Raw genomic sequence first — 144,179 nt, 5'->3', positions numbered from 1 at the left:
GCCATGGGAGAGTATATCTACAGACTTTATTGTGGAATTACCACCTTCCTCTCACAACACAACTATCATGGTGACCATATACTCTATGACCAAACTAGCTCACTTTATTCCTATGAATCGATTACCGTCAGCAGCACAAATGGCTTCTTGTTTTCTTCAAACAATCTTTCGTTTACATGGATTACCAAACAACATCATATCAGACAGAGGACCTCAATATATTTCCTCTTTTTGGAAGATACTATGCAAGACATTGGGAATACAACGGAACCTTACATCAGGATATCACCCGCAATCCAACGGACAAACGGAAAGATTAAATCAATCCCTGGAGCAATATCTACGTTGTTTTGTGTCGGCAGCACAGGACAATTGGAGCTCGCTATTACCCTATGCAGAATTTGCGTATAACAATTCCTTTCACACAGCCATACAGATGTCCCCTTTCTTGTGTACCTACGGATTCCATCCCTCCAGATTCCCTACAATAGCTCCTAAACCTACTAAAGTCCCGGCTGTAGACACATTGGTATCAGATATCCAAATGGGACACTCCACTGCTCTCGCTGCACTTTCAGAAGCCAGAAGCAAAGTCAAACAACAAGCCGACAAGAATCGACTACAGGAACCCATTTACAAACCCAAAGATCTGGTATGGCTTTCCTTTAAATACCTTCCAAAGCATCTTGTACCATCTAAGCTATCTCCAAAATACTTTGGACCTTTTTCCATCATTGAAGCCATAGGAAAGGTGGCATATAGAATACAGCTTCCTCCGTCCTGGCATCGAATCCATAATGTTTTTCCTGTTTCCCAGCTCAAAACACAGGTTGTAGACAGATTCAACAGGGGGTCAAACCATAATCCCCCTCCAATTGACATTTCAGAAAGTCCGGAATATGAAGTAGCTGCTATTTGTGGTTCCAGATACCATCATGGAACACTACAGTACTTCATAGATTGGAAGGGTTACAGTCCTTCAGACCGAACCTGGGAACTGGCATCCTCAGTTCATGCCTCAAGGTTAGTAAACAACTTTCATCAATCTCATCCCTGGAAACCTGGACCACTAACCCTAAGGGGAGGGCATACTGTAAGGAATTCATCACGGCAATCGTGGAGGAATTGGAGGAAGTGTCATTCACGTTATCAACAGTGGAATTCAAGATGGCGCCTTCTCGGCGTCATCTCAACAAACCACTTGCAGCTCTAGTCCATTTTCAACATGGCGACCGCATCTTAACGTTCTATATCAGTCATCTCTATCATCGGGTAAGATGCGTCGCTTCTGTTCGCTGCACAGAGCTTTGCCTGTGTTTTTCTCCGCGTTCCATCTGCTTTGCTTAGCGCATTACCCTTATTCTCTGTCTTTACTCCTTCACCTTTTTTGCGCTTCGCCTCAACTTATCTGTTCTGTTTACCCTTTCTCCTCTTAACCGCTGCTCCAGTTCCCTTCCAGCTTTCTTTCTTCCTTCTATTTCTACAGCTTTTTCGGCTGTCAGATCCTCCACCAGTTTTCGGGAATCCTTACCTTTCCCTTACCCTTTCTTCTTCCCTTCGTTTTCTACCCGTGTTTCCTTCTTGTTTCCTCTTACTTTCCGTTTTGGTGTGTTATCCGGCACGGAATCCTGCCGGGCTCCTTCCGGTACCTGCTTCCCATCCACTCTTCCCTGCTTTGGCTCTACACTCCTGCAAGCCAGTGGAAATCAGCGGAATTGCATTTATCGATCCCCGCGCCTGGAACCATTCCTCTCCCATTAAAGCCTTCTGAACTTACCTTCAATCTACTGCAATGTCCGTTGGTATTTTTGGCTAGACTCACCAACTTCCAGGTTTCATTTATTGGGGCGTCTTCCCCACGAGTGTTTCCCAATAGTGCTGCCCCTGAGGTGCACTGAGCCTAGTTTCTGGTCTCTGGACACCTTAAGGATTGCACCCGCTAACATCTGGACAGTTGCTGCCACATCTGCTGCTACGGACAATCGTGAGTACTGTTTGGATTGTGATACTGCTACTATCGGGCATAATGGTGGCTTTTTGGTGTCCTTGTGAATTTTCGGTGAGCCGTAAAAAACTGGGGTAATTGGGTGATTGTTCAATAGAACTTTCTCAGTCTTCTCTGAGATCCAATCATGTACGGCCGCTTTTGTCAAAGTTTCTTTTATGATCTTGGCTACCCCTACACGAGGTCCTCATCTATTTTGATGTATGCATTTTCGTCTTCTAGTAATTCCTTTAGCTGGTTTTCATAGAACAAAGTATCCATTATGATAATGGCGCCCCCCCTTGGCTGCCGGTTTGAGGATTATGGCGAGGACTTCTGCTAGATCTCTTATCAATTGACTCTGATGTCGTCTGATGTTATAGCCTTTATTTCTGGTAAAATGTATTGCTTTCAGGTCTTTTAACATCTGTTTCTCGAACATTTTGATTGCTACATTGTTTACCTGATGATCAAAGTAACTCTTGGGTTTTATTTCCAAGTAGTCATGTTCTACTATCTTTGATTCCATCATTTCTTGAGAATCAAAAAACACAATCAGTGTAATTTTCCTTGTGATTCTGTGTAAATTGATTTTTACTTCTAACAAGTTGGAATTCTGTGTCGGGATGAAGGACAGTCCTAGATATAGTACATCCAGTTGGTTTTCTGTGAATGTTCTTGATGAAATGTTAACGACTAGTTGTTCGCTTTGCTTTTTGACCTTAGATTTCTTTTGGCCTCTTCTAGCTAGCTTTTTTCTAAAAATGACGTTTGGGTTGGTTGTGCATTAGAAGTTGTTGCTTCTTGTGATGTATGGAGAGTCAAAGATCTTAGGGGTTCTATTGTTAAGGTTCTATTGTCCTCTCCACTACTTGGTGCTTCACTGCTCGGTTCACTACCGTCCTGAGTTGGTGTCTTCGGATTCTGCAGTGGTCTTTTATTCTGTGTTGGTCTTGCTTGATTGTAGATGTCTTGCGAATAATCTTGGGTATCTTTTTGAAAATGTTCTTACCTTCTTCTGCTTGATGTCCTTCTTATAATTCTCCAAGGAGTTATGAACCTCCTCTAGAATAGTTTTTAATTTGTCTGTGGTTTTGATGGTGGACAATTGTTCCGTCAATTCTTCTATTTCTTTATCCAGATTGTTGACTGACTTGGATAGCTCTTCTCTGGTCAGAAGTATCAAGTCTAAGGAGCATGTATTAAGAATTTGCTCCCATCGCTTTACAAAGTCTGGGTTGTCTTTACAAAGTGTTGGTCTGAAGTATAACCTCAAGCCTTGTGGGATTCTTTTAGCCCGATAATATTGCACCAATGTCGTGACATGAAGTTTTTGAGAAATCGCTCTCCAACTACATCATACGTTTTTTAGGATTGGTTGTTGTTGGAATGCTACTCTCAATTTCTTTTATCAATCCTAAAATCTGAGTGGCTTCTTTCTCATCAAAGGTGAGAGTAGTTGCGTGCTTACCTGTTATGGTATTTATTTTGAAAAAGACTTTTGTTTTAAGTGTGGGTGCTACCCAGACTGTTGTGTCACTCCCTGTGTGCAGGGGGTTTGCAAAACACTATTCTCCTGTTGGCTAGGAGCACTCCTAAAATTCTGTTGGGATTGACTTATATTTTGTGAAAATTAGTGGGTTGCAGGGAGATTGACCAACCCTGACATTAGGTGGTGTTCAAAAGGACAAACAACAGATATCCACAAGTTTGTGGAACTCTCCCGTCCCTCGCAGAGCCAATTTTGTGTTGAATTACTACAAAAAGACTTTCTGTACATTTTAAGGTAAAATGATAATATGTATTTTACTATTCAGCCAAGATGTGTCAAGAGGCAAACATGAAGGGATGTTAGAGACTACACACTGCCCAGATCTGTCAAGGAGGGGTGTATCCGGTATTCCATAATACAGGTACACTCAACTTCTACAAGGGATAATTATAAGAAGATATTAGTGTTTGTAATAGTTTTTGATTAGACATATCCTTCCATGTATACATTTAGATATGTGCATACATATGTTTTTACTCTTCCAGCTGTTACACTTCTTACAGTGGGAGGTGTCGGCGGACTGTTTACCATATATTAAAAGCTGAGCAACCTACAATTCCTAATCTACCAGTTTAAGAATACAACAAGGATTATGAACAACATCCAGGTGATTTTATACTAAGAAACATGACAGAATGAAGTTAATATTGAGAATTCACATAAAGATTAATTGGCTGATTATATTTTCATATCATTTCTTCTAGATATAAGTAAGTGAAAACATTGATATTGAACTAAAGAGCTCCTGAAGAAGGGAACATATTCCCGAAACGCGTTGAGCAAACCTATGTGATAACACAACACGAGGAACTTGTCACCATAAGCTATTATGATTCATTGAGGAATTGTCATTGCTTGATTGATTTTTCTGAAAACTAATTGTCTGATTAAGGGATTAACCTGTTGTACGATACATAGAATTGTTACATATGAATGCTGATAAACATAATATAACTGAAACTGGAATTTAATTATATGATGGAATATTAATCAGAAATAATCTCTCTTATGTGAATAGTAGAATATATATTATCCTTTTACCTTAAAATGTATAGAAAGTCTTTTTGTAGTTATTCAACACAAATTGGGTCTGCGAGGGACGGGAGAGTGCCACAAACTTGTGGACACAATCAAATAATTCCACAAGGAGCTATCATGAATTTCATGGCAGTCCGATAGCTGAATTTGATGTCATTAGCACTTCCTCACCCTATCGCCCAGTTGGGACCTGTAGACTAAACGCCTGGTGATAGCCTTCACAGCGACCTGTGAAATGGATGATGCCGCTAAAAGATCCATGCTCTCATTTTATGCCAGCAGTGAAGTGCACAAAGTCTTCAAGACACTGCCAGTTGGCGAGGGCTCATAGGCAACAGCAATAAATGTGCTGGTGACATATTTCAGCCCAATAATAACCACAGACTACGTGAGGTTTCAGCTCTAGCAAACCATCCAAAGAGCCTCTGAATCGCTTGAGGCATTATAGCTCCACAGACAATCTTGTTGGAACCATGTCACCCCATGTAATGCATATTCGAACTAGAGAGAGCTCATGAACCTGCTGCCTCCAGGGCATCTCACTTGAAAGATGCATTCAAGGGACTGCAGGTAGAAATAGTGCAGGCCGTGTGAGGCTGGGTGAAATTCAAGCCATGTGGTAAAGGATGTTGCAGTGCCTGTGGTAAGAACCAAAGACGCACGGAAATGTGAAGATCAACCTGTGATTTTGGTGGAGGGCACTCCCACATGCCTAAGTTTGGCCGGCATTTGGTAAACAATGCAGACGATGCAGAAAGGCCAATCATTTAGCCAGTGTGGGTCGGAGGCCATGGCCAAACCATGCCTCAAACAAATCTGCCACCACTCAAAGACCACGCCAGGCCAGCATAGCTGTGTTCACCCAAGATGACAGACAGAGTTAACTCTGGGACCAGCGAATGACGGTGATATTGAAGATGTCTTCTTTGTGGCCACTATCTGCCCAAGCATTAAAAAGGAAAGTAAATTAACAGCAGTGCTCTATGTAAGGACGTCTAGAAGGAAGATGACACAGAGTGGCATGTTTATTGCTATAGACTCTTTTTGATAGTAAAAGACCCCTCACTACCCCTATCTCTAAGAGGGGTTTCCCTGACTCAAACTTATACTAAAGCATCTGTCCGAATGTCCGTCCAAAATGAAAGTCCACCTTTCTGTGTCACAACCTACTTCGATCCCTTACACTAAAGAATAATATCCAACCGAAAGTCCCTACTCCTGGTATACGGTGGGCGTTCCTAAAAATGTTCTCTTGCAAAAAAGTTGCCAGGGGGAATGACTCCCTTCTCCTGGCTTGTAGCAATCTAACAGAAAGTTCCTTCCTCAGGAGAATGGCTCCCTGCTTCTGGGATATGGGTGGTGTTCCCAAAATGTACTCTTGTAAATGGATGCCAGGCGGAATTACTCCCTTCACCTGGCTTGTTTGTTTGTTTTGTTTTATTCGTATTTATATAGCGCACAACAGCCCGAGGACATCGTGGCACTTGTTACAGTACAAAGCTTAGTTACTTAGTTACATGGCCATTAGCAGTATATATACAGGTTACAATATAGTTATATTAAATTTGTGTTATATTATAATATACATGGCAGACGTGGAGGACGCAGTCCTCCACTTGCTAGTTGAGGAGAGTGGCCTTGAGGTTGTTGCGGAAGACAGAGATGGAAGTTTCAGCTCTAAGGTTGGCAGGGAGTGAGTTCCAGAGTTTTGGTGCAATATAGGAGAAGCCTAGACCTCCCGCTGTGGCTCTCTTTATGTGTGGTATGTATAGCTGGTTGGTGTACTGAGCTCTGGTGGGGCGAGTGGATGGGGTCCGTGATATTGCTTCAGATAGGTATGCTGGAGCGGTTTCGTTGATGCATCTGTGAGTGATGGTTAGGATTTTCAGAGTAATCCGGTCTTTGACCTGGAGCCACCGGGCATCACGTCTGGAGTGGGATATATGGTCTCTTCTATGGATGCTCATGGCGGATCTGAGGGCATTGTTTTGTGTGGTTTGCAGTCTGTGAATGTTTTTGGCGGAGGTGCCAGCTAGGAGGGTGTTGCAATAATCAAGTTTGGCTCCTATAGTTGCTCTAGCTATGGCCAAGCGGTTGGGGGTGGTTAAGTAGGGATTAATGGCATTGATGAGTTTGGTGCTGAACGCTGATGCAGAGGCTATGGGGCTGACTTGTTTGTTCATCAATAGATTTGCATCAATGTGAACACCTAGAGTCTTGACAGAGTATGATACAGAGATGGTTGAGTTGTCTATGTTGAAGTTGTTGTATTGTTGCTCCATCACATTGTACAGTCAACTTTCAGAACCACAAGAATGGCTCCCTTCACCTGTTACTGTTCTGCACTCTCCCATATAGTTCACGACAATGGCCGGGTGGAATGACTCCCTTCCCTGGTGTCTTTTCAGTGTACTTGAAAGGATTCTGTTTTCTCACCAGGAGAATGACTCCCTTCTCCAGGCGTCTGAGAGTTCCTTTTCAACTTTGGTTTTTATCTTACCACTCTTTCACTATTTTAGCAAAGTCCCAAGTTATTCTCTGGGTTTCAGTGGACTGATCTCTGCCACTGTAATGAGGAAGATGCCCTTTGATGCCTATTTCAGTGTTGGTAGGGTCCCAGACCCTTCTCTGATAATCAGTGGGCTGATCCCTGCCAATTCTGTGAGGATGGTTTCCTCCAATGCTTGCTTTACTTACATCGGGGTCCCAGACCCTTCTCTTGTAGTAAGTGGGCTTATCTCGGCTACTAGTACAAGGAACATTTTCTCAGATGCACTCTTCATCTTATTTTGAGTCCCCGACCCTTTATGGCCCAATGATAGGCCTTACGCTTGCACAGACATGAAGCAGAGACTTCTCTACTCCCCACACATCCCTACCGGTCCGCCTTTGCTTCCCGTTACCTTCAGGGACTTGCTTAACCAGCACTGGTATCTCCAGGGACTGGGATTGGCCTCCTTCCCATTTCCTGCAGCCGTCTGCTTCGTCACCGTTTCTGCAACAACTCTGCATGTTGTGGCTCCTTGCAGTCTCAGCACTGTTAGGGGACAATGTGGTCCACCTCCTCCTGGAGTGTGTGCCACTCATTTGCCTGATTCCCGCTGGGTTAGGACCTGCCACTAGCCGGAGTCCTCTGCAAAACCCTCTCTTCGTGTCCTTCTACTCTTTCCACTTTATAGGACTTACTCGCCCCAGCGTAACGTCAACACCTGTTGTCAATGGCTTCTTGGTATTCCTCATGTCCCCTGTGAGCCATCTCGTCTAAGTACTAGCACCATCAGTATTCCTCATGCTTTCTGTGCTCTTATTTGTCCCAGTATATTCTGTCTTGGCTGCACCCCAGGCACTACAGAAATAGATTGGTTTACTCTCAATATAATGGTTTGAAATGGAGGGGGTTTAAGAAATGTGGGGGTGTGATGTTGTATGACGGGTTGTACCCAAGGTGGTATCCTTATCCCCAGAGGGGGAGTCTGTCCCTATGAGGTCCTCCTGCATTAAACCACCCTTAAGGGGACTATTGGATAGCGGCTGCACCTCTATAGCCTCACAAGAAAGGGCTCCCCTTGGGGAATAGTGAAGATACCTGGTGAAAAGTCACATCTATAATGATATTATCAGAACAGGTGCCTCTTTTTATTGACACTGGCACTTCAGTAAACGCCATGCCCACAGACCAATTCAGACAAATTGAACCTGCACCACAGCTTTAGAAATCCTAAATCTGCTTATTCAATGAAGATGGATCATGCCCACTTCCCTTAGAAGGTGCCTTCCCCACACGGCTAGGCCACTGTCATTGCTCCAATCCAGACACATTGTATGTGACTCCCAGAAGCCAATGACATGATGTTAAGCTGTGATAAAGCTGAAGATTTTGGGTCAGTTCACTTTGCTTTCAGCGTTAACCAGGAGGACATGTAGGATCTCCTTCCAGCACACCTTTGAAGAGATAGGGTGTCTTAAATGGTCACACGGTCAGACTATCCCATGTCCTTCCCCTGTGATACCCCATGGAGCCAGGTTAGTGATTGGACAGGGTAAGTATCCAATCCTGGGAGTGGGTGGAGAATATAAAAAGTTGTGTGTGAGTGTGCAAGTGGCAAGTGTGGGTTAGCTGGGTGAGGACAGGAGGCGGTGGAGGACGGCCGAGAGACCAGTGGAGGCGAGAGCGTTTGGAGTGCAGAGGCTATTGTTTCTGTGGGTGTCTGTGGCATGTGTGTGTCAGAGAAGGGAGAGTGTGAGTATTAGAGATAGAGTAGGAGTAATGACAGAGTGGAGTAGTAGTAACAGGGAGGTGATGACACTAGTTGGAAATAAGTAGGCGGTGGGAGTACAGAGTGAGGGAAATAAGTGGTAGAGTGATTGCCAGTAATATAGTGGTGAGCAGGGCATTATATCCCTGGGTTGTTTGAATAGAAAAGGGTTGTGCAGGGTACCATATCCTTGAGTGTCTTGGAGAAGTAAAAGTAGTAAAGGGGTAGTGGTAATAGCGGAATAGGAACAGTAGTAGAGGGAGAGTGGAGAGAGCGACTGTGAATGGGGAAAATAGGAGTAGCTGCTGGCATATCATAAAACAGATTGTAACTAGAGGAATAGTAGGAAGCGGGGAAGTGGAGTGAGAGGAAGGAGGGAGGAGACAATAACGGAGATAGAGGGGTGGTGAGCGATAATAACAGGAGTAGGAAAAGATGTAAGGTCAAAGGGTGGAGTTGGAAAGGCAGATTGGAGAGACAGTGATGTGGGAGGAAAGCAGTCTGAGAGATCAGTATAGCAAAGTGTCAGGTACGTGAGAGTGTGAAAGGAGTGGGAGTGATACTGGATGAAAGAAGGCACTAATAACTCCCTCAGATTACTAAGCGGTTAGGGAAAGCATATAAGATCTCTACGGAGACAGGTAGCCATCGTCTTGGTGAAAACATCTGTAGTGCCTGGCAGAAAACGTCACAGGTGGCACTGATAAACAGCTACTAATATCCCCATTAGGGATGCCTGGGATAGGGAGGTGAGGATAAGGCCAGGGAAGTTGAAACAGAGAGGGACGGCGCTAGCGCCAAATCTCCCAAGAAGACCTGGTAGGCCCTAAAGAACCTTGAAACAGAAGCCAATCTGACCCATTGTTCTTTATTAAACACCCTTGTACTTATTACCAGTGTCAGCGTGGTTTTTTCTGGTGGGCTACCCTGTCACAGGTGGTGTCAGAAGTGGGATAGAGCAGATCCCGCAACAGAGATTGCCTACACCTATGCCCATAAGGCCACCCACTCGCGTGAAGATGCTGAAAGTAACCCACCTTACCCGGCCCGCCAGGCTTCCCAGCAGGATAGCATCAGCTGCTGGTTATAACATAAATGGAGACGAAGATGTCATGATCCCACCAGGGAAGGAAGGTGCTAGTAAGGGCCGCTCTATAGAATGAAGTCCCTGAAGGAATCTATGGGAGGATTATGCTGAGAACCAGTTTGGCACACAGGCATCTTTTGGATGTAGGGACCTGGATCATAGAGAAAACTTACATCAGTGAAGTCAAAGTCACTCTCCTCAACCTGGGAGATCACACCTACCACATCTGAGCAGGACAAGCCATCGCCCAGCTAGTATGTGAAAGAGCCCTCTTGATGAAAGTTGACAAGGTTAATGTTTTCAGGAAACCAATGCAAACTCCTATTATGCCTAGAGTTGGGTGGACCAAGCCCAAAGAAGATCAATGTTCTCGGAATTGTCGGGAAGAGGGAAGGAGGCGAGCCATAGTGGACCCACAACCAGACCTACATAGTGGACCCACAACCAGACCTACAGGCGAGACCTGTTCTAAAAACAAGTGAGGTTTCGACCCAGACCTTGGAACCATCCGCCTTGTTCTGAAGACTGACTATTGGTCCCGAACACCCAGCCAGCCAGTGGAGGTTAATGAGTCAGACCATCATAGAGGTTTCGGCCAGCTGCCAAGGAGGACTAATTTCTCCAAAAGACGATAGAACATGGTGCGATTACTGAAGCTGGGGATCCAGTCCTGATCGCTCAATCCAGTTTTAAGGTATAGAATGTATTGAGACCTCATCAACAAATCAAAGAAAGTTATGATCGGAATGAATGCAAAACCAAACTGATCAAGTCACCACCTCTTAAAGCGAATCCTGCTATAACATCTTCAGAATATGAGGACATCTCAATGTTTCAATCAGAAGATGATGGGGTAGATGAACCCCAGACTGCAAGCAAAAAGGGGATGGAGTAAGAAGAAAAAAGAACTGGACTGGTCAGGATTGGGGGATCCTTGAGAGCAGGAGACAGTTACAAACCCTGTGCTAGGACAAGATGGAAAGGTGGAGGTACAAGTAGAAATACTAGGTCCAACCGCTCATCTAACAGCAGGATGGTCTGATTGCCCACTAGGAGGCTTCCTTGGCACTCTGGCCCTGGTAGTATTATAAGGAAAATCTACCATAGCAGTCTCATTGAAAACAGGCATAGAGGCTCTGGAATCCCTCCAACGTCTAGAGCCAACCAGAAGAAAGGTGGTCCAGCGAAACGTGCTGGGAGTGGTAGGCCAAGGGATTGCCACCAATGCCTTGCTAAGCCCAGGGAGTAAGATATAATCCATCAATCCTGAATTTATAAGACCTTATGAATACTACTCTCTGTGGGATACAAGCACATCTATGGCTACCCACTCATACCACCTGGCAAAGGTAGACATCAAGGTTCTGGGACATCATTAACATGTACTCAGGTGGTTTATACCCGACCTACCGGAAGAAGTCATCCTTGGAACAGACTTTCCTTTCCTTAATTTGTGCCACTGGGAAACTCAGAGAAAGCACATTGCACTAGGGAAACAAGTGGTCCAAAAAGAAGAAGTGAAATCCTCAAATGTCAGCCCTAAGACCCTATCCAAAGATCAAAATCCAGCAAGGTAGATCAAAAGTAGGTCAAGAGATCCCTAAAAACCAACAGCAAAGCAATGGTGGAGGTATGTGACAGGGAAAGAGAAAAGGGACAGAGAGTCACGTCTACCCCTCTCTTTGACGCAAAAGAGGTGCGAGAAGACCTACAGAAGGGCTAGGAATTATTGTGTACTAACCATTGGATCACACAGACAAAGTGGGACTAATACTGATAAAACAAAATGTATTCACTTTAAAGAGACATACTAAAAGCAAAAAACAGCAAAAAACAGGCTCTTAGTCATGCACAGAGAGTAAAACATAACAAGTCTGTACATGGTGTGGTTAGTAACACAATAGGTGATGTTTCATGTACTGTCAAAACATTAGCAGTATATTTCTACTGTCGACACAAAATTAGGTGTTTCTGGTTCAGAAGCAGTTTTGCATCAAGTTCTGTGTGACAGGGCCAGCTTTGTGGCCCTGTCAAAGAGTGGGGAGGAAGCCCACCCCAACCGAACATTGGTACCTGAGTGCAGGTAGGCCAACTCCGCACCCCACCTTAACTGCGGTGAAGGTGGCATCCGGGCAGGAGAAGCAGCACAGCAGCTGCAAGGAAGAGGCCAGAGCAACGGTCTATAAAAAATAAATGGGTACCGTGAGCGGCACACCACCGGCTGTCTAACACAGGAGGATGTGGAAATAATGCAGAAAAGCAAGGGGTGCCGGAGCACCCACAACACCGTCTGTCAAAGAAGCAAGGCTCGAGCTGAGCCCGCACCGGGACAAGCTACCACTAAACCACCAAGGAAATATTCTTTAAAATAAAAGCCTCTGTGAAGGCCTTTATTTTCTACACCACCAGGGATGTAAGGCCTTGAGCAATGCAGCATTCCTGTACCCCAGCAGTGTCCATGTCGGCAAAGGGGCGGGCCAGCTCTTCTAAGCCTTATTTTTATTTATTTGTTTATTGCATTTGTTACAGGCCCAATCCCGGAGGTATCGCAGTGTCGGTTACAGAAAGCTTACTTGTCTGGTTACAGGGTGGCACACAGTTACATTACATGCAAGTTATGGTTTGGTTACAAAACAGTTAAATGCATTTACGGGACAGGAAGGTAAAGACAATAGGTATGATGATTTCATAATTGAGGCAAAGGCATGTATATGAGAAGGATAAAGTGGACATGCAACAGATTCAAATTTGTTGAAGAGCCAAGTTTTAATACAATTATTAACGCGCTGGTGGGAGGGCTCGTTTTTAATGTGGGAAGGGAGGGTGTACCATATTTTGGGTGCTGCTACTGCTTCCCCCTGCCCTAGAGCTCTTAAACCTTGGATCAAATAGCTGAGTGTTGGAATTGAATCTAAATGTTCTGGTAGCCTTGTTTTGGGAAATGGAGTTATTGAGGTAAGTGGGAGCCACCTTGGTGAGACATTTGTGGATAACGCAAAGCGTTTTGAAGATAATTCTAGATTTGATGGGAAGCCAGTGTACTTCCCTCCTGGTGTTGGAAATGTGGTCGGAATTTCCAACACCTTCCTACGTCTTTCTGATGTCACACCCCATGGACCCAGGTATGTGATTGGACAGGGGAAGTATCCAATCCTGGGAGGGTGCGGGTATATAAAGAGGTGTGTGTGTGAGTGTGCAAGCGTGGGTTAGTTGTATGAGGATAGAAGGCGGTGGAAGACGGCCAAGAGACCAGTGGCGTTGAGAGTGCAGAGGCTATTGTTAAGGAGGGGGTCTGTGGAATGTTTGTGTGAGAGAGGGGAGAGTGTGAGTACTATAGGTAAAGTAGGATGTGAGGATTCCGAAATATGAGGCCGACAACTTTCAGATGATTTCTCAAAATTAGCCATTTTATTAACTCACACGTTTTAAGTAACACCTCACTATCCCTACTCTGATGAGGATTTCCCTGCCTAATGTGAATTTAGGCAAATATTCTAACAGATAATTTCTGGCCCTAACACTTCTACATAAAATACACAAATACACATGAATATATATATATATATATATATTACACGGCCACAGCAGTGGCTGTGTAAATATGGTTAAGTTGCTGATCCCATAGGAAGAGCACTTTTTGGGCGGCTTATAACTTCGCTCTCCCTGGACGAATCCTCAACAAACTTTGCAAAAAAAGTATATGACCCACTCATTTGTTGCAAAGTTTGGTGAGGTTTGGTCTAGGGGGGGACAAAGTTATAGGGGGGCCCCAAAATTTATTTTTTTCCCATAGACTGAATGGGGAAACAACTTTGGTAGGGAAGGAAAAGAAAGGGGCTAAACAAGTGATGTTGTCATTGATGTCATCATTGACATTTGAGATTACATCTTTCATGGTCTGGGTATTAGTGTTAGCAGTGCACAGGGGCGGTGGCAGGGTTGGGGGCTTAGTTTACTATAACTGTCGAATTTCTGGGGTTTTTCGGTTTTAATTTGAAGCATAAAGGGGAGGTGGAAAGTATTTTTGTAGTGAAGTGTACAGGTTTTTGTTAGGGCAACTTAACCATAACGTCCCCTCAACAAAGTTTTTTTTGTAGAGAATTGTATAGGTTTTTGGAAGGTGGAACGTAAGCATGAAATTGTGGCAATGAAGTCGTTGAACAGAATGTACACTGTAATCATGTGATTTTGAGAGATTTGTAGTATAATCTACGTACTTGGCATACATTTAACATAGAACATACAGAACCCCTTCCCTCTTGATATTGGAAAGGGACGGCCTGAGGGCATGTTTGCGGACGGGGTTGGACAGGATCGACATTACCCAAAGAGGCGGGGGATACCTGAAAATGTACTATTGTTTTACACAAAAAATGTGCAACGTAGAAGAAGGACATAAAGATATTATAAGTAGTAATATGTAAATATGCAAACCTGAAGCTGGGAAAAGAAAACGACACATTTAATAAACCATGTAGAATAAAGTGGATGGTACCATAAAACAGAAAGGATGCCTCCAGCGTAATCACTTCATAGAAAGTCGACAGCCTGGAACGACAGTGGACAGACGCAGTAGGACGAAGGGACATTACAGCAAAAGAGTGAGTGTAGGTCATTTTTTATATGTGTGATTTTTTTTTGTGGTATGTGGTGCAGAAATAATAATTTATTTCTGTTCTTTTGACTCAAAAATGGCTAGTACTTTGGAGTGGCTGGAGGAGTATTTCCCGCATGGGGAAATGTCTGAAGATGGTGACAATAATGGTACAGAGTGCTCTGCATATGCAAAATAGTGACCAGTATTTTAGAGGCATTCAACTTATGTTTTTTTTTTGTTTGAACAGACCAGGAAAGAAAAGAAGAAAGGGCAACAAACGAGACAGAAGAAGACAGGATAAAAAGGATAGAGCAGAAAATGGACATATTGAACGACAATTTTCAAAGTTTACAGGAGTTTGTGGAGGACTGTGTGAGAGGAAAAGTTCGTTATCATTACCCCACCTGCACCTGCCCTGCTTCTCCATTCCCTAGTGAACCTTCCCCAAACCTTGAACAGGAAAATAGACGTTTTGACGAAATATTTATCTCTTCTTCCCCTCAGAAATCTTCTCCTCATAACCAACCCATGTTGAATCCTAATTCCCCCATATTTGTTTCAGTGTCCGCTTTCCCCGGTATTTCTTTAGAATGATGTGTGTGTGTGTTTGAAATGTTTTTGTACAGTAGTTGCAGAGAAAAAGTTTGTGTGTAGAATTATTTTTTAAAAAAACGTAAAATGTTTGCGAACAGCGCGCCTGTTCGACCTATCCGCAAGGAATGGAATGTGGGTGCTGTCCAATGCAAAGTAAGACAGATGTGATGTGTGACTGCACCATCTGTTGATATTGTGCGTACATAAACAGAAAGGGGTGTCCAAAGGATATACTACCTCGGCGTACCGATTGGACATGAGATAATACATGTTCGTAGAGCACACCAGATGTTCGGAATGGATGTAAATGAGGGAAATGGGAGTGTGTGAAGTACAGTATAGCGGTCCGTATCGGGCGCAGCCAAAATGGTGCCGTAAGTAGAACAGGCACGGTGGCCGGCAAGTTCGTAAGCAAACAAAATAGAGTTGTCCTAAGGACACTGGAACTGTCCGTACAGTGAACATAGCATGCATGCACATGCGCAGTAGAAACATACGTATTGCGAACCGTGCACCTGTTCCTAACTGTCCATCTCGCTTGTGTCGCACTTTGAAGTAGTTTGAGAACCCGAACACTGTCCGTAGGACACTTGTGCGCATGCGCACATTTGATACTTTGCATTTGCTGTCCAGGGGACTTTCATTACTGGGGCGGATGTGTTGAGGACGTCATCATGTGACCGCACATACGCTGAGTGTGGGGACTAATTTCCGCGGTTGGTGTGCTTCCGCAACAATACAAATGAACTTGTAGACACAAGGCAAAGTATTGTAGAGTGTAAAAATGTAATTTCACACATCCCAAACAATGGGCCACCTCAAATTTGTGTACTGTTTTGTAGGAATGAAGACGGTCATGAGGCGCACCCCTGCACCCCTACAAAAGGCCACTCCTCGAGCGCATCTTCATTGTCCTTCTAGCTATATCAGATTGAGGTGTGTTGCCTTTACTGCTGTAGTGAACAAAAGGAAACTAATCGGTATGGCTTCCATGGCTGATGTTGGGTCATTAGCCTCTGCACCAATCCCAAACCCGCCACCACCACCACCTCACCAATGGCCTGCAGAGAGATATATGGGTGAGGATGTAGAGATCGAAGAAGAAGAGAAGGAGGAGAATGAAGTGGAGGAACTCTGCACTAGGAGCACTCGGCAGGAGTCGTGGCTGTGGCAGTTATTTTCCATTTATGGGAAAGTACCAAAAGCACGTGCGAACCTGGTGAAGTGAAGTGTAACCAGTGCGAGGTGGTGTTGAGTCGCGGGAGATTTGGAGCGTACAGTTTTGGTACGACAACTATGAAGCGACACCTCACTTCGTTCCACACTGCGGACATTCGCAAGGTGGTGCCATGTGAAGAGCGTAGTCATTTGAGTTCCTCCACAGCATCCTCGGTATCCGATCCTCCCACCACAAGAGACACTCCTGTGGGGGAGCGCCTCCCTCCAGCTGTCTCACAAGCCATTCGCAATGCTGTTTACCCTTACCTTTCAAAGGTGACAGTAGTGTGCACGTATTGTGATGCAGTACTCTGCAGGGGGGAGAGTTTTCGAAGTGCTTTTGAGGCTGCAGTCACCGAGCATCAGAAAATCTTCTCCTTACCTAAATAAAACTCACCCTAAATCTTTCTCTGTTCAGTTGCCTTTTTTATCCGCATGGCTGGTGTCCCTTCCTTATCCTCCTTTTGCCTCTTCTCCTAGTGTGCCGTGTGCTGTTAAGCAATGAAAGTAAAAACAACAAAAATTACACAAAAGGCTCTTTTCAGAGCGGCCTTTGTCAGTATAACAACAGTACTATGAAGTGACGGCCGTAGACCCCTGCGGAGTTCTGAAAAAGTTCACAGACAGTCATAGAGGAAAAAAGGGAGGGTGCAAGTGGAGCAAACGCAATAAAGTGTACGTTGGGAGTAAGTGGCGGCTCTGAAAAGAGCCTTTCGGTGGTGTGTTGTGTGGGTCAAAAACAGTGGACTGGGGAAAACAGATTGTCAGATAGGTTAGTGTGATTGCAAAAGAGGTCGCAATGCATTTTGTACATTGTGAAGAAAAATCTGATTGCCAGCATTTGTGAGGTGGACTCCATCTCTGCGGAAAATGAAAGTGCTGTGAAACAAAATGTTTTCATTGTGGAAAGAGGACATGCCAACATCTCTCAAAAATGCACACACAGCCTTATTCACATTGCGTCTCGCTTTCTCCATTTGTGGGACAAACGCTGAAGAATGCAGCCATATTTGTCTTTGAGCAATATGGGAAAACAGTATTTGCGAAACAATTTGGAAACATGTCCATGAGCTTCGCGAGTCCTTCCTTCATTGCAAATTGCAAAGAAATTCCAGATACATGGCCTAAACTGTTTCCTCCACAATGAATGATCTGTATATCTGGAGGATGCTCTGTCAGTAAAGTAACACAAAGAGGTACCAAGTCCAGCCATCTCATGCCACACACGCCATGCCAGTGCACTTCCGCATGTGGAAATCCGAGATTTGTAGATAAACTGCAGCTTTCTGCATGCACCTTCAACCAATGTATCCATGAGTCTCCCAACATCCAGATAATCTGTTTTCGAGCATGGAAAGCCATGGCTGTGTGGTTTCCTGTGAGGGAGAGAACGGTCTTACTAAAGTACGTCGGTCAGAACACACCTACTGAACTTTATGGACCAATCCCTAGCTCCGCTCATTCTCATTTACATGCGGCTCCACCCTTGAATCCCCGGTGGTGATATGTGCTGGCTGCTAACTACCAGCATGTTCGCGGACATGTACAGGATCAGAGCGTGACGACGGTACATTAAAGTACTATTCCCCTTTTTCCCCTTTAAGGTAGGCTCTAAAAAGAGCCATTTTATTTTTTATTTTTGGCCAGATACCGTACAGACATCTGGTATTTTATGTATTTTTTTGTATTTTTGGTCCTTGCTTTACTCTTGCAAACATTACAGAACCTTCTCTAAAGCAAGCCTTACATTCCAAAAGAACATCGCATTTCACAAAGAAGATAGCGCAACACCATCTCCTTCAAAGTAAAGCGCATTGCTTGGAACAATGTTATTGTGGCTACAAAAAAACATACCAACTCGTATCATGAATGCACGCATGCCACGATTGATGATACACCTCCCGATGCTTTGATCTGGACAGAAAACAGAAGTGTTGTTACATTGTACTCTCGGGAGTAAAGCAGAAAAAATTACTTTCGTTGTTGGGAAGATGCTCATGAGTGCTTCAACCAACTGTGCCAAATCTGCCAACAAGTACGTCAAGTCAGGTATCCCAAATGGCAAGCACCGTAGTGCAAAATTACCACATGAGGAGTGGTCATTCTACGCATGTCTCTGCAAACTTGCAGAATTTCCGCAGCATTGGCATCAGTGTCAGCCCTCCACAACACCTCCACTCCTCGCACATCGAAATCGTGTGCCACATGTCTACTCTCAGCATAGTGTTGTAAGCCTTGCACAAAAATGTCTCCAAGCATCAAAACCCTGACCCTCTCCACCACTGCCATCTTCAGTATGCGCACCGTCTATCCACACAAAAGAGTAATGTGAACATCTGATTGGCTGATGCCTACAGTCGCCTTTCCATGCAGGATTTGCTGTAGAAACATGTATGTGAGGCGCCTTTCTAGCGGACAAGCGTTGCCTACGTGCGGCACGTAACTCTTACCCAGTACTTCCACCCTTTCTACAACAGTACCAAAGCGAGTCCCTCACTGGACACAACTAAGTGGTCTCACAATCATCCACCAATCACATAGAACATCGCTAATTTTAACTCTGTCATCAATATTGCGCACTTCAAAATTACTGTCGATGATTCTGAATGGAAGTCGAATACCATTGCAAAGCACCTACTTCACAAGCTACTGTTCAAGGATTGCAAATTTCTATGTACAGCTTCATACATGTCCACATGCATCATTATAGAGTACAGGTATGTATATTTTAATCAGAGAACATGTGGAAGCCTTATGATTTAAATTAGACAAAATAATGCTGCTAAATGTCCATAGGGAATACATAACAACGCCCCCCCTTTAAAGTGCAAGATTGCCGATTTGTCATTCACAAATCGCACGACTGCTTACTGTCTTCCGCATAACCTGTACATACATTGCAAGCATGCCTATTTAGGGCAGACCTCAATTTTGTATGCAAAAATGTTGGAGTTCTGTACTCTGTACGGCCTACAGTAATGCTACTTGCAATGTGATCGTATGAGAATAGTAAGCGCTCCCGATTGTAGTGCTGACATTTCCTTCTGAGGGTCTCCCGATTTTTGGACATCGTGCTTTTAATTTAACAAGTGCAAAATGTTTCCCCATGTAGTACTTTGCCCTATCGCTTACAGACCTTTCTCCTATGCATAGTGCACTTTGTAAAGAACAAGGCATTTCCATACCCTTAAAAGGTTTAGTTATTTTGAAGGACTTTCAAGTACCATATTGCAAGTACTATTGAAAGATTGCCCAGAGTGAAGTGAAATTCGCACGTGCACAGGGTTGAAGTATGAAAGTTCAATCCTCTGACGAAAGAAGCACAAGTAATGTCTGCAGTATAATCACTGCTGCAAACACACAAAGTAATTGATTTTGTTTTTTTAATTTGCAGTGAAGACTACTCTCCTGAGAATCAACAGCATCTACACTGCAGACGACATATCCGAAGAAACCTGGTCATCTTGCACAAAAACTAAGTACAGTACAACCTTTATATTGTAAACACTCCTTAAAGAGGCTTTGTGGGTTATTTATTTATTTTGGGCACCAAAGCAAGCATTGATTTGTTAACCATGCTACCTACAAATATCCATTTATTGAACAAAGAATAACAGGCCGAATGGCAGACAAATCCCTGTGTGTTTGGCACTGAAATAACGTAGGTAATCCTTAGAAGGTTAGATTGTGAAAAGGAGTTGCTGTAGCAAGTTTTGGGCATTTCGGTTATTAATAATGGTTCTCGTCACAAGTAGGCCACTTTGTACTCTCATCTGAAGCACAGTGTAGTAGTATACAAACAGTAAAGTAGCCTTACCAAATGATTGTTAGAGTTCACTGTACGTTGACACACCATGACAAAGAGCTTCCCCATCAGACCTATGCACACATGCACACATACATTGGACAACAGACCAAAGTATATTTTTTTCTCAACAGACACCAAAGAATGCCTACCAAAAAGCAACTCCGTAGTAAGGAACGCAGAATTAGAGCAAAGAAAAATAAACGTGCCCAATGTAAGCATCCACATCTTGTAGATATTGTAGAGAATCTTGGTACAAACCAGCTAATGCAGTTGGGTAACATAATAAAGAAAGTCTCAGCTACCAAAACTGTACCTCCTCCACCAAAAAGTGTCACAAAACACAGAAATGTTGTCGAAAAAACGGCTGCCAGTACAGCTAACAATGTTCCTAATAATCCTGATAGTGTAAGAAGAACCCATAGTAAAAAAAGTATTTTATCAAAAATGTTTCATCACAGAGTCCTTCAGAATCTACTAAGAAGAGGACCAAAATCATCCTCACCCCTTAAAACGTACCGTAGAAAGTTAATTCTACAAGCACTCGTGTTCGTGCTTGAACTTCAAAAGGAAGTTGTTCATATTAGTATTAAATAGGATGAAAGCACTAACAAAACTAAGTACCAAACTACAAAAGAAACTCAGCAATAAACGGAATGTGAACAAAAATAATTTCTTGCAAGTTTGTGGTGGTGGATGGAGTCACACAACAACCACAGAGCCATATTTTAATGAAGAAGCATACAAACAAAATCAAACAAACCCAATTGGCATCCATAGCAGTGGACGAGGGTATGAGAAAATCAATACTACCATCATGGAACAAGAAACATTGCTTACAAAACTATCTCCTGAAAATTCAGAATTACCTCTCGATTCAGCAGAACCACACCGTCCAGTATACAAATGGCCATGCACATCAATGTGTGCGATTCCAAACAAAGCTTTCAAATCTTTACGTCAGTTCCTCAATCAATATGTAAAAGTTAAAGAGAAAAGTAAAATGAAAGTGCTGCAAAATATGGATATTTGTGCAGTGCGGAAAGACACAGGACTAAAAGGACATTCATTAGCCTACATTTCTGGGCCTATTTGCAAAAGTACCTTCCATGATATCAAAAGAATATCAGTACATCATTCCAATGTAAGAAATTTAGTGTATAAAATATACTATGAAAAGTCCAGCTTCAGAATTAGGCAATTTCAATACTACTCTTCTGCATGGTACACCCAAATACTTACAAGAAGAAATGGACCGTATTCGGAAAAAGTATTTTGGAAGTGAGATCCACGTAGAAAATGCAACAGTTTTAGAACATAGTAGCGACAATTCTGCACATAGCAACCTTCTATTTCACACATTCAGAAAATAAATAGTCAAATTTAAAAGGTCATCGGCTGAAGTACCAAACCATGTGTGTGTGTGTTGCCGCAGAACGCTTTACAAAAGAAACACAAAAAATATGGACATAGCATACAAAATAGAAAACAATGAAGACTCTAAATGGTTTGAATTAGCTTTGTACCTTTTAGCTGAAAACAAATATGAAATAACTGAACGCCTAATATGTTGCAGTTACTGTACTGCAAAATTAGACAACAACCACACTCCTTCACGTGCTATTACAAATAATTTGGAATTGTTTCCATTTCCAAAAATCCTGCAGCAGCTCAATTTGTATGAGAGCATAATAATTCAAACAGTTCACCCATTTCAAGCAATTATACGCCTTTATCCAAAAACAGTAAAATTACCTTCCTCTGAATTGGTCAAAGGCATTTGTGGCAAAGTAGTTTACTTGCCATTAGATCTAACGGAAAATGTACACACTCTAGGAGTTGAACGTTCAATAGAGCATTCTTTAATAGTCTTGGTAAATGGAGTACCAACAAAGGACAAAAAAATTTGGCAACAATTACTGGATTTACAGAAAGTTAGACAAGCATTGTAATATCTAAAAGACAATAATGAGTACTACAAGGAAATAAATATTGATGAAAGTTTAAGGCAAACAACAGAAATAATTCAAGAGCCATCACAAACTGGACAATTCGAACTTTTGGATCCAGTTACAGTATCCACTCTTTTGGACCATTACACAATTCATCCATTGCATTCCAATGAAAGCATAGATGATGCACTAGTAACTTACCAAATGCGACAAAGCAAAGGGTCACCAATGAGTATTTGGGAAAAAAAGTATAGAAGCACATGCTTTTCCACTGCTATTCCTACTGGCAAAGGTGGAAGATACGATGATAGACCTACTCAGATTGGGGCATCAGAATACTGCTCATTGCGAATGTATCCACAAGATCCAAGATTTAGACAAAAGGTGGAATACATATTCCACCTACTCTATGAAAGGGAATTAGCCACACTATGTTATGGAGTTGCACACATTCTTAAATCTGGACCGCACTTTCAAAATATGTCAGCTACGTAGTTAATACAAAAAGTACAAGAAAAAGATGAGGTTTTACAATCAAGTATAACAAATTTGTTTGCAAACATGGGTGCTACAAAGGAATACTGGTTCAGACGGCACAGAGACATGCGTTGCATGATCAGAAACCTTGGACCACCAACTTGGTTTGTTACGCTAAGTTGTGCAGAATATACATGGGAAGATTTACATGAGTTCCTACGCATAGCAAACAGCAACAAAAACAACAAAGATATACTAACACCTGGAGAACTTTGCTCTCTAGATCCAGTTAATGTCTCAAGATATTTCCATCATCGTTTCATTGCAATGCTACACTTTATTTGCAATAAAACTGTACCTCCACTTGGAGAAGTGCAATACTTCTTTTGGAGAAACGAATATCAAGCGAGAGGAGCACCACATATTCACATGCTGTTATGGATCAAAGGTGCACTGAAATCTGGGCACGACCGTGATAGCACTGTTTTGCAGTTTATCCAAAAATATGTCACATGTGAAATCCCTTCACAACAGACACATAGGGCCTCATTACGACCCTGGCGGAAGACCATGGTGCTATTAGCACCATGGTCCATGCCGGTAAGTTACGGACTCCGCCATGGAGAAAGGGGGAATTACCACCCCATTACAAGGTTGGCGGGACGGTAATTCCCCCTTCCTCCATGGCCCTTCCCCATTCCCATTTTTGCCCCATAGGGCTCAATGGGAATGGGGAAGGCGCTAAGTACGGTGCCGCAAATTGCGGCACCGTAATTAGAACCAAGGTCCCTTTACGGGTCCCTACTTTAACGGCTGGTCTACACCAGCCGTTAAGGTCGGGTCCCGCAAAGGGACCTCATAATTAGGCGCTAATAGGTTAACAGCGCCGCAGCCTTTTACGGTGCCATTAACCCATTAGCGCCTGGGTCGTAATGAGGCCCATAGTGAGCTGCATGGGCAGATTTTACAATTTCAAAGACACAAATGTGGCAAATATTGTCGCCGCAAATACAAAAACAAAGATAAATACTGCACCAAATGCCGCTTTGGTTTCCCTAGACCAGTTACAGAAACAGGTGAAGTAAACAACTTCATGTCTTCAGTTTGACAGAAGTGTTAAAGGTAAATCACCTAAAAACACGTATTACATAAAAAAGAAGGGAAGAATCAAAATATATCAATGATTACAATGCAATCATTGCCCTATTATGGAATGCAAACATAGATGTGCAGTACATTGCAGACAATTCAACTGCGGTTGCACGATATGTTACAGCCTACTTAACAAAAGCAGAAAAAACAGAGCTTCAAGACCTCTGGGATGACCTAACATCAGACAAAACTTTATCACAGAAATTGTACAGTCTAGGCATAAAAATGCTCTCTCACAGAGAATGTGGAGCCTATGAAGCAACAGATCGTTTAACCGGCACTGCTTTGTATGGAAAATCAGACAACATAGTATGGCTCAGTCTTGGTCCTGCAAAATCTAGAAAAAGAGTGCTAAAATTATATGAGGACATAGAAACAATTGCCAGAAATGATCCTAACAGCCAAGACATTCTAAAAAACAATTTACTGGACACATACTATCCGAACAGGAGTACCACTCTGGAAAGCATGTGTCTATACCACATAGCTCAAAACTTTGCATACAAAAATAATGTAATACCAGATGAAAGCAAACGTAGATATAGAGTGACCGATTGTGAAGGGAGCGTAGTGAAACTTAACAAATGAAGCTTAATTAATCATGTGAAATTGTCATTAAAAATTCTGCAACAGAAAGAACTATATTACATGTCTCTGTTACAACTTTTCAAACCAAGGAGAAAAGAGGAAGACATACTAGATAATTATGAGTGCTATGAAGATGCTTTCAAAGCAAATGAAAGCACTATCATCAAATTGAACTTTACGCAGTACAAAACAATGTTATGATATGATATGATATGATAGTTTATTTATATAGCGCCTATACACAATGTGTTTCAAAGTGCTTCAAGGAGGGAGGGGACATAGGAGAATACAGTTACATTCAGCAAAGTCCTTGAAGCAATACAGAATGTGAAAAATAACTATCATAATAGGCCTGTCGACATTTCTGATAGTGCAAGTGCATAGAACAAGTAAGGCAGGAGGTAATGGATAGGAAGGAGAACAAAGCAAGCAGTAACATTACTATGTCTGACGACAATTTACGCAGTGCAGGTGGTAACAAGAGGCGGGGGGGGGCAGGGGACGGAGGGGGAAGGAGAACAAGGCACGCTACTAAGCAAAATGTCGGTGACAAATTTGAAGAGCAGGGGAGGGGTAGAAGGGGAGAACACGGGGGGGAGGAGGGGAGACCGACAAGCTGCTATCAAGAGTCAAGGAACCGATGATAGGAGTAAGTGCTAGGAGGGTGAAGACAGAGAGGAGGGAGAAAGAAGATGGGGAGGGGAGTATGAAGGTAGTGGAAGAGGATGGAAGTGAAGGAGGGGGGGAAGGGAAGGAGGCAGGAAGGGGGGGTGAAACGCAGAGCAAAAAAGGGGGGGAGCAAGCAGGGGGGGCACACAGACAATCACGGGGGGCAGGGGGGCACACAGACACTCACAGGGGGCAGGGGGGCACACAGACACTCACGGGGGGGCAGGGGGGCACACAGACACTCACGGGGGGCAGGCGATCCGGCGTACCGCGGTGGACAGCGGTAGACAGGGCCTCGTAGTGAGCCTTCGACAGTGTGGCCGGCTCCCGCCTCCCGGTTGCAGCCATTGGCTAAAGGGGGCCAAGGCAACCAATGGGAGAGGGAGGCAGGAGCTGGCCCAGAAGATGGAAGCAACATTCACAATGAAACAGAAAAACGGCCATCTTGGAAGGCATGATGGTAACAGGCAAGTCAATTGCTCTAATAATGTCTACCCAAGTGGGTAATGCAAGGAGTGAGGAAATGCACAACAAACAAAGCAAAGTATGCACGCACGATGGAAAGGTGCATTTTGTCACAATTTGCAGCGTCGCTTGTCGCATCACGAATGAAATTTCCAATTTGCAGATTCCTTACCCCCATTGAAGCGCATCAGTATTGGCAGTCCAGCGCAGGTGGAGGGTAATGGGGAGCAGAGGGAAGGGGCTCATCCAGGTTGGAGAAAGGAAAGTGAGAAGGGTGGATGGAGGGAGGGCCTCGTAGTGAGCCTTCGACAGTGTGGCCGGCTCCCGCCTCCCGGTTGCAGCCATTGGCTAAAGGGGGCCAAGGCAACCAATGGGAGAGGGAGGCAGGAGCTGGCCCAGAAGATGGAAGCAACATTCACAATGAAACAGAAAAACGGCCATCTTGGAAGGCATGATGGTAACAGGCAAGTCAATTGCTCTAATAATGTCTACCCAAGTGGGTAATGCAAGGAGTGCGGAAATGCACAACAAACAAAGCAAAGTATGCACGCACGATGGAAAGGTGCATTTTGTCACAATTTGCAGCGTCGCTCGTGGCATCACAAATGAAATTTCCAATTTGCAGATTCCTTACCCCCATTGAAGCGCATCAGTATTGGCAGTCCAGCGCAGGTGGAGGGTAATGGGGAGCAGAGGGAAGGGGCTCATCCAGGTCGGAGAAAGGAAAGTGAGAAGGGTGGATGGAGGGAGGGACTCGTAGTGAGCCTTCGACAGTGTGGCCGGCTCCCGCCTCCCGGTTGCAGCCATTGGCTAAAGGGGGCCAAGGCAACCAATGGGAGAGGGAGGCAGGAGCTGGCCCAGAAGATGGAAGCAACATTCACAATGAAACAGAAAAACTGCCATCTTGGAAGGCATGATGGTAACAGGCAAGTCAATTGCTCTAATAATGTCTACCAAGTGCAAGGAGTGCGGAAATGCACAACAAACAAAGCAAAGTATGCACGCACGATGGAAAGGTGCATTTTGTCACAATTTGCAGCGTCGCTCGTCGCATCACGAATGAAATTTCCAATTTGCAGATTCCTTACCCCCATTGAAGCGCATCAGTATTGGCAGTCCAGCGCAGGTGGAGGGTAATGGGGAGCAGAGGGAAGGGGCTCATCCAGGTCGGAGAAAGGAAAGTGAGAAGGGTGGATGGAGGGAGGGCCTCGTAGTGAGCCTTCGACAGTGTGGCCGGCTCCCGCCTCCCGGTTGCAGCCATTGGCTAAAGGGGGCCAAGGCAACCAATGGGAGAGGGAGGCAGGAGCTGGCCCAGAAGATGGAAGCAACATTCACAATGAAACAGAAAAACGGCCATCTTGGAAGGCATGATGGTAACAGGCAAGTCAATTGCTCTAATAATGTCTACCCAAGTGGGTAATGCAAGGAGTGCGGAAATGCACAACAAACAAAGCAAAGTATGCACGCACGATGGAAAGGTGCATTTTGTCACAATTTGCAGCGTCGCTCGTCGCATCACGAATGAAATTTCCAATTTGCAGATTCCTTACCCCCATTGAAGCGCATCAGTATTGGCAGTCCAGCGCAGGTGGAGGGTAATGGGGAGCAGAGGGAAGGGGCTCATCCAGGTCGGAGAAAGGAAAGTGAGAAGGGTGGATGGAGGGAGGGCCTCGTAGTGAGCCTTCGACAGTGTGGCCGGCTCCCGCCTCCCGGTTGCAGCCATTGGCTAAAGGGGGCCAAGGCAACCAATGGGAGAGGGAGGCAGGAGCTGGCCCAGAAGATGGAAGCAACATTCACAATGAAACAGAAAAACGGCCATCTTGGAAGGCATGATGGTAACAGGCAAGTCAATTGCTCTAATAATGTCTACCCAAGTGGGTAATGCAAGGAGTGCGGAAATGCACAACAAACAAAGCAAAGTATGCACGCACGATGGAAAGGTGCATTTAGTCACAATTTGCAGCGTCGCTCTTCGCATCACGAATGAAATTTCCAATTTGCAGATTCCTTACCCCCATTGAAGCGCATCAGTATTGGCAGTCCAGCGCAGGTGGAGGGTAATGGGGAGCAGCAGCATGGGTTGCACAATGAGCAGCAACAGGAAGAAGAACTTCAGGCCCAACTAGATAAAGACTCTTCCGACAGTAGTCAACCTTCTGTAACAGGAAGTCAAGAATCCTTAGAACAACCACTAATAGCAAATGAGGCTGAAGTAGCTATGGCAGAAGTAGAAAACACCATGTATCAGTATCAAGAAGATACAGAAGACTTAACTGTACACAGGCAAAACTTAACAACGATCTGCGCACCATTTTTTAAGACATAACAAAACAAATTGCACATGGTATACAACACGAAAATAAAGAATGTACCTGCCAAAATTACAAACCTATACTGCTGTACGTCAGTGGAGAAGCTGGATATGGGAAAACATTCTTAATCAAAATCATCAGCAAGTTCCTTCAACAATTGACAAACAACAAACTGTCAGCTGTTGTAACAGCCTCCACAGGTTTAGCTGCCTACAACATAGGCGGTGTGACTTTACACCGATTACTACTGCTTCCATTAGAGCATCAAAATAAATTAGACTACTACAAACTTTCTGCAGAAGCTGCAATGGAATTACATAGAGTATTGAAACAAATGAAAATGATACTAATAGATTAAGTGAGCATGGTCTCCAACCTAATGTTGGGTTTGATTCATCTCAGATTGCAAGAAGTACTTAAAAATAATAAAGAAGAACTCTTTGCAGGCAAACACATTATTGTTTTCGGAGATCTTCTACAATTGACACCAGTAAAAGGTGAACCGATTTTTAAAACCTTAGGCCACAAACTCTGCCGGAAAGCTGTTGGTAGCATAGGTAATGTTAACCTTTGGCAACATTTCCAATACAGAGAATTAACTGAGAACATGCGGCAATCTGCAGATCTCACTTATACCAACATCTTAAAAAGTATTAGAGTTGGTGTATTATCGCAAGAAGCACAAGCTGTATTGAAAAACCGGCATATACATGCACTTTATGGCTATAATGCATGTGCAACTGATGTTATGGAACAAATAGCACACAAAAATGTCAAATGTATGGCCTTAATGCCAACTCTTGCAAGCTGTTTCAAATTCAATTAAACAATGTTAAAGAAAGAAATGCAAGCAATAATAGAAATTAGCGCCACAGACAAACTAGACGTACATGGTATGACAGTACGCATGTGTGAACAAGCCACAACAAGACTAAATAGTTTCGAAAAATCAATCTCCAACACAGCTGGGTTGGAAAAAATATTGAAATTATCATTAAATTGTAGAGTAATGTGTAAAGTTCTTGGATCCCCGCAGATGGCTCTGACCTCAGGTGCAGTTCTAGTAACTTCTTTAATTTCGTTCCAGTACATAGTGACAATCAATTGAGATCAAGTACATCTGGGTTCAGGGCAACATACACTTGCATCCTCCCAGGTAGGCTTACATCTCCCAACTGACTCACATAGAACCCCAGTCACACATTCTAACCCTTAACACTCCATTGTCAATCAAGACACTGACTAAAGGTTCCATTAGGATGCAGGATAATACCAAATCCCTACATATCTCCCTTCCTTAGGGACATAATAAAACACAAGTAGATAACTTAACAATAACGGCTAAAAACAACACACACACAAACAACTCCACGTTCAATGCACTTGCATCATCACTCCTAACTGAGAACATTCTGCTAGTCTCATTATATATTCCAAAAACGTCCTCACAGCCGTGGGACACAATTATAACCAATGCCGTTTCCTCTCTGCGAAGTGAAGAAAAGGCACCCAACTGCTCAAACATCCTTACTAATCCTTTCACACATAGAGGCACCCATACCCCTCTTCTTAAACTTGTCTTCAGCATTCCACAACAGAACACACACACACATCTCCCTCACACCCAACAATGTAAACCGGTATGTGCCTAAACACACACTACCTCCAACTAAACTGAGTATCCCAGATACCCGGGTAACTACTTCACGACTAGTGACACCATTACCCCTAAATTGTCCATGTTGAAAGCATTCCTCAATAAAATCCAGTTCCGATTAGGGAAAACCACACCAGCATCACACAAACATCAATAACTCTGATAAAACTGCAGCTTATCATAATAAAACACTGTATGGTTTCTAGACAAAATAACCACACAATAAAAACTTTTTTTTAACCGTTATCACTATTAACTTTAGCATAACATAAGGTCTCAATAATACTGCTTTTCAAGAGTGCTACCTGTGAAAAAAACATTAGTGCAGAGAACTTTACTTTATATCCTATATACTAAGCTCTAGCAATGCTGTCAATGCAACCTATATTTTACTAAATGTCCATCTGTGGAAGGAAAAGCGTGTTAGTTAAACATGACTGTACCACAATTTTGTCTTTGCATCATATCATTACCAAGTTTTTGTTAACAGAGGTAACAGAGACCACGACTTTTACACACCATCCGTGCACACCTATCAAACATGCACTACCACATGCAAAAAACCTCATCTCCAATTGTTACTAAAACACAATTACTGAGTAACGATTCAAAACTTTCACATAAGGACATAAATCCCTCACGTCCCTAGCTGACTGAGCACAAAGACCCTTGATCCCTAAATCCTAATACATTTTTTTTTAAACTATTAGGACAACTTTACCTACATAAAACAACACTTGTCATTTTCAGGCTCAGACTATCACGTTCTCACACTCTTCAATAGGCCTCACATGATGCTTATCACCAGCTAACATTACTTTGTTATACTACAATAAGTAAACTAAACCTCAAATGCAGGAAAAAAATGAATCGCTGTGTTCCTGCTCCTCCTGTCCACATCTCTAAATAACAGTACCTTTGTGGACACGACTCTTTTCAGCTGTTCCTTTGAAAACCCTTCCAATTCCAATACTAGCACATGCTGCAGCCGCTCGCCGGATGACTACATTAGCCACTTTAAACATTTTTTTTTCACTCCTCTTCTCTTTAACCAATAGTACCATCAGAGACACATGTTCACCACTTTAAGTAAAAGTACCTCTAAAATATCTCTTTGTGCAATTCACATCTGTTGCTTCTTCAACTCCTCAAGAATGAAAGTACCACCGGCCGGAGACACGGCCGCATCCAACATGCAACTCACTTTCTTTATTTAATTTTCTTTCGCCCCAGTTGCAGAGATGGTTTCCTTGCCACTGCTTATCACTGCTTTTTGCATCACTGAAACATAAAACAACAACGCCGCAGCATTCTTCCGGCCGCATGGTGAAACAGTTTTCTATTCGCCTGCCACACTTCCTCATGCACATCTAAATTCCTGATACGCTGATCCTCTTTGATGTACCAGGAAGTGTTCCTTTATCCTGACGCAGGACCCACGTTGTAGGGTCCTTTCTTCAAAACAGCAATAAGCTTCTGAATAGATACGTACAATAGTTCCGCGAATGCTGATAGCTTAGCATTCCAGCCCTTCGCTGACTCCCTCACCTCTTAAAGTGACGTCACCATTTTCACTTGGCATTCACGGAGCGCAGACCTCCAGGCCCCCATCCGTCGCTGCGCCAACCTCCGCAACATTTCTCAAGTCCAGTACACAGCGCCAATCCTGCAACCTTGCGCCCTCAACACGGATTCCAGAGCTTCCACTGTGCCCCTCTTCACAGCACAGCCGGCACTCACTCGCACTGCTCTACTGCTCTCCAGGAAAACGGGACGCGCCGATCACAGCAAGGTCAGTTCCAAAACTGTTGACTCAACCATTTATAGCTGCAATACTACGTTTTAATCATTATTCAAGCTCACAGTCCTTCAGTAGGCTCTAAACCCCTCAGCAACTACTCAGACATGACCTCAATGTTCCTCATCACCTCATATGAGTAATAGCTCCTCCAGGCACCTCCTTAGCGATGCTGCAAATGGGCTCCTAGCCCCTCCAGGCACTACAAGTGTTGTCTTGGGCACTATGCCCCTCCAGCACTGCACATGGGCTCAAAGCCCCTAAGGTGCAGCCACAGGCTACAAGTCTCTTAGGTGCATGTATGGGCTCCAAGCCCCCTCAAACGCTGGAATGGTCCCCAGGACCCTCCTCTGCTCCATGCATTATGCTCCCTAGCCACAAGCTCTAAGATCCTTGTCACTTCTGTGCGCAGCTTAGGTTCCCAACCTCCTGTATTGCTGCTGCCCCGGCTCCAAGCCTGCTGCTGCCTAACGTGACTTCCCATTCTTTAATGTACAGGCGCAGGTTAGGCCCTCAGACTCTCCTGTTGCTACTGCCTTGGGCTTACAGCCCTCAGCTGCACAGCATGGCTTCCTCAAAATTTCCAGGCGTAACTAGACCCCAGGCCTCTTCAAATTGCTACTGCCTTGGGCACCAAGCCCTCCATGCTCCAGCTACTGGTCCCAGACCCCTTAAGCCATCAGTCTCTGGGCCCTCAGCCCCTCCTCAGTCTCTTGCTTTCCTCTTTGCTTGACCTGTCCTGCTAGTGACAGGCCAGCTGGCCCCCGGCTCTGGCGCATCCCCTTACTTGCTGCGCCTGTGCTCCATGCGCTGGGCCCTTCTGCGCCTACAGCATTAAGCGCTCGCCATACCTGGGAGGTCTTCTTCTTGGGTTGGGGGGAGGTGTATGTGCCATCTTCAACGCTGTCCCCCCAGCACAGCCAGCATCCTCGTCCCCAATGTAAAGTTCTTGGTTCCCCACAGATGACTCGGACCTCAGGTGAAGTTCCAGGTTTGTAAATTAAATATGAGGGTAAAAAAAATGTTAACTGTCTATTATGCAATGTAGTACATTTTAAAAAAATGCAAACACTAACACACCTTTTTGTTTCATCACAGAAATGAAAAAAATATACTTCCGCCAAGTATGATAGCCAAATAAAAAAAAGTATGTGAATACTGAACAAAGTAAGGAATAAGTATATTGGCATGCATTTTCTACACATGGGAATCTACACGTCTAATCTATGGTACTAATATGCTGCAGTGCCTGTAGGCTGCCTTTCCATCTTCGGTGAGTAACCTACCACCTACGCCTTACAACCAAGGTACAAGGAGTATAGTTCCTATCCACAACCATCGCTGCATATGGAAACCATGGTCCTTGTAAATTAGCTGCTTATAAATGTACTTTTCGGACCATCATCTGCAGCCATGAAGTTAAGACACTAGGGCATCAACACAACTAGCACATTCCACCACACCCATATTCACTTGTACTCCACTGCTTATGACTTCAGTCTTGCATGCATGGGCTTTAGCCATGCACCCAAGAGTGCAGGGTCTCCCCACAACCACCTTGGTGATGTGTGATAGTGGGGGTTATTCTACATGTGTGTTATCCTTCAGTACCTCTGCCCAGAGGTTTCCCTCCTAGCTGTATGTCTGTTGATCTTACATGGGATGGGTGTGCATTGTCTTCCAAGTCTAGTACTTACCACTTTCATCTTGGTTGCATGGCCTTCGGCCATGCACCCAAGACTGCACACACTCCCCACAACTTGCCAATCAAAACACAACACTACAGGTGTATGCATGGGTGGCACATGCAGCGGTGGTTGTGGCCAGGGCCTACAGTCTTGGAAGTAAGGCTTTTGGCCGACGGCCATGCATCTAAGACTCTAGGCCATGGCCACAACCACCGTAGCATGTGCCACCCATGGCGGAGTACTAATGAATATAATAGCCATTTAAAAAAAGAATGCATTCACGACATGTTGTCAATTTCAATTTTCCCTAACACCACACGTGTCCTTACAAATGTAACAACTCCCCCGTGCACTGCACGGGCTGAAATACTGGCCTTATTGGACCCCTCATTTTCTGTGCGTACAAGGAGGCCATAGAACATACGTCATTAAGTAGGTATAAGTGTACTGTGCGTACAAGATGTCCATAGAAATTACATAATGACACCCGACCCCCAGAACAAATGCATTGATCACCCATATCTTAAGACTGTAGCCCCGAGCCACAACCACCGTAGCACGTGCCACCCATGGCGGCGTACTAATGAATATAATAATAGCCATTGGAAAAAATAATGCATTCACGGCATGTTATCAATTTCAATGTTGCCTACCAATACGCGTGTGCTTTCAACAGTTACACATTTCCTGGCCACTACATGGACTGAAGTGTTACAAATTTCCTGCCCACTACATGGACTGAAGTGCTATCGATATTACACCCCACATTTACTGTGTGTACAAGGTGTCCATAGAAATTACATCATGACGACCGAAGAACAAATGCATTGATCACCCATGTCTTACTGTCTGAACCTTTCCCAATGCTCAGTGACACAGCAAAATAGTTTCATGAAAAAAGCATGTGTACGCTGGTTGTTGCTCCGCTTTCCACGGATCCAAGATGTCGGGCGCATCCAAACCATCTGACGCAGAACACGTCTCGCAGCAGCCAATGGAAAGAGACGCTGCCTGTCCGTGGTCATGACGCCAGCCCCTTAGCCAATCGGTATCTTGTTCGTCGCCCGAACAGGGAAGTGTGACCGCGGAGCGAACATAGATATCACTAATTATTTCAGACCTACTTTTTCATAATTATAAAGAAACATACTGCATGGATGGTGACCAAATTTACAAAAGCACGCTTTCTGGACCAAGCCCCTGTACCTGCCGCAGATTTTGTCAAAATTGGAGATGTTTGGGCCAGGGGGGGCAAAGTTATAGGGGGGGTCCCAAAATGTCTTTTTTTCCCATAGGGGGAAAAACTTTGCGCACAGCTGCAGGGGAAACCGCTGGACGGATTTCCACCAAATTTGCGGCAGGAGTGGTGGCTTAGTCCCAAAAGTGTGTGTTTGTTAATTTGGTGTAAATCCGTCCAGTTGTTTTTTTTAAATGACCAAAATGTAAGGCAAAAAAAATAGTGATATCTATGTCCGCTCCGCGGACACACTTCCCTTTTCGCTCTGCAGACAGGACACCGATTGGCCAATCGACTTGCGTCATGTCCGCAGATACGCGACATGTTGCCGATTGGCTGGAGTGAGGCATGAGGTGCGTCACATTGTCTCGATGTGGCCGCCATCTTGGATCCACTGAGATCCGCAGACATCGCAGCGGCAAACAGAGGCAAAATGCAATTTTGTGGAGTGTGTTGGTGTGCAGGAGTGCTTGGGGAGGGTTGGGGAGTAAGAGATGGGTCCAATAATGTATTTGTTTAGGTGGCAAGTGTCCCTGATGTGTTCACCATGTCCGCGGTCTCTGCGGCTGTCTGCGGACATAATAAATGCACTATTAGCTATTTTACTTTAGTATGATGTTGGTTTTGGGTTGTTAGTAGAGCATTGACTGTAATTAATATGCCCTATAAGCAGCCCACATACAGTCCAAATGTTTGGTACAATAGGTGTATTATGCTGCGGTGGTTGTGGCCAGGGCCTAGAGTCTTGGGTTCATGGCCAAAGGCCATAGGCCGTAGGCCATGCACCCAAGACTCTAGGCCCTGGCACAACCACTGCAGCATAACACACCCATACAATCGAACACCCATCAAATATCCACAACCCAAATGTTTGTGTACTGTTTCATTTGTAGAGTTTGTATGTGAAGTTTTGGCTAGGCTATGCAGTTAAGATTGTACAGTTTCTAACGAGGACTGCGTCGTAAGATACCCTTGGAAGTAAACATTTTGTATTGTGGTGTATTAGTGTGTACATTTTCTTTGAGATCTAATGGTAAATAAACTACTTTGCCACGAATGCCTTTCACTAATTCAGTGGGAGGTAATTTTGCTGTTTTTGGTTGAAGGCGTATTATTGCTTGAAAAAGGTGCACTGTTTGAATTATGATGCTCTCATATAAATTTAGTTGTTGCAGGTGTTTTGGTAGTGGAATAATTCCAAGTTATTTGTGATGGCACGTGAAGGTGTTTGATTGTTGTCAAGTTTTGCAGTGCAGTAATTGCAAAGTATCAAGGGGTCAGTAATTTCGTATTTGTTTTCTGCTATAAGGTAGAGAGCTTATTGGAACCATTTGGAATCTTCATTGTCTTCTATTTTGTACGTTATGTCTATAGTTTTTGTGCTACTTTTATAAAAAGTCCTGCGGCAACACACACACATGGTTTGGTACTTCAGCGGAGATACTTTTAAACTTTAGTATTTCCTTTTTGTATGTGTGTAATAGAAAGTTGCTATTTGTACAGTAGTCGCTAGTTTGTTGTAAAGCTAATGCATTTTGTAAGTGGCTTTCACTTCCAAAATATTTTCTCTGGATATGCTCTATTTCTTCGAGTAGTTGTTTGGCTGTACCATGTAGAAGATTGTTATATAAATTGGCTAGTGCTAAAGCAGGACTTTTAGCATAGTAGAGTTTATGACCAGAATTCTTATATTTGAATGATGTGTTGATGTTTTGATATGATGGAAGGTGCTTTTGCAAAGAGGTCATGAAATGCAGGCTAATAAATGCCATTGTAGTCCTGTGCATTTGCGCACTGGACAGGCATCCCTATTTTGTAGTAGTTTCATTTTGAATTTGTCGTTGCTTTTTACATAGTGATTGAGGAACTGGCGATTCGAAAGATTTTTGGAAATGTTACACATTGATGTGCATGGCCATTTGTGGACTGGACATTTTGGTTCAGTAGAATGGAGAGGTGATACTGCGTTTTCTGGGGATATTTTTGTGAGCAGAGTTTCTTATTCCATAATGGTGTTATTAAGTGTTTCATACCCTCGTCCACTGCTATGTATGGCAATTGGGATTGTTTGCTTTTGTTTAAATGCTTCTTCATTAAAATATGGTTCTGTGCTCGTGGTGTGACTCCATTCACCTCCATAGATGTTTAAGAAGCTATTTATGTTGATATTCAGTTTATTGAGAAGTCTTTTTTGTACTTTAGTAGTTAGTTTTGTTAGTGGTTTCATTCTGTTTAAAACTAAAATAAATAACTTCCTTTTGAGAAGGATTGCACTGTCTATGAGAGCTTCAAGTATTAATATTCTATGGTACGTTTTAAGGGTTGTGCATGATTTCTCTCCTGTTTTTATAAGGTTCTGAAGGACTCTGTTGCGGAAAATGCTTTGTAAAATATTTGTTTTGGTATGGTTACTTGCCACTATATCAAGATTTATAGGTGCAGCGTTAGCAGTAGTGGTAGCTGAAGTCTTGTTAATCACTTTCTGTTTCGTTTTACATTTTGATAGAGGGGGCAACGTTTCTGCACTGGAAGCTTGTTTTGTTTCACTTAATGGCTGTATTAGCTGTTTTATTTGAACTTTTTGTACAAAATCTGCTAGAGATGGATGCTTATTTTGGACACTTTTTATTTTGATTTGCTCTACTTTCTATGGAGTTGCTTTTTGGTAGGCATTCTTTGGGGTCTGTTGGAGAACAAAAGAAAGTGTGGGTTGGACTGTTCTGCAGTGTATGCATGCTTTGTGCATGAGTGTCTGAGTATGATGGTAAGGATGATTGTGGAGGCATGTGATTGTGAACGGGAGCTACATCAAGTTGGGAAGGCTATTCTTGTATTTGTGTGTTACGATACTGGACTTCAGATGACAATATAAAGTATGCAACTGGTATGGCGAAGCACTAATACTACTTCTAATGAGAAAGGATTAATACACTTCTTTGTTCTACAATACTAAAATGCTAGTATGTTTGAGTAACAGTTAGAACATTATGTTAGTATTGTGCTTACTTTTTTGTATGGAAAGAGTAGGTTTCGTCTAAGTCTTTGTTCGTACTTCAGACGCTGCTTTTCAGGTGAGTGGTCTTCACTGCAATTGTAAAAGAAAGAAGTTAGTGAATATGTGTGTTTATAGCACTTTTGTTAATGTAGACATTGTTTTTTTTTGTTTTTGTAGTAATAGTGTTTTCTTACAAAGTGGCATAGTATGCACATGCACTTTCCTTTGCCTATGTGCATCCTGTATATTTTATTTAGAATCTGTTAGTTGAATATGTTTTACAAATGAGTATAATAGTAAACGTATAGAGCACACTTATTTTTTTAAGGCTATGTTATTGGATGTTAAGAGATAGAAGAAATAAAATAATCATATGCATTTTTTGCTATTTTATACAGGGTAAATGGTAGATATTGTACAGAAAATCATGCAATGTATGCATTTGTGAATGTGTGGGAAATAAAGCAGAAGGATTTCATATAGAGGCAGTGGTGTTGTGTGAGCTGGGAGCCTTTCTAATGATATTGTCTGTGTGTGTGCTTGAATGAAGATGCATGTACTCATCCTAGCTGCATGTAATTTTATAAAACACTGGACAGCCTTTTTCATAATGATACGGTTATTTCTCCCATCTTTTAATATTAAATGACACTTTTTTAGATAGCTGTGTGTGTAAACAAAAATGTGGAGAGCAGACAGGTTTGCAAGTGACACTTGATCATAGCAGATGGGAGAAATGACAGTAAGTTCATTTTAGAGGTTATACATGATAAGTGGCAGTTATCCTGTTTATATGCATTCATAGAAGAGCTGTACATGTACTGTGTAGAAAATATTCATACCTGTAGTCTTTGTTCATGCATGTGAATGTTCATGAATCTGAAAGTAGAAATCTTGGAGAGTTTTATAGTAGTTGTTGCTGTAGGTTCTTTGCAGTCACAGTCCAATTGTACTGAGAGTGATCAATAGTACATCTAAAGTGCTTATTTGTGATGATAGAGTTAGATGTAGAGTTGTTGGATTTGATTGGTGGATGACTGTGTGACTGCTTAACAGTAGCCAGTGAGGAAATGGTGCCACATCCGAGGTTTCTCAGCACATGCAGCATGGAAAAGGGGCTGTAGGGATCAGCCAATCGGATGTTGATGTTGTGGTTTGTGTTGAAAGAGGTTTTGTGTAGTGAAGATGGCAAAGGTGGAGAAAGTCATGGTGTTGGTGGTTGGAGATATTTTTTGCATGGTTTGGAGCAGTATGCTAAATGTAGAAATGTGGAAAATAATTTTGATGTTAAAGGTGTGGAGGTGGTGTGGAACACTGTGCCTGGTTTCAATGTGCAGGGAATTGTAGAAGTTTGTGGAGATAAGGGCAGGGTAAACATTCCACATGTAGTTGTTTTGCACTGTTTTGCTTTGCATTTGGGGTATGTCAGTGCCCCTAATTTGTTGGCAGATTTGGAACACTTGGTTCAGGCAGTAATGAAAATACTTCCAAATGCCAAGGTTATTTTTCTGGTTTAGTACCTAGGGCAATATGGGACAATAGTTTTGTTTTTTGTCCTCAGCAGGTGGAGAGAGGAAGATGTAGGGTGGGTTTATTGAGGTAGGTCGCAGACCTTCTCATTCTCTGTTTTACAGTAATGTCGGTATCGTTATATTTGACCCATCCACACTTCTTTTTTATATATGCAGTGTAGTGACCTGCATTGGTTGTGGCTCCTGCGTGGTAGATTATACCTACTGTTGTGAAGGTTTTCTTACCAAGCGATAGTTTACCATGTGTAAATCCATTTAGCTTGCAGTTGTTTTTGGTACCATCTGTATTACAATGTAAAAGCATTACTATTACATATTTAGTATGTGTCTGTATTTGTAAGGTGGCAAGACCCCCACACCGTTCATCTCGCTAGTGACTGAAAGTGGGATAGTACAAACACACATGTTCAAATTGTAGGCCTCTAATATATAACTGTGGTCATTGGGGTCAGGGGACCACGGCCTGGCCGGAGGGGGTTGCAGCAGGGTTTGCTCGGACATTCTCATACAAGCACATTTTGTCAGGGCTTGAGACTTGCTCCTTTGAAAAATGTTTACGTGATTTGCCATGTGAAGAGGAGATAGGCTGAGCTGATAGGTGGTGTGGCCTGGCTTTGTGAGTCGCTGGGAGAGTGCAAAGTTCTCCAGAGGAGCAAAATAAATCCGCAGAAATGTCACCCGCATTGGTGAATGGTAGCAAACAATTCATATGTTTTTCTAAAATATTTGTAATGCCACTGTGGTCTGAGTGAAGGTCAGCGCCGTTGAATTTTTATTTCTGAGCTGAGCAAACCCACGCATTGTACACAGTATAAGGTTCAATTGGTTTTCGACCTTGAAACAAAGGGAGGATTCCGAAAGGAATGCATGAAGGGAGGGATGTAACAATCCATTCTATCTGCGTTATCTCGATAGAATGGAAATTCCGAATATTATGTAAGTTTTACTTTCGACGATTTTATAGACGAACTAGTCAACTTATCATTCGCTGACTATTATTGCTGGCTTACATTGTACTCGATTGTTGTTTATGGCATATTACAACGACACGCAATTACAACTTGTGTTTGTACTTGGGTTTGTCCTGTGAACATGGGCAGTCCAGCATCGAGATGCGGTTAGTCCACTAGTGGGTTCCCCCAGGTTCCACAAACACGTAATTCACCGCTAATATTTAATGAAAATTCTGTCTGTTTTTTTCTTGGCCTTAGCTTGCTCCCTGATTATAGCGTCAGCCTCCGCATCCCATTTTGAGCTGACCATACTCCAAAGCATTAACTTCTGAAGAAAATTGAATAGTACTTTCCACATTGTTTTCTCTGTGTTCCCATTGTTTCACATGCGTGTTAATCAATAGTTGTAACACGGGGCCAAATTAATGGTTAAAATGATAAACTGTAATAAGGATTGGCTACTGAGACACATTTCTGTCATATCTTTTTATGCAGGTACATCGTGCCTTTCTGCAATTGTCATCGATTCCAGATACCAACTGACCTTTATTTTAACCGTCACCTGCAGATACCCGTGAATGGGTGGATCACAGTGACTCTTTTTTGGGATGATCGCCACGGGCCGGTATGCCCTTACTGTGGGATGTATTGACCAACTTCTGCTCTGCTATGCTGCATCACTCTGTTATGATGGTGCCAGAAACAGCAAGATGGCCGCCAAACCTTTGTGCGTGACAAAACCCCTGAAAATCACGCTTTTCAACACACAAAAAGATGGCTTCCAATCTGCCACACATGTCGTCAGCGGTGGAACAGAGCTCTCACTTCTGAAATGTGCCACTGTGCTCCACAACAATTGAAAGTGGTGTGCAGAAGGAAAAAGCAGTGCTTTGCTAAAGGAAACTCCAAATAGGGCTTTAAATCACTTTATTTTTGCTGTTGAAACTTCAGAATGCCAGTACAGAACACTTTCAAATATTCAAAATTCTTGCTGGGTGCTACAATTCACTTAGTTTAAGGAAGCATTGTGAACTTAAGAGATTTCCACAGCAAAAGTGGCCTACCTGTGGATCTGTCAAAAATCTCTGTGCAGCAGAGGGCTGCTGTGATGATAGCTGTCAGGGGCCTGCCTGATTAAACTTTAACATGTATAAACTGAAAATCAAATGTTTGCAATGTAAGAGGCCTGTTACTGATAGTAACCCATATTGTAATTGTTTTGATCCCATGTTTTAAAATATTGAATGAGAATTCTAGCTGCTATTTGATCCAACACGTTTGTTTTGTGCTAAGGAAAAGGCCACAGAAATTAACAATTAATTGAAACCTGGCTGAAGCTGCAGAACTTGAATAACAGGTTTTTCTCACAGAAGGAAGGTCTTTCCCCCCCAGCAGGAAATCACGGAGAAGTGTTAATTACAGGGTAGGAAAGAACCTGGTCTGCAGAGGCAAAAGGAACAATGACAAACTGCAGAGCAGGACATTCGAAGTGTGAAGACAGTCGTAAATGGCCTCTGCAAGGAACAAACATGGGGGATGTCTACTGGGCTTCCAGGGAGAGACCAAGGGCTGGAGCCAAACAACCATTTGTTCCTTAACATGGACAACAAACACATTTTAAAAAGACTGATAACTTACTATTTAAAATTGTGAAAAATATAAAAATAACAGAGATGTTAATGTAATTTTTGGATGCACGGGTGAAGAGGCGCCAGAACTGTGTGACATGTTCTGGACAGAAAGGGCAAGAAATGTGATTTTACGCAAAATGTATTTCCGCCAGAATTGTGAAACTTTATACACTTATTCCCATGTTAAACACGCACACTTGTAGAAATTTGCTTAAACATTAGACATTGTATTCCTAGTAATATGTAATCTGTATATGTGATTTTCATAGAGGTTGCACGTGGAAATATGTATTTTGCCAAAAGTAGATCTTTTGTTCCAGAGGATAGGGGTGGATTCTCAGCCTCATAAAATCACACCATAAAGATGACACTCTGTTTCTCTACTCCTATCAAGGCAGAGAGTAGATTCTGACCCAGTCACCTTTCAAAGGGGCAGCTTAGGCTTAACCGGCCCACACACCCCCTTTATGATGTCATTTCATAGCATAAATAGGGACAGCTCACCACACATAAGGTCAGCAGATTCACTCACTATCCTGATGCTGGCGGAGCACCCTGCTGCTGAACTCTACACCTTCCTTGCTCCAGACTCCAGAAGCTTGGCAAAGAAAAAAAGGCCCACTGCATAGCTGAACCATTCTCAGCTAGGCCTCAAATTCCAGAACAGAACCCCACAAGCCTAAGGGGAAGCATCATAATACAGCCGGGCTGTGCTGTTACTGCTTGCCTGCTGAAAATAAATATCCTCAGAACCAAGAAGGGCAGATCCGATCCAGTCCGGTGCCGTGCTGTGACCAGAGCGCCTTGCTGACCCTGTCCATCCAGTCCTGTGCCGTGCTGTGACCAGAGCGCCTGCTGACACTGCCCAGTCTGATGGGCCAAGCCATCTTTCCTAAACCAGATCCAATTTTTGACCAGAACTGAAATTAGAAATGTATCCAGTGAGTATAAATAGGAAGGATTGTGTCCCTAGCATATGTACTTAGCATAGTCTTAGCCCTATCTTTGACCCATCCTATCTTGTATTCAGAACCTGTATTGTTAGGAATATCTTTCAATTGTCTGAAACCTCTCTCCGACCCATCCTATCTTTCCGCCATAACCCGTATTGTTAAAACTATCTTTGCGCTGATCCTTTTCTCATCTGAAGAAGGCAAGTTTCCTTAGTAGGCAGTCACCCTGATCAAGTGACTGTGTTCCTGTGTGGTATTTTTTTCATAGTCATCCTTTAGTGTAAGCAACCCATTTGTCATTTTTAAAGGTGCATTCCCGTATTCCATGCTTGCGCCTATCACGAAAAAAAACACCTCTACTAAAACTATGTAACTCCCTCCATTTTTGTGATGGAAACAAAATTTCAACTTCTGCTTGTAGCTAACATCCATATCTACCCATCGCGCCTAAAACTTCCAAATCAATGTGATTCCCCCGTTATCGTGAATATCGCGCAGTGAAAAGTTTGCCGCAAATTATCCTTTTGGGAAATTTTTACACGTGTAAAACAGCTTTTAATTGCTTCCAACTTGAATTGTAAGTTTTCAAATGTTTTTTTGGGATTACATCATTGCTTGTGTTTGTGTGCAACTATCCAAAGCGGCTCCCATAAGAATTTATAATAATTTCAGCAATTTTGACCATATTTGGTGTTTTTGCCCAGTCCATTCTAAAGATAACTTTAACAGCCATTTTTGACAGATGGATAGTCAACTCCGTTGTTCTCTTGTGCTTGCTGGGGGAAAGTGGGATTGATATTCTGTTTGAATTCTGCCATTCCTGAAACCTGTTCTCTCCTCCTATCACTTTACATTACCTATTGAGGGGTGTGCATGGGGAACCTCTAACCACAGTGCTATCAGATCTGAACCCACACAAAAGTATTATTTTCTGTGCTGAATTGTTCTGCTCACTACCTACTCCTCGTGTATTAAAGAGATTATTCAGTGTTATGTCACCCCATTGATGATTGTTGTGTACCTATTAAAACATATTGTGATTAGATTTTAAATACATAAATAAATATTTACCTTTGCAAACCAGCCTAATTCCTGGTTCAGTTTGACCGGGGGTGGGGAGGGTTCCAGGATTTGGGCGTCATATGAGTGGTATATCATTCAGAATAAAGAAATTTTAGACACAAATAAATAAGGATTTCAGTTGGGCACTACATGCTAGGCGTTGACTTGGGTGTGTGCCGGATTGAAATCACATACATTCCGCGGTACCAGTGATAAGGAGAAACCTGACATCATTTACGGTGGCCTAGCACCAAGCTGATGCCAAAGCCTTGCGATTGACAGTGCGTCCAATGCTCTTCTTATACCCAAAAGGAACACCGCAGGACTCACGATAAACATTTGTGCATGGAGAACGAAGAAAAGAATTACCTATTTGCTTGAATATGGCAATTTCCTTTAAAAATATGGTTTTATATTCAAAATTGGGACACGCTGTGTTGTGAGATGATGTGTGTTGATATTCCGGGTTCTGCATCAAGTAACATTATCACATAGGTGATGACTGGGTGCGTTTGGCTACGCTGTCCAGTAACTTCCTGGGGATAGGCAGAGAATATCACTAGGTTTGGTGATGTCAGCCTCAGGGGCGAGGCTTATGGATTAGTGCAGCCAGGGCAGACCACCTTGGGCGATGCGGCAACAGGTAAGATTATCACAAGATGGCCGCACCCTGGTGTCTGATTTTGCATGTGTAGAAAAGAGGAAAAGTACTGTAAGGTAGGAAATGTTTGTACGATCGATCAACGTATGCTTAGAAGCACATGCCCGAACCCTCGGGACAATAATATTTCTGAGCGCACTATTCTTTTAATAGATTTATTGTGTGCTGCATTCACTGCAGATGATTTTCTAAGGTCTCTGTGTCTGTATTATTTTGAATGTCTGTATGGTGTGTCTAAAAAAGAAAATTGGTAAATACACATAAAGTAATGGGTAATAATTGGTTTATATAGAGAAGTGAAGTGTCTACCATTAGAATCACTGTTTTCACTCATTTCATCACGAGGAAAATTTTCTTCCAGGCATTCCAAAGTACTAGACATTTCTGTGTCTTACATATACAGTTTCCACTTCTTATTTATTATTGAATGTAATGTACTTATGTGCTGCTTTTTGAACATGTTCAGTGTTTTTTTTGGATGACATACAATGTAAAATACCCCCTGAGTTTTTGGATACTGTTGATGTTGTCCAAGTCCATCCGTGAACAGCCGCATGGTCCGCGGATATCAGACCCACTAGCGTGGGAAGGGGGTTCAGTATGTTCTATGTTATATGCATATAAATTAAGGACATCCTAGTAAACATTTATCAAATTTACATTATCTATATATATATAATCAGTGAAAAAACTTTGTTAAAGGAACATTATGGTTAAGTTGAGCTACTAAAAACCTATGAAATTCAGTAAAAAAACTTTGTTAAAGGGACATTATGGTTAAGTTGCGCTACTAAAAACCTATGAAATTCAGTGAAAAAAACTTTGTTACAGGGACATTATGGTTCCAAGTAAAACCAAAAAAAACTGAAATTCACCAGTTATGGTAAGCTAAGCAACCATAACTCGTGCCACCACTGTGCACTGCTAACACCCAGGCCATCAAAGATGACATCACAAATGTCATTCATGACATCAATTTAGGAAATTCAGGTTTGCAACAAATTTTCACTTTAGTTCTTTACACCTTCAACTTGTCAACAGAAAGGTTCCAGTAATCCAAAAAGGTCCAAAAAGAAAACCTCTTCTTCTTAAAACAGATATTTTAGCCAAACAAATAGCATCAATGATATTCCTGGTCAGGATGTTTTTGTCACAACTTCCTGAATGTCAAAGGAACACAACTTCTTAATATTTGTTTTCGCAGCTCTCCTTTTCATACCATAAATCACAATTCTTATCTTTGTCAGGATAACTCCACAGCATTTCTACTTCCACCTGGTTTACTCTAGACTGGGCCTACTTCTTCAAGGATTCACCATGCATGTCTATTCGCCTACCCGATAGCTTTCCACATTCATCAGTGCTTTTGAAGTTGTGAATCTACAGGCAACCAAAGGTTTAGCTTCAACAGTTTGTAATTTTGTGACTTTCAACAACCTTTCACAAAAGACAATAGTCACATTAGTGCTCCTCAACACCTTCATGTAGGCAAGGCACTCTTCATCTGAACCTTCACATTCCAGAAGGGCATCCTCTTTGTCACTTTTGTTTGTCTGCAACATCAACAACCAAAATGCCCTCAAGGATATAATTCCACCTTTCCTCCTTTTGACTTTGGCAATGTAAGATTGTATATCAGTGTTAGGAAATATTTCTCTTTACTGCACCTTTCCTTCCATGTTTATGGAACCCCCAAACATTTTGCTTTTATTTTTGAATCTGACCAGATTCAAACTGACTAACACTCAGAGGATTTTTGGTTACTAAAAGGATAAGCTGGCAGCAGCAGTGACTTTTTCCCACTTTTGGGGACTTTTCATTTTAGCTCTACTGCATTTACCACGTTTGGCCACTAACTGTGGCTATAGTCGCAATTTCCCTCAGCTTTCTTTTCAAATCACTCACTAATACAGAAAAATAACAATTCAAAGCACCAAGTGATTGCTGATTTGGTTATAATACTTTTTTCTCCCAGCAACCCCCACCCTCCAAAGATCAATTATAATTGGCCCCTCTGAATTGAAGGCCAGTGGCGGAGAGTGGGAACACAATGGGAAAATCGTTTTGGGTTCTGATAGAAAAATGCACTCTTTGGAAAAAGGGATTCAAGGGGAAAAATCATGTTGCACTTATTACTACAGATGCAAAATGAGGGGAAAAAAGCAATGGGAAAAATTGTTTTGCCGCACCTAAAAAGAACAGGCTTTGTGGTTTGGGTGAGAGCACAATGGGAACAGAGGGCACATTTTGTTTTTTTCCGTCACACATGCAAAGTAAGTACAAGACTTCACACTTCTGATTTACAATGCAGTTACCCTGCACACTCACTTGGAAACAGGGTTTTGAGGATGAATTATTTTGGATTCAGGACTCCCCCATGAAGTGAATGAGGAGTTTCGCTTTCTACGAAACATTATATGCAAATGCTGACACCGCCCCTCCATCAGATATTGAATAATGTCTTGATAGTCTCCCGCTCTCCGTGTTATCTGCCGGGGCTAGATAGGAGCTTGACCGCTCAATGACAAGTGAGGAGATACTGGGTGCTATTGACTCGCTCTCTATGGAGAAGGCCCCTGGCTCTGATGGCCTCACCACAGATTTTTATAAGCACTATAAGGAGCGCCTTGTTCCCCGACTATCTGCCATGTGGGAGGAGGCATGCATGGTCGGCAGACTTCCCCCCTCACTTTGCAAGGTTATTTTCTCTATACTACTAAAGCCCGACAAACCAGCTACACAGTTTGGCTCGTATCAGCCCACCTCCCTTATAAATTGTGATGTCAAGATTTTTGCAAAGGTGCTGACCCATCAGCTAGTCCCGTACATGACGTTCATCATTCACCCTGATTAGGTGGGATTTATTCCGGGGCGCTCCATGGCACTCAACCTACGGCGCCTCTTTGACATCCTGGCCCAGATTGGCCCGAAGACACAAGCTGTAGCAGCAACCTTAGACATGCAGAAGAAATTTGATTTGTCCGCCTGGCGGTTCTTGTGGGCAGTCATAGAGAAGGCTCATTTCGCCCCCCAGCTTCCTGTCTTGGGTGAAGCTACTTCACGCATCCCCTGAATCAAAGGTTTGCACCGGGGACCGGTACTCGTCTCAATTTGAGATTGCCAGGGGAACCAGGCAAAGCTGCCCTTTTTCTCCCCTGATATTTGTAATAGCTATCGAACCTCTGGCGGACAGGATTTGCTAGAATCATGCCCACAGGGCTATAAGACTCACGGGGGACTCAGAGATCATTTTGCTTTATGCAGATGATGCACTGCTCTATATCCGTTCTCCTGAGGAGAACCTGGCACTGATCATAAATGATGTTCTCCTCTTTGGAGAACTTTCTGGGTTAAAAGTTAACTGTACTAAGTCCACATTGTTCCCACTGAAGGACATCACCATAGCTCCCTGAAGCCTTCTTGGGTTTGCTTGGTCTCAATCAGAGATAAAGTACCTAGGGGTTATAATCATGCGTCACCGTACCTTGCTATATGACCACAATTATGGGAGTTACCTCTCTTCACTTGAGCAGAGGCTGGGTGGCTGGGTGAGTCTGCCGATCACAATGGCCGGACTGGTTGCATACCTCAGGATGGTAATACTCCCACAACTTCTATATAGATTCCTGAACGTCTCACTCTTACCGGGGACTGAATTTTTCAAGAAACTCACTTTAGCTTTTCAACAGCTTTCTATGGTACTCTGGTGCAGTCTGCTTGAAATGTGACACTTTAGCCAGCCTTTATGTACTGGGAGGATGTGTTGCCACTAATTTCGAGCGATATTGGATAGCAGCCCCAGCTCCCTATGCCATGTATTGGTTTGACTCATGTCAAACTGGAGCGCCAGGTGGCAGGGAACCTGGACATCTGTTCCTTGGTCCTCCCAGCCTCGGTCCTGAAACTGGAACCCTCTGACTCTACTGGGATCACGATAACTGCATGGAACAGACTTTGAAGGGAAGTGGGCACCCCCCACCCATTCCGCAGTGACTTCCCCCTTTGGAACCTTCTGCCAGGGACTCCCCCCCCCATGGACGGACCGAGTGTGCTCAACTGGTCGACGGCGGGCATTGGTGTCCTACGGGATGTGTACACTATGGGGTCCTTCATTGAGTGGTGGGATCTTCCTGAATCTTTGAGAGCTCACCCCTCCAGATGGCTTAAGTATTGCTGGCCTGTGCCGGGCCATCAAGGACAACAGGCAGGAATACCCCTCACCCTTTTCATTCTTGCTCTAATCATACTGATAAACAAGTACCATTTGAAGGCCAACATTATCAGTCTACGAAGAGGTTACTTCTGTTCTAGGATAGATACAGGAGACTTTTTATCAATAGAATCCAGGAAGGTATGCAGCCTTTAGTATTAATGCAGGACTGTATGTAAAAGGTACATGTAAACCAAAATAGACAGATAACTCACATTTGCTGCCTCACAGAATGCAAACGTGCTCAAGCATGGATAGAGCAGACCAATTGATAGGAAGGAGAAAGCTACACATTCCATAGCATGGATAGGGCATGCAGATTAGAATCTACCAGGAAGGTGTCAATATGCAGACAGACTGAGATTATAAGTGGGACATGGTTTTCAAATAGTGTTGCCATTCGAGATCAAAAGAATAAAGTGCCTGTGTTGTGTACTGTATCAATGCTCACTATTATAGTGCAAGCAACACTATAGCTAGTGAAACAATGAGTGAGGCTGTTTTGAGGATCATAGCCTGAGAAGGAAATCTCTCTGAAGGGCTGACAATTTTGAAAGGTTTAGGGACTGGCAATTTTGAGAGGCTAGGCAATACAAGATAAAATTAGATGCCCAGCATTTGACAAACTGCTTAAGGGGTGAATTTGGGATTTGTGCCAACTCTGCAATTTCTGCATTTGAACACTTTCATTACCAGTTCTCACTATGAACTAAAATAATCTCATTTTATAAAACTGACTTGGAAAGTACACCAATGATATTACCAAACATGACCATTTTCAAAAACAAATTATAGAAGGGTGTAACACAGAATGATTCTAGCTTCATTCTCTCCATCATCAAGAGATGTATATAAGTACCAGCATACCAATCAGTGTGATTTAACAGATTTAATCTGGGTTGGTCTTTTGTATTGTAAAGCTTGACATACTTCCAAAACACTGGCTTGTCAAATTGTTATTTATAAACGTGCAGAAAAACTTTGACTTTTACAAAAATGTAAAGTGTGTTTTTGTGTCAAACGAGCAGACTTTAAAATATGTTTGCTGAGTCCTTCACCATATGGTTCGCTCCCTTCTGTCTACCACCCCTTCCACTCAAATGGCCTACATAAGAAGAAAGATCAAGTAATGGGCTTAACGATGCCACCAGCATGCGAGGAGGCAAACTTCAAAGAAGACAGTACAATAATGTACGAGATATAAGATGATTGATCAGGATCACTGCATTGTCTGCTGGCAAAGCCAGGATACACGCATGAATGCTTTGGTTCCAAATTCTGATACTTATTGATCTCTTGGACTAACAGTTTATGCTTATCGTTGGAGGCAATTGCCTAGGTTTTACAACACCCCATCTGAACAAACCAATTTCTAGACAGAACTTCACCATAAGGATGACCTGTTTGTATTTATAGCAACCTTTATCTGGTGCAGGTATATTGCTGATAATAGCACCTATTGTGCTGCAAGACCAATACATATGCAGGCAGGTTTATAAACTTCAGACACAGGAAAGGCTCAGCCAGCCTTACAGGAATGTGCTATTCTAATCTTTCATAGGAACACATATCACTGTAATGAGTGCTTAACACACTAAGCTAACTTCCGAACCATTGTGGCACTCTATTTACCAGTATGCATTTCAAATTTGGCTATTGCACATGATCAACATAATTCCCACAGAAAGTAAAAAATGCTACAGGAGTTGTTCTGCAAGGAACACACAGACTATATATACCACAGTGAACACAGAAAGCATTACATCATGAATTGATCGAGGCAGAATGTACTTGCCAAAACAGACAGGCAATAGGTTTAGAGCCTCAGGACCATGCAATACAATATCCTGATGTGTGCTATTTAAGTCTTCTGAACAAAGGAATCTTACTTCTTTAGATCAGATAGCCTTGTTGGGCCCCCTCCAAGGTGGGGGCCCTGGGCAAGTGACCCTTTTGACCTCCCATAAAACATCTCTGTCGATAGCAACTTAGTCAATAATAAGTGTGGACATTCTCTAACTCAGAGCACCGAAGAAGTAAAGGTACTTACCCAAACACAACATGAAAACACATCTATATTATGGGACAGTCCCAAGAAATGTTCTTTGCAAGACAATTTATTAAACGAGGCCAATACCATGACAGTAATTTCCCTTTAATTTCTAACTACTCCACCCTCTCAGAATAAAGTATCAGAGCCAGATTTGATGTGAGAATCAGAGACATTATTTTGGCTATTATACATTACTAGACCATTAGTATATCCAAAAGAAACGTATCGTGAATAATGATTTAACTCCACTGTGATGAAACCTGACTGTTGTCACTTATCCCCAAGGGGGAGCCCCTTCCCATGAGGTCAGGGAGGTGAGGCCGCTATCCAACAGACCCCCTCTGGGTGGTACTCAGCGGGAGGATCTCAAGGGGAGAGATTTCCCCTATGGGGATCAGGGAGGACCTCTCAGGAGAATGCAGTACACCACCCCTCACCCACACCCAACTCCTTCACACCAACTTGATCCATGCCACAAACCTACATGTTACACTCTCCCATGTAAGTCGGCGAGGTTGATGAGGTAGCAGTCACTGAGATGAGGAAGTGTAGGGATGACTTGACTATGACTTCAGTAAGAGGTAATGATACAACGAGGAGGTGCAGAGCCATAATGAATCCCCATTGGAACTCACTCATTCCAAATAAAGACACAAGAAGGACTTACCTTGTGGTCAAACCTTCCCAGGAAGAACAGCGAGCTTGGCGGATGTCCAACATGGAAAGAAGGAGAGGTTGCTGTCCAGGAAATGAGAAGGGGGACCGAGGCATCCCTACCCAGTCCGCCGTGCACAGGCCGACTGGAGAGATTGTGAAACCGGAGTCCTGATGCGGGAAGCAGCCGGATGGTGTGGTTGTGGAGAGACGCGCAGCCCACCCAACTAAAATCAAGAAAGGCCAGGAGAAAGGAGTCATTCCCCCTGATGTTCTGAACTGTGAAAGTAAAAGTCAAAAGAGTGTGAAAACAAAGCAAGGAAGGCCAGGGGAAGGGAGTAATTCCCCCTGGCTTTGTCTCAAGATAACTGGAGAAGAGAGGCATTCTCCAAGAACCAAATAGTGTAGAAGCAACTATGGGCAATAAGGAGTGTTGTGTGTGAACTCGAACTTTACCTTTTGAGTTTGAATTGAGAACTTTACGGCTTTGTGGCATTACAACCTGGAAATGTGTTTTGTGCCTTGGAAAGGGATTGAGACCTGGGGAAGGGAGTCATTCCTTCAGATAAAGATCCCACCTAACAACTGGAACTGTGATCCACTGTCCAGAAGAATGGAGCCATTCTTCTGGACCAAGAAGATCCGCTACCTCTTTAGTTTAGTTATACTTGTGAGGGAAAGAAATAGGGTTTTGACACAGGACGGTAGACGCTTTTTAGTTGCAATGATATCCTGACAGATCCATTAGCACATTTAGTTGAGGTAGGGAAACCCCTGTTAGAGCTAGAGAAAGTTAGGTTTTCTCTTTATTTTCATTACTAATAAAAGGTTATCTCAACAATCATGCTACCTCTGTGTCAGTATTCTCCTCCTTCTGCAACCTTGAACCACAAAGTAATTATATCTACATCTATGAAAGAGAATCCTAAGGGTGTTACAGATATGTCTATGGTAGAGTTAGCCTGTCTACTACACCCCTTCCAAAAATAATCATAAGGCATATCCTCGGTCAATACTGTTCAAGACTATTACAAGTCCACAATGCATGTCCCCATTGGGTACTTTGCCATCAATGATCTATTTAATGCATCCTTTATATCGAGTGCTATTATCAATTCTTCAATTGATGAAACATTCTTTGAACAATAGAGGATTTTAAAATAATTTCTTGCCTCAATTCTTAAAGATGCTAATTAAAGATTCCACGCTAGCGGGACATGAATGTACGGAGGGATGGAAGAGAGGATATCACTCTACACGGACCGCATCCTGTTATAACTGATGAACCCAGAGACATCGATACCAATGGCAATGGGCATATTAGAGTTTGGCAGCTATGCTGGCCCCAAGCTTAATTGGACAAATCCATCCATTACCCAATCACATTGGAGACAAGGTAGGGAGGCCACCTCTTCCAGTGGAAAGAGTTGATGCAGGATTCCATTACTTGGGGATATTTGTTCTGAAAGAGGACTCCCTTTACAAGGAGTTAAACTTATCCCCCCATGATTAGATGTTTTGAAGCATACATTCAGCACGGGTGGTCGCTACCCCTGTCCCTTTTGCAGAGGGCAGCGATTTCTAAGATGATAACGCTTCCCCGAATTGTGTACATTGTTCCACATGCACCAAGGTTGGTTTCGACAGGCATTTTTAACACAGTCGAGAAATTTCTACGTAAATTCCGGTGGCAAAATAAGATACCCAGGGTGAGACTAGACACCCTGTACAATTTGCAATGGAACAGTGGCATAGGGTTGCCATACCTACAGTGGTATTTTTGGACATTGCAGTTAGTGGTATCAAACACACGGAAGTGTCGCAAGGGTAGGGACAGCATAGTGGACAGGGAGCTAAACCTAAGCAGAAGCCATAGGGGAAATCACTGCTATTTTAAAAGCCAGAACAGCCAGAACTTCCACCCATCTCAAAGGCAGTAGGCAGGACATGGTCCCAGGCACACTAACACCTAAAATGGGCAAACAAGTTAACATTTTGGCTACCAATCTAGGAAAACGGGACAATCAAAGGGATACAAATCCTGGAGTGGGTGAGGAAATGGAGGACTAGAGGAATAACAACAGTGGGCAAGGTATTGAAAGGACTGAATAGGAAGACATTCCAAGAGCTCAGGGAGGAGTGGGAATTGAAAAACAAAGATCACAACAGATATCTGCAGCTACCTCTGGATCCACACATGGGGTGGTGAATAGATTCCACAAGTTACCCGATTGGAGAGAAATGTTCTGGGTGGTGTGAGAAATCTTCAAATGATATCACTTCTCCCTAAGGGACATCCTTCCCCTGTTGGATTAGGGTGGTGCAGAAGCTAACCAATATTCCCTTTAGGGGCGGTAAAATGCAGGAGGAACTTTCAGGGGAGGACTCCCCCTGGTGGATAGTGATGTACATTCCCGGCCACAGCACCCCAATTCAATCTCACACCCCATCTCTGCTCATGACACTGCTCACACACACTCTAAAATGCTATATTGTGAATCTGTGACAATAAACATTACTAGGACGAGTAGGAGCCGAGGAGGCATGAAGATCACCTCATTGAAACCAACAAGAGGCTTTGCCAATCATTAACAAAGTTTTGACCCTATAAAAAGAGAAGAGGAACTCACCTTGGGATGAAGCTGGTCCAGCGTGCTCCGGTATACAAGAGAGGGAGGATGCGGTCAAACGCTGGAAGCTGGAAATCGGGGAACCAAAGGTCCGACAACAAAGGTGAGAGAGATCCCTCTCGGATACGGTGGCTGGACCAAGCCTAGCTGGAGAAAGGCGAGGCAGTGGCACAACCCCCAGGAAGAGGTGGACCGTGTGGTCCCCTAACGTGCAGGCACTGCTGGGAACCCAAGTTCAAAGAGCCACTGCAAAGCCAGCAAAGCAGCTGAAGGTCCAGGAAAGCAGGAGCAATACCAGTACCAACCCCTAGCAGTACCAATGCCCGGTGAGAAGGCCCAAGAAGGTTACAGGGATCCCGGGCAGACTGTCAGGGGAAGGAAAACAAAAGGGAGGGTCTCTGCTTTGGGCCATGGGTAGTAATATTCAAAAGACCACTGACCAAGAGCGAGTGCAGAGTGTATCCGAGGAAGTTTTCCTTATCGCAGTGGCAGTCATAGAACCACTAACCTAAGAGAGAGTGAACAGTGCATCAGAGGACATTTCCGTTGTTGCTTTGGCAGTCAAAAGACCACTGACCCAAGAGAGAGTGAAGAGAGCATCAGAGGAAGTATTCCTCATAGCAGTGGCAGTCATAAGACAACTAACCTAAGAGGGAGTGAAGAGTGCATCAGAGGACAATTTCTTTGTTGCTTTGGCAGTCAGAAGACCACTGACCCAAGAGAGAGTGAAGAGTGCATCAGAGGAAGTTTTCCTCATCGCAGTGGCAGTCATAAGATCACTAACCTAAGAGGGAGTGAAGAGTGCATCAGAGGACATTTTAATAGTTGCAGTGGCAGTCAGAAGACCACTGACCCGAGAGAGAGTGAAGAGTGCATCAGAGGAAGCTTTCCTCATCGCAGGGGCTCATAAAGCTGCTGCTCCAAGAGAGAGTGAAGAATGCATCACATAAATACTTCTTCGTCACAGTGGCAGTCATAAGACCACTGAACCAAGAGAGACTGAAGTGTGCATCAGAGGGAGAGTTCCTCACTGCAGTGGAAGTCATAGGACCACTGAACTAGACTTCAGTAAAACCTACATTAGAGGAGAGGTTCTCCAATTCAGTGACAGTTATATATCTGCTGATCTGGACCAAGTGGTGTGTTGTCTTAAAAGGACACTTTCTGAGAGAAAGGGGGGTCTGAAGGATCAACTCTTGACACGAAGGTTAGAATGACAGCATGCAGTGCCTGGAAGGAGAATACTTTAAAAGAAGAAAGTGCTTTGATCACAACTTATTACTGCGCCATAATATGAAAATGATTGCAAAGTATTATTCGGTATCTAGTTATTTGGTTTTATTGATTGCCCTTTGTGATAACACGTGTTTCAGCATTATTAATGCCTTTCTTAAATCAGGGCATATCCTGTGCCGTCAGTCATAACTGATAAGGTAGCTAGAAAATTGTTGAATGGTACCAGGTTAAATCCTGTTTGAAAAGAATAATGCTCTCACGTCCCGCGTCGGTTCAAATCAGGAAACAGAACATTACCCAATAAGTAATGCATGCTAGCCCTGCAGGATGTTGGCCTGAAAGTGTTATCTAATATCTTCTGGTTATTTTACAAGACTGGAAGATTCAAGGTTAAATAATCCCTTTCAATCAGATTGGCTGTTGAATGGGGTCTTACACAATAGATCATGTATTTGGTATTTCCCATTTAACTACTTTGTAATTACATCACAGAAATATAACTACATCTTATATGTTTATAGATATTTCAAAAACATTTGGCAAAGTTGATCATTCCTTATTGTGAACAAACGTGATAAAAACAGATATTTCTCAAACACTGCTGAATTTATTGAGGTCTAGCATAGAGAGAATTGTCTGACAAAAACCCTTTTTGCCTCTGGTTCTTTATTAGCTCGTATATTGATAGAAAATGGTTCACCCTTATTATTTAGTAAGTAGACAGCTGTTACTAACTGTGAGGGGTCGGAAATGTGAGATGGACAACTTGGCAAATGGTTTTTACAAGATGCCATTTTATTAACTTAAAAAGGTTGGATATACGCCTCACTAACGCTAACCTAACAAGGAGTTCCCTGCCTATCAAAATAAACAAAAGGAAACACTCTAAGAAAAGGAATCTGTCCCTCACACTTGTACATACATCAAACTCATCACAGGAATATATGGCAATTTAAATATAACAGAAATAATATTTAAGTTCGACACAGATCCAACAAAGATCCAGTAACTGTATATCCTTGTAACTTGGGTCGGCTCCACTTTCTCAGATTACATGCAGGATTCTCTCTTAAATGACCAAACAAACCAGATATTTTTTGTTTACAAGTTTGAATTACAAAGTTCCCCTTGCGCCAATGGTCTTCCACTTGGACTTTAACAGTTCAATTAGATGGCAAGTCTTTGTATTTTCCCTTCTAGCAAAAGTTCAAAACATCTTCCTCTTCTTGAAACCAACTGCTTAACATAACTTCTTCTTCTTGAGAAATTAAAAACGTTTATAAATCTTCTTTAGCAACAACAAAGTTAGTCAGGGTGATTCCACAACAGTTCAGTCAACACTTTAGTGCCTTTGTCACTTGTAGTAACAATATTTGTCAGAATGATTCCACAACAATTCAGAACACACTTTAATGACTTTGCCACATCTCCTTCTTAAGAACACTTCTGCCACAATATTGCATTTCAATGATTTCTTCCCGGTTCACTAATCTGCCAGGAATACCACCAAAAAGGACCCTGTAATGGAATGCTCGTCTGCCAGGACAAAAAGCTTTTATAGCTATGACAAGTACTCTGTGGTGAGGTCAACTTCAAACTTTTAAGAAAGTCTTTAACTTTCAGCCATATCAATAATCACAACTTGTTTTAGGAAAACATGTTACACATTGGTGAAAAAATGTGGTTGCGCTTATTCCTTCATGCGCCAAGTTATAATATAGAAAAGAAACTCCACTCAATTGGAATACAATGATTGAGGTTTAATAATTGATTAAGATGAGTGCCCTTTGTGATAACACGTGTTTCGACGGACTCGCCGTCTTTCTCATATCAGGGCTAATGGTATTGTATACACCAATTGTAGCACAAACATTATAACCATTATGACACACACAAGAATAGTATCCAATACAACACAGACATAAAAGGAGGGGGGAAGGGGAGGATTTTTTAAGGTAAAGAGATTATTAGCATCGAAACAAATCAAACAGTATCCGTAATCATAACGAAATTCAAACATTTATAATGATGAAAAAAACCAAACAAAAACACAAGGTAGTGGGAAAGGGAGAGAAAAAACAGAAAAACATAATGAGTTAATTTGTCTCTTGAAAAAACATGAAAAAAGAAGAAATATGTAGCTTCTAAGCAAAAAACAAAGCTTACCTAATGGTATTGTATACAAATGTGGAACGTTGCTTTTCAGCAAAAGAATGGAAATGAAAAGTCTCGGGTTAAATCCCAACCTGTCAAATGAATTTGTGGTGATATATATGGTATTAATACACCCGTTCCTTCTTAAAGTCATAAATTCAGAAAGTGATAATTACACTGAATTTTAATTTAAATATGCTCAAAGGTAAGGAATTCATGTATGGTGTCCTTCTCATTAAGTCCCAGGTTACTAATTATTATCTCTAAATGTGCACCGCTTTTTATGGTTTATCCCGGTGGGTGGCCATTTTAAGAGTTAAATTCATACTATGCGTTCGTGAAATGTCAAAGATACTGGTGCGTGAAAACTTCCTAGTATAAGCACATATTACATTCAGGACTCAAAAGACTACGTGATAGACTAACATCTGTATCCAATTTACTGGCGGTCTCTAAGTAAGGCAGAGGACTGCCGTACGAACTTTAAATAAAGAACCCTATGAACTGGTATGTCTTACCTCTGCAATGCAAACAAGAGCTCCGTACGATTCTGTCCGTGTTCACCGGACAAACAAAAATGGAGGCTTTAAATAGTTGTTTACACGGGTTGCCCTAGTCACCACGAAAGTCCTTCTACAATTTCTAATATGAGCGCCATCTTTTGGGCTACGGAAGGCTAAGATATTGGTCTCTTATGTGCCCATACTTTGCTCGAATTAGTGCTTTTCTTAGAAATCAAATTTGTAAATCAGTAAATATCGACTGGTTCTAGGAGTTGCATTGTAATAGTTGGATTATATAACTTCAAATTAGAAAGGACATAGGGTCCTCCGTTATAGGTGCATCAAAACACTGTTAATTTTGTTTAACTGGTTGGAAAATAGCCGTGGTTAAACAACACATATATACATAAATGGAGTCCTTATGTAACCCTAAGTCTACTTTGCTGGAGCTGTTAGATGGAATGCAGAGTAAATAAATTGCATACAACATTTTAGAGTCTGGCTTTCAACATTTTAGAGTCTGGCTCATAGATCACAATACATAACAATTAACAGGTTTTATGGAAATGAAGACATTTCATTATCCGCGTTCAGGCCTCTTTCTACTGAACGAAAACGACATATTAGTTCTGCTTCTTCTTGTCTTAATTTCTTCTCAAGGTCTCCTCCTCTTGGTCCCAGTATCACTTTTTTTAAACCTACATATTTGATGTCTTTTTTGTTGCTAAATTGGTGTTCTTTCTGCCAGTGGGATGCCAACGGTAAATTAACATTCTGGCTTCCAATGCTTGCCAGGTGTTCCCGAATCCTAATTCTCATTTCCCTAATGGTACTTCCAATGTACACCTTTTTACATTGACAAATTATTGCATAAATCACGAATTTCGTTTTGCAATTGATGAAGTCCGTAATTCTGTATTTGATGCCAAAAGAATCTTGAAAAAGTTCTGTATTACCCGTTGCATATTGGCACATCGTGCAGGAGTTCCATTTTCGGAATCCTGCTGGTAATTGAGGTAACCATGTGGTTGCCGCTGGACATTTTTCTTCTTCTGGTAGTAGAGACGGACTAAGGATATTTTTTAGCGTTCTTGCTCTTTTGAATATTACTGAAGGTCTCTCTTCAATAAAATTCTGAATATGCGGATCCAACTTCAAAATGTTCCAATTCTTTTTCAAAATCTTCCTTATTGCTTCATTATTAGTACAATAGGTTGTGATAAATCTGATTTTCTCCGACTGACTCTGAATTGGCTTTCTGGACGTCAGTGTCTGTTGTCTGTTGAGTTTCAAGGCTTGCGCACGAGCTTTGATGATATGTTTCATGTCATATCCTCTGGCTAGAAATCGCGATGAGATCAGTTCACATTCTTGATCAAAGGCTGCTTTTGCCGAACAGTTTCTGCGTGCTCTTATGAATTCTCCTTTAGGAATATTTTTGATAACCGGATTGAAATGACAGCTTGTCGCGAATGATTACGGATACTGTTTGATTCATTTCGATGCTAATAATCTCTTTACCTTAAAAAATCCTCCCCTTCGCCCCTCCTTTTATGTCTGTGTTGTATTGGATACTATTCTTGTGTGTGTCATAATGGTTATAATGTTTGTGCTACAATTGGTGTATACAATACCATTAGCCCTGATTTGAGAAAGACGGCGAGTCCGTCGAAACACGTGTTATCACAAAGGGCATTCATCTTAATCAATTATTAAACCTCAATCATTGTATTGCAATTGAGTGGACTTTCTTTTCTATATTATAACTTGGCGCATGAAGGAATAAGCGCAACCACATTTTTTCATTTTTTCACAAAACGGAGTGGAGGAACCATTGTCTCTGTTGTTATATATAAAAAAAACCTTCCTCCTTTCAGGGCGCTGAGGTCCACGTTCCAAGTGTCCACAAGGGTCCTCATCAAGTTGATTTTGATGTTACACATTGGAGCTGTTTGTTCCATTATTGCTTCTGCCACATGCAATGCAGGTTTGGCTTCTCTCCTTCTGAATACGATACATCAGGTGGACCCCACTCCTGTCACTTCTGCTTTCCCACGTGACCATCAACAAATTGCTGATAATGTTTCCTTCTCACATTGGCTTTTATTTGGCTTAGGCACTGCTTGTTGTTATTTCACTTAACTTTTGCATCTTTCTTTTTCTGGCAACAACAGTTATGACTCTTCTGCAACAATGTTCTCTTGTCATTCACCCAACATACTATATAGGTTTTATAAGGTATTGCCCTGTCTTTACTTTTGCCAATGATGGCTTTGGTCAATTTGATTCAGTATTGCCCTTTCTTTATTTAGTTACTGTGACTGGCTTTTACAAAATGTTGGTCATCTTTTCCTTCTTGCCTTTTTGAACAGATCTTATCTCTCCAATAAGATTTCTTTCTATCAGTTCGGCATTCAAAATACTTAGTGTTATTCAGCGGTCGTGTACGGAGGGTACCGGGGTTATCTACTGATGGTAATCTCACAGGTTCAGTCACATGCGTCCGTGCGACTCGCTGTTCATCTTCGTTCAGCTGCTTCTCCCTCAGTCCATATGGCAAGCTGCTTTTTTGCTCCTGTGGCCCACGCCAAACAGGAAGGGAGCTTTCCTCGCTCTGGGTGTCAGCTGGAGCTTGCCTGCCACTGTGACACTGGATAGAGCTTTCCTCACGCGGGGTGTCTGCTGGTGTTCGCCTGCCACCAAGTCACAACGTGCCCACTGGAGAGCCCCTCTATCCAGGGAAAAGGTCCACTGCAATGCCACTTTCCACTGCGCATACTGTGCGATTTAGGTTTTTTACCTTGTAGACCCATTCAGGACCAATACCCGCTTCTCCCTTCTGCTCCCACTACCTCTGCAACTGGTGGGGTCTGCAACTCCACCCTGCTGTTCTAATGGCCTGTACCTGGGGTGCAGAGGGGCTTATATGTTCAAAAGTCCCACTCAGTTGTGGACCTTTAGAACCACTGGACTGCATCTTGCATTTTAGTGCCTCTGGGGCCCTCTTCCTTGTCCCCGTTTTTAAAGCATTGTGGGACATGAAGTTCCCAGTGTTTCTTTTACCACTTCTTTCACAATTGTAAACTTCATATTTGTTGCATTGATATTGCTTAATAGTTACATTTTTAGAAAAGGGTTTTATATGGTATGATGGTTGATTCAGAACCAAGGAAGAATTATGTTCACCATAAGTCAAAGTGTTGATGTTCTGATTCCCAATTATATCCTTTTTCTGGTTATGACAAGTGTTTTCACTACTCTCAATATGGGTATCTCCGCAAGGGGAAGTTTGACTCTGACAAAAAGCTATTAAATGTTCTGGTATCATAGAAATCTCACTTTCTGAGGAAGACATATCCTGTGTTTCTCCTAACAGAATCTTCTTGCACCCTGGGTGGCCTCCTCCTCCCAGGTGATCCACCCGGAATACCCCCAGGGTTACAATCAGGATGTGTCTGCCTTCGTCTGGCCACCTCGGAGGAGACTTTAGGTAGGGATTTTGTGAGGATTCTACAGTATTCTTCACATACCCTTCTCATAAAGGTCTGACCGCCGGTCGAGGTTCCTTACTCACTTCCAAATCATTAGTCTCCCCCATATTCAGAGAAGGTTCGGGTTTTCCCCAATCCCACACTGATCCTTATGAAAATGCTTCTTCTTGTATCCAAGAATTTTGGGCAAAGTAGGAGGAAAGCACATTATTCGTCTTCTCGTCAGGGTGTCTATCTGTTTTCAATTTCAACTGTGCTATCCGAAAAACCCATTCATCAAAATGGGAGACATCACTACCCAAAATCATTGGGATGGGAAGATCAGGTATCACTGCCACTAATACTGATATTTCCTTCTGCAGAAAGGTAACATTAAGCTTGATTAGGGGATATCCCTCTGCCTCTCCGTGAACACAACCTATATTTATCTGTCCTAGGTATTCCCAATCTGTAGGGAGAACAGACGTTTTCACTGCCGATTATTTTGCTTCGTGTGTCTAATTGAGCCCAGATTGTTTTCCCCTGAATCACTACTGGAAATCGCTAACTATTTTTCTCCCGGGTACAAAGAATAACATCAGGGTTTATTGAAGCTGATTCTCTAGAATGGGCATACATATTGCTAGCATACATAATGTTCACATAAGAGAACCCAAGTATTGATTTGTCTTCCTGCACTAACTTCTGCTCTTATGGTAAGGTAGAACATTCCACTTTATTGAGTGGACAATGTTTTGTGGGATGACCCAGTTTCCTACAAGAAAACTACTCCTGTTCTGGGGGTTGGTATCCAAAAGGGAATCCAAACTTTTCCGGTGAGGGATCAGGTTCTTCCTCACTTTCTTCTTCTATCCAACTTCAAGGGTCTCCTCTTTGTTAGGGGGAGTATTGCCGAAGTGATGTCCATGCTATTTTGGGACTGAGAGACGTCACAGTACTCTCTCTCGGGGAACAAGGAACTTTTCTAAGTGGTGGGGAATCAGGAATGCTGTCAATTCCCTTGCCGTGTGTTTCGAGTGAAGAGGTCTCTACTAATTGTTCAGTTGATCTATCCTTCTCTGTAGAATGGAACAGAGTCACCGTAGTCTCAGGAGCTTTAACATTTCCTATCTCCCCCTGCAGAGCTATCTCTCGTATTATTGGGGTATCAGAAGCTTTGCTCTATTTCCTTGGTCATCTTGACTTGCTCTGGTTGTAACCAGAGTCAATGCTTTTCTCTGCCTCTAGCTTTGAGTCAAACAAAAGAAATGTTGGTCCCTTTTCTCATCGATCTCCTGGTTTCTCTACATCTCCCTGCCTAATGTCAGACTGAAGCAGAGATTCCAATGGGGTCCTGCCAGCTCGCCCTTCTTTATTTGTATTGGTTTGTAGAAAAAATCAAAGGGCAATCTTTAGTTCTTCTCCACTGAACAGAAGAGGCAATTCCTTTAACCTCCCTGTTCGTCTATTTTCACCCTTCGGCATAAGATGACAACTGTGCTAGATAGAATTTCTTCCTTGAGTTCTAGGAAAATGATTATTTTGTCCCTACTGGGTATTTGGTAACGTTATGGAATGAAAAGGTTTGACATGTTACTTCCCACCTGTTTCCTAGCAAGGAGAATGGCTTGGTTGGTTAGTGGTTGAAAAATTACCCCGTCCTAGAATGTAAATAAGTAAGGGTGACATGATTTCTTTCTGGAGGTTCCAGCTCACTGGTAGAAAGTTTGACCTGTCCAGATGTATAAAGGTTATGGGACTGGACCCTCTGCTGAGAGAAGTGATGTTATTCCACTCATTCCGAGGCATAACAACTGTTCGGCTAGTATCTACTTCATTCATGTTGAATCCCCAGTTTTTATCAACTGATTCAAATCCCACCCTGACACCATATGTGACGGGTAAGAAATGTGAGGCGGACAACTTGGTAAAGGGTTTTCAGAAGATGCCACTTTATTAACTTAAAAAGGATTACTAAATGCCTCACTATCCCTAACCTAACGAGGATTTCCCTGCCTATAAAAATAAACAAAAGGAAACACTCTTTCAAAATGAAATCGGTCCCTCACACTTGTACATACAGCAAACTCATAACGGGAATATATGGCAATTTATGTATAAGAGAAATAACAGTTAAGTACAACACAGATCCAATAACTATATATCCTTGTAACGTGGGTTGGCTCCCCTTCCCCTGATCCATAGCAGGATTTTCACTCAAATGATTAAACAAACCAATTCCTTTTTGTACCCAGGTTTGAATGACAAAGTTCCTCTTGCTCCAAAAGTCTTCCACTTGAATGTTAACCAATAGTTCAATTATTTATTTACTGGTTGCCTAGCAATTACTCCTAATGTGCCTGATTGCTCATTGGCCCAGTAGCACTATTTCCTGGCACGGGCATCGCCGGAAGGCGCTAGCCGGCCCTCCCCCAGAAGGCACTCCTCAAAAGGCACAAGCCTGTCTGTGCCTGTCCGGGCCTAAGGGCCGTGGCCTACTCACTCTGCCCTAATCTTCTGCTACCTGTGATCCCAACCAGCACTGGATGCGTAAGCCAGCTGTTGCATCCCATTGGAACAATGCACTATGTTGCCTGACTTGTGCCCATCGCTCCCAGAACACTCTTCTCTATTCCTACAAACCATATTGCGTGGACCATCTGTACTGAATACAGGTAATTGCCAGCATACCTATTATCAAACCTGTGCTGTGAAGTCTGCCGACACTGTATGCACTGCTCAATTGAATGACCTAATGTAACGGCTGACAGGTGCAGTTCGAAATGCACATCTTCGCAATGCTTGCCTCTTTTGCGCCTTGACACTGCTTTTCGTATCCTTATGTGTCCTATCTCGCATTGTATGTATGATATACTCCACCCATAAATTGTCCTCCCACCTACTTGCACACTATTGAGTATTGTACTTGGCTATATATCCAGCACATGCTAAGCGCATCGAGCTGACTGTAATCATTTTCATCCCATTGGCTCAATACTTGTATGCACCTACCTTATACTATAGTTCTAGCTCATCATCTAGCACAACTTACTAAGTAATAACTGGATGAAGTATGCAACTTACTGCACTGCACCTGTAAATGTATGCACTGCTTTGGCCATAGATACACATATTGACTTGTTTTGAATGCCGAGACAGGCACTTGCCTTGCCCAGCCGCTCCCTTGATTGTGGAGTACTGTAGCCGTTCCTCTGATTGCAGAATATTGTATTGACCTTGCTTTAGCTGTTGTTCTAGTTACTGCCTTGATCTCCGAATCCGGCCCAGCCCTTTGAATCCAGTATTCATTTTATGTTTGATTGCCATAATCACAAGTTTTATCACTATGACAGGCCTTACAAGCCTCAACTTAATGCTAATGGACCTAACATTACAACCATTAGCCCAATCTAGTCCACATCAGGAGAAACACACTCACTCTTCTCCGCCCATGGATACCCTAACAAGAATGAATCTGTCTTGTACAGCAGGAGCCTTCATTCAGTTGGCAACTGGACTAGCTCACCTACGGTGCAACTGTCATTACCCCATCCCTTGCCCTACCCCCTTCCTTAATACTACAACACTGTTCCCAGACTCCTACAACCCACCTAACAATCTTTCACTCCCAAAGGACCTGACAAAGCCATACCATTACACTAATGCCCACCTATGTCTACCAATTACTCTCCCCCAAGACATACGAACAAGAGCACTCCGCCTATCTACATGGACATCTCAGAGATACCACCTGACCGGCACACCCCATTCACCCTCTGCCAGCGCTACACAAAAAAAGGAGTCATCTAAACCTCAACCTAGTACCTCACCACCTGCCTCACGCCCAGTTGTGGGACTCTTCAGAAGACTCAGACTATCCTCACGCTCCTTCCAACAGCCCAATACGCCATAAACGTCAAGCACACATAACCAAAAAAATCTTAAGGCTCATACCCTTCCCAGTGCAGTGCCTACTTCAACCTGATCAGCGCCAAAGAACCTCACATCCGTACCTCGACCGATCCAATCGTACCTCGACCGATTCAATGGCACAGACTGCAGAAGTTAATCACCTTTCAGAAGCTCACTTCCTCTCAAAAACCCTAACCACCACTAATGACACCCTACTAAAAGGAGCGCTTATCAACGCTAGGTCTATTACTGCCCATGCATTGGACATTGCCGATGTCATCAAATCAATTACCTTGATTTCATAGCAGTCACTGAAACATGGCTCCATACTGCCTCAGGCCCTCACCTCTCACTGGCCATCCCCGAGGGGTATTCGATATTTAGGAAGGATAGAGTAATAGCGAAAGGAGGCACAGTAGCCTTAATAGCTAAGAAAGCACTGAATGTAAGAGTTGCGACCAAACTCCCCTTCACTGCAGGCAAAATGATTACGCTAAAATCGCCCTTACACATACTTGCACGCTCACTTTACATATTATCTATAGGCCCCCTGGTGCCTGTTCCACATTTGAAGATGACATTACATCTCTTTTGGCACATAATATGAACCCTCTCTCCAAAGTCATCATTATGGGCGATTTCAATCTAGCCTTGAATGACCCTCTGTACACCCAGGCAGACCTCTTAGCCAATTCCATGAAAGCCCAAGGCTTTACTCAAAGAATCTGCTCATCCACTCATGAAAAAGGATGGATCTTAGATTGGATAGCAGACACTAACTGCACCATTGATATCCTCTATAACACCCCTACACCTTGGACTGACCACAACACTATAATTTTCACTACTACTGCCATCACCACCAGAAAGGCCAAACACTCTACAACAGCAACAGCATTACCAACCAGAACTATGACAAACATTAATCGAGACAACATGTTACCACTCCTAACACCCATTTTGGACCTGCCACATTCTGACCTCGACCCCTAAATATTGTTAGTAACTACTATAAAATTACTCTTGCTCCTATTGAAAAAGTAGCCCCTATGAAAATGAGGAAAACCAAACCTACTGAACACATAATTCCTGGTTCAACCCTGAACTCCACACTATGCACATAACTAAAAGACTCGCAGAAAACACCTGGCTCAAGCCTCCAACACTTACAAACAAAGCCCACCTCCAAACCTTAGCAAACAATTATTAAAACAAATCATTAATTCTAAAAGCGAAGTTTATAACTAAAGAATCTCAAATGCTCAATCTAATACCAGAGAATTATTCACAATTCTCTGCGAATTAGAATCACCAGCACCTACACTAGACCACACCATCAATAATTAACAATGGTGTTCTAACATCCAAAACGCCTTAGCTGACAAAGTTTCCTTACTAGAACAAAAAATAGCACAAATAAAATCCAATCTCACCCTTAATCCAAGCTGTTCATTATCACTTCCCTAAATGGAACCCCAAAGGTTAATATATTTGCCTTCACACCACTGCTCATTCCAGACACTATCAATATTATCAAAGTCCTAAAACTCACCAGATGCAAGGGTGACACCTGCCCTCCAACCTTGATAAAAGAATGTGCATCTGAACTTGTACCTTTCGTCACCAGCTTTATTAACAGTTCCTTTGCTAGCAATTCTGTCCCAGAAGACCTAAAAACAGCCTGGGTTCTACCATTACTGAAAAAACCCACACTAGACCCCAACATCCCCACTAACTTCTGCCCCATCACCACCGTACCTTTCCTATAAAAAAAATCCTTGACCGTGCAGCTTATGTGCAAATACAAAAACCTTTGGATTGTAACAACCTTTTGGGCCTAAGACAATCAGGATTCCTACTAGGCCACGGAACTGAAACCACCTTGCTAGACTTGAAATCACAAATGCACCAATATATAGACAAAGGCAATCTGTGCCTCCTCCTCTTAATACACCTCTCGGCCGCTTTTGATTTGGTTAATCATGATATCCTATGCCAACATCTAGATACTGCTGCCCACTGCTCTCCTGAAACCTCTCAGATACATCTGCAGCCCCTCCTGTCTCTGTAACTTGTGGTGTTCCACAAGGATCAGGTGTGTCGCCGACACTATACAATGCATTTACGAAGCTATTATTTGATAAATTGACAAAATGGGTATCACGTACACAAATTATGCAGATGATACTCAAATACTCATCCCAATTACCGGCTGTTACGACACAGACTCCAAAAACTTAAATAAAATCTATCATGGAATCCAGGCTTGGATGGCGGTTAACGAATTGTGTCTTAACGATGACAAGACCAAGCTGATACTAATTGGAAACAAAACCCAACTAAACAAGCTCCCTCAAGACTATAAATCATTCAACATCGATATCGATGGCAACATTATCATGGTCGCCAACTAAATAAAAACCTTTTGTGGTCTACATTGACTCCTCCCTCAACTTAAATAGACAGGTCAACTCCATAGTCTCCTCTGCCGCTTACACAGCTAAACTGATTAGAGCCAACAGACCCTTCCTTTCCCCGCACAACTCCATCACCCTGGCCAGAGCCCTGATACTCTCCAGGATTGACTACTGCAATTCACTATTTGCAGGAACTGGCATGAGAAACATTTAAAAAAATTACAATTTGTACAAAACAACGCTATCAGAGCAGCTCTAAATATCCATTGGCTCCCTGTCTCGGATAGAATTAAATTTTAAATTCTCACACACAAATGTATTTCCAACAATGCACCTGCTTACCTAAATAACCTGATCTGCAAAAAGCAATCGAATAGACCCACCCGGTCCTTCTGCACCATCCTGCTTTCCATACCCAGATACAGAAGGCAGAAAGCAGGAGGTCTAACCTTTCCAGTGATTGCACCCAAAATGTGGAATGCACCCCCTACGCATCTTAGAGATGACACATTTTATTGGTCTTTCAGAAAAAAACTTAAAAACTTCAATATTTAAGGCTTCTTTGTGCAGTCACCATGTCATACAGTTCCAAGGGCCAAAACTGACGACGCCACTATTACTATGACAAACATGAAACTTACTAAACCAATGCAGCTATAATTGCCTACGGAATGTACGTGTTAATGCGTAACTGAGCATATTACTAGCAGCTAATATATGATACTAATGTCTAACCAATGATATCATGTCTATGTAAATGTTTCTCTTTCTTCAAGCTGCTGTAACCAATTTCTTAAGTGCCAGTGCCAGTGCCTAGTTGCCTTCGGTCTTTGTGCGCTTTACAAATGTATAAATAAATAAATAAATACATTGGATGGCAAGTCTTTGTATTTTCTCTTCTAGCAAAAGTTTGAAACAGCTTCTACTCCTTGAAACCAAAGGTTTAACATACCTTCTTCTTCTTGAGAATTTAAACACTTTTATAAATCTTCTTTTGCAACAACAAAGTTTGTCAGGATGATTCCACAACAGTTCAGTCAACACACTAGTACCTTTGTCACTTGTAGCAACAACAAAGCGTGTCAGGATCATTCCACAACAGTTCAGAAAACACTTTAGTGACCTTGCCACTTATTCTTCTTGAAAATAACCTCTACCACAATATTGTACTTCAATGATTTCTTACTGGTCCACTAAGCTGCCAGGACTACTACTAAAAAGGTCTGTATACTAGTATGCTCACCTGTCAGGACAAAAAGCTCTTACCACAACAAGTAATCTGTGGTAAGATCAACTTCAAACTTTTAAGAAAGTCTTTAATTTTCAGCCACATCAATAATCACAACTTCTTTTAGGAAAACATGTTACACATTGGTGCTGTTTGTACCACTCTTGATTTTTCCACTGCCAATGCACTTATGGTTCCTCTCCCCCTGAATACACTCTATCATGAGGGCCCCTCTCCTGTCACTTCTGTTTTCCTACTTTCCCATCAAAAAACTGCTGATACCGTTTCCTTCTCACATTGGCTTTTATTTGGCTTAGGCATTGCTTGTTGTTATTTCGCTTAACTTCTGTTGTCTTATTCTGGCAACAACAGTTATAACTTTTCTGTGACAATGTTCTCTTATCATTCAGCCAACATACTTTATAAGTTCTGTAAGGTATTGCCCCCTTTTTATTTTGGCAAAGATGGTTTTATCAATTTAATTTAGTATTGCCCTTCTTTATTTAGGCACTCTGATTGTCTTTTTCAGCAATGTTGGTAATTTTTTCCTTCTTGCCTTTTTATACGGTTCTTATCTCGCCAATAAGATTCCTTTCTATCAGTTCAGTATTCAAAATACTTTGTATTAATTAGCTGTCGCGTACAGAGCATACCAGGGTTACATACTGATGGTAAACTCACTGGTTCAGTCACATGCATCCTTGCGACCTGCTGTTCATCTTCGTTCTGCTGCTTCTCCCTCATCTATCTGTACAGTAAGCTGGTTCTTTGCTGCCATAGCCCATGCCATACACGAAAGGTGCTTTCCTCACTCCGGTTATCAGCTGGTACTCGCCTGCCAGGACGACACAAGAAGGAGCTTTCCTTGCTCCGGGTGTCCGTGGGTGTTTGTCTGCCACCACGACAGAACACGCCCACTGGGAAGGTTTGGTTAACACCCTAATGGGGTGGCGGTGCCTGTTTCTCATAGGGTATTGCTAGCATAACTACACTTGGCGTAGGCTGTTATCCACACTTAGGTTTACACTCATCATTATCTCCTATGTCCTCCACCATCTTCCATAATTCTAGAATCTCCTGACCTCCTTTGGAGCTTTTCACCTTTATATTTGGCTGCTAGAAATGCGTAAGTGTATTCCATTATCCCTCTATTGTTTATCCCCTGCTCTGATCATGGGTAGAACATTCCCCCCTGTGTCTCTGCCACCCACTGTTTATGATATTTTTCAATTCTATATTTATACAATGGCAATGAATTGCACATATACTCCAACAGTGTAATTATCCCCATGATGAAAGACCTTGTATGCAATAGTGTCACGCCATATACAATATATAGATTGTCTTACGTGTTTTTACCAGTCCATCACTCCCGCTTCCCTGTCGCCCCCTACCCACACACCCTTCTCTCTCTCAATCATTACGCATACACACACATGTGTACTCTCCCTACACACAATACCCACACTACCTTATTCACAGGCCCTCCCTTGGCCGCCGATCACTGCACACTAAAAATGTAAACACTAAAACAACAAGCTAAAACAATGAACTAAAATAACAACCACTACGTGTCCTTATTCCCGCACCCGTAATATTTTGGACTCAGGAATTTGAGCCCTCTAATTATACAGAGACCCTACTTTTGTATTCTCTTATCACATTTCAAAAGATGGCACCATCTTCTCCCCTGACTCGGAAAGGAGCGCACATCTCTGTTTCTCTTCTTATATACTTATAAGAATAATACAAAATATATATATAACCACCACGTGGTCTTTACACACTACTCAACCAGTCACACACCATCCCGTCATTCACACTCATCACTTCCTCTTCACCTCCCACAAACTCAATCACTCTTTATACCGTTCCCCTCCAAATGTCTACCTCTGTTGTTTTCACCCTCAAGAGGTGTACTTACATCTGCATGTTCACCCAAGCTCCTCAATCACAGGGTCCTATTAATGGCATGCACCCTCCTAGGAGCTTTGCCCCACTCCAAAGATCAGACAGAAATTCTGTCAAAACTGCTCCTATACACCACTACGGGATGCCCGCTTGGGACTGGTCTCAGCAGGTGGGCGCAGTTCCTCCAATGTGTGGCCTGAAATCCTCAGTCTCTGCAGAAAATCTGGGATCACGTCAGGGTTACCAAAAATGTAGAGTAACCCCTCCACGCTCACACCAGAAAGAATACAACCCACTAGGTAAAAAGGCCCAGCATGCCTCTTGCAAGGAGAACAAGATTTAATGTCATAAAAACACAAGTACATGTTAACAAAGAGCATCTGCTGCCACAGAACACTCTCCCAAAAACAGCACAAGTAATCGTTTTTAAGGGTACACAGCGTCAGGAGTGACATACATCACATAGGTTATAAATCCAGGTGGGTGGTTGGTGCAACCCTATACACATATAGCCTGCTCCAGACGGGATGCCAGGTGCTTGGTCCCAGCATCTCCTGTCCATCTTCTCCCACGTGGGGATATTCTTCTTTCATGAATGAAAATTACACACACAACTCGGTATTTCACAGTTCTACAGTGCACCTGGTACCAAGGAAATAAGTGAGACGGCTACTTTAGAGGTCGCGATAACTCCACAGAACTACCGTGTGTGTGTGTGTGTGTGTGTGATGCACACCCTTCTAACTCTCTGGACTACCTGTAAGCATGCTAGCATAGCCATGGGACTAGGCTTCATTTGAAAGTGGCGTCTACCTTCTAAATTGGGGTTTCATTACACATGTGGTTCTAATATTACAAATAACTACATTTCTATTACAATTTAATTTCTATAACTGGGCCTCTCTCCCTCATTCAGTATCCTGACTCTCCGGCACCATTTCTGTCTACAATCGCCTGGTCCTGAATCACTGCGGGGCTTGGGACTTTCGCCCCTGCTTCCCAACAGTTCTTTTACAATTATAAACTTTGGCTTTGTTGAATTGATATTGTTTAATAGCTAAATATTTAGAAAAGGGTTTTATGTGATATAATGGTTGATTCAGATCCAAGGAAGAATTATATTCACCAGAAGTCAAAGTGCTGATGTTCTGATTCCCAAGGCCACACCCCCACCTCCTACAAGTACCACAGTTCAGCCCGCCTGGGCCGAGGCCCACAGGGACTAAGGGCGCAGGGTGTTGTGTCATTCTCCCACTCTGATTCTTGCCTAGGAGGGCCTCCGTTCTCAGCTTTGGGTTAGGCCACACCCCCACCTCCTACAAGGACCACAGTTCAGCCCGCCACGGCCAAAACACCGCAGGAACTAAGGTCGTGGGGTGTTGCATCCCACTCACAATCTGATTCTGGCCCAGGAGGGCCTCTGTTTTCAGCTGTGGGCTAGGCCACGCCTCCACCTCCTACAAGAACCACAGTTCAGCTGCATCCTGTGTTGACTAAGGGCACAGGGTGTTGCGCTCCCACAGGGGTGTTCTGCAACAGCAGGGATGAGCACACCCATCAAAGCAGAGATAGTACATTGTGGCGCCCCAATCACTGCACACCATAATTGACGAATCTCACTGGAACATCATAAGGTGAGAGTGAAGAAGGATCGGATCGAGACAGGGGGCTATATTGCGGTGAATGCTCGACCTAACACCTGTGTGTGGGCTATACCAAAAGTCCTAACCGGAGTTACTGTAGGCCCCACTTATATCTTCTTGATATCCTGTTGGCTTTTATGTTTTAATTATGCAAGAATCTCTAGAGCCCGAACATAAGATCTTGACTGTGAGGCAAAAATTGGGAACTTGCCCCCGTCAACAGATGTGGTGTGTGACACTGACACTGCCTTTGCAGTAAAAGACTGCAACCCTATTAAGTTTACGGGAGAGGCCTATTTTTTGATAAAAGAAATTCATCAGTTCCTAGGGTCCAATCATGATGCTTGGGGGGAGCAGTAAATAAAACAAGTGATCACCAAAGTGATGCCAACGGAGAGGCCACCAGTGGTACAAGGAGTCTGAAAGGTGTGTGCCCCACAAAATTCTGCAGCTAAACCTGAAGTTGATCTGCTACTGAATGAGGTCCTGCTGATCACCCCAGGATCCCACACATGCCCTAACAAAGATTTGTGGAGTAGAAATGACTCTTTGCTGTTAATTTTGGCCAGACCTCTTTGGCCACTTAATTTTCCTGCTACACTTCCTGCCCCCACTAATGTGGCCACTCTTCAATCTACATCTGAGCTGACTAGCCATGAGTCAGAGCAAAGATCGGCGTTAGTGGTGGGAGATGCAGCATTAGCCCCCATTACAAGCCAACTCCTTTCCCGGACACAGGGGAGTATGCTAGCCAAGAATATTCTTAGCAGCAACTGCATGGTCCATGACAATTTACTCGTGCTTGGGCCGAATCAGGAAGTTAATACCCCACCATTGCCTGTTGAGACTATTGGCTCCTTGGAACCTATGGTACACATGGAACTGGAGGCTGACGGTGTGCCTGAAGATAAGCCCCTTCTTACTAGCAGAGCCTCGAGTGGGAACATATTGAATATGCCTCCTGGGAATGGTTTCTTGCTCTGTTCAACTTCACCAAGGGGCCCTAAACAACTTGGCCAATATTCTTTGCCCAATGCTGATCTATCTGTCAAGGAGGTTTGCACTGCCCAAGGATCCAACTGCGAACAAGTTCTGTCTGAACTTGCAGCCATAAAGAAGTTATTACTGGTCTTGATAGAAGCCCAAGGTAGGGGAGGAGGGAGAGTTATGGGGAGCATCCCACCAGCTCAGTGGATTCCATGGGGTCTTATAAATTACCCACAGAGCTACAAACACTTACCACAAAAGGCCCCTTGATTGTGGAAGAAAAGGTTGATCCCATATTGTAACATCATTAAATCACCTCAGGATATTACTCATTTTAAAGCCCATGTGTATACTCCTATGACATGAAATCATGATGAGCGAACTGCCTGGCAGCATACCTTCAAGGGAGTCAATAAGGCTCCTAACGTTAATATAATGCATGCAAAAAGGGAGTACAGGGTTATACATATAGCAGGTAATTATTGCCCCAATGTCGTTGAATATAGAGCACTTAGACCTTCCATAAGGGAATCTATGACCAGTAATAAAGTCCATGGGGGACTAAGGAGGGGCACTGTATTTCTTCATGGGGGATCTAAACGTTCCCCTAACCAATGAGAACCAACCAATGCTCTCCTAAATAAATGCATGCATTGGCTTTGAACTGTAATGGATTGTCCTTTTGTGACCAGGGCAGCAATAACGTGCTGCTATAGATTGTGCAATGACAGTGACAGCCCCAGTGACTCTATTAAGTTGGAATTTTGGGACCAAAGCGTAGCTAATGGTGTCTTGGATGGTATTAAGACTTACGGATGGACTATAAACAGTACAATCTTAATTAGCCCTTACTTACTCCCTAGCACCACCAACTCTTTCAGAATCACTACTCGCAACCCTGTTTTATCTGGTGCCAATGTAATACCACTGGGGAAAAAGACAAAGGACAACTGCCGTGAACTAGGACCTGAGGGGCACCGAATTGCTGTGTGAAGACAAAAAGAGGGTTTTTGAACTGTTGAGCCTCACCATGATTGGTAGGACTTGGGGGCTATGGCAAATGTGTTATTGTTCCTCTGATATGATGTATTGTCATACCAAATTAATTGTTTTGTTATGTTAGGATGCACTTTGATAGCCTCAAGGCCAAATAAAGTCACTTGATGATGAAATTGTTTAAAAAGGTAGTGAATGGATGATGCGAAGAGGAATAGGATCAGTTGGAGATGCAGACTTAAGACTGCAAAGAGCGCCAGCGATGATCTTGTCAGTGATGGGCGCAAAGTTCAACATACAAAAAGAGGTCTGGGAGCCCCTCTACCGAGTACAAACACGGCCAAATAACCTGTTCTTTGGGAAGGTGCCCACTCGGGAGGGTCTACAACCACGTTTTAGCTCACTGTACCTTTCACAGAGGAGAAATAACCATTTGCATATCAGTCTGGTCCTACCCACTTGGGCAGTACAGCACCGAAATACTAGGCGATTCTCCTCTGAACAAGATTACCAACAGCAACCCCAAACTCGTGTTTCGGACTAGTCGGGCCTCATCAGTGAGGTGAAAATGTGCGTCATTGAACCATTTCATCAGAACTTTAGCCTGAGTTTCTGCTGTCTGCGAGCTGAAAGAGCCCATTGTTACCATGTAAATCTTCTCCCATTTCGGTGGTAAATTTGCACCCAAGTCCCTGTCCCATCCATCACAATAGGATCTGTGTTGTCCTGTGGTGAGGTAGGTCATTAATTGCCTTGTACAGTTTAGAGATAAGACCCTTGGAGTCAGTAGCTAATTGGAAAAACATTTCTCAAGTCGTTAATTGTCTGGTTGCTGCCTCAGCATTAGTTGGCTGAAGGACCCAGTGTCTGGCCACAGGTATCAAAATCTATCTCATTCCTCCAGTCCCCAGACCTGTTTCTACTCTTCGAAAGAGCGGATCTTGCCTTTGGAGAACATGTCCCCAATCTTACGTACCCCTTTGGTCATCCAACCTGTTAATCGATTATCTTTGTTACCTGTCGTGACGACCCCATTTTGAATAAAAGGTGTGAAAGGGGAGGGGAGCGTTGTGAATGTTTTCAATTTTGTTAGTCCATCCCATATTTGCAGGGAAGCCTGAGTTTGGGTATTAACCACTTTCTCCACGTCCACCCATTTCTTATTCAAGTCATTTTGGACCCAGTCAATGAGCGGGTATATTTGGGCGGCCTTGTAATAGCCTGGTGCCTCTCTGCAGTTGGACTGGGTCCATGAGGGTTTCGTTTACAATTATCTGTGTCGTTGAAGCCATATGATGCATTTGGTCATGAAATTGAATTTGCCAAATACAGCTTCTAGAAATGGCCAGCTCACCCTATCAAAGGCCTTTTCTGCATCCTGGGCTAGTAATAAAGAGTGGGCAGGATTTCTACCTGATTTGTCTACTAGATTTAAAACCCATCGAACATTATCTAGCATTCCCCGTCCCCCAATAAACCCTGACTGGTCCGAGTCCACCCACATCGGCATACATTTCTCCTTTCTATTCGTTAAGGTTTTCGTTAAACGTTGGTATAAAAAATCACAATAACACAAAATAGACCCTTCCAACAGTGTGGGGTGTAGGTGGAGCAAAGAAATCAGGGCATTTGTTCCTGATTTAGGCAGACGTTAGCCAGGACCTCTAAATGTATGCATACCCTGTGGATGTTGGGTACAGCACCAAAGAGCTTTATTTTATGGTGCACAGAGATCTCACTCACCGAGAATTATTTCTCTTTCAACAATCGGATGTTCCACCAGGTGCACAGCAGATGCCATGGGGTCAGCAGCAGCCCTGACTGTCGCCAATCTCTATGTAGAGAGTCTTGAAACAAGCAGATATTTTGTAGAAAGTATCCCATTCCTAAATAATATCCTGCTTTGGAAACATTACATTGATGATGTGCTGCTGGTATGGAGTCGAGACTCTGTCTCCTTTGAAGAATTATTTCAGTGGCTTTATTCCAAAATCTATTTCTGAAATTCACCTCCAGCCACAGCAGATCCAAAACCAATTTTCTGGATATCAACATTTAGGTGGACTCCATAAACAAGGTCTTGAAAGTTAAACCTTACCACAAGACCACTGACAAAAACTCTCTCTCCTACTATTTTCAAGTTGTCACCACTGCCACACAAGGGAACACCTGCCCGTTTAAGGCACACCAGTTCCATCAGGTCATCCTACAAACTGAAAGCTCAAGACCTGAGTGATAAACTAGAAGGTAGAGGCTACCCTAAGAACATTGTGGGAAAAGCATGCAAAAGAGCTTGAAATAACCATAGGGAAACTCTGTTAGAGTACAAAGGCAAACAAGATAATGACAACAACATCATATCCGTCAGTGTGAGGTATTTGACCACCTGCACAGGAAGAGTGCGCTCGCCTGGGCTTTTTGATTTTTTTGATAATGAAAATGAATGATGGGAGATCAACCTCCAAGAAATGTGAGGCCATTCTGCACACATTTCATATGCTTCCCACACAAATTGCATAGTCATGTGTTCTCCGGGAAGACACAGCCTACAGGCGATGTCTTCCCCTGTCATATTTAGCTGGAATGTGACAGCCATGGGTACATCAAAGCATCTCAAGAAGGGGGAAGGCACACCTTCCTCCAACCATGGGCAGCTTAACTTAAATATCAAAGCCTCCATGGATATGATTCCTTGTTGTGTTCATTCGGCACGTTGCAGTGCATACTAATGAGAGAAATTGAGGCAAGCCTCAAGGGGCTTCATTGCCAAACAAGACAACAGGAAAGCGGGGCTAGCACCCCTTTGGTATGCAATGTGTCAGCTTGAAGCTAGTTCCCACCTCTCTCTATGAAAGGCAGTGAATGGCCTGTCTGGGTTCAGCAGTTACCGGAGGTGTCCCTGCACAGCAGACCCCTTTCAGAGGGACAAAGGATGTGATTTGGGGGTTACCGGAAGTCTGCTCCCATCACAAACTTCGAAGAAGACATACGCTTTAATCAAGAGTCACAGAGGGATCAGTTAACCAGAGAGACACTTTGAATTAGAACAGACAGGAAGATGGGTGGGACATAGGTATATGTTTTCACCACTTATCTGTCCTGTCGAAGAGCACTCTGGTCCTGACCTCATGCATAACAGAAGATTGTTGGTGGGGACCCAGGGTTGGTTCATTAAGGTGGGCCTAGCCTGCACCAATCACTGTTAGATCATCTGACAACTTTTAAAGGAGTAAGAAAGACTCACATTTTGACCCGGGCTGAAGGTACGGTCTACCTTGCATCTTCCACCAGTGAAGGAAGGCTAGGAGTTCCAAGAGGGAAGCAAGATCCCTCCCCTAAACATCTCCCAGGGAACAGAGGGCGATACCGGAATCAGAGGACCCATCCAGCAGCTCCCGAACTGGTACGATGCCAGCACACAACGTGCCCTGCTAGGTTCTGCCAGCAAGCTTCCTAGGTGGTAAGTGCTGGAGATATCTGAACTAAGGACAAGGCATTTGCCTGCAAACACTCTCCTGAGCATTGGGCCATCCACTCTGAAAGGACAGCACAAGCCCTGCAAAGAAGCTTAGAGGAGTGCCACACAAGCATCCTCCAGGGTCCGTCTTTTAAGGGCATTTTTTAGACAGTCGAGCCCTCAAACCACATGCGGCTGAACCGCTAACTGTTGTCATGCCACAGTCACCAGAGCCGTCTGAGCGGCCGTTACCAGCATTCCAGATCCGCCAAACAGCACAGAGACAATGATTCTTGGCCCCGAGCCACTGTGCCGCCAGCCTGCAGCCATCTGTCCAGCCTCGCTTGCTGAATTGCCTGCCACCTGATGCCGGAGCTGGCTGCCACCACTAACTCTGTCTAAAGGGCTGCAAAGCACCCTGTAACCGCCTCAACACTGTTGAGCACCAAGAACTTCTTCAGCACCAGGTACATTGTTGGTCTGCCCCCCTGGTCCTTCTCTGAAGGCCCCTCTAGACACTTACAACCCTTTGCCCCCTTGGTGCTGGAACCTAATAACCTTGAACAGTAAGACAGATTACTTTACCAACTACCCTCCTGTCAGTACCCAGATGGCATCCCTTTCCTTTGTGAAACCGTCTGTCCTCTGTGTTCCTTTACAGGGTGGGTTGTATTTTGTACTGTGCTAGAAATGTCTGTTGTAGTAATAATAAAGTAGATATTTGTATACAACCTTGACTGTCCCTTTTATTATTGGGTAATAATTGTATTTTTGCTGTATTGTCACTAACCAATGATCCATGACCTTGCAGAGATAAGCCTGTAGTTCTGTCCACGTTACCAAAATTGGACAAGGGGGGGTCTTATAATTCACTTGTATTCCAATCTGTTCCGATCCCTTCTGGTGTACTACAGGTGTGGGGTTGATTGATGGTTTAGAAACAAATATTCTTCCCGTGACCACTGGTGCCCTGGAAGTTTATTTGACACAGTCAGCGCATTTAACCACTTATCCAATAAAATCAGCAAGATCATTAGAAGCAATTGGCATATTTTGGAAGGAGGTGACACCTCTTTAAATCGCCCTAGACTTGCATTTTAACATGGCAAAAATCTCAAAGATCTCCTAACCAGGAACAATATCTACATGCCAGTAGATAATAGAGATGCGGGGGCTACCTAAATCGGTGGGCCACACACCTTGTGGCCACTGCAATTGTTGTGCCCAATCCACCAGGACTAAAGAGGTCAACCTTAGCCTTGACAGTATGTGGGCCCAGAGGGACTTCCCGAATTTCAACACCAATATGGTGGTTTATGCCATCTGGTGTCCCTGTGGGAAACTTTCCATAAGTAAAACAGAGCACAACGTCAAAGTATGGATATGCGAGCACAAGAGCTGCATAAGAAAAATGGTGATCAATGCACCTCTGAAAACACCATTTTTGGTGATGGAACACCCATGCGACTCATTGAGATGGACAGTGCTACTGAATATTAAACCAGGCGGTTGCACAGCACAGTACAAAAAGAGATAGTTCAACCAAGAACAATGCCTAATTTTTTAGACCCATAGTGTAGCGTTGGGTCTTAATGAGAACATTGAATGGCAGAGGACTATGTAGTGAACCCCACCCATTACTTTCAGTGCACTCCTTAAAAAGGTTGCACCCATTACAAGTGGAAAGCCCCTTTTTTTGCAACAGTTGGGCAACATGGCCACATATTAGATCCAACAAACTGCCTAGGACAAAAAACCCAGCGTTTAAATCTGGAGGTGCCTTTTTGAGGTCCTCTACAAGATGGTTGACTGTGGTAAGTAGAGTTCAACCCAGGTATTTCTGGGTTAGTGAGAACTACTTAAGACAGAGGGCTCTGGACTTACAACCCTCATAGATTACTTAAAATACCAGCCCCAAAAGGGTCTGCCTACTATCAGAGTAATGCCCGAACTCTATTAGGTCAGATTACATGGCATCACATTAGAATTTATCAAGCATAGACATCTAGAATTGAAGAGCGTACATCCTTCTCAAGCCAGCTTCAGGTCCACACTAAAATGGCCGCCCAACGGTAACAGCACTCATACCAGACACCTCTGAGTGATCACATAACCTCCAAACAACATGCTCGCCACGAAGAGTATCAAAGTATTTAAAAGCTAAACATTCCGTGTTGGTAGTGAAGCGCAGTTGGTACGAGATCCCGAGCAACAGCACACTGCTTAATTAGGTGAGTCACAAAGCTCACGCTATTTAACGATGGGAATACATCTCCCCATCCACAAGTCTTGCTGTAACCACTGCTGCAGGCACATTTACTTTATTGCAGCCATGCCAAAACCACCCTTGAGCAGGCACTTATAAAAATAAAATTACAGAGGAGTGTGAGGGCCCCTCTACTGAGAATGAACATAGGTCAAATACCCTCTTATAAGGAATTTCTTCCACTGAGGAGGGTTTACAACTACGTTTTAGCTCAAAAGATGTGGACCCCTTTCTCACTGTGCTTGGAGAGGCATAGTTTCACCTCACTGATGAGGCACGAGTGGGCCGAAAAACATTGCTGTTGGTACTCTTATTCAGAGGGGAATTGGCTAGCATTTCGGTGCTAGACTGCCTAAGTGGGTAGGGCCAGACTGATATGCAAATGGATATTTTTCCTCTGTGAAAGGTACAGTGAGCTAAAACATGGTTGTGGGCCCTTCCAAGTGGGCATCTTCCCATATAACAGGTTATTTGGCTGTTGGCTATGCATGCCAGAGAGGACCAGGGTTCACACTACGCAATCACTGTTCAGAGCACCCAGGGCCCAACAAACGTTCCTGCAGCATACAAACAGAGAACTCAGCCAAGAGTAAGTTAGAACTGTCCTTTATTTTCCATAAAAGACAGGGATCATACAGGAAATAATTCTCCAGCAATCCCAACTCCTGAGCTCGTGTCAGGGGCTTTTGTTACATTCTGACATCACAAATCAGGGCTCTTCCCCAAAAACCTAAGAGCCTGCCTGATTGCGTGAATGGGGTGGTATCACCTATAGCTGGCACATATAGAGGTTATTCTACTGGTCCTCACATGTCAGGTGGCTTGCCTGACCCTTGCCTGACCCTTCCACAAAAACTATCACACAGGGTCGCAGGATTACCATTGGCCCTTGCCTTCTGCCAGCCACCCATGGATTTGTGTTCCATGAATGGCTGGAGCTGATCTCCCCAGGCCTGTGACCCAGCTCTGGTCTCAGCGCTCAGTGCACCTTCTCGAGGTGATAAAAAGACTATGGGCCTGATCACGACTTTGGCAGTAACCCTTAAATCTGGCAGTAGCGGTATTACCGCCGGATTTATGGGTCCGCCAAATCAGGACTTCGGCGGATTTCGTCCCAGCTCTGAGCTGGGGGGAAATCCGCTGAAAATTTGTGCTATTACCACCGGCGGTAAGAGCGCGAAAATTCCCCATTGAGCCCAATGGGGAATGGGGCATTCCCGAATGGGCTCAATGGGGAATGGTGATTAACATTACCGCCAAACTCGTGGTCCGGCGCTGTTAGTGCCGGGGAGTTTGGCGGTAGGGCTAATACCACCGGCGGTAATACCGCCGGCGTTATCACCAAAGTAGTGATCAGGCATGTGTTCCCATTGTTGCTGTCAGTATTAGCACTTTGCCTTTGAGATTGCCTGCAGGGTTGCAAATTTGTAAAATTATATATGTATAATTTTGCATCTGTTTTGCTCAGAACTGCTCCTCTTATCACCACGGGTAAATGTGCATTGTTCGGTTCGGCTGCACCACGTGGGTGAAGACCTCAAAATTGAGCTTTCTGGTCTGCAATTGGTGAGGATGTATTCTGCTGTTTTGCAGGTGGCTCCTTGTCTCTAAGCTTAGGCACGTGCTTCTCGGCTCTGACCTTGGCTGTGAGCCCTGGCCTGGTGCTTTGTGCAGACTAATTCTGCTTTGCTTCGTCTTTCGTTCTGAGGCTGGTGGCTTCATGTAACTCTACTATAGTTATGCTAAAATTGCTATATGTCTATATTGTGCTATTCTTCTTATAGGTTAGTAGAATGTTGGTTCATCCAGGTTCCTTATACGATCCTGTAGTTCCATGCGGTTAGTTGCAATAAGTTGCTGCAAGCTGCCTCTGCATCTCTTGTTGTCTTGCGTTTCTGCGTCTGGCTAATGAGAGAAAATAATAAAGTCTTTTGACAGTATGTATATGTACCTGTCCTCTATTGAACTGGGTAAGCATGTTCTTCATGTGTGCATGTGTGTGTCCATGTAACTTCATGCATGTATGAGTGTGTGTCATGGCTAACGTTACTATGTCATGGTGTCTTTAATGACGTCAGTACCACAGGATATTGGTCATGAGTCGATCATGTCCAATGAAGCATCTGGATCAATATTCAGTGTTGGGGCACATGTATCCATAATGAGGTTGGCTGGATAAGGTTTGAATTGCTGTCTGAGAGAATATCTGTTTGCATATCTATTTGTCCCTGGTCTGCCTGGGGGCTGTCCAAACAGCTCCTGGCATCTTGCATCTCTGACTCTTCGGGCTGTCATGTTTATAGGGGTGAAATGGGGCATTCCAGTCCAGGGACCCTCTCTTCATGGCCGTGTTCGTTCTCAGTAGAGGGGTTCCCAGACATTTTTTAGGAACTTTGGGTTTCACCCTAAATTACCCAGGGTAATTCAGACGTGAACATGTTGCTCACTGTGCTTAGAGAAGCACAGCTTCACTGATGAGGCCTGACCAGGCGGAAACACGTGTCTGGGTTTGCTGTTGGTACTAATGTTCAGAGGAGAATTTCCTAGCATTTCGGTGCTGGACTGCCTAAGTGGGTGGGACCAGACTGATATGCAAATGGATATTTCTCCTCTGTGAAAGGTACAGTGAGCTAAAATATGGTTGTAAACCCTCCCGAGTGGGCATCTTCCCATAGAACTGGTTATTTGGCCGTGTTTGTTCTTGATAGCGAGGCTCCCAGACCTTTTTGTGCATTTTTAGGAACTTTGGGTTTCACCCTAAATTACCCAGGGTAATCCAGATGTGGACCCCTTGCTCACTGTGCCTAGAGAGGCGCAGCTTCACCTCACTGGTGAGGCCTGACTAGGCTGAAAAACATGTCTGGGGTTGCTGTTGGTACTCTTGTTCCGAGGAGAATTGCCTAGCATTTTGTTGCTGAACTGCCTAAGTGGGTGGGACCAGTCTGATATGCAAATGGAAATGTCTCTTCTGTGAAAGATACAGTGAGCTAAAACATGGTTGTAGACCCTTCAGAGTGGGTATCTTCCCATAGAACAGGTTATTTGGCCATATTTGTTCTTGGTAGAGAGGCTCCCAGACCATTTTGTGCACTTATAAAAATAAGCTGTGCCTTACTTACCCAGGCATGCACACCCTTGAAACACCTGTGTATAGGTGCGTTTTAAATGACATATCTTATCATCATATCATACCACCCTCTTAACCTTATATCTTATGGAACCCTTCCTGTACTTTACGCAGGTATCCAAGTCGCGCTAATGCACGGCATACATTCCCAGGCATAACAGACCCACAACGCCTCATCGATGATGAAAGCAATTTATTCTGTCAGCATTGACCTAACCACTTCCTAGGGCCTGGTGTGAACATTCTCATCATCATGAGAAGGTATGAATGTGCAACACGATGGCCAAATTTTGGTGCAAACTCCTCCTTCCATCGCTTGGATCATGTGAAGGACATATCTATTTTTGCAGGGTCATCAGTCGTATAGCCCTCAGATGTTCCTTGATAGCATTGAATCTCTTTATGGTGGTGTTGATTGTCTGCAGAAGCTCCCATCTTGTAATCTGCAACCACTTGGCATTGGCCATCGTCTGGATCCCAGGCATGAATATAGTCATAAATATTGAAGCAGTCTTGCTGAACAACCTGTGTTCATAAGGAATGGAGTCATATGCTTCTATTGACTTGGCTGAGAAGTAATTCTTTCTTCTGGTTCGAAGGAGGAATTCTAGCAATCTTTTTGTTTCACAAATGGGCATCTACTTTCGGAAATTCTCCAATGTTCAGGTCACTCTGAGGAATCACTAATGCTGGAACATGGATGAGCACCAAGGAGCATACTCAACCCCAATCCATGGGCAACTTCACATAGGCCCTAGGCCCACAAACCCAAAATCGATCCATGAGGACAGCTGTCCCTTCTCCCATCCTGGAAATGTCAACTGTAGTTTTGCAGTCCTTATCTCCCACATGATTCTTTCGTGTTTTCGGAAGCACAATGTCACATTCGCCAGTGGGATCACAACAATTGAACCTGATTCTACCCATGTCAGTAGTTCAGCATGTTTAGCCCATGATTTCAAACATCCATTGTTCACTCTCTGCACCTCTTGTACATATTCTGATGACAATAGCTGAGCTGCACAGGACATCAGTCCTCCTTCCCATCCCTTCTTGGACTTCACTCGTCCATAGACTAAGACTTGAGTTTGTTCCCAGCATCCAGGTGATCCTGCTATTTCTTTTACATCAGAGCAATCCATTATCTTCATGTCTTCAATGACTACCTCTTCCTGTCCTGCTGCAGGATACACAAGCATCTTACTCTACCATCCAGGTTCCCTTTACCTCTGTGTAGTCCTAATATAATCATACTGGAATGGAAACAACCATTTTGATATCCATCAAGTGGCCCAACTTCCTTTAGATTGTTCTCTGGTCATACATGTTGCAAGATGAATGAGGCACCTGGCATTGTGTTCTAGGACTTCTCTGAAGATTAATGTTTGCACTGTATTCATGGCATAGGGGATAATAGTGCAGATGTAGGAACTCTCATTAGATGTTTTTTCCCTCATGTGCTGGTACCACATGTTATTACCCAAGTGTGCTGCATTATCTAGGTAGGTATTTATCCCCTCATTATCTTCCTCTGCATCTCTCCTGTGTCTTTTTGAAGCCTTGTACCATTCATGAAGTATACCAAAGAAGTTCCCGTAGTAGGAAGAACCATAGGGACCTCTACCTCAGTGGAAGTACTAACATGATGGAGACTATGAAAAATGAGGAACAGAAGACAAAGAGAGTAATCGTACATGCATATATTATGCACAAAAACCTACGTATCCATTTCTTGCGCCATCCTGGTACTTGTTGCACTTGTTCATTCTCTAGAACCATGCCGGCTTCTACATTTCTCATCTTTAATACAATCATCACATTTCTTTATAATTGCAACTGTAAAATCTGCTTAATTATTGCGATGAGAAGCCTTCTTATCTTTGGGCCATTTTTCAGATCCTGTAAAAAAGTGTGAATGTCAACGTCTCTCCTGACAAGAGCAGGATAAGCTTGAAGTATAAACACGAAGACAGCAAGCACAAGCCGATGAACATCACTGTCAGTAAGTACCATATGGCTAACTGCTTAGAACAGGTATTCACCACGAAATGAATCTGGATACTGATCTTGTTTCCAATTTTTGATCAGAAACTGACATTTAGGCATAATTCTGATGCTTCAATGTATTTCTAAAAGTTCATTTTCAAATTCCTGATATTCTCTGCAAGTCTTTGCACTCCTGCTAAAATATCTACAAGGCATATCCATTGAACTTCAGTTCAATACAAAATCTGTATTATCAGCTGATTGCTGAATTGTCCTTCTTCTTCGCAATTGATCGGGCCTGCACATGCTGAATTTCTTCTTCTTGTCTTGCTTCTCGATCGGCAATGGTGGGAGGGCGTTTTTCACCGTTATATGCTTTTACATCACCCAGGTAAAGACAAGCTCATCTTCCTTGGACCTTTACAGCTGGGTTTATATTCTCAACGCAAAAGGGACCATTGAATCATGGCTCATGCCGCTTTCTAGTAAAATTCTTGATTAGGACTAGGTCTCCAACATATAAATTAGGTGCCGATAATAATTGACTTGTGTTGTTGTTGAATTGTCTTCTTCTGTGTTCTGAGACCAGCCCCCCTTGCACTTTACTTGATCTGAAATGAGAGAGATTCTAGAGGTCATGTATGTAAAATAATCATGCATTTCAGCACCTAAAGTTTTAGCTACACTCTGTGCATCACTTTTACTTCTAGATGGAGGGGTGAGGGGCATTCTCATTCGACACCCTGTCACTAGTTCATGTGGGGTGAGGTGGTGGTATGATCTTGTCTGATTCCGAAGGGCATATAAAGCTAGGGCTAGGCAATGTAGCCATCCCTTCTTCAAAGTCATTTTAATCTTGCAAATACTTTCTTTAAGGAGACCAATGAGTCTCTCACATATTCCATTTGCTTGCGGTTGATAAGCAGAAGAAAACATATGTTTAATGTTCAGTAGATGCCCTATCTGTTCAAATAGCTCATTAACAAAATGTGGCCCATTGTCGGTTCTCAGCACTTCACACACACCCCATCTCGGGGAAGGCTTCACACACTGAAAACCTTTCTGTGCAAATGGCATCAGGATGTGTACATGGACCTGCCTCTATCCACCTGGAAAAGGGAAACACCACCACTAATAGATACCTATATCAATTACACACCTGCAGCATATATACATAATCGATACGTAAATGCTGAAACAGACCATTTGGTCGAGGTATTACCCCTCTAATTGTTCTCAGTGTATGCCCAGCAGTAAACGTTTCACACACAATGCAGTTTACAGTAAATAGGGCAATGTGCTCCAACAAATTCAGAATAAACCAGTCTTCCGCAATTGTAGCAGCAAGACTCTCCCTGGTTACATGCATGGGGTAATTCAGCTGTTCAGTACAACCTTTAATAATGCTACTGGCATCACTGGCTTTCCAGTGCTATCTTGTCACCATTATGCTTCTGTGGGGATAGAAAGCACCCCTTTCGTTTCCATAATTCCTGCTCTTCCTGTGGTGCACTCCCTTGAATCTCCATTAGTTGAGTTATCGACAATGTATTCAACCGTTCTTGCATTAACATGGTTGAAACTACTTTTTTTCTTTAATACTCTCAGTATCAAAACTCGAAATATCTGGGAAATATGCAACCCTTTTGGCTTCTTCGTCTCCAACTTCGTTCCTGCAAGAGATAACATCTGTTTGCTTAGTATGCTCTGCGTATTTAATGACCGCTATGGCCACTGGGAGTTGTAGTGCCTTAATAAGCCTGCCCAATAAGGATGCGTGCTGCACTGGAGTGCCATCTGCACAGAGGTAGCCCCTCCTCTTCCAACATGCTAATCCTGCATGTACGGTTGACGTCACGTAGGCGGAGTCACTGTACCCCGTTACTTCCTGCCTTTTGTGTTTCTCGAGCGCGACAATAAGCGCTACTAATTTTGCTGCTTGCGCTGAAAAGTGAGACGGTAGCCTTGTACTTGCTACAACTTCAAATCCTCCATTTAATCTGTGTCTCACTACTGCGGCACCATCAATTTTCAAAGAATCATCAATAAAGACAATTTCCCCTCCTGCCAAAGCACATTCTCCTTCACTCTGGGTATAGCATCATAAAATTCATCATAATTAGCACAGTCATGCACATGATCGCCTTTTTCTAATGGCTCAGCTATAAACGTGGCAGGATTCACTGTTTTACATCTTACAATCTTAATCATTGGATTAGAAATCATTACCTCATAAACTGACGCTCTTTGGGATGACAATGTGCCTTTTGGTTTCTCTAAAATGGCAAATAGAGCATGCTCCACGAAGAGAGTCATGGAGCAGCGCATAACAATACCTGTAGACATTTCAATTACGAACGCAACAGCAGCCAAAGATTGTTTGCAAGGAAAGTGTCCTCTCATAACTGGGTCTAAAATCTGACTGTAACACGCTAAAGGCTTGTACCCAAATGTAGTTCTCTGCGTAAGCGCTGCTTTCATGACTGCCCAATTTGTGTGCAAAAACAAATAAAATTCCTGAGCATAATTGGGAATTCCCAAAACAGGGTGTGTACAAATTGCTTTTTTCAGCCCCTCAAACCTTTCCTCCATTTCTTCATTCTATTTTTACTTTATCCACTTGTGCTTTCTTTAAAGCTTGCAAAAGGGGTACTGTGCATGTACTGTAATTCATAATCGCCTCAGCTCTTTCAGGTGTCACTTTCTTTCCTTCATGTGAAATCAGCTGCCCTATGTATAACACCTCTTATTAGCAGTATTGTAACTTCTCCATGTCTATCTTATATCAATTGTCTGCTAAAATAGTCATCAACTGTATAGAATCTTGTCTGCAATCATCTTCCGGGGTGCTACAAATTAAAATGCCATAGATGTATTGTATCACCGCTCTCTCTTAAGATCAGTATTGTCTAGATCCATCTGTAGGACTTTGTTAAAGATCAATGGGGACTCACAGTAACCCTGGGGCAGCCTAGTATGTTTCAGTTGAGTTTGGCAGAACATAAAGGAAGTCAAGTCCTGTGAGTCGTTATGCAACAGGATCAAGAAAAATGAATTTTTTAAATCGATCACAGTGAAATATCAGCTTCCACGGAATACTGCACAGTATCATCACCGGATTAGGAACTAGAGGAAATTCTGCATCTACAATCTGGTTAATCAGTCTCATATCTTGTATACATTTCCACGATCCTCCTTTAGACCTTTTGTTCAGATACACCGCAGTATTACACAATAATTCTGATGGCAGTAGGATTCCTTGTTTCGTCAGTGCTGAGATAGTCTGGAATATACCCTCATCAGCTTCTCGAGACATGGGGTACTGCTATGCTTGAGGCAAAATCACTCCTGGCTTAAGCTTTATTTGAACTTACCTTATTCCCTTCTGGGGCCTGGTTCTAAAATACCTTCAACTATCCCTCCATAAATACCTCCCCTCTCGATTCCTTTGCTCCTCTACTTCTAACTCCCCTAGAGTCAGTTGTTTTTCTAAGAAACAAGCTGGGGTTAGATCTCTTTGCCGGGGGCCTCCCTTTGGAACAGCCTCCCGGCCATCCTGAAACTTGAGGAGAACCATCTCTGAGTCTGGAAGAACCTCAAGACCTTCCTCTTCGCTTCTGCCTTTTCCCCTCCTCTCCCCTGATGATCTGTTTTCTCTCTCATCATCATGCTCCTGGCCACCCTTTGACCTTAGGGCCCATGTACCTGCTCATCCTCCTGCACTGCCTCCTGAGCCACCCCTTGCACTGGGTTCTATATCTGTACCCATACAGTCCCCCATTTTTCTTATGCATTTATCAGATATACCCTATTTGACAAATTACGCACTTGCCTCTGCCTGTATTTTATTTATTTATTTTTGCATCTATTTATTTATTGCACTTATTATTTATTCTGTTCTCTCCTTTGTGCCGCACTTTCCACCCCCCCCCTTCCTCAAACATTCTCCCTTTTCCATGCACTTGCACGCTCTTAATGGCATAGGGCCCAGTAAGAACGTTGTTTTTATTCTCCCTTGCTCCCTTCCCTTTGCTTGGTCATGCTCTGAAACACTTGTGTATGAGTGCGATAGAAAAGAAATATCATATCATATCATAAATTTAGACAATTTCTTCTGAACTAACTTGGCTTCCTCGATTTTCCTAGTCTCATCTTTATTCTTATTTTTCTCTTGTAATAACGGACAATGGTGTACTATCGTCAGCTGTATCTCAGCCCAAGGCTTCACTTCCATCCCCACTTGTTTTTTCATCTGCCTTTGTACTGTCTCAGGCAACCCCTGGCATAAAATGTGGTAAATTAGTGCCACTGTCTTTTCCCATGACTCACAAGTTTCAAGTTGCCATTTCTCCTGAATATCCTGAATATAAGCAATATGGTCTTCATCTTCCTTCATCTTACGTGTCATAATTGCACCCATATCTGATGTATCAGTGTACTGTACCCTGAGAGCCCTCCCCACCTCTGCTCTATAATTATTAAATGATGTTCCATCAAGCGCTGCGTTTTGTGCTGTCACACTTGAATATCCTTCTCCCCTCCATATGTCATCAGCCCTTTCCACAGAAATAGCTGCCAGGAGACCTTTTATGTCCCCTATGGCCAACGTGTTTCCTCCTGTCATTTTTTTTCTAATTCATATATCCATTTCCCAGCACCCGAAGTCAAACTCAGGAGCTTACACCTTAAATGATCCTTGTCCATCTGCTGCTCCCCCTTTTTCCAATAAGGGAAACTGTATGCAACCAAACCCAGAGTTGGCTCCCATCATTAGTCTATCCATGGCATGGACGATCATCCCTGTCTGTCTCCTTATTGGTACCGACCTTAGCCTGCTCACATATGGCGGCGATTCTCCTTTCTCACTATACAACCGTGCTTTGGGACGATTTGGATGTGCTATGGGATCTGGCAGTCTATCCTTTGGTTGCTCTAGATCAGACCATCTTGCTTCTTTGTCTGCATGCAGGCTTCCCTCATGGGCACATGCACCTCCTCCGTCTTTTCCATGGAAGATTCTCTTTCTTCGTTTGAAATATCTAGTCCCCAACTAGTATGGCTCTCGTCCTCTTCACCATTATCTAAGGTCAGTCTGCTTAAGGATAAGGCTCTATGCTTGAGGCTGAACTGATTTTCCTCGTTGCTTCATGATAGGAAGATCGATGTGTGATCTCCCTTGCCTTGGCTTCCTGATTTACTACCTTCCCATAATTCTTGATCGGCTTTATCGAGCTTATCTCAGATGCTTCTTATGTGAAATTTCTCTTCTAAGGCTACTCTAGATGGCCCTGACGTTGCTCCCTGTAAGGACTTGGCTCCATTAACTCCTTTTGAATGCGATCAATATCGCATTCCCGCTGTCTTCTTTTTCGTTCTCATTCTTCATCTAATTTCTTTCTCTTCTTTTCATCTCTGTTTTCTTTTGTCCCTTAATTTCTGTGCTTCCTCCTCTTCTCTTTTCCTTTCTTGTCTATCCCATTCTTCTATTGCTCTCCGCCTGTTGGTATTCTTCCTTTGCTCCTCTGCCCTTTCTTCTTTCTTTTGTTGTTCCTCTTGATACATCTGTTCTCGCTTCTGTCTGTTCTTTCTTTATGCTCATCTTCTTTTAATCTTTTTTCTCGTTCCCTGACTTTTCTATCCTGTTCATCTTGATCTTCCCTTTGCCTGACTTCCTCAATGCTTTTCCCATCTAGCTTGAGTAATATTTGTCCTACCATCCATTCATTCTGTACGAGCATTACCTCGTCAGCGTTATCCTTCCCTCCTTTCCATCTCTTAATCTCTCGTTCTATCTGTCGATATATTTGATTGCTCATTTTTCTCCCCTTTGTCCTTTCAGATGTTAAAGATCTCCTCTTTTCTCGTACTCTCCTCTGGACTGTCTTCACTGCTATAAGCGGGTGGTTCGTACATCGCATTACCATACACCGTTACTGCTTTCAGTTCCTTTAACAGACACAATCATACACATTCCGTACTTTCCCCGTTTACTTCCGGAGAGGTAATGGAAGCTGATGGCTCGACACCTTCCTCCTTACTCTGGTTAAGCATCCACTCTTCAGGTGGTGAATCCTAGCTCTCTTCCTGGTACATGTTCCAAAGCTTTAAAATAGCAAATCTTTTTTCTAACTTTTTCCCGTGCACGCAGCATGCAAGTATGTGGTCATGTGTTGCAATACCGCTTTTGACAATGATCACGCTTGTGGCCATGGCATGAACATCTTATCTGCCATGCCTTTCACAATTCCACACTATACTGTTTGAGCTTGGGCATATGCTTTGGTAACATTTTACATACGTGCATCAGAGGAGTATCTCCCTAATGACAAGTCTCAATAGACTTTCAATACTTACCAGACTTATGAAATAACCTGTATACTTTTACTTAAATTCCGACTTTTTCAATGCCTTTAAAACAACAAATATGAACACGAACCATCAATCATTGCTCAAGCCTCTAATTTCTTTAATTAGCTATCTCTACCTTTTGAATGGTACCAATCACTTTGCTATGCTCAATCACTATTGCTCCTCAACTTTTTCAATTACTTCACAACTTCTATCGCTCTTCGATATTTTTACTCAACAAACACCATACATACTAGTCGACATGACACATTAATAAACACAGTGATCACCTTTTTCTCTTGCCTTTACTTTTAAGCCTATATATTGTTTGAGGCATCACCTTACGCAAACCTTTTTATGCATTTTATGTTTCTGTTCAACCCCCATTGGAATTTGAATTGTCTCTTTCCGAAACTCCCTTGAGCCAGGACACTAGGAGCTACCTTGCTTTTTCACAATATTTCCTGTTACTCAGAAATGATCACACTCCCATCCCCTTCATTTGCCATTCCCCTTAGCCTACTCACCATTTGTTCATTAATTGACTCAAGGCCTTTGGTATCGACTCCTTCTCCATTCCGACCACTTTGCCTTTCGTCCTCAGAGCGCTCCTGGAAACCGGGTAGGGATTTCATTAAAAGGGGGACCTGCTCACTGTCTTGGGTTTTCGTGGAAGTTTATTTCTATCAGCCACTCTCCACAGGAAACCCCCTGATCTTCCGGCTAATGGCGGAGGATGCCAAATTGTACGAAAATGGGAGACCCTCCACACCGCTACCACTCGAGCATATGGCCCTTTGGGTATCATGCATGCAATGGATGGGGATGCAGAATAACTCTGACACCAAATAATCAAACCAACTGAGGAAGATGGCAAAGGTGCTGTTTTATTAACAATTATCTAAAACAGGGAGTTACAACAGACATCAACGGACACTCGCTCGAGCTCTCCATGCATTTCTCATCAAAACATCCTTATATGCACAAAATACGTCAGTTGTATTGGTGTGCTATTCTATATTCCATTAAAAAATATACCATGGACTGTTACGCTCACCTGGTCTCTGCGGGGGTGTTGAGGCACGGTTGCAGCCCTCCCACGGATGTGGGTGGTCTTGGAATTGTTCCTCTGGACCTCTAGTGATGCCGAGAAGGTGCTTCTTAAGGGCTGCACCTGCGTGGAATATTGAACGTGAGTATGCTAGCTTAGTGTCCTTGCTCCCACCTCCCGTTCCTTCCCGTGGTGTGGATTCCGTTGCCCTGCTTCGAGGAGCTCACCTGGTGTATTGGGTGTATGGACTCTCCGTCCTGCTACTTCGGGCAGGGGAGCTTGATGGAGGAGGACCGAGTTCCTGCACTGGTCCTGCGTTATAGGAGGCATTGACTGTGAAGGGCTGAGTTTCTTCACTGGTCCTTGAGTAAGTAGCAATGTTTTAGTTTAGCTTTGGTCTTCTGTATTGTCCCGCTACTGATTAGCTTTCTTGTAGCAATGTTCGTGCTGTTTTATGTTGCCCGCTCCTATCTTACCCCATTCTTGCTCTTTTTCTTGCAGGGGGGCCATGCAGACCCATGGAGCTGCTGAGGTCGAGGCTATTGCCGGAGCGGCAAAGGAGAACGGGACCCGGAACCAGCTGGCGGATGGTAAGTTGTCTCGCTGGGCAGCGCGCGTGCTGAAAATGCAGCGCAGTCTTCTCAGAAATGTCCTAACCTTGCAGTGATCGAAGATGCCAGGAAAAGGACCGCTGCAGAGTGATGCCATAAATGAGTGATGCAGATTCTGATGGTAAGTAGCAGCAAGAGGACCATAGCAGAAGTAAGTCAGGCGGACCAAAAGGTGTGCGTCAGAAGGTTCACGCAGCGGTGAGCATCTCGTTGCATCAGAGTGCAAAGTAACGCGAAGCATGAGCCTCGTGAACAGAGCAGCTTATATAGCTGGGCTTCTGGACCCCGCCCATCAGCCTGGCCTACCTGCCACACCCAGCCACGCCTAGTGGGGCTGGCCCATGGATAAACGGCCCGAAAAGGAAATAAAGTAGTCCCTCTTACTTCTGCATAAGGACTGAGCCCAGCTGGGCCGCCTGTGTATATTGGCCCTTAAAGGGCTTACATGACCCGATTTAGGGTAATAACTCACAGCACCCACTACCTGTGGGTGCGGCACCTTTGTTCTTGGACCAGTGGTCGTGACAGCGACATGCTAGATCCGTTAGCTTTTTGTACAACAATTCCCTTGGAACAAGATCGAATGCCCATCTGAAATCAACAAAAGTCATATATATGGCTTGTTTGCATTGCCTTCCCTGATGTATGATGGCATTCAAAGTTATGAGATTAATTGCTGTGCCCAGGCCTGGAATAAGGCCAGTTAGAAAAGAATCCCTAAGGCTCTTGGTATCTAACCATCTATTGAACTCAGCCAAAATCATATGGGCAAATATTTTTCCTGGACAATCCAAAAGGGCAATCGATCTATATGATACCGGATCTGCACAATCTCCCTTCTTAAATATGGGTAGAATTATGGATGTTTTTCAGGATGATGGAATATCTCCAGTTACCATGATATCTTACAAATTAGGTACAAGATATGTGCCCAAATCTCAGGGGTTTCCTTTAACATTGAATTGTGTGACCCATCTGGACTGGTCGCCCAGGATATGCTGACTTTTGAAATGTAATAGCATATGTCGGTCATATCAAAATCCAATTCATGGTCATATTTTATGATGTTCATATTATAACAAATCTCAGGAAAGTGTGTCCGATATACATTGCCATGATGGGTTTTCCATAAGCCTTCTGGTATGGGGTTTATTTGTAGTACAGATTGATGTTTTTGACAACCTCTGTTCAATAAAGCCCAGATTCCTCCGGAAGAATTCAAGGTAATCTTCTTCATCATGGATTCGCCATCATGCTGATATTGGATGGCTCGTCTTCCTCTTTGCCAGTTTTTATAGGCATTTTAAGTTGTTTTATCTGATCATATTTAACTTCTACAGAGGCATGTGTCAGATTCCTTATATTTTTCCTTAATTTGCTCTTTTTGAGTTTTACCTCAGAATCAAAGGTGTGGAGATGACCATCATGCCGCCAAGGGCCGTGCAACCCTCCTGATTTAAACAATTGCATAGCCTGTACATAGCATGTCCGATCTTGATCGCTAGGCTTTGATACATGTCATTGAGTGTTTGTCTATACTGCAATAATTTTGCTTCGGTCCATTTTTTTCGATTTCTGGGATTGTTGACTATTATATTTGCCATGTAATGATTAATTAATAACTTTGGCTGTACAATGGGCCACTCACAAGTAAAACATAACTGACTATGGTCACTCATTATTCTTGGTTTTATATTAAAGGATATTACTTTGCTCAGGAACTGGACATTAACATAGATGTATTCTAATATTGCATGGTGGCCATCTCTATCTCATGTTGCATGCGGGGGGTTATCCCCTTGAGTTGATCCATTCAACATGGCATAGTTCCTTTCTGCCATTGTCGTGGCCCATCGATGTTCATCTATAGCCTTAACAGATTTCCCTTTTGTCAATAGATGGAGGTTTAAATCCCCCATGATGAAAGTATGGTTGATAGATACATCCAGAGGTAAGAGGTCAAGGATGTTATTTAAATGTTGGAAAAAATCATCTGAAGACAGAAGTTTTTTACCACAATAGATGTTAACAATTGCTATAAAGATATCTCCTCTTCGTATTTTCACCACTTGAAAGCATGGGGATGGTGATATATGCCACTGGACTTCAAATTGTTTGTCTTTCCCGAAGGCCATCAACAGTCCCACCATTGGACGCCCCTGTGGCACCTCAATCGCTGGAACTACAAAAATATTATACAGGAATTATTAACAATAATTGATAGACTCATTAAAGGTTTATTTTAGGGGCATTTGAGGGGTTGAGCCACTGGTTTAGTCTGTTCTTGAACACCTCAAATTCATAATGCAGACAAAAACATCCAAAAAGTAATTAGAGTAGAATAAGCATCTATTTTGGACTATGTATTTTGCTTTTCGCCAGTTACAGTTATGGCATGTTTTTTTCTGCCATTGTCTCTGCTACAATCATCACAAGACATTCCATCTTGGTGTCCCCAGTCACTTGACAAAATCCTTCTGCCTAAAAGCTTGTGTACAGTGTAGAAATGTTTGACCATAGCACATAGTGACCCCTGATTTCACTGTGCCACAATTAATGATTAATTGAAATATCTCTATCGTTCCTATCTCCCTGGCATGATGTTCAGGATGTTTGTTTGCATGTAATGATTGCCCAGAGTACGAGATGCCGTGTGAGTGCCCGGCTTTCCCTGCACTACTTCAAATTCTTTAATACACAGTTATGGACCATTACAATGGTATGTATTTTGCCAACCTCTGAAGTCTGAAAAGTAGATCCATGCAGGCTTGACATGTGGCCAGCTTTGCCCCAGACCTGCAGATGAACTGGCCAGCTGTTAAATCTCAGTTACCAGTTTAATGATATCCACTACAGACTGTAATTTGCTTTCTGACTTTGAGAACATTCAGACATGTAATTGCTCATTTTACTGTAGCCGGTAAGATAACTATAGCCAGTAAGATAGCTCAGTGGGTTGAGCGCTCACTGCTGTGATGTATGTCTGATTTTCAGGTCTGAATCCCAGCATGGCCAACTCAGCCTTTCATCCTTCTGAGGTCGATACATGAGTACCAATATAGGTTGGGTGATATTGTATGTACATTTGTTCTATATAAAGCTCTTCAGCGAAAGTGCTATATAATAACACATCATTATCATCTTCCCTTGGACGTCCAATTTGCATTCACAGTAATTTGGTAATATGGGCCTACAAACACTGATACTAACGATACAAATGCTGATCCGTTCTTGTATGAAATATATGGCACATTAGTGATATCGTTACCATATTTTTCGTAGTGTACTTCTGAACAATGCTATGTGATGCCTGTTCCTGTTTTGTCAACGGGTGAAAGGTCATGTGCCATCGCTTTTCGTGATGCCACTTGGGAGGTGGGTGTCAAATGACATCACGTCCTGTGATGTCTTCAGAGGTCTATGGTCGTGTGATGTCACTTCCGCTAAGCCTGGCGTTTTGGTGAAATGACGTCCCTCAGCCCTAGATCACATAACCTGCTTCCTTATTTTGCTCATCCTCATTTTTCGTACTAAGCTTCAAAACCACGTATGCAATTATGTTCCAAAGTTTTATAATCAAGTACTAAATCACTGATCCGTCAGTGGCTGTTCAGTGGAGGGCCTGAGCACATGAACAAACACGAAAGCTTACACAATCATCATTTTAGTGCATTATGGGAAGGTTGCAATGGCGACATCGGACAATGAAGACCCGCAACTTTAGCAGGGCATGACCGAGGTGTCTCATAAACCCAAGTACTGCAGTGCTCTCCCACTTTACTCAAACGTACACTTTATTAAAGGGCCTGCTTGAGTATCCGGGTGCCATAAGCTTGAAGTATGCTCCAACTGGATTAACATAGTTGTTTATGCCACATGGTGCATTTTCGTTTGACCACTCTGATACAAGTCCCAATATGTGTTTATTAACACACCCGAACATATTACTGGCCTCTTATTCTCAGAAGACAAGAATAAATGATGACCATTCATCGACGAATTATTTCCTGTATGTATTTAATTTATTTATCTATTTTTAAAGTGCCACATGAGCTGGCAGCCGCTTCAGGGCGCCCACTTGAGAAGCCGGGAAAGGGGCACCTCTCTAAAAATGTACGATTCCAGAGAGTAGATCCTAAAAAAGTTTCAGCGACCCTCATAGTAATTTAAATGCACACGCAGGGCGGAGTTTAATTAGCACCTTTAAAATTCCAGCATAAATCTGTCCAGAGTGAGAAGGAAGTGAGCTAGGGAGTAAGCTGTCAGCAGCTCGCTGTGATCTGACAGAGTCCAACAAATGCTTTCCACATTCTGACCCTGGCCGTCAATCAAGGCGCAGCAGCGCGGGAGGACAGCTCTTGGCGAAAAGTCATCTGCTCTGCAGACTCCAACATTTGGCTGTAATTTGTACAAATTGCTATTTCTCATGTTCCCGGACATATGGGGAAAATGTGCACTACTCAAGAATCAGCACCTTTGTGTCTCATAGTTTTAAGGACACAAAGAAAAAGACAGAGGAGTCAAAAATCAACAGAAAAGGCACCATATTTTTGGTATGTTATTGCAATAAAGCCCCATGCAAAAGGTCTGTCGCTTGTGAAAAACAGCAGAATAAACAACAAAGCACGATTAGCAGATATTTTTGCATAATTGGACACGCAATTGTAAAAAAATGTGCAAAAATGCGCTGATCAGATTTCTCCTGGTCATCTGAACTTGCTCTCGATAGACATACCATTTCGGATATTATTACTTTGGCCCTGCTCATTTGAACAAAGCTGCACAAAAATGTCAGCAAACACCCTAATGGCTCTCTGCACCCATTCACAACCAGCAGCGGGAAAAGCAGACGCACAAAAGGATCTGTGCTGTGGGACAGCAGTATCTTCTCCCACTCCCGTCCCCAAATCGTTTTTACAATGTATCTGTTGTAATCTATAAGCTTGGAAGTGTTTTTGTGCTAGAGAGTGGCATGCGGGTGACAGGTGTGATGTACGACAAGTATGACATGACAGGAAAGACAGTAATGACAGTTTCAGGAATGAGGAGACTGACACCAAGATGTGTGGTGGAAAAACTTTGGCCACAAGCTTTATGTTAGTACCAGCGATGGTGCAAAAGAAAAACCAACCATAACATCACATAAGAAGGATAACAAATAATATGTTTTGGGGACAGAGGGATCAGGTGAGCGGGTGGGGGGGCCCTAATCCCAATTAGGGCCCGCTCGAGGCTGATCCCCGCCGCCATTCATATGAAAGCTTGTGTCAATTGTTTGGCCACAGCGTGTGAGCTGTGACTTGTTCATAAATTGCTAGTCTTTTGGAGCAGGGTCTTCCTGCTTTCTCATGTCCTTTCCATGTGAGGCGGGGAGGTGTGCGCTTATGGGCGTTTCAGTGCCCTCTCTTGCTCACAGGGTGATTTTCACTGAAGTTATGGCTCTTGATCTACTTTTCTTGACAAAACAAACCCCTCATTGTGAAACCTTTCACTTGATACTCCTCGGGGTGGGTTCTAAGAGCCATTTTGATTTTTTGGTCATGTGTTTTGTAGTTTTACATGGATGGAGGCGTTTTAGTAGTCTTTGGAGATGGATTTGGCACTTTCTACACACATGATCCATTTGAGTTTTTGAAGCCCCCACGCTCTTTTTGTGGGATAGTTATTTCCTCGGGGTGGGTTCTAGGAGCCTTACTAGGGTCATCCCTGCTCCTGATCCACTTGTGCTATGAGACCTCTTCAGCTCTTATATTGTACTATTTCGCTGCTGGGGTGGGTTGTAAGGGCTTTGCTGGGAACTTCCCCTGCCCACGATCCACCTCTGTACCCCAGTGAGCTTTATCTTCGAAATAAATGCGAGGGGTTGGGTTCCAGAGCCTTACTAGGAACTTACCCTGCTCCTGATCCACTTGTGGGGAGACCCCCCCCTTCTGCCTGCATGGAGGTGGATACTTGAGGCTTACTAGTACATGTTTCTGCTCAAGATCGTCCCTTCTTTTCCCTTCTTTTCTGTTTTGTAAGACCCCTGGAACTTCAACCGTGTATTGATTTTATCTGAAATGAGTTCCTGGAGACTTGATGAGGATCCTACTGTCTCGTGATCCGCTTTTGTTGATGGATTCTGGGCGCCTGGGACTTACATAACTGTATTATTGTAGAAAAATTAAATACTCGACAATGAACCCCGCTAGGTTATTTTTTAAAAGCCCTTCTTGTAGTTTGATTTAATTTTAATTTTGGTAAAATTAGAGGCGTTTTAGCCTACACTAGTATTATTTGTACGTTCCATACTCTAGCTGGCCCTCGCTACAGATTTCCTTAGTTATTTGCAGGGTGGGAGGGAGGTATTTTTTAGACTTGCAGCCGTCCTGCTGCTGTCCGTGGATGGTGGGGAGAAAGATTGAGAAAGGCCACCTTGCCCCTGCCAGAAAAAGGTAAAATTCTGCCTGAGACAGTAATGACAGTTGCAGGAATGAGGAGACTGACACCAGGATGTGAGGTGGAAACACTTTGGCCACAAGCTTTATTTTAGTACCAGCCATGGTGCAAAAGAAAAACCAACCATAACATCACATAAGAAGGATAACAAATAATATATTTTGGGGATAGAGGGATCAGGTGAGCGGGGGGCCCTAATCCCAATTAGGGCCCGCTCGAGGCTGATCCCCGCCACCCCCCTGAGGGGATGCTGACCGGCGTCTCCCAGGTCCCCCCAAAATTGGAGTTATGAATTAAGTACATCCCCTGGCCGCCAGGGTCCAGAAAATATTCCTGGTGAAGATGTTCATGCCTTCAATGGACAGGTGGACCCCGTCACTGCAGAACATGACCTGGTTGTGCACCGAGATCCCATGTTTAATGAATTTGAGGCCTGAGAAAAGGCAGAAATTGGCCACTGCTTTATTCAGTTTGCGCCTAGATATCTCCATGGCTTTGTTGCACTCTGCCCCATGCCAATGTTGGCGCGGGATGATTTCTGACATCACCACTTCTGTTCGAAGTCTTAGCATGTGGGGCAGGGATCTGAGGGAGGTGCAGATTTCAGCTAGGAGGAGCTTCCTGCCCAGTTGAGGCAAGTCATTGCCCCTGAGGTGGATGATGAGATACTCCGGGGGAGGGTAGCAGGCCCCCAGTAGGCCTGCCAATTTGTCGTGTAGGTCTCCCCAGGGCATGCCCAGCTTGCCCCACCAGTAAGTGATGGTGTCCTGGAAATGCATGCCAACCTTGGTTTCCTCCAGCCATCTGCTGGCCCTGGTGATGAAGGAGTGGCCCACGATCCAAGCAGTCTGAGACGGAGGGGTTGCCTGTGGTCAGAAAAGGGGGGGAGGAGACTATTAGATCATGTCTTTCCTGATGTATCTTTTGTAAGACCCCGATTTCCAGCCCCCGATCCCCTTTATGGCTTTCTCTTGCAACGCCCCCATCCAGGCTGAAGTGGCTGCTCCTATCCTGAAGGAGTGGGATCCAAACTCAGTAGGATTCCAACCTATAGCTATTATAGTCTTCTTGAGGACAGACCTCACCTGGAATCTACTGAGGGCAGACCCATTTTTGTGTGTGAACAATTCCCCCCCCCCCGGCCAGGGCGCTTGTTCAGGAAGGCCCTGGTGGTGCAGATGGGGCAGTATTCTGTTTCCTCAATGCAGTAAAGGTTGATGATCCTCCTTTTTCCTAGTTGGTCAGTTTTTGATCTACACAGTTTCACTGCCATCCAGCCCTTCCTCTGATCCTGTGTTTTTGGAGGCTATCTCGATGAGCCTGAAAGCCCCAAAGTAGTTGAGTGTGAAGGCTGCTCTAAATAGGGAGGTCTCGTAGGCATTGTTGCATACTGCAGGGAGGGTGTCTAGCAGAATTTTTAATTTAACAAAATTGAGGGGGTTCCTGGTGTATGTCTTGACCCCTTCCATTTTTGACCAACCCTTGAGAGCATATCTGTTTAGCGTGCCGTGGGTGGGGTCGGGTGCCCCGCTAATCTAGTGTAATATGAGACAGCTGCCAGATGAAGCCCATGTCTTCTTTTTGCTTTGTTTGAAAGCCCACTCCATAAAGTCATTGACATGGCTCTCCTGTATATCCCTGATGTTGGTGACTTTTGTGATGTTTCCAAAATCAGTCAAGCACTTATTGTACATGTTGGCAGTTTTCTGTGCCAGTGCCTTTTTGGCCAGTTCTGTGTTAGCCAACAAGTCCCCCCATAAGCCATCTTTGAAGCCCTGACCCAAACATTTTCTAGTTGCTGGGTCAGGGAAGCTCTCTAACATTTTTAGAAGTTGGTCAATTTTTATTGGTGAGGCCCCCATCTTATAACTAGTGCATGTTTTTGCCCTCTGTGACTTTTGGGCTGGACCTGGAGGGAGAGGCTTTTGTGCAGTTGTTGCTGCTGTGGCCACCATTGCGGTCGAATGACAAAAGGGTCGAGTCAATTCTACCGAAAGGATCGAATTTATTTTTTAAATGTATATTTTTTTGAAATGTTTTATTTTTTTTATTTGGTTAGTTCAATTCATTGAACCTTTCATATTTTACAAAATAAAATCAAATAGTCGACACATTTACAATATATCTACAATAAAGAAAAATAAATAGTTATGTACTCTTAAGTTCATTTTAGCATTGCCTTAAAATAAACAATTATCAAATATATACTTGCGGCACCATATATACATAACATTTTTCATTCAATTTAGCTCTCTATATTTCTTAAAAGGCTTACTTATTCAGTCATCTTCAGATTTGAACAATTCATTCAGAAATTGAACAGTAGCAATTTGTACCGACAGATCATCCATTTCCTCTGTCGAGAATAGCCATTTCCAAGCGTCAGACTGAGGAAAAAAACGGTAGTAGAGGAAAAAAATGTGTTTTTACACCAAAAACAGAGGTTTGGGTGGGGGTTTGGGTGGGGGACCCCCGCAAAAATAAAAAAAAAAAAATAACATTTCAACCCTTTTTTTCGGTCGAATTGACTCAACCCTTTTGTCATTCGACCCTTTTGAGTCGAAACTTTGACCTATAACCCACCATTGCATGTGCTGCATTGGTGCTTGTATCTGCAATCAGTGCCTTTATTGCATGACCCTCTGTTGAAGTACCAGCAGGTCCCCGGGGGGGCTTCCTTCGCCCCCCCCGGTGCTGCGGTTCCCAGACTGCCCTTGATTTTGCCCCGCTTTTTGCCCCCCGGGGGCGGTCTTCGAAAGGGGGGTTTGTTTTTGTTAGTACTTGTACTGTCTTGTTGAGGCCTGCGCTGGTTATGTTGCCTGTTTCTACCCCTTCTGTTATAATGATGGTCTTGGTCTTTGTTGCTCTGAGCGCTCCTAGCTGAGTTTTCTTTTAATACATGGAAAAGATACAGTTTAGGGTCTTCCTCCTCCCAGCCCAGATCAGGGAATCTCTGCATCTCCTTCCTGAACTCTCTATCATAGTTCAGCCATGACCCCCCCAAAGGTATTGTGAATCTCCAAAATTCTGTGGTGGTAGGCAATCAATGCAGTGCCCTCTTCTGGGTATTTTTCTAGGATGATTGTTGACAGGCTTTGAAAAGAGGCTTCTCATCCTGAATATTCTACTCCAGTGTGGGCCTCTTTGCTCTCTCTTTTTCTTCCTCTTTCTTATCCCTTTTTGAAATGCCAAAACCTGATTCTTCGTATTCCAATAGGCAAAAAATATCAATAAATTGCTTTTTCCAAATCTTTCTCTTAATTTTTTGCTCTATATGCATGCAATAGTCTTTTTAGGCTTCTATTTACACTTTTGCCGGCTGTGCGCCTCCCATATTTAGTCATATGTGGGCTTGGAGACATTACATCATTGCTAGGCCCAACCCATGCTTTAAGGTGGCCCTGGTCATCCTCACCCCCAGATTCCGACTCTGTGTCCGTGCTGCCACTCTCGCTTCTGGAGCTGCTCGAGTCATCCCTGTGCCTCATCTTTTTCCCAGCACCCGCACCCTTGTGCCATTTTTGGTGCCTGGGTGGGTGTCTGAAGAGGCGGGCATGCTGCGGATGTCAAGGCGCTGCTTCTTCCTGGCCGGCTGCTCCCTTTCTGCAGACCCCTCATCGCCGTTGACCTCATCTTCCAGGGCATCTGTGTCATCGTTGTTGAGGCTGGTGGATGCGAGCTCTGCCATTCTTTGTTGCACCACGTCCATGCCATGGACTGTTTCCGCTGCTTTGGCCCATTCCAGGAGTAGTGTTTCTTTTAGGGATAAAGCGTTGGCCATCACTTTCCTCTTTTGGCCTCTGAGTGCTGGTTTGTAGTGGGCTGTCCTTGTGTTGCCCACTTAGTGTGCTGTGCCCCTGTGTGCTCGCTTCTGACCAATGCTGCCAGGGGTCAAGCACTACCATATGATGTAGGGTGTCTTCCTTCTTCTTTATGGCACCAGTTATGAGTTACACTTCTTGCTCCGTGTCTTCCTGCTTCCAAAAACTTGTTTTGCGCTTTTTTGCCGAGTTAAGGGCTGTCTGAGTTCTCTGCAGATGCTTGCTGGTGCTGTGTTTTGGAAAGGAGACGGCCTGTCAGCACCACCGTGGTCCTGCTCTGTGGTGGTTTGGCCTGGAAACAAGGATTAATGTAGAGCCTTTTCTTTCACCCAGTTCGGCTTATTATTATCACCGCATTCAGCTCCCCAGGAGTTTACAGAGATCACTTTCTGCAGGGCTGCCTTCCGCAATGTGCTGAAGTGCTAATGCGGAAAAATTCAATATTATGTATACAAAGTTCACAGTTCGAGTTTTACCTCTCTCGAGGTTGCTCTGTGTCGACCTGCTTCCAAGGCTGAGGTTTTTAGCCTTTACCGTTCAAGGCACGGGCTGCTTTCTTGCTTATGTTTGTGAGCGTCGCCTCGGCGTCCCCAGAACAGCTGTCGCACTCGCAACTGTGTCAGAGGGGCCTGGGATGGAAAGCCGTCCTTCCAAGCGCCTCTGCGCAGGCTTAATAGGTCGCAGCATTGAAGCTTTTCCGGGTTGGCAATCGCTGCTTGGGGAATGTGAAAAGACCTGCCGTGCCTTGGGGAATTAGTGGGCAAAAATATTCCTCTTTGCTGCTTCCACTCCTGAATGTGTGCCCGGACCAGTGTTGTGCCTCCTGCTGCCACTCTTCAGTTCCCTGTACGTCAGTTGTATTCCGATGGCTTGTTTGTTCTCTGAGCACCGTCGCTGTCTGTAGGGCTGGTGCAGCTAACGTCCAGCAGTGCTCTGCTGAGGCCAGATGAAAGACACCGCAGGAGTGCAAAGACTTCTTCCAGTCTCAAAAGCGTGTTCTTTTCCGGCGAGTTCCGACTTGCAGCCGTCCTGCTGCTGTCCGTGGATGGTTGGGAGAAAGAATGAGAAGGGCAACCTTGCCCCGCCCGACAAAGGTAAAATTCTGCCTGGGGGCAAGGCGGTCCCTCTTTGAACTTCAAAGGTCCCCGCTCTGCATCTGCCAGGATGGGAAGAGGGACCTTTGAAGTTGGCGAGCAAGGTGACAGGGGGCAGGGACTACCGGTTGTCACCTGCCCCCTCAGCTCGCTCTCCTGCGCAGGAGACATGCAGTCTGGATCCCCTTTTGTCTTGGGGACCCAACTGCCTGCCCCCACCATGTGCATGCTAAGTGGGGCAGCACCAAAAGGTGCTGCCCCACCGGACTTTGCACAAACCCCCCACCTCCCAGCTTACGGCCTCGGGCCTCCCATGGGGGGGCGGGTGTATATTGTTTTGAAGTTCCTTATGATGGACCCTTCATGTGCACCTTGCATTGAATTGCCCTCGTAGCATGGGAGTCTGGGGCCTGCTCATGAGATCTGGCCCGAGCCCTGCACCCACGTGGAATTGAGGGGCACACATACGGTGAGGATCTGGGCTTATGCCACTGCCCAGTCACCCACAATGCACAGCTATCTTTTGGGAATAAGATGGCCGGAGCATTTATTTTTCAAAACTGGGCATTTCCACGAAGCTCATCATTTGAACTTCACAGACACCTGTCTACTTCATCTGTGGACAAACTGCAATCCCGTGTTTAGGTTATTCGTGTACGTGTGTGTGTGTGTATCTGTGTGTGCTGAATGCACAAACTTAGATGTGAAGCAAGGGAGGAGCACTATACAAAAAGTTGATGGGGCAATAGGATACAATATTATGCGTCCAATTAAAATGGTATAACCAGAACAATAAGGGTCCAGTAGGAAGGATAGGGGAAACGGGATGCAGAGGGTTAAAGACAAGTCGTACAGGTTAGGGAGAGAAAGTCAAAGTCTGTCTTGATTCGTGTGTTGCTGAATCTGCAATTATTCTACTGTTGAAACTATATTTCGGTGAGTTTCACATAATGTGACCTTGCAAACTGCACTGCTCTTTCAGAAAGGTCATTGTTATGGCGCCACTATACACACATACACAGTTTTGGTTGCACACTGACCTTGTCCCCAGAAGGGGATACGTCACTTCCTTCTGATGCAGAACATCTTGCCCAGGACCTCTTCCATCATATCTTCCCTCCTAAAATGATTAGCAAGCCTATCATAATCACAACACTATATTACCGACTTAGTGTATAGTCTCTCAGCTTGGCAGGAGCCGTTCAGTGTTCCCACCAGGGTTATAAGGAAGTTTGTTCCATTGTGTGTGGTGCAGGATCCATATTTGAGGGGGATTCTGTTATACTTTCTTTGGATCTCATGTGCTCCCAAGTTTTCTCCTCCAACATGGTCAACCACTGGGGCCTGAGAAAAATTTAGATGAATTCCTCCCTTTTCCCTAGTCTCTGATGTTTTGTCACCAACTGATTGTCATGGTTTCTGACTCCACACAACCAAGTTCCGGGTTACTGTGGCTCTGTTGCCTTCGTCATCAAAGTTAGGACATACTTGAAATGTTTTGTTAATGTGGGGGACGTGTTGTAACTGAGTAGGGATACTATGTAAGAGAAAAGGATGAAACACAAACAACCCCTGTCTCCTGCTTTATATCTCGTTATACACTCTCTTTTGATTCTTATTTCATGTGTAACTTGTTCCAAAAAACTAAATGGACATACAGAACCATAGATTTAGAAAAATATATAACATTTATTTATCTTTTCTTTGTTTTCATAAAAAATATTGACAACCATACATTTCAACAAAGTTACTTAAATGATTTCTGCCCAACAGTTTTTTGTTTTCAAATATAGACAATACTTAGGATAGCCATATTTGTCTAGCAGTGGATAATCAACCGCTGTCCATATGTAAGATTCTCTATATTGAAGAGATAGTGACATCTTCACAAATGTATTCTAGCAGGATTGAATGTCGACAGGGCTGTGGCAGAAAATTTGAAGAAGAACTTGAAGACAAAGCAGCAGTTGCCCCAGGCCCCACGGGCTCAGGAAGGATTTCCGTAGACAAGGCAAGCTCCTTGTGAGCATCAAAGTGAACAATCTCTTTCTGCTCTCCTTTGTCGTGGGGCAGAGGAAAAGGAATCTTCTTGACATGCGTTGCGTGAATCCAGTGTTTCTTCCCTGCCACTCGTACGGCAGGTTGTGTGGCCAAGAGGACTTGGTGCGGTCCTCTCCAGCAAGGTGCGAGACAGGAGGCTCTTTCAAATGCTTTCACGACCACCCAGTCACCAGGTCAGAGTCGATGACCTGGACCCTCGTATTTTACTGGGAGGGCTTCTCGCACCTGTTGTTGAATCAAATACAAGTTTTGAGTTAACTGGTCGCAGTATTTGCAAAGAAGCAAATGCTTCACATTCTTTAATACTTAGGGTTTAGGTAGATTCCAAATATTGGCTGGTCTCCCCATGACGATCTCATAAGGAGAGAGCCCTGTCTTTGATTGTGCGTTGTCTGCATTGATAGTAAAGCTATCAGTAAGGCATCTGGCCATTTCAAGTTACTATGTGCACAGACTTTTGCTGTCTTGTTCTTTAGTATGCCGTTATGGCGTTCTACAAGTCCGGCACTCTGAGCGTGTCTAGCCGAATGGAACTGTTTATCGATCTGCAATCCCACGCAATAACAGCGATAAAATGTGGTCCATTGTCCCACCAAATGACTCTTGGCAAACAAAACCTAGGAAAATATTCCTTCAGCATGGTTTTCGCTGCCGTCATTGCTATGGCATCTCTTAGAGGAAAAGCTTTGACCCATTTACTAAAGACACAGATTACTACCAATACATATTTGTAATTCTGACAACATCCCATTTTGATAAAGTCAAAGTGTATGACCTCAAAAGGCATAGAGGGGGACCAAAACTACCCTTTGGTGTCGATGTACCTTTTCCAACATTATGCTGTAAGCACACCTTGCAATTTTGGACAAAACTCCGAGCAATTTTTGGAATGTTTACATTAACCCAGACAGGTTCTAACAATTTACAAATCTTTTTGGCACACATGTGAGTTGGACCATGAGCCTCGGGCAGCATCCATTTTTGTTTTTCATTATCCCCCCAACAACCGTCATCATCTTACTGGACCCTCAGCCCACTGTTTAATTTTCATCTGGAGTGGCATCAGCTTGAATTTCTTTTATGCAACCAATTCCTACATCAATCACACAAGAGTTAGTGACCCCTTTTGTCACATACATTTTATAATGCAAATCGGTGGCAGTCTGTTTGGCTAATCTGTCAGCAAAAGTGTTTCCTTTTCCCACATTGTTCGTTACTTTCTTGTGTGCTGCGCACTTCATTATTGCTAACTGAGTAGGAAACACAAGTGCTGAAAGTAGCTGAGCTATTAGAGTGCCATGCTTTATCTTAGTTCCATGCGAGGTCAAGAAACCTCTCTTTGCCATAATCAACTAAAGTTGTGAACTACCCCAAAGGCATACTGACTGTCTGTAAACATAGTCACACTAATCCCTTCAGAAAGTTCACAAGCTCTCGTCAACGCAATAATCTCTGCAGCCTGCACAGAATGATGCTGAATTCTTTTAGTTTCCACTACAGTGCTTAAAGTGGTGATGGCGTAAGCAGCAGTGGATGTACAATCCGGAAGTTTGAAGCAGGAGCCATCGCAAAACAGCTCCCCATGTGGATTCTTTAGAGGTGTGTCACTTAGATAAATTCTGCACCCAGTTTCTGGCTCTGTGGTATAGAGGCAGTCATGTGACATTTTGTCACAGCAATCAATTGGCAATAGTTCGGCCGGATTTAATGAGAAACATCTCTTAATTTGAATATGCGGTGCAAATAGAATCAGCTCGTACCTTGTTAGTCTTGCTGATGTGAGATGTTGCGTCTGCGTTCTGTTTAATAGAACATCTACAGAGTGAGGTACCATCACGGTTAAGGTGTGACCCAGAACCATACCCTCACTTTGTTTTACAGATGAAGCGGTAGCAGCAACAGCTCTCAAACATCTCAGCAAAGCGCATGCAACAGGGTCTAACGTGGAGGAAAAATAACTGCATGGTCTATTTTTTCCCCCATGTTTCTGTGTCAACACAGCCAAAGCGCATCAATCACATTCATGCACATACAGCACAAAGGCCTTTTTGTAATTTGGTGTGCCCAAAACTGGTGCTGAACGCAATGCAGCCTTGAGCAGATCAATAGCTTTCTGGCAATCTATGTTCCACGGTAAAGGCAAAGAAATGCCCTTCTTTGTCAATGCTAGCATAGGTTTTATCATTAATGAAAAGTTTGGGATCCACTGGGCCTCCTTATGACCCTGTCGGTCTGGGTTTAATGACGCTGGTAAAGGTGCCGGCGCCATTAAACCCATACCGCCTCATTATGAGGTTCCCTCACGGGACCCGCTCTGGACGTCTGGTCAGACCAGATGTCCTTTGCGGGTCCCGCGAGGGAACACAAAACACTTAAATGAGTAGTCGAGGCTGAAATCATTGTCAATATTGTAGTAACATCAGGTACAATTGGAAACTGTGGGCAACAACCTTATTAATGGCGCATAAGTCAATAATGAAATGAAGAGGAATTGCATTATCCCCTTTCTTATATACTGGTAGGATCGGACTATTACACACACTCCCTGCAATTTCTTCAATCACTCCTCGATGTACAAAATTAGAAACAATACTCCTCAAAGCTTGTTCACCATCCACCAAATTCTTATATTGCGGAATACGTGGTAATTTAACACCTGGTTTCAATACAATTTTAACTGGTCCAATTTGCAAAATACCTACATCATTGTCATTGACTGCCCATAGACATGTCGGAACCTTATTCAATTCAGGTGGTAAAGGTCTAGACAAAAATTGTGGAACTGAAGTTTGTTGAGGCGAAATCGTTAAATGCTCTCCATCCGGAGAACAGTAAATTACAGCATTCAATTCTTTCAACAAATTTAACCCCAACAAATTTTTGCCACAATTTGTCATCAAAAGAAATAGACACAAATCAGTAAATGGCCCCAGTGAAAATGGTACCGGTTGAGAGACTGGACTAACCACTGGTTTACCAGAGAACCCTACAGAAATGTTGTTCTGCCCTGACAGTGGAATATCTGGAACCCGTGAATGATCAATAGAACACTTCTGTGCTCCTGTATCTATCAAAAATAGATGCTTCCTATTCACCACCTGCATCTCAACGTAGGGTCTTTTCTGATCGACGGTAATAGGTATTGGTTCCAGACTCTGCTTCGGGCTGTCCTAGCGGAATAGTACATCATCAAATGCAAGAGCCTCAGAAAAATTAACAGTCGAAGGATTATCGAAAATGTTCACACTATTAACACTATCTTGCTGACTATCCTGTGAAGATAACTGTTGATTCTGAGTGAACTGACTTCTACCAGGACCCCCTATCCCAGGACGGCCTCTGGATCATCTACCCATGGTACCATATGTGCTATTTGATCGCTGCTGAAGGATCAGGCATTGTGCTTGCCAATGACCTTCCTGTCTACAATAGGCATATTGGTTCATGTGTACAGGACCCAGTTGCGCATTACTCTGTGGTGTAAATTGGCCTCTAAACTGTATATTCCCACCTCTGGCTCCTTTAACTATTTGTTGCAACAAAACTTTTGTTTTCAAGTCTCCCGTCTTCTTTTCTACCTTCTCCTTTTCTGTATTAACCCTATTCTCAAAGTACTGAGCCATATGTAATACTTCAGACTGCGATTTCACTTGCCAAGTGCTTTCGGAAGACATAATTTGTGATTGGATTTCAGGAAACAATTCACGCACAAACCTTTCTACAAACAGCCGTTTCCCTGACTCTGTACTTAAGTCCTGACCACTGAAATTTGAAAACACTTGTTTGAATCGATAACAAAAATTCAGTAGCACCTTCAGACTTCCTTTGGATGCAAGCTGTAAGCTTGTCCCAAATTATTCTTCTCTCTGGAACCAGAGTTTTCAATATAGCTACTATTCTGTCTGGCAACATCAGTAGCACTTGTGGCGGTTTCTCCCCAGCCTTCCTTCCTCCATCTATCCATACCAAGTTAACCCATGTGTCACCCATTCCTGCCTGGTCGTCTACAGTTCTAATCTGTTTCCACAAATCAGCAGGTAGGATAACAGGGAACATTAAATCTATATCAGCCAGCCTGAAAACTGACAAATGCAAGACAGATTCAATTTCTTTATAAAATCCTGTTGGATTCTTCCTAATCTCTGGAATTGTTTGTCTAATGGTATTCACTTCCTGTCTAGAAAATGGGACATGCACAAATTGTGAGACATAATGTGCTTCAATAGTAGTAGCTAGTGTTCCCGCTGAGGCATCAGCTGGAATTTCTACTTTGAGGACAAATGTCGGAGGAACCTCCCTCATCGGCAATTGTAAAGTAGGCAAATCTGAACGCTTATTAAGCAAAAAGGCTAAGTCAAGTGACAAAGTAGTCAAAGCAGAATCGGGCGAAAATGTTCTCTTATTAATGACCATCAAATCTGCGGGACAATAAACCTTTCTCTTCATAAACTCATCTTGTAGATACTTTACCATCACTTGTAACACTTTCCTTTGCATAGCTGGAGCATACTGACTAAACGTGTCATGCACTTCAGTGGGAGAAATTGAAACATCCGAAATCCATCTAAGAGCGTCTCCTGTGCAAATACGTGTTTCCTCACTCATTGGTTTCAATGAAGGAAGAAATTCATTCTGTAACCAATCTAGCTCCCTCTTAAACTCAAATACCTTCTCAACATGCTCATGTACTTTCTCCGCAGTGTCCCTTGAGCGAGAATGGACATTCAAGTCCCTCAACCATTGTGGGAAATTCATGTCTGTCAAATCACTCCAAATATCAGCCAAATGCGTTCCCATTCCCTCTATCAAAATAGTCTGTTCGGGAATACTTTCTTGGACAGAAATCACAACTAAAACAGCTGATTCTTCACCCTCTTCTATATATTTTTTTAGCCCATGTATACAATTCTCTTTTTCTAGCTTTGCATACTGTGCTACGAGTTACTATTCTTGAATCAACTGCCACCCCTTCAACCTCTATAAGTGGTGCAGAACCACTTGGAAAATAATGTTCAGACAAATCGTGTTCAATAGGTAGTGGAGACACTACCGCTGGTGGTGGAGACGGAATTAAGGGAACGGCAACTATCAGTAAGGGTGAAGATGCAGAAGGGGGAACAACAGCAGGAAGAGAAGCAACCACAGGAAGATGAGCAACAGCAGGAGGAGGAGCAGCAATGGGAGGAAGGGGAACAACAATGGGAGGAGGCGCAAAAGCGGGAAGAGGCAAAACCACAGGGAGGGTCACATAAGGAGGTGGCGCAGTGGCAACAGACCTACGTTCATTCAATAGCTTATTAATCAGTTCATCTGAGGTATGAAAATCCTGAGACAGATATATTTTCTGTACTCCAAGTTGAAAAGCCCTATCCATATGTCTAATAGATTCTGACGGTTTCTGTTGGTCATACAATAATGCTTTTTCAGTATTATACATATGTCTACGTGCATGTTTTTCTTTACTCTTAAGTTGCTGCATAGCTTCCTTTCTCCAATCCTTAATTACATCAAATGCTGCAGGCCTAGCCTTTTTCTTCAACAATATAGACGCTAAATACTCTATGCAGGCAATTTCAAAACTGCCATAAACTGGCCACTGAAGTTCGGAAACATGTTTAGTTTGTCTGTGCCGAATATCGTTAAATACAATACTATTTAGGCCATACTTACAGTACATTAAACAAGCCGGCGACCCAACGGGTGGCGACAGTTGGCCTCATTCCAAAGATTGTCTATCTCTGCAGAATAGAACATTGAAACAGGAAGACAATTTCCCAGGCATGTCAAATTACTGGTGTTACCTGACGTTGTTTGTACTTATGAGAACAAAACTGCAACCAATATGAGGATTCTTAGGAATCGGGGCACGACTCACTTGATTTCAAATTCAAAGGAGGTCCGATCGGTTTGCAAAGGATCCTCGTGGTTGGCGATTTCGGCAAAGAGCCTGCCTCGAAAATGGGGACTGTCGTCAAGATGCCTTCTTGAACCGCTTGCTCACCGTCCACGGATTGGATAGTGCAGTACTGTCGAGCTGTCGCGTCTCATACAAAGGGGCCACTCTCCAATCCCAGTCCGATAGCCGCTTCTTCTTTTCAGTGAGGTGACATCAATCTTGAGGGTCCCTATTTGGGTTCCATCTGAAAGACCAAAGAAATATTGAGGCTTAGTACCACAAAATGAAATATGCCAATCATGAGTCAAAAGATACAAGCATCTTTATTTCTGTACAGATTCAAAGGCAAAATCAGATAGCTATCTGGGCTCCCAACACCTCGCAGTGTGTACCAGCAGACACCGTGAGGGGAGTGAGTGCTGGACATCCCAAAGCATGCTCTATATATACACCATCCCAGTCATTGTCCAACCCTTCTCCAAACTAATAAGTTACATACAAGGGTTCATGCCAAGTTCACATGACAAATATGACAATATTGGTTGACACATTTAACATATTTACTTGTCCATGAAAATTCAATGGCGATGTTGGTTCTCCAGTTTAGAGTAAGTCCAGTTTCAAGAATGAACACAAAGAGTATCTGCCAAAGCACATGGTTTTAGTTGTTTTGCATTCTTTTCCGTTGTTTGAGTGAGGATGAGGCTGTGGGCGCAGACAACATGTAGATTGCAGTTCATTCTAGTCGCGCCGAACAAACATTCTGCTCTCAGCAGCCTTAATGTTCACATAGCTCAAAGTTCACTCTGCTCAGCTGCAGCCAAAAACACAGTCCACCATTTTAGGACAGAAAGCAGGAGTTAGAATCAAAATGGAAGATGTTTCCAAGATAGCGGCGAAGTCAACTCTATTTAGATCTGTTCAAACGTGTTTTTTTTGTACAATGAGAATGTGGTTAGGCCAATGTTCATAATCAGATGGTATTATTCGAATATGGTTTAACAAAACGACCCCAATGGTTGTGCGCGGTGATGTTCTGTATGCCATGATAAATTATGTGAGCGCAGCTTCTAGGGGAGATACTTTTGTCATGTGTTACCCTGAACGCTTTATTTAATGTTCTACATCCCCGTTGGCCCCATGCCAGCAAGGGGAAATGTATCTGTGTGCCAAACCATAGAAACATGAATCCCTCGAATTCCCAGCCTTGGAAAAGTAGTCCTGTGTCAGAGAGTATGGACTCAGGTCAACCATGAGCTGCAAACAGTTCTTCCATAACAGCTATGACTACTTTGGCCAACATGAACATATGAATCTGGTGAGGCTCAATTGGGGGTGGAGGTGATTGCACAATGGCAACCAAGATTTGTTGCCACCGACATCTAGTTAGAAGTAAATCCACTTCCTTTCCTATTTTATAAAAGCAGATCTTTTCCCAAAGCCCAATTTTGGTCACGCTGGCCCCCTGATGTCCCAAGTGATCTAAGGGGATTACACTTGGAAAATTGTCCCGTAGGATGACCAGTCTGGACACTCATAGTAGGAACCCTTCGTTGACCACTGTAATTCAGATCAAATTGTCCAGATGCCCTGTAGGAATGATTGTGTTTCTGCCATTCATTGGATATGTTCTGCATGAAAAGAGTGCCACTACCCAGCATGCAATTGCTTGATGACACCTTGCATTCTTTCATGTTGCACCATGGCTATTACTATTTTCTTCAGAGGCATGAATTTTGGAATCGCAAACCTCATGAATATGTTGATAAGCTCTTCGGTTTTGTCATTGACATCGCCATCCATAGATGTCTTCGATGAAGGTGTCTTGACAAATAATCTGTGGTGTTGTCTGTCCCTGCCCAAAACTGAAGTGAATCTGTAATCTTGTAGCAGAAGGAGCCAGCATTCTGGTATAATGGGTGGTCTTGGGGCAGACACCAGCATTATGAGCAAATGTGGTTTATGGTATCTAATGATTGTAATGGGCTGACCACAAATGTACAAATGGAAATGCAACATCCCCACAGGACAGCCAGAGCCTCACATTCTATTTTAGATGATCAGCGTTCTGTGGCCACCCAGGCTTTGCTCGCATATGGTATGGGTCGCCATGTGCTGAAGTGGTCCAGTTGAACAAGGACCATTCCCAAGCTTACCGGCCTGATATTTACCATGATCGCTACTATTTGGAGGGGTCAAAGAATGCTCTGGTCCTCCTATCTGCGACCAGAACGTGTTTGTTATATTTGAACACATCTTGCTCTTCAGGTGCCAAACCCACTTGTGAGCTTTCTTTGTGGGTGCTCACAAAGGCAAAGTTAGCGTGGCAAGGTTGGGAGTAGAGCGAACACATAAGTTCCCCATTCTGAGGAAACCTGTCGTCCAAACAGGTGCTCCCCTGCTCCTTCATAACCAACAAGGACCACATTGACACCCTCACTCCAGCCTTGGTTGATTTCTGAAATCATTCTTTTGCTACTGGAACTTTTCCCTCTCTCCTCAAGCACCCCCTTATGCGCCCCCTCCATAAAAAGCCTTCTGCCGATCCTACCTGTCTGGCAAACTATCGCCAAATCTCTAACACTCCTTTCCTGGGCAAACTCCTAGAAAAACTGGCTATCTCGCCGTTTACTCTCCACACTTAATCTGTTGGTTGTCTCCATGGCCATCTGTCTGGCTTCAGAGCAACCAGAGGCACGGACACTGCTCTCCTGAACACCCATGAAGATCTGCTCACTAATCCCGATTCAAGTCTTCCTTCTGTACTCTGCCTCCTTGATCTTTCATCTGCTTTTGACACAGTCAATCACGCCATCCTGATCAATCGACTCAGTGAGAACCTGGGAATCATGGATCAGGCCCTGGAGTGGTTGCCCTCCTTCCCCCTGGACCGACCCGCCCATGTCCAACTCGGGTCCTTTTTCCCACCACCTCTCCACATGTGGGGTTCCCCGGGGCTCTAACCTCTCATCCACCTTATCTCTACCTTCTCCTCTAACTTTCAGGGTTATGTGGTTGACACTCAGCTCTCTTTCAGGCTCCCCTTAGCCTCCTCTCCTCTCTCACTCATTCCTGACAGTCTATCCACGATTCAGTAAGACTGAGATACTTCTCATTGGGGCCCCTGCTCCCGCTTTCCCTCTCTCTGGCCGACCTCCTTGGGCCCTCTTCCTTCACCTTCCTGTGAGGCAAAAATCCTTGGTGTCATCTTTCACTCCACTCTCTCCTTCTCGACTCACATCACAGACCTTTCTAAGAAGACTCACTACCAGCTGCACCTCCTCAGAGGAATTCTTCCTTGTCTCACTTTCCCCCAGAAGCTCACTGTCTCCGGAGCCCTGGTTCTCTCTCGCCTGGACTACTACAACAGCCTCTTTCTCAATCTGCTTTCCTCTACTCTCTGCCATCTGCAACTAATCCAGGACAGGACTGCGAGACTTGTCCTTGGCCTCAAATCCAGGGACCATTTCTTCCTGCACTGAAATTGCTCCACTGGCTCCCAGTGGCTGCAAGGATCAAGTTCAAGACCCTCTGCTTCATCCACAAGGATTTCTGTGGATGGCGCCCGCACTACATCCAACTCTCTCTTCCAAAACACCTTCCTTCACAAGCCCTTTGCTCAGTGACCTCTAACTCTCTGAGGGTCAGACGCTTCTCCAGGCAGAGAGTGGTGGGTAGATCTCTCTCCTCTGAAAGTTCCTCCCTCTGGAATAGCCTTCCTGCCCCTCTTAAACTTGAGGCAGAAGCAGCTCAAGACCTTTCCTTTTGCCTCTGCTTTCTCTCTCTCTCTCTCTCTGTCTCTCTCTCTCTCTCTCTCCTGCTGATCTACCTATCTGCTACGTTGCCCCTGCACTGCCTCCGGGCCTACTGCCTACTTAGGGGCTGTAACTGTAACCCTACAGTACCCTGCCTCCTGGCACTTACCCAGAGCTGTGCCACCCTGACTGCACTTACTCAGAGCAATGTTGCCCTGATTGCACTTCCCTGACTTGATGTCAGACATGAGGCCTGTTGAACTAAAAACAGGCCTAAATCTCAAATGAAGGAAAGTGGGTTTGGAAGTTGAAAAATGCAAAAATATGCGCAATGCATTTCAGCGAGGGAAGAGGAAGACATGTGGCTAAAAATGCTGTTTTACTAAATCCATGGAAAGCTCCACTTTTACTTAAAGAGACAGCATTGTGTACATTATCTTCAATGAAATACCAGATTGTGATCCAGACATGTCAAGTGAAACCAAGTTTATTGCAATTAAAAGAAATAAAAGAACTTCTGTTTCCTCATCCCAAATAACAGAATGCAAACTGAAGTGCCCTCTTGGTTTCAAGGTGAACATGGTCTTCTCATATAAATGCCTGTGTATGGACAATCCAGAAGTGATACTCATGTCATTTGCAACTGTGAGAGTAAAGAAATACATTACACATGGACATAAGGCCTGGATGCCTTATAGAATGCTTCATGTAAAATGCATTGTGTATGAGTTAAAAGCCATTTCTTGCAGAATTGTACATGCAGCTGGGCATTTCTACTGAAATTAAACTTAAATCTCAAAGACCTTTCCTCTGCTTGTCCCGGAGAGGGAGGTCTGATTGTCAACGATCAATCAGGTTAATTGCTCAAAAATACAAAAAATACACTGCCATTGATGGAAACCACGGTGGAAATAGATATAGCGCTGCCTGTTTTTTCAGCAGAAGTGACCTTGAGGTCACAACTCTCATTAGATGTGCATTAAGCTATAGCTAGGACCATTCATTAAGCTGTAGCTAGGACCTAACAGCTGATTGGGTGCCCACCCCAATATCAGCCAATCGGATCCGCCGGAAGGCGCAAGCCAGCCCTCGTTGAAGGCCTGCGTAAAAGGCTCCTGACTGAGCCTGATCAATATGGACGAGAAGCCTTCCTCTATAGCTGAGCTGATACTTGTGGTAAAATACTACCCCCTAAACCGCCTTATATACCCCTACAACCATTCCTGATCTTCCCCACCCATTTGAGGATCTACCCTCCACTCGTCCACCACACCCGCTCTACACTATGTGCAGAAATCCACTCCCCTCGAATGCGCACAATGCGCATAGCACTCGCGACCATGCCAGCTTCATGTACAACCTGTCTAGCAGCTGCGATTCAAACTCTACACTCATTGCGGAGTTGTCCCTACCCTGCCTGACTGCTTGCACGCAGCATCTGCTAAAGCGTACTGTATAACTCTACCGCACTGCTGTATTAGCACCCACTGAGCTTTGTGCTACTGTTTTGATTGATGACAACTCCTGTACTACCCATAACCCTTGCACTACTGTAACTATACGCTATTGTGCTGCCTCATTATTGAATGAGAACTCACTTGGGTCCACCCGTTACCAATGTTACTGTAACTGCATTGTGCTTCCTAATACTTGCGTGGGAACTCACTTGGGTCCACCCGTTACCAATGTTACTATAACTGCTTTGTGCTGCCAAATACTTGTGTGGGAACTTCTTGGGTCCACCCATTACAAATGTCACTGTAACTGCATTGTGCTGCCAAATACCTTTGTGGCAACTCACTTGGGTCCACTCGTTACCAATGTTACTGTAACTGCATTGTGCAGCCAAATACTTGTGTGGGAACTCACTTGGGTCCACCCGTTACCAATGTTAATGTAACTGCATTATTCTGCCTCTATATTGAATGAGAATGCATTTAGAACCCCGTCTTGAGACCACCCGCTACCAGCATGTTAATGTAACTGCCAGCACAATGCCTTGTATCAACACACCACCAACCTGAGCCAGCCCCTCGCTGCCCAAGAGCATTCCAACCTCTCCGAAACGTCACTGCACAGCCCCATTGTGCTACACTGCACTCCAACATGTCCACCACATTACTCAATCACCTCAGCAGGCCCTCAACCTTGGATGGCCTTAGATCAGCCCAGGCCACATTACCTAAGCTAGCACTCCCTATCCACCATCCAAGCATCATCTCATGCACCCATACCCCACAACCAACAGAACTCAGAAACCACAACCTCTATTCAAGAACTAAATCCCCTAGAGACTACACCACCACCACCCCCACCATCCCCAAAAGAAACTCACTCCTCACACAAAGAACTGCTCGCATCCATGCCCACCATCTCAATATCTCTTACACCTATGCACCGACAACCTCCTCTAACATTCTAGGAGCCCTCATCAATGCCAGATCGCTGCCAGCTCATTCCCTAGACATTGCAGATGTTATCACGGCCCACAAACTTTACTTCCTTGCAATAATAGAATCATGGCTACATGCAGCAGCTGGCCCTGCCCTGTCTATAGCCGTCCCAGACAGCTACTCTATTTGCAGACTGGACAGACCCACAGACAAAGGTGGAGGCATGGCCATCATAGCCAAAACCTCATTAAACATGAGAGAGGCTCCCACTACCCCATTCACCTCCGGGGAACAGCTTGCAGTAAAAATGTCCCTGAATGCGAACACCACTCTAAACATCCATCTAATATACAGAACACCAGGGCCTGTACTCTCATTCAAAAATGATATTACACAAATCCTCACCTCTAATTCTAAACCCAAATCACAAACCATCATACTGGGTGATTTTAACCTTAGCTACTGCAACCCTTTCGACAAAAACGCACTAGCTCTTGCCAATACCATGTCTGCTCTTGGACTATCTCATAGGATGCACAATCCCACTCATGAGGAAGGCTGCATCCTTGATCGGCTCTGTAGGATGCATTTACAGGCCCTAAACAGAAATCCCTGTCACCTGAAAAGCTGCATTAAACATTGCCAGAAAAAACGGCTGTGCTTTGCTTTCCCTGGCACATGTGTCGCAAGCATTTCAACATTTCACCAAAAACGGCTGTGCTTTACTTTCCCTGTCACATGTGTGGCAAGCATTTCAACATTTCACCAAAAACGACCCAGCATTTGCTTTTTTTCATCTGAATACAAAAAAAAGGTTATGCACTACATCCAAAAATGGCCTTGTCTTACAATTAATTCACCTGAGGGGCAAGGATTTCAAAAGTGCAACCCAACACAGCTTTTGTTTTCTCAATCATCTGAACAGCAGTGCTCGTAAACACCGCAAATGAAAAGAAAATTGCTTTGCTTTTGCGTTTATTCCATGTCAAATCAAAGAACCCTGTGCAGGGGGCCTTCCCCTCCATGTTAATGGACAAACAGAAAATTCAAACTCACTGAAAAGGGACAAATAAAAAAATCCCATGACCTACAGAACAGCATTTCAAATGTTAGATGAAAAACGGCTTGCATATGTGTGAAATAGAGAAACATGACTTTTAAAAGCCACTGTGAAAGGATAGATTTTCTCGCACATAAAATGTCAGTGAAATATGTTGTGCGTGAGGTGTTGACTAAAGCCATGTACATTATGTTTTCCCCACAAGACTTCAGTCACCTTGGAAGAGGCTCAGAATACCCGAAAAAACAGTGTTTGAGCTCATGCACAAAACTCAATTGAAAGCCTTGCCTTCCACTGGAAGTCGCACCTATAAGTAAACTATTCTGCAATGACGTGATGTGACTGAGGGCGTTATAATTCCCTGCTCTGCCAGAATGGAAGGCAGTACTATCAGGGAGGACAAAGAAAGTAAGTTGGCTAGAGCTTGACCAGGAAGTGTGAGTTCCTCCTGCACCCACTACCAAAGGACAAACTGACAAACATCAAAGGGTGTAATAAAAATCTTTGGTCACCGGCTGAGCCAAGGGAAGACAGTTGGCTGTGGGGGATGAAGCACTGCCCTCCCATATGTGACAGATCCTCCAAATTGACATTAAAGGATTGATTCATTTTAGGCATTTTTCGCAGCACTCAGAATAAGAAGTAATTTTGTCTTCTGCTATTTTTCCATGTGATTTCCAGACGGTTGTTTAGAGACTAAGTGCATGTTCCTAAGACTAGTTGCTGGCTGATTTAAAAATGTGGCAAGCATGAGATTTGATGGAAAGATGGAAAATGAGATTATGAACATGCTTAATCATTTGCAGAGTTATAACTTATATATTTTATGAAAAGGACAAAAATGTGCCAAAGGGCCATGCTAACTCGCATAGAGTTGCCGATCGGCTTACCTAATTCCCTATGACTAACTGAAACCGCATATCTATTTCTTATGGTGGTGGCTAGTACAAATATGAAGTTAGGAAAAATAACTCAGTTTTGCTAAAAAGTTGACCTGCAAAACTAAGAGCTGTGATAAATGCACAACAGACAGATGGTCCTCTCTCCCATTGAACCAATGATGCCAGGGCGTGGGGAGAGGAATGGTAGATTGTGCTATCAGAGGATAGGGGTAATTATTGAATACTCCCCCTAGATTCTAAAGTGAGTGATGTCATTTTGGCTATATAAGGGGGGACTAGGTTGAGGACACAGAGACAGACACAAACAAGAATCTGGCAAGACAGGAAAAGGAGGACGGAGAGGGGGCAGCTGAACCCTACCGGGGCAGAGTGCAGAGACCAGATCCCTTGCCTAGCAGTCTAGAGTGTCCTGAGATCCAGCTGGCTGTCCAGAATCCCATCCAGGAGAGTGCAGAGACCAGACCCTTTGCCCTAGCTGTCCATAGTATCCTGAGATCCAGCTGGCTGTCCAGAATCCCATCCAGGTGTCACGACCCTTACCCCAGAGCCCCACTGGCAAGTCCACTTGGTAAGATCATGGCTCGGGGCTCCATCAAGGCCTTGAAGGCCTGGCACCCACTCCCAAGACTCTCTTTGTGTAAAGGGGACTACTTTTTTCATGTGGGCCTGCAGCCAACATGGAGGCACCCAGATAGCTTGGTTCCTAAGAACTAAGCTATGCGTTATAATGTTTTGGGTGTGGTGGCCTAGGGACTACTTTACCTGGACTACTTTGTTGAGGCTATTTAAACCACACCCGAACAAGAAAGCACACTTCGCGTTACTTTGCAGACTCCAACGTGGCGCTCACCATGTCCTGTGATCCCCACGAGCCTCGGAGAAGAAGAACCTGCAGAACAGACAAAAGGGACATCGTTAGCAGCATCTTACCTGCAATCTCCATCCTGTTATCCGCTCTCAGCTCCAGTGAACAGCTTCTTCTGTATTCCGCATACCTTCCGGACCGAAAGAACTGAAACAGGGAAGGAGAGGGCAATATTAGAGAAGGCACATTCTGACAGTGCTAAACCACAAATAGCACAAGAAGCTTACCAGGCTGGTCGCCTCCTGGCCGGCACGGCTCCAGAGTTCCGCACACGCTGGAGAAACACCGCGACCTGTAAGGAAGGAAGAAAACAGGTTAGCAAAGGCAAAACAAGGCAGCGATGCGCATAGTGCTTACTTACCGCATTGTAGCGCACATCACGTGCCATCATTTACCGGCGAGGCCCAACTCAACCGGTTCTCCATGCTGAAGCTCTGCACACCTAGGGGAGCAAAATACATTATTAGACAAAGAAAGGCCTGCACGAATAACAACGCTATACAGAACTGCTGCAATAAGACTTACCTGAGAGACATTTAAACGGGCACGCGCCAGTGAAGTAACTTGGCCGCACATGCCCACAGAAGACAAAGGGACGGAGAGCACGCCTAATCCCACAACAAGGTGAGGCGAGGGCCCAGAGGGGGCTGAAGTCACACAGGGTGGTGGGAGGATATTTACCTCAGTTGGCCAGTCTTGAACCCAGCCCTCCTGTATTTTCAGGCTGAACATCCTCCATAGACTACATCTGGGAAATTGGGGAGAAGATACATGCAACCAAACTGGGCTGAGTATGGATCCCCGTGGATACCAGGTGAGCGTAACAGAACGCGAAGCCTGCCATAACTAATCCACCTGGGCGCCATGGAGACATCGGAAATTGACCAATTGGCTCAATTGTTAGGACAATTACGTGCCGGGGTTCATAGTGACAATCTCCATCCTGTTATCCGCTCTCAGCTCCAGTGAACAGCTTCTTCTGTATTCCGCATACCTTCCGGACCGAAAGAACTGAAAGAGGGAAGGAGTGGGCAATATTAGAGAAGGCACATTCTGACAGTGCTAAACCACAAATAGCACAAGAAGCTTACCAGGCTGGTCGCCGCCTGGCCGGCACGGCTCCAGAGTTCCGCACACGCTGGAGAAGCACCGCGACCTGTAAGGAAGGAAGAAAACAGGTTAGCAAAGGCAAAACAAGGCAGCGATGCGCATAGTGCTTACTTACCGCATTGTAGCGCACATCACGTGCCATCATTTACCGGCGAGGCCCAACTCAACCGGTTCTCCACGCTGAAGCTCTGCACACCTAGGGGAGCAAAATACATTATTAGACAAAGAAAGGCCTGCACGAATAACAACGCTATACAGAACTGCTGCAATAAGACCTACCTGAGAGACATTTAAACGGGTACGCGCCAGTGAAGTAACTTGGCCGCACACGCCCACAGAAGACAAAGGGACGGAGAGCACGCCTAATCCCACAACAAGGTGAGGAGAGGGCCCAGAGGGGGCTGAAGTCACACAGGGTGGTGGGAGGATATTTACCTCAGTTGGCCAGTCTTGAACCCAGCCCTCCTGTATTTTCAGGCTGAACATCCTCCATAGACAACATCTGGGAAATTGGGGAGAAGATACATGCAACCAAACTGGGCTGAGTATGCATCCCCGTGGATACCAGGTGAGCGTAACAGAACGCTAAGCCTGCCATAACTAATCCACCTGGGCGCCATGGAGACATCGGAAATTGACCAATTGGCTCAATTGTTAGGACAATTACGTGCCTGGGTTCATAGTGCCAATCTCCATCCTGTTATCCGCTCTCAGCTCCAGTGAACAGCTTCTTCTGTATTCCGCATACCTTCCGGCCCGAAAGAACTGAAAGAGGGAAGGAGAGGGCAATATTAGAGAAGGCACATTCTGACAGTGCTAAACCACAAATAGCACAAGAAGCTTACCAGGCTGGTCGCCTCCTGGCCGGCACGGCTCCAGAGTTCCGCACACGCTGGAGAAGCACCGCGACCTGTAAGGAAGGAAGAAAACAGGTTAGCAAAGGCAAAACAAGGCAGCGATGCGCATAGTGCTTACTTACCGCATTGTAGCGCACATCACGTGCCATCATTTACCGGCGAGGCCCAACTCAACCGGTTCTCCACGCTGAAGCTCTACACACCTAGGGGAGCAAAATACATTATTAGACAAAGAAAGGCCTGCACGAATAACAACGCTATACAGAACTGCTGCAATAAGACCTACCTGAGAGACATTTAAACGGGCACGCGCCAGTGAAGTAACTTGGCCGCACATGCCCACAGAAGACAAAGGGACGGAGAGCACGCCTAATCCCACAACAAGGTGAGGAGAGGGCCCAGAGGGGGCTGAAGTCACACAGGGTGGTGGGAGGATATTTACCTCAGTTGGCCAGTCTTGAACCCAGCCCTCCTGTATTTTCAGGCTGAACATCCTCCATAGACAACATCTGGGAAATTGGGGAGAAGATACATGCAACCAAACTGGGCTGAGTATGCATCCCCGTGGATACCAGGTGAGCGTAACAGAACGCGGAGCCTGCCATAACTAATCCACCTGGGCGCCATGGAGACATCGGAAATTGACCAATTGGCTCAATTGTTAGGACAATTACGTGCCGGGGTTCATAGTGCCAGGCAAGAGACTAATGATCTCCGGAGGGACTTAGTAGTAACTAAGGATCGCACTGAAAAGATCGGTAGGCAGTTCTTGCAATCACAGACAGGACAGACTCCTCTGCCGGGAAACAATCCATCAGCACAAGAACCCACCTTATCATCCATTTCACCCACTTCAGTACAAATTACGCTACCCGGAACCGTTCCCCTGGCACTACCAGAACGGTGCTCAGGCGACCCAAGGAAGTATGCAGCATTCACCAATCAGTGTCGCCTTTGCTTTCTTTGCTTTTCATTTACAAACGACCAAGCTCGGGTAGCTTTTGTTTTGTCTTACCTGAGTGGTAGCACAGCGGACTGGTAAGTGCCACTGGTAACCCATGATGATCCTTTGTTACATGACTTTGGGGGGGTTCCAGAGAGAAATGGAAAAACGTTTTGCTCGCCATACCCAAGAACAAGCAGTAGACAACAAACTCTTATCACTCTGACAGGGAAATCAAGACTTGTTAACGTACATTGCCACCTTCAATAGACTGTTTGCTGAAGCTAGGTGGCCTGAAAACAAAAGAACCCCGTTATTTCACCGAGGCCTACGAGGCAAATTAAAGGACGTTCTAGCCCAGGTGGTTGACCCACCCAGAGACTGTACCGAATTTATTAATTTGGTCATGCAGCTAGACCACCAGTTGCAGGATCGAAAAGCAGATCGGTCTAGGACGGACACTCGGGCCGTGTATGTTCGACCAAGGGACAATGTATCACGTATGCCAGAAAACACTGTAGAACCCATGCAAATCGGAGGGATACGACCTCCATTAACAAAACAAGAGCATAATAAAAGAAGACAACAACAACTTTGTTTGTTTTGTGGAAAACCAGGACATTTCCTTAAGGACTGCCCAGTGAAACCCCCAAGGAGAACAGTCAGGGCCACAGAGAAGGATGAGGTTAAGGAGTCGGAAAACTACCGAGCTCGGCAAACGTAGAGGTCAGTTTGTCGAGTGAGAAGAAAGAGCCACTGACCTCGCACTTTGCAATACCAGTGATCTTAATTAACCACCAACGGTCGTCTAGAATGCATGCTGTCAAGGCATACATAGTTAGTGGAGCAGTGGGGAATTATATTGATCAAGAACTGGCAGCAGAGATGGGGCTTCCTTTATGTTCCAAGCTGACCACTGACAAGGTAACCACCGTGGATGGGACAGAAATCGCTTCCAGACAAGTTACCCAGTGCACAGCCGGGGTAACCTTGCTGTGTCAGGATGGACACCGGGAGTCCATTTCGTTTGATCTCATCAAGGCACCTCAGTTCCGGCTAATATTAGGGATGCCATGGTTAGTTGCTCAAAATCCTTTGATAGACTGGCGTGCATGAAAAATTAACCTTCCCTGACGAATGCTCCCTTGCCTGCTATTACGAAGAGCAGAAACCCGACTTCAGTACCCCCATGACTTCCAAAGTGGCAGCATCAACGCTGGGATTAACTAATACCCTACCAAGTGAATACCACAATTTCCAGGATGTGTTCCAAAAGGATCAAGCAAACACATTACCGCCACACAGGCCCTATGACTGCCAGATCAACCTCATTCCAGGTGCACAAATCCCTTGCGGCAGAATCTATGCACTCACAAAACCAGAAAATCTCCATCTGAAATCTTATCTAGACCAGTACCTGGCAAACGGATTTATCCGCCCGTCTAACTCCTAGGCAGCCAGTCCTTTGTTCTTCGTACCAAAGAAAGAAGGGGACTTGAGGACCTGCATCGACTACCGCGCATTAAACCAGATCACGGTGAAGAACCGCTACCCCTTGCCACTCATCCCTGAAATGCTAGACCAAGTCAAAGATGCCCAGATTTATACCAAATTGGACCTTTGAGGAGCGTACCACCTGGCCCGAGTTAGAAGCGAAGATGAGTGAAAAATCGCTTTCCGTACCAAATACGGCTTGTACGAATACCAAGTCATGCCCTTTGGGCTATGCAACGCTCCCGCGGCATTCCAATATTTCATGAATGATGCCTTGAGAGTATTAATTGATGTTTGCACCTTGGTTTACATAGATGACATCTTAGTGTACTCGGCCTCGAAGCAAGACCATGTCAGGCACGTTCGTTTTGTTCTCGCCAAGCTCCGTCAACATCACTTATACGCAAAGCTTGAGAAATGCTTTTTTCACATCACTGAAGTATAATTCCTTGGTTTTATCCTCACTCCAGGAGGCATCAGAATGGACGTGCACAAGATAGACGCCATTCTGAAATGGCCATCACTGACGTCTCTGAAAGGGGTTCAAAGCATGCTGGGCTTTGCAAACTTCTACCGCCGGTTCATCCCAGACTTCTCTCAGATTGTACACCCAATCACAGTACTATTACGAAAAAACAACAAAAAGTTTGTTTGGACAGAAGAAGCGGAAAAAGCTTTTCAAGAACTCAAACAAAGGTTTACTTCCACTCCAATCTTGCGACAACCTCGTCCAGACCTCCTTTAGGTCATAGAAACTGATGCTTCCAGTATGGCAATGGGGGCTGTGCTTTCACAGACGGACCCTGAAACTGGCCAGCTACACCCTGTGGCCTTCTGGTCAAAAATGTTCTCACTTCCTGAGATCAATTATGCCATCACCGACAAAGAACTCCTGGCCAATAAATCCGCTTTTGAGGCCTGGCGACACTACCTCCTGGGGGCCAGACACACTATTACAGTAATCACAGACCACTGGAAACAGCAATATCTAAAAACAGCAAAGGCCCAGTCCTCGTGCCAACTATGATGAGTCCTTTTCTTCACTCAATACAATTATGTAATCCTGTTTCGACCAGGAGTCCGGAATGGGAAGGTTGATGCCTTATCCCATATGGGCATTGATGAAATGGTGTATACAACCCCAGATCCTGTACCCATTATTCCTGAAGAAAAACTCTTGGGTCTCATGGCAGCCTTGACACAAAAACAGAACTCCAAAAAGAAATTCAACGAGCAATGAATCCCGACACCTTACTTGCATTGCATACTCAGAGAGAACAATAATCCATTAAAGACCAATTGCCCTTTTTTTAGGGACCTTCTATACGTACCCAAGAAGGAACTACAACAACAAATTATTTCATGTTATCATGATTCACTGATTGAAGGTCACCCTGGAATCGCCAAAACCCTAGCCAAGGTGAAACAGAATTTTTGGTGGCCTACCTGGAATAAGGACATCATCCAGTATATTCAGTCCTGTGGTATATGCGCACAAAATAAATTGCAAAAACAGAAAACAGCTGGTCTCCTACAACCATTGGACATTCCTCCTGCTCCATGGCACACCCTTTCCCTTGACTTCATCACCGACCTGCCTCCCTGTCAAGGGTTCAACACCATCCTAGTAGTTGTTGACTTGTTCTCGAAGATGGCACACTTCATTCCTCTCAAGGGTCTCCCAAATGCATCCAGGTTAGCGAAAGTGTTCCTGGAAGGCATTGTTAAACTATATGGCTTTCCATCGGTTCTGGTCTCTGATCGAGGCAGCCAGTTTGTGTCCAACTTCTGGAGGAAGTGTTGTGCAATGGCGCCAATCGACTTCCGACTATCCATCAGTCACCATCCCCAAATGGACGGCCAAACTGAGAGGACCAAACAAACTCTCGAGCAGTACTTACAGTGCATGCTGCACCACGAGGAAAGGAACTGGAAGGACTTACTATGGATAGCAGAATATGCTTATAACAATTCCTTGCATTCTAGCACCGGACAAACGCCTTTCTACACCCTTTATGGCAGACACCCACGTACTTCCGGACTAGACCTTCCAGACAGCTTGGAAATGCCAGCAGTGAAGACTCTTCACACAACCATCTCTCAGGCTTTTAAAAAGGCAAAAGAACATCTCACTCACGCCAAGGACAGGCAAAAGAAATTCACAGATCAACACCGAAGAAGAGCGCCTGACTATCAAGTAGGAGACAAGGTTTGGTTAGCCGCTAGATTTGTACCCATCAAGGGAACCCGGACCTTTCGTCCTCGATATTTGGGACCCTATACCATCAAGGAAATTATCAACCCAGCAGCCGTCAAACTGGAATTACCACCTAATCTACAAATCCACCCGGTATTCCATGTCTCACTCTTGAAACCGGTGCAACCCGGTACACGGGCTATGACACCACCAAAACCTATACTTGTTGACGGAGAACCAGAATTCGAAGTCAAGGAAATCCTGGACTCTAAGTACACTAGGTCCAAACTAAACTATCTTGTTGATTGGAAGGGGTATGGTCTCAAGATAGATCCTGGGAGCCCAGCGAGAACATCCATGCATCATGTCTGATCAAGAAGTTTCATCAGAACTTTCCAACTAAACCTGGGCCGAACAGAAGGACCACGATGGGAGGGGCCTTAGGGGGGAGTGCTGTCACAACTCTTACCCCAGATCCCCACTGGCAAGTCCACTTGCCAGGTAGGATCAGGGTTTGGGGCTCCATCAAGGCCTTGAAGGTCTGGCACCCACTCCCAAGACTCTCTTGGGGCCAGTCCTGGCATCTATGGTGCCAGGCTCATACACCTTGAAGAACTTGTGTAAAGGGGGACTACTTTTTTAATTTGAGCCTGCAGCCAACATGGAGGCACCCACATAGCTTGGTTCCTAGGAACTAAGCTATGCGGTATAGTGTTTTGGGTGTGGTGGCCTAGGGACTACTTTACCTGGACTACTTTGTTGAGGCTATTTAAACCACACCGAACAAGAAAGCATGCTTCGCGTTACTTTGCAGACTACAACGTGATGCTCACCGTGTCCTGTGATCTCCACGAGCCTCGGAGACGAAGAACCTGCAGAAGAGACAAAAGGGACATCATTAGCAGCATCTTACCTGCAATCTCCATCCTGTTATCCGCTCTCAGCTCCAGTGAACAGCTTCTTCTGGATTCTGCATACCTTCCGGACCGAAAGACCTGAAAGAGGGAAGGAGAGGACAATATTAGAGAAGGCACATTCTGACAGTGCTAAACCACAAATAGCACAAGAAGCTTACCAGGCTGGTCGCCTCCTGGCCGGCAAAGCTCTGCAGTTATGCACACGCTGGAGAAGCACCGCAACCTGTAAAGAAGGAAGAAAACAGGTTAGCAAAGGCAAGACAAGGCAGCGCTGCGTAGAGCGCTTACTTACTGCATTTTAGCGCACATCACATGCCATCATTTACCGGCGAGGCCAACTCAACCGGTTCGCCACGCTGAAGCTCCGCACACCTAGGGGAGAAAAATACATTATTAGACAAATAAAGGCCTGCACGAATAACAATGCTATACAGAACTGCTGCAATAAGACCTACCTGAGAGACATTTAAACGGGCACACGCCAGTGAAGTAACTTGGCCGCACACGCCCACAGAAGACAACGCGCCCCTGCTAAGAAGGCAGGACGGAGAGCACGCCTAATCCCACAACAAGGTGAGGAGAGGGCCCAGAGGGGGATGAAGTCACACGGGGTGGTGGGAGGATATTTACCTCAGTTGGCCAGTCTTGAACCGAGCCCTCCTGTATTTTCAGGCTGAACATCCTCCATAGACAACATCTGGGAAATTGGGGAGAAGATACCTGCAACCAAACTGGGCTGAGTGGCGTCCCCGTGGATACCAGGTGAGTGTAACACCAGGACAGTGCAGAGACCAGACCCCTTGCCTAGTTGTCCAGAGTGTCCTAAGATCAAGCAGGCTTTCCAGAATCCCAAACTAAGCCTTCCTTTGTAAGTAGCAGATAACCCCATTGAAAGTCACATTGAAAATCCCATTGAAAGTCCCAAAATGCCAGTATAATTCATTCACCTTTCCATAGAAGAATCTGTATTAGCATGTGTATCTTAGTGTATTCCTTTGATAAATCTTTCAGTTGTCTGTATAAGTCCTTGGTATCATTTTGAAATAAATCAATTAATTCCCCCATTGAAATTCACATTCAAAATTGTTGCCATTTGAAATCAACAATCTTGTTGAGTGTTTTTATTAGCTATAGTCATTAAGGTATAGCCTCAACAGAATTAGTCTCTGTGTAACTGAAAATCGAATTTGTCCGTGTATTGTGTGCATTACCCCACAATTTCTTAAATTGCATCTGTCCGCTTAAAAACCCAAACCGTAGTCCCCTTGAGAGCAATCACTTTTACTAGCCTATTACCTGTTATGTACATCTGTCCTTGTCTTTGAAAACTGATTTCCAATTTTGAAAGCTAAACCCTTTCCTTAACTACCTGTCATTGTAAATCCTGTGCAAAACGAATTTCCATTAGCCGTTTGTATTTTTTTCCTTTTGCATTTGCTTTCTCCCCAAAATCGATTTTCCTACCTCATTTCCATGTTGTTCTGTGTACTGATTAGTAGTCTCTAGGCTTCCCTCTCTCGTCAAGTGTAGCAACACGAATTTCCTTTCGAGCTGTCCCATAGCAGTTGTGAGTAGCCGTGCGAATAATAATCAAAATACAATTCTGCCATTTTGCACCAAAAACAGGTTTTCACTTTCTTTTCCGGCCTCCCATCCTGGGGTGGTGGGCTTTATTCCAAATCGATTTTTCTCTCTCTATCCTTTCTCCTTACCACTGCCTTCCATTCAAAGGAATTAAGTTAGCTGATGTTTGGGGGTGAGTGTTGCAGGTGGAGTGCTAAACCTTGATGCTATCACTTGATTAAAAATTGTTTCTTTTCCCTGTTTTACCATTAAAGATCCATGTAAACTGTGATAGGATATCTGAAACTAATTGTTGTGAAGGAATCATTGCATTTGTGTTGCCGCACTTTAGTGGCTGTTGTATTTTGAAGATTTTTCCTTTTTCATTCAATGATAAATTATAAATATCTTATTGATACACAACAGCCTGGTTCCTGGTCCATTGTGACACGGGGTGTTTGTGAAGGTTGAGTGCGAGACGGGTTGGAGGCCTACTCAAATAAAAGAATCTGTGACTTATTAAAGATAAAAAGTGTTTTTATTGTGCGCCATGTTCATTGTCGGGGAAGGAGTCTCTGGCTGGAGAGTGCCTTATTATAAAACCGTGACAGCTCGCCGACATTAACTGCGAATCCACCATCTCATCCAACTCACCCTGCCCATGGTCAAATCATCACCTCATTACCTCTAAAATTGAAAGACGCACCAATAGGAACCGCGACTCGAAATTAGCTCCAGAAGCCCCAACCAGAAATAAACAGAACATAACAACAGACAACCTACTGCCATTACTGCAACCCTTCATAGAAGCCCAAATGAAGCACAACCAAGACCCATTCACTATGATACAACAATATAATGACACCATACTGGCAGCCATCGATAAACTGGCCCCCCTCACACTCTGCAAAGCCAAACAACCCACGCACCTTAACGGTTGGTTCACCCCCACACTAAACACCCTAAGAAAAAGTAAGAGAAAAGCTGAAGCTTCCTGGAAGAAATCACCTTCCGAACCAAACTACACTGCCTTCCTTAAGGCCACTAAAGACATCAAGGACTGCACACCCCAACTTGCCCCCTTCATCACCAATCTCATAAATGCTTAGTTCCTAAACAACTGCGTCCCAACAGACCTCAAACACCTGGGTTCTACCATTATTTTAAAAAAGCACCCTCGACCCCAACATCCCAACTAATTACCGCCCCATCACAACCATCCCGTTTCTCTTAAAAATATTAGACAGAGTTGCCTACCTCCAAATTCAGAAGTACCTGGAAGATAACAACATTTTGGGCCTCAGACAATCCGGCTTGCGCCCGAGTCACGGGACAGAAAGCGCCCTCCTAGATTTAAAAATCCAAATGGACGTTCTGAAAGATAAAGGGATGCTCGCCCTGCTCCTCCTATTGGTTCTCTCGGGCTGCCTTTGATTTGGTGGACCATAATATCCTTTGCAACCACCTCAGTACAGCCGCGCAATTCTTACCCAATGCTACCCTTTAGAAAAGGTCCTTACTCTCTGACAGAACGATGGCAGAGGCACCACCCACTCCGGTCACCGCTGTAGTACCGCAAGGCTCATGCTGTCTCCCACATTGTATAACTTATTTACAAAGCCCATATTTGACCGTCTGGATGGCCTGTGCATCACCTACACCAACTATGCAGATGACACCCAGGTCCTCATACCTATCACAGCAGATCACGCTTCTGACACCCTAACACTCAACGCCATCTATCATACCAAACAGGCTTGGATGGCATTCCAACAAAAAGACTGAGTTGCTCCTACTACGAACTCAACTCAAGCTTGCCAAACTCAGCAATGCATTTCAATCCTTTAGCATTGATGGCAACAATATCACAGTGTCCAACCAGGTAAACACATTGGGGTTCTACTTAAATTGCTCCCTCACCTTAGCAAAACAAGTGAACGCCACCGCCTCAGCCACCTCATACACCTCATACACCTGTAAACTCATCAACTCCTGCAGACCTTTTCTCTTTCCAGATAGCTGCATCACGCTGGCCAGAGCCTTGTTCCTAACCCGCTTAGACTACTCCAATGCCCTATACACTGGCACCTCAACTTACAATATACACAAACTCCAAGTGTGTCAAAACAACGCCATTAGAGCAGCGTTGAAAATTCACAGGTCAGCACACATCTCAGCAACTAGACTGACACTTTACTGGCTACCCAACAAAGAACGGATTTGGTTCAAAATGCTCACGCTGACTCAAAATGTATCCACTGGGCAGCCCCAGCCTGCCTGGCAGACAAAATCACCAAACCCCAGACAACCAGACCCACAAGATCATCCTACATGTACCCCCTCACCACCCGCAAATTCAAGCTTAAAAAAGCAGGGTGCAGCACCTTCCCAACAATGGCTAGCAAACTATGGAACACCCAGCCTACCCAGCGGAGAGCCCTGGAATCCTTCTGGATTTTCCCTAAGCAGCTCAAAACTCACCTTTTGACACACACCCTGCGCGTCTAAAATACATACTGCTCCAACGCATCTATCTACCTGAGGCAACCTGTACTTATCTGTATTTCATTCACTTGTACTCTAGCGAATATGTAACTATATAAAAACTGCAAATATTGTATTATTGTAAATATACCTGTACACATCTAACATATGTAACAAATATAAGATTTCTTTATATAAGTAAGCGCCCAGATGCTCTTGGGTTTGGCGCGCTATATAAGCAACACAAATAAATAAATAAATAAATAATTCACGATAAACATAAGCCAGCATCTCGCTGGTCACATGTTTACTGGTAAATGAAACATAGAAAAATAAAAGTAGGGGCTATAGTGAGCGGGGCCTGTGAAGCTGGGGTTTAATTAATAGAAAAATATATTTTATTGCATAAATGGGCAGCTCATATGCCACAATGCTCATTCCAGACTTTTATTAAAGGTGACAGTAATCCCCTTTGAACCATGCCAAAATGTTTTTTGTGTGATACACATAACAGAAGTTATTAAGGAACATTTGACTTGGGCTTTCCCATGATTCCGAGAAATTTAAAAGTTGATGTGAGGGTGAAGGACAAAGTTAACATGGGAACTATGAAGTGTCATATTTTTCACTGATGCGGCTCCTGAGTAAACAAATAAAAATAGTACCTCTGCACAGGAAGGGCGTGCCGACTCCAGACTAGCATCATCTGATTTGCCTTAAAATGGAGTTCTTAATAATATAGCCATACATGTAAAGATCTGCATGTTGATAGATTTTCAGAGTTTAAACATGCCAACCCCAGATGTCAGTTTGGGATAACAAAGCTTACTCCTCCCCCAGCTTTCTTAACTCACATCCCTCAACTCCTTGCCCTATTAGCACACATGTGGGAGGTGGGTGGAGAGAACCAACCAATCCCTTCCGCGGGAATCATGACAAGTTTGTGATGTCAATTGCTCTATAAGTAGATCAGTTAGCATCAGAACTGGGCTTTTTCACTTTATTCCGGGAAGTAACCTGCTGCTTAACTTTTGAGAGAAACACCTAAGCAGAGAAGACCCATATCTTGCACTGGAGACAGGGACCAGGAAACATAGAAGCTGACTGGGACCCATTGGAGGAGCTAGAGGGGACTATCCTTGACTGACACACTTGCTGTCCCAGAGGTTCCCTGCTGTTCCCTGATGCCCAATACGGACCCTATCTCGCGAAGCGTGACAGTAAATGGAGAGGAGGCATATTGCGCTTCAAGCTGGGTAAGCAGGAGTTCGCTCTTGGATCTTCGGATCAATCTGAGGATCCCAGCCTCTTTCGCTAGGGCGATGCCACGTATGTAGACTTTGAAAGCCTCACACAGGGTAGAATGAGTATGTGCTATACTGGCATTGAACTCAAAATAATCGTTGATACCTGAACCAAGCTCCAACTCAAAAACCGGATCAAGCAAAGCATTGGATTTCAGTCTCCAAGAGCGCTCCGTCCCACGTCCCTCATCCCATGTCATGGAGATTGTTACCAGGGAGTGTTCTGAGAAGGTCCGAGGCAGGATTGACACCTGCCCTATGCATCTAATAAGTACGTCTGACACTAGCCATCTGTCAATTTGAGAGAGTGATTCATGCACCGTCAAGTAGAAGGAAAACACATGAGCAAGAGGGTGTAGCAGTCTCCACGTGTCAACGACTTTCAGTGAGGCCTGTGCCTCTATAATGGTCTTAGCCGCTCTGGACAGCTGACGTGCCATGGTACTAGACCTATCTAGATCAGTGTCCACTATGGTGTTAAAATCTCCACCCCACAGTATAGGAATAAGAAGGAACCCAATCAGTAAAGAGGCGAGTTGGAAGTAAAATTCAGGGTCATCGATGTTTGGACCGTATACATTAGGTAGGACCACCTCCCGTCCCAGTAGTGAACGGTACAGCAAGAAGTAACATCCCTGGGGGTCCATATCTGTCACTTTGTGGGTAAATTTGAGGGACTTATGAAGCAGGATCATCACACCATGGCTCTGAATGGATTAAGTGGTGAAATAGCACTGGGGGCCCCATGACCTGGCAAACCTAGACATCGCACAGATAATGTATGTGTTTCTTGCAAAAAGAGGACCCAGACTTTATGGCATTCCACATAAAGTTGCAATTTGCGCATCTTGATAGGATTGCCCAGCCCCCTGAAATTCCAGCTCATGCATATTATGCTCTCATCCACCATCCAGATGGTAGACGCATGTCAACAGGAGCCTGACCAAGGCCAGGAGGGTATACCACACAGGGCGGGTCGACCCAGAAAAAGGTTCAGATCATCTCACCAAGTGTAAGTCAAAAGCTTTTTAATTTTTTACCCCGCCCAACCTCCCCCACCCCGCCTCTTTTGTAATCAGAGGAGTGAATCCCAACCTGCCCTTCAACCAATGACAACAGTTGCCCCTCCCACCTCCTCCACCCCTCACCCAATTAGAGGAGTGCCTCCCCACCTTCCCATCAACCATTGAGCAGAACAGTTGCAACTTTGCATGGGGGTCGTGCGCTAACCAAGGTTTGCCTCAGCAAAGACGCGAAACATAAAAGGCTTAATGTGGTGCAGAAAACAGACTATCAAAACAAATCGCAGGTATCAAGGTTGATGCTCGCAAAACCCCACTTCTCGTGTTACAGGTGAAAGTCCCATTTTTGACAGATAACAGGGGACTCCTAAGCAGTACAGCGGGCCCACAGCAGTCAGCCAGGGAATTGATTGTCGATGAACTTAAGAGGTCTCCTCTGGGATAGTGAAAATGTAGACCCTGTCAGAATGTTCAACTCTAAGCTTGGCTGGATACAGTATGAGGTACCGAGTGACTATGCGTCACGCCATATTAATGACGGTCTGATACTGAACAGAGCAAATGTGATAAGATTGCTGCATCATATCCCCAACCTTAGACTGATCACAACCAACGACTTAAAGACCATTGATTTTCCCGACAAGAACCGGTTAGATATGGTGATTATTCACCTCCCATCCCACTTCGTCAAAGCACAACTATTGGACAAAGCATCAAACTTGTTAAGAATGGGTTTTGAACTAAGAGAGTTAACTCCTAATGACGACACTGATAGAGGAAGAGCTAAACGCTCTCTGAGTGTTCCATCTCTGGAGGCAGTCGGGGAACAAACAGGACCGGTGGAGCAGTACATATCCTCTGAGAAGTACCCCTGTGAAATACACATGAAATTTGGCAGAAGATAAATGGATTGATTGCACCTCAAGAGGCCTTAAGGACCAATACAGTTTCACCTAGCACTTGGGTGGGTCATTTTGCATCACTCTTCCGGACGAAGGAACTTGAACCATGGGCTATTTCGAACGCTAAGGCTGGAGGGATCGACCTTTGGGACCACTAGAGATGACATTCTCAATTTGATCAATAAAGTGAGTAACTTTAGAGCACCTGGGCCCGATGAAATGATGAACGCTATGCTCAAGAAATATCTGGAGCAGTGGGCAACTTTTTTGGGGTTTTGTTTGACCAAATTAAGAAGGTAAGGAAAGTTTCTCCTTCGTGGAAAACCTTGGTCATAGTTCCCATTTTCAAAAAGGTTGACCGGTCATCCCCGCAAACTACAGGCCCATCGCATTTCTGCATGTGGCTGTTCAAGATCTTTGCGACTCTACTTTTGCAGGCCTTGCAAAATGGAGTTTGAATTTTGGAATCTATGATGCACGGCAGTCTGGCTTCGTTAAAGGAGTAGGTAGGTATATGTGTAGTTTTGCGTTTTTGGGAATTCTGCCAGACTCCACAGGGACTTAATGCTCCACAATGAACCAATTCCAAAGTGCTGCTGTTGCTGCTGATGCTGATGGATTGTCGTTGGACTGTGCACAGTATCTTCTAAATAAATGGCAGTAATTATGTTACCTATCACCGAGTCTGAAGTCAACTCAGTTTTAACCACTGACATTACATTTTGTCTACATTGCATAATTGGAAAATGTCTGTTTAAAAGAGCATGCATTCATGCATTGCAACCATCTTAATTTTTCATTGCAAAAAGCAAATACATCTCAGGAGAGTACAGCCTTGGAGATAGTATTCTCTCATACATTATTTTCCCACAAATTGTCTCAGGGTGAGAACAATTACACTATTATCTCGGGATGATAGCTCAGGGGCAATGTGCTCACCTTGGAAGCAAGACGACACGGAGCAACAGGTGTTCGATCCCCGGATCCGTGCTTAGAAACCTCTGGGTATTAAGCGTGTTATAAATAACCTATCATTTAATTAAAGACAAGAAACTGCTGGGCTGTATAGGCCACCTTTCGGGGCTGTCATCATTGTCTTCTAGGAGGCTGCCATACTGTAACTTTCTTTAGATCATAGGAATCTATTGTTTGTTAAATCTGCCAAAGCCTTGATGACTTTCACTTTGTCATCACCTTTCTTCTGAGAAGTCAACACTTGAAGGGCAATGGTATAGCCAAGAGTTGTCAAACAAAAGTGCTGGAAACATGTCAGATTTTCAGGATACCTGTTGGGATGCACGTCCAGACCGCCTCCAACCCTAGACGATTTTTCTTGCAAAAAATATATTAAAATATGGAAATGAGCATGGGACGGTGTAGGAGGTGGGGGCAGGTGTTATGGCTGGGGCCAATTGGCAGGAGTGGGAAACCATAGAGGGGGAATTTAACCAGTAGTGTTGCAATTGAACTATGTAGGATGTAGCATACAGAAACACAGAACAACAAGGTCTCATACCCCGCCTCACTATTGCATCCCGATTTCCAGGTGCTGCAAAGAACACGCACATGTCCTCACATCAGTTAGGCATTTGAGCTAATTAGGTAGGAATGTGTGCAGCCAAAGAAGTGAAGGACTGCAGCCTAGAACCAAGGTTGTATTCCTGGGAGCAAAGGCAGAGGTCTTCGGATGCCAAAACACGAACCAAGATTTAAAACACTAGCGTTACGAGTACGCAGACAGGAGCACAGCGCCATGCCGGTAATGACTCTACCGCCATGGCACAAAAGACCCCAAAAAGTCCCTTACCGGCATCGACGAAAGCGCTGATAGCACTTCCGACCTCCCGCTACATGCAAATAGCGGTCACCGCTGATAGCGGTGACCGCTATTAGCGATCAATGCTATTAGCGGTGACCGTAAAATTGCGGAACCGGAAATAGCATCATCGCACAGGAACGGGAAAGAGCACGGCGGCCATCTTTAAAAACACAATCCATTGCCATCCTCAGCACCCAGGACCTGTTTCTACACGACTCCAACAAGAAATCATCCCGGATACCCAGACGATGCCAAAGGCCATCAAGAAAGGCACGGCGCGGATCAGCAGCGCAAAGAAAAATTCACCAGCGAGGAGCTGATCATGTTAACCGAGACCCTTGCCGCAAATGCCAATGTTGTATTCCCCAATGACATGCAGCGTGAGACCCTCGTGAAGAAAAAGGCCATCTGTGTAGAGGTGGCCCACAAAGTCAGTGCGGTGGGCACCACCACCCGCACTGTCAAGGACTGCAGAAAGCGGTGGGACGATCTACAGCTCCGGGTCCGCAGCATACTGGCTGTAAATCGCAACCTGGCTATGGCCACAGGAGGTGGCGCTGACTCACCAATAAAACTCCGGGAGTGGGAGGAGACCTGCGCCAGGGTGTTTTTGGGAGTGTTGTGGGGGGGGGGGTAGGGTGTCTTTGGGAGTGTTGTGGGGGGAGGGGGAAAGGGTGTTTTTGGGAGTGTTGTGGGGGAAGGGGAAAGGGTGTTTTTGGGAGTGTTGTGGGGGATGGGGAAAGGGTGTTTTTGGGAGTGTTGTGAGGGGAGGGGGGAAAGGGTGTTTGCACAGTTGGGGCCATGCACTTTTTGTTCACAAATTAATCATAATACACTGTTGACAAGTTGAAACACAGGCTTGGTCTTCATCATTGTGTGTGGACAGGGTCCATTGTGCGCCTCACCACGTATAGCAGGGCAACAATACCCATCTCCATCCAAAATAGTTGACGCTTGTCTCTCAGAATATTTGATATATCAGATGCAGACGCACATCGTGTCCCTCCTGGCCATTGCCTCTTGCATGTCCTGGCGGCCCATTTCCCCCATCCTCACCCCCATCAACATCATCTTCATCAGGTGGTTGCATGTCAATGTCAGGGTGCATAGGCACATTCCGTCTGATACACATATTGTGCTGCATGACACATGCCATGGTTATCTTTGGCACTTTTTCATGGCCGTACAGGAGAGCCTCACCCGGCCAACTTAGGCACCAGAGCCATGTCTTCAGAAGGCCAAATGCCTGCTCAATCACGACGCAGGTACGGTTATGTGCAAGGTTCTATTCCTCTTCGTGCCTGTTCTGTGGATTCCGTATAGGGGTAAGGAGCCAACTCTTCAGGGGATAGCCAGCATCACCTGCACGGCTGGAACAATGGGGCCTTGTTACTGGTCAACTCAATTGCAACCTGGACATTGCACACTAATTCTGTTAGCATTCTGATTGGCATCCACGAATCCCAGCATGCATGGAGACGATCAGTGTAACTGCAATGTGAAAAGGTAAGCTAGTCCCTGCAAGTGGACGTGCACCATGCATGCCTCCGGCAGTATTTCCCATGTCCTGGGTGTGGATAGGTCCTAGGTGTTCCTGGGCCCAGACAACCTTTGTACGACACTGCTAGTGTACTGCCTTCATGATTCCAATGTCCCCATGCTGTGAAGCGGCACATCAGTGGTGGTGTACGGGTGTGATTCTGTACAATGGCTACAGGTGATCCATTTGCATGCACTCAAGGGCGCATATCTGTTGTGATGTTGTTCAACGCACATTTACATTATGCATATTGGCTGCATGTAACAGCTTTGTGTCATGTAGGGTATGGTATGATGTGCAATGTGCATGTGGATAGATGTGTCATGTATTGCGTTATGGATTGATGTCTTTGTTGTGCAGTTTACTACTTGCATGTGGTTTTGTGTCCTCTCCATTGTGGGCTGCGTTGGTGGACATTGGCATACATCTGTATGTCCCTTTATTGTACGGACGACAGTCCACAACCAGTTGGAGTATGCATCTCTCCCCCCCCAAACACACACCCACATCACAAGTGGCCACAAACTTTGTCCAGCATGGCGCTCCATGCTGCATGGTATCATTGAGTTCCGCAGGACCATTGATTCATGGGTTGATCAGAGGTATCAGTCACGACAATGTGTTATTCTCTTTTTTGAGTCACATACCATTTGGACATTGATGGAGTGGTAATGCTTTCTGTTTCGGTAGACAGCCTCATTGTGATGTGGGGGCACCATTTCCACATGGGTACAGTCGATTGCCCCGATGCTACTTGGGATGCATGCCAGTGAATAGATGCCAACTTTGTAGTTGGAGATCTCCTGGGCTGTCCGTGGCAGGGACATGTGTTCACTTGTGTGCTTCCGGGGGGCATCGAGCACCTGGGTCAGTGTGCTTGTGAATACTGGTTGTGAAATGCCATGCATCTGCCCTACCGTATGCTGGTAGGTGCCTGTGGCCAGGTAGTGGAGCACAGTTACCACCTTCAGTAGAGGGGGGATGGCAGTACGGATGTCTATGTGGCTCACTATGTCATTGTGTTTCATGTCCACCATGGTGGTTATGGTATCCCGGTCCAGGCGGCACAGGGTGTGTATCTGCTCAGGGGTTAGGTTAAATGGAATGGCTAGAATCCTGGGGATTGCTGGCTGCCTCTGTGGTATGACTGGGTGCACTGGTGTGGCTTGCTGGGCCAGTATCGCCATACTCCTCCCCCTGTGTCTCCTTTGTGCTGCCTGTTGTTGTTGGTGCTGCAATGCAATCATGTCCTCCAGCCCATGTAATGCTGCAAGTATTGGAACCATCTCGGTGTGGGAAGGGGTGTCGGAAGGGGTGTGGTGTGCTCCTTTTGTGCTGCCCCAGTCTCCATTGCCTCCACCTGTGCTGTTGTGGCCACCTGTGGCAGGTGGGGACACTACTCAGCTCTCTTAACGTGTGGTTCGCGATGTTGGTATTTCCTCCATGCGGTACGGGCTTCTTCGGCCAATACCATGCCGCTATTTGCATGTCCGCATGGCTTGTAATGGTGTGCTATTAGCGCCATGCTGCTATTTCCGACCTGAGGGGTCGCGCGCCCACGGACTGGCTGCTATTAGTGGCACCGTTCTTAGCGGTGCCGCTAATAGCGGCCAGTCCGGGTCGTAATTAGCTAGGGAATTTAGTGATACCGATAATCCCTTACCGGTACCGTTATTCCCTTACCGCCTAACGTGTAATGAGGCCCAGTAATTCATTGACCACGTTTAATGTGTAATCAGTTCATTAATATTGATTATTGTCATCAACTATATGTATATTTTGTTGAATTTTCAAAACTATTGGTTATCTTTTGGCTTTGAAGATCATGTGTGTAGCACATACCAGCCATTTCATTCTGAACATGAAATAAACTACAGCTTATTATCAACATACATCAAAAATCTTGTGAATTGTCGTTGAACACTGACTTTGCATTGAAGAAATAGTTGGTCAGCGTGCCAACGTTTCAATGGGATTGTTAATTCATTTTACTAAACAGACCCAGCGTGGATGGCCGTGAACATTTGGGATGTAGCACAATTATTTATTACTCTTGCTCAGGGATGTCGTTTGGGGTCGCTAGGGGTTTCATCTGCGACCCCTGCTTTCTCAGCTGCGACCCCTGCTGTCTCCCTTGCTACCCTTGGCCAAAACTGGCTGTGGGCATGCCCTCTGGCCCTTCAGCCCTTTTTCGACCCCCACACTGAGTGACACAAGGGAGCAGTGCCATCCAAGTATGATCTGCCAAGGACACGCCTACACGCTCCTGTATGCTTGAAAAGCAGAACTTACTGAAAATGTCACGACATGCAGCCTACAAGCACCTATGTTCAATATAGCGCCTAAATGGTGTGAAGTTGGGTAATGTTGCAAGGGCATTCTGTATCCTCACCTGCCACGGCAAATAATAGCCTTCTCAAGGCTCTGTGAGTGCTACAAAAACTATTTGGGACCAAGCCGTGCAGTAGCATGCAAATGAATACTCAGATCCCCTCTGCCTCAATTATGGATTTTGAACTGTTTTATTTAATGCATTTAATTGTATTTATGTAAGTTTATAAAAGCACAAGCGAGTATCCAAAAGGCATCCGCGTTGTGCGAGAAATATAAACATATACATATACCTATAATGATGTCTAGTCTTAAATGACAGCTACAGCAACATAGCTGCAGGGCTTGATGAAATCAGGTAAATTAAAAGAGGTCCCAAATATTTCTATGAGGGGTTGGGGTGTAGAGTTTTAGAAGGGAGAAGCGGGCAGTGCATGCTTGCCATTAGGCCACATCCCTAGTAGAGGAGGGCAGAAGTAGGCACAGAGATCTTTAGTGGTAAAGGTGAAACCCATCACTGGATAAGGAAAGGTCTTTCGCGTCATGGGTGAGAAGGTTTAAGGAAGGGTAGGGGCATGGTAGAGAGAATGCTAGCAATGAAGCCATCGGGATGTGCGGTAGGAGGGATAAAGGAACTGGACAGGGTAGAATGGATGAGAGAGGAGTAAGATAACAGCAAAAGAGAAAAGGCATATTTAGGGTATTTTCGTCGGAAGAGCACAATGAAGCAACGGTTGTGGTCAAAGTTTGCAGGAATTAAAGGGTATGACGTCTCTCTATTTTTTGGTGAAATCAGTTGCCATTCCCTTACTTTTTCTCACACTAAGAACTGTTACTGAATTGCAGGCAAGCGGCATTTTTGTTTTTTGATGCCCCCTTACTGGTGATTTGTAGTTTGAAACAACGCATTTTGCAGCAGGAATAGAAACTTGTCATATGATTTGAACTCTCTTAGCAATTCAATTGTGACACAATATAGTGTTGAACCAATTGTGTAGTTAAATATAAACATTTATGAGGATATCTAACCACAAACTTCACAAATCCTTAAATACAAATATAGCTCTGCAATTATCAGGTTTACTATTGCTCCATGACATATCCCTGCCGTTTCTAAGCACTGCAAAAATAAGTGTTATTTTAATAAGAAATGTAACCCCCATAGCCAACACATTACCAAACGGTGTGGTATGCACATTTAAGGATAAATAGTTGGTAAAATAGCTCAGTGTGTTAAGTGCTCATTGCTGGGGTCTATATGTGTTCGGCTCATCATAGGTTTGAATCCTAGCAAGGTCAACTCAACCATATATGCCACTGACCATATAGCTCTGACATGTATGGTTAATAACATATAAGGTCAGCATCCTATAGTGGTACAATATGTTTTCCCTTTCAGCCTGTGTAGGAACTTTTGATTTGAAATGCCATTGATTATACTGCCTCTACAAAATTTACTGTAAAATGTTCTTGACAGCATTGTTTTTTCAAAATTCCCTACCAACTCCAAGGGAATAACAGATAGTCAATGGGCCTCATTACACGGTAGGCGGTAAGGGTTTACCGGTACCGGTAAGGGCACTGGTACCGGTAAACCCTTACTGCCTTACTACGAGTTCCCTTTGCGGCACCCGACCTTAACGGCTGGTTTTACCAGCCGTTAAAGTAGGGTGCCGCAAAGGGACCTTGGTGTTAATTACGATACCGCAATTTGCGGTACCGTAATTAGCGCCTTCCCCATTCCCATTATGCCCTATGGGGGGCAAAAACGGGAATGGGGAAGTGCCTTAGTGAATGGGGAATTACTGCTCCCGCTCACCTTTGAGTAGGGCGGTAATTCTGCCATCCACCAAGGCGGACACGAAATACTGGCGGCAACCATGGCGCTAATAGCACCATGGTTACCGCCTACCGTGTAATGAGGCCCAATATTTTCTGTTGCCTCTTTTTTTTCGTTAGGCGCATGTTGAATACGTTTAAGTATAATTCTACACCCTGACCATGTGTTGCCATTTTCTTCTATGCCAAGTTTCTGCATCCTTTGGCACAGGACTGGGAGCAGGAAGGCCGGAGCACACCAACACCAAGCTAGAGGAGATTGTATTCCCTTTTCCGGAAACCTCGAGATGACCGTAACTGCAGGCAAGCCAAGGTATGTGCAAATGCTTACATCCACAGCAGTAATTTGGTAATATGGGCCTATACACACTGATATTAACACAACATATGGTGATCCATTCCTGTATGAAATGTATATCATATTACAGTTATATCCTAATCATACTGAGGAATAATGCTATGTGATGCCACTTCCTGTTTTGTCAATGGTAAGAAAGGTTGGGTGGCACCACTTCCCGTGAAGTCACTTTGGGGCGGGGTCTGATGTCATCAGAGGTCAAGGGACGTGTGATGTCACTTCCCCTATCTGTGGCATTTTGGTGAAATGACATCCTTGCCCTTGCTCTCTTCCCTTTCATTTTTATAATGGCATAAATAAGTAGTGTGGCACTGCTCTTTCTCTGCTACCATTTATGGTGGTCGGTCATTTTTTCGAAAAAATAATGTCGAATGACAATTTTTCTGAAAAAAAATGTTGAAAAAAAAAATGTCGAATTCCGTTTTTTTTTAAATAATATATTTATTTTGGG

The sequence above is a fragment of the Ambystoma mexicanum genome, chromosome 5p, assembly GCF_040938575.1.
Source record: "Ambystoma mexicanum isolate Mex_15411 chromosome 5p, UKY_AmexF1_1, whole genome shotgun sequence".
Taxonomy (NCBI): Eukaryota; Metazoa; Chordata; class Amphibia; order Caudata; family Ambystomatidae; genus Ambystoma; species Ambystoma mexicanum.
This window is presented reverse-complemented; position numbering follows the sequence as displayed.